The 104399-nt window shown below is 37.3% G+C and overlaps 3 protein-coding genes across 3 annotated transcripts in view; 2 read left to right on the plus strand and 1 right to left on the minus strand.

The window, feature by feature from the left end:
- Nucleotides 1-9701, plus strand: part of tom1l2a (target of myb1 like 2 membrane trafficking protein a) — a 20793-nt gene extending 11092 nt beyond the window's left edge. The window contains exons 10-14 of the mRNA XM_016238513.1: nt 122-317; nt 472-589; nt 670-745; nt 8069-8105; nt 8709-9701. Of these exons, the coding sequence (XP_016093999.1) occupies nt 122-317; nt 472-589; nt 670-745; nt 8069-8105; nt 8709-8857 (576 nt within the window). The 3' untranslated portion in view covers nt 8858-9701. The remainder of the gene's footprint in view (nt 1-121; nt 318-471; nt 590-669; nt 746-8068; nt 8106-8708) is intronic.
- A 5912-nt stretch (nt 9702-15613) lies between these two features.
- On the plus strand, nt 15614-39273 carry srebf1 (sterol regulatory element binding transcription factor 1). The gene is made up of 20 exons (XM_016238541.1): nt 15614-15807; nt 19560-20057; nt 22846-23018; nt 23117-23263; nt 23519-23737; nt 23924-24038; nt 25046-25200; nt 25382-25465; nt 26477-26570; nt 26655-26839; nt 26945-27206; nt 28408-28574; nt 31058-31226; nt 31354-31462; nt 31911-32020; nt 32287-32419; nt 33914-34079; nt 35599-35781; nt 36390-36501; nt 37875-39273. Exons 1-20 carry the CDS (start codon nt 15705-15707, stop codon nt 38093-38095), a joined length of 3405 nt encoding a protein of 1134 aa, XP_016094027.1. The 5' UTR covers nt 15614-15704; the 3' UTR covers nt 38096-39273.
- A 9047-nt stretch (nt 39274-48320) lies between these two features.
- On the minus strand, nt 48321-65817 carry LOC107555650 (retinoic acid-induced protein 1). The gene is made up of 2 exons (XM_016238514.1): nt 65780-65817; nt 48321-54050 (listed from the first exon to the last, which is right to left on the minus strand). The coding sequence occupies exons 1-2, from the start codon at nt 65807-65809 to the stop codon at nt 48321-48323; spliced, it is 5760 nt and encodes a 1919-aa protein (XP_016094000.1). The 5' UTR covers nt 65810-65817.
- Nucleotides 65818-104399: the final 38582 nt, after the last annotated feature.

Consider the following 104399-nt stretch of genomic DNA (forward strand, 5'->3'; position numbering starts at 1 on the left):
TTTAGAATCAAGCTGTATTACAATATTAGAATTCCTTTATTATGCCACTATATAGCTGGTGAAGAAATAGAGAGTTGTTTTAATTCTGATTGATAACTACGTGTGTGTTGTGAATGCACAGGTCCTGAATGAGGCTTCAGAGGAGGATAATCTAATAGATTTGGGCCCTGCTTCTCCAGCAGTGGTCACTCCTCGGGTCAGCACTGCTCCCACATCCACCCTGCAGCCTCCTCCTCCTGCTGCTGCTGCTGCTGCTGCTGCTCCTGCTGCTGCTCCTGCTGCTGCTGCATCTCTCTCCACACAGCTGGCAGGACTTGGTGAGGGTCTCACGAGCACATCTTAATTAGGATGACAATATAGACTCAGTACAGCCAATAAACCTTAAAATCAGTTAATTTAAAACCATATACATAAACAGAAGTATTTAACATGATTTTTTTTCATGACTTTGTCATGATTTACTCCCGGTAGAAGTGGGTGCAGACAGCGTCACCGGGACTCTCAGCTCTCTGACTGCTCACAACCCTCAGGACGACTTTGACATGTTCGCCCACACCAGGTCCAGCTCTCTGGCTGACCAGCGCAAAAAGTGAGTGCCATTTCCACACCACTATAGTTTAACCACATTAAAAAAAACAACTCTAAACTATTTTCTCTGCTTATTTCCAGCGTTAAATACGAGGAACCTCAGGCTCTGGTGGGCCTGGCGTCTGCTTTAGACATCAGACAGCAAAATGCCACTGGGGTGAGTTTCTTACTGCATGTATATTGATAGTGATGAAGGGTTTGGGTTTTGTGGGGTGCTAATGGCTGACAAGACTCTCTGATCACTGCATGTTATTACTTCACTTAGACCTCACTGTTTCTCGGAAGATGGGGACTCGCACTAGTTTTGAATGGCAAATTTAACACATTTCTAGTCCTCTGCCTTTGCATGTCATTCGTTGTCACTTTTTGGCATAAAAATGCTCCTGTTCTCATGTATTGGCACTATGAGGTCTTTATGGAAGAATATAAGTTGCTGCCTTCATAAGACCACAGTGCTATGTATATTCCTTACAAAATGCCACTACAATAATTGTTGCTGTAATTAAAATGTGATGATTGTTATTAGCCACCATTAAACGTAATGTCAAAAAAGTTGTTCTAAGTTTCTACACTCAGAAAAGTACAAAGCTGTCTCTGGGGTAATACCACAAGCTAAAATGTACAAATTTGTGCTGTATTTGGCCGAGATACAACTATTTGAAAACCTGGAATCTGAGGGTGCTAAAAAATCTAAATACTGAGAAAATCGCCTTTAAAGTTGTCCAAATGAAGTTCTTAGCAATGCATATTACTAATCAAAAATTACGTTTTGATATATTTACGGTAAGAAATTTACAAAATATCTTCATGGAACATGATCTTTACTTAATATCCTAATGATTTTTGGATAATTTTGACCCATACAATGTTTTTTTGGCTATTGCTAAAAATATACCCAAGCGACTTAAGACTAGTTTTGTGCTCCAGGGTCACGTATTAGTACTTTAAAGTACATATTAGTACCTTTTGAAAGGGCATTGCCCCAGTGACAGCTTTGTACCTTTTTTTCTGAGAGTGAAACACAGTTTCAGTGTCAGTGACAAATAAGGGTGTCCACAATAAAGAAAAGGAACATCTTTGTCATGGTCACACCACATCACTTTTTGAGAACGTTTTTCAAATATTTTGTTTTGTAATAAATAATATATAATATTTAAATAATTAAATAAATGTAAAATAATCACATGTACATAATTATTAAAGCATATGCCAAGTTATTTAATAAGGTTTTCATTCTTTTAAAGGGATGAAAATTCTGTCATTAATTACCCTCATGTCGTTCCAAACCCGTAAGACCTTCGTTCATCTTCAGAACACAAATTAAGGTATTTTTGATGAAATCCGAGAGCTTTCTGACCCTCCATAGACAGCAATGCAACTGACACGTTCAAGACCCAGAAAGGTAGTAAAGATATTTTTAAAATAGTCCATGTGACATCAGTGGTTCAAGAGAAGAAATTGTTGAATTAAGTTGTTATTTTTGTTTTCTTTGCGCACAAAAAGTATTGTCGTAGCTTCATAATATTACGGTTGAACCCCTGATGTCACATGGACTATTTTAATAATGTCCTTACTAGGGCTGTCAAAATGGCTGAAAAACTAAATTCAAATTTTTTTCTTAAATATTATCAATATTCGAATTCTATTCGAATTTAAAAGGCATAATTTCAGTTAGGGGGGAAAAAAGCTTTTGGCTTCTCTCCTGAGGCCACAAGAGGGCACATTGAGCAAAATATTATGCACGTTTCATAAGCATAATAAAATAACACGACTATCTTTGAAAAAAGTGCATAATGTTTAAAATAATGTTTATAAACCATATATAATTAAGTTGCTTAAACAATTAGAAACAAATCAGCATCATGCATGTATGTATAGTTTAATACAAAGGACCGAAAACCAGTCACAAAGAATACTTTCTTCATTTAAAAACTTGCATTCTTCATTAAAAAAGATGCAGTAGGATGGGGAAAACCGCCAAAAAGTCTTGAGACATGTTTTTTAAAAGTTGAACTTACATTAATTTGACATAGCTTTCTAAACATGCGGCTCTCTTGTGCGAGACGCGAGTGCAACGGTGATCGATGTCCCTCTAGAAAATGCGATAAATATGCGTTTTGTTTGAATGGCTTGGTTTCGGTTTTGACGTCAACAACATCTTCCCCGCATTGATTGTTCTCTTTTTCTGCAATATTTTGAATGAACATCGTAGCAGCACCGCATCTAGTGGGTTCAACTGGATTTGACAGCCCTTACTGACTTTCTGTGCATTGATCGTGTCAGTTGCATTGCTGTCTATGGAGGGTCAGAAAGCTCTCGGATTTCATCAAAAATATCGTAATTTGTGTTCTGAAGATGAACGGAGGTCTTATGGGTTTGGAACGACATGAGGGTGAGTAATTAATGGCAGAATTTTAATTTTTGTGTGAACTATCCCTTTAAGAATTTAATTCTTTTAACAAGGCTTTTGTATCACAGGACAGTTGTATCATCTTGCCAACAACAACAAAAAAACCTTTGCACTGAATTTACACACGATCATCCTCAGTCAAGTGGTGTGTTCAAGTTATTGTGTGTATCATTTTATATTTATTTATGAATAAATGAATAGATCTGGGCACAAAAGGAGCACCAACTCATTGACCCTTAAATAAGATCCCTTATTATTCTATTAGTGGCAGTTTAAGGCAGCCAACTCAGTTTTTAACTTGAACACAAAAACATGTTTTTGAATAAACTTAATATAAAAAATTATTAAATAAAATATAAATAATATGAAATACTCTCTTCAAGAGTGATATTAGGAAATTATTATAGACTGATTGTATCTCTGGTACCAGACATGCATGTGTTGAAATCAGCCAAGGTTACATAACGGACGTGGTTTAGAGGTGCAATTCATAGCGATCAGCCCATGGGTCAAAGTTTACACCTCTTTTTCCCCCTCTTTGTTTGTTTGTTTTTCCACTCCATCTACCTTAGTTCATTGACTCAAAGTTACTTTCTCTTGCCTTAAATGACACACTTCAGGTCTCCTGAAGACGGAGGTGTATTTGTTTGTGGTGGGTGCTTTGTTCTTCTTCACATCTGTAAGGTGTTTTCTGTTGTTGATTTAGCCGAATGTAATAGGTCCTAACGCTGAGTTGGAACCCATAGACAGCTGGCTCATTACCCAAGGAATGGTGAGGATTTCACCAGAACCACTGTCCCCTCCGTGTCCACCCACGTCCGTTCACTCAGCCCTGACCTCGATCTCCATCCCTTACCTCCCACCACCACTAAAACACACCCACAGTAAAAGGGAGAGGCGCTCTCTCACAGCCTGCTGCGGTGATCCTGATTTGATATGCGGAGGAGCCGCTCGCATGTGTTAAGAGATCAGCCAAACATGAAAAATTTGGCTTTATTTACTCGCCCTCATGTCGTTCCAAAGTTCTGTGCTGTTATTTTTCCAAGAAAACAGCTCTTACATGAGAGTTTATAATGACCACAGCTGTCAAACTCCTATAAAGGTATATAGTGCAACAGTCGGGTTAAATAAGTACAAACTACATTCATTTTCTCTATAGGAAAATTTACTTTTTTAACTGATAAACCTTTAAATGAAAACTTCACCCAAAAATCTAAATGCATTCACCCTCAGGCCATCCAAGATGTAGATGAGTTTTTCTTCATCAGAACAGATTTGGAGAAATTTAGCATTACATCATTTGCTCACCAATGGAGTGAATGGGTGCCGTCAGAATGAGAGTCCAAACAGCTGATAAAAACATCACAATAATCCACAAGTAATCCACATGACTCCAGTCCACAATTAACATCTTATGAATGGAAAAACTGTTTGTGTAAGAGACAAATCCATTATTAAGACAACTTCAAACTATTGTTTTTGGCTATTGATGAGTCGTCTGTCCATAATATTGCTTTCTCCAGTGAAAAAGTTGTCTTATCTGAATCAGGAGAGAAATATGCAAAGATGAGGCGCCATTTACAAGCAAAAACTGTTCTAAACAAATATGAATTTTGCTATGAGAGGACAACAGGGGAATTTTTCATTGGAGAAATTGTTTGGATTACGGACTTGGATTATGTATTTTGCTCAGAAGTGATGGTTTAAAGTTAAAATGCCTTAATGATGGATTTGTTTTTTTTTTCAAACATGCAGCTTTTCTGTTCACAAGACGTTAATTGTTGGACTGGAGTCATGTGGATTACTTGTGAATTACTGTGATGATTTTATCAGCTGTTTGGACTCTCATTCTGACGGCACCCATTCACTGCAGAGCATCCATTGACGAGCAAGTCATGTTTTTATTTTTCATTGTATGGAAAAAGCAGCTTCTTTTTTTTTTTTTTTCTCAACATCTCTGATCTAATAACTCCTGAGAGGCTCTAGGGCCATTTCTGGGCTCTTTTCTTTGCTCTGTCCCTTTTACTGTGAATTTCTTCATCACCTAATTTTCATTGATCATCACAGGTAGGAAACCCTTACTTTTTTCAGGGTAAAAGCAGTAGATTTCATCTTATCTATTTCATTTCATACACTAGCTAGACCCTGGACTTTAACATGAATTAACACAGTTATAACCGGCCCTTGGCTCGTGGAAGGTTCTGGATCCTGTGTTCTGTACAGCTCCAAACTCAGGGTTTCAAAAAAACGTTCACACTGATAGAGATGCGCAGTAAGAAAGTTCCCTGAAGTCATTCATTTTCATTGAGAGCTTCTGATTCCAGGTAACATGAGCAACAGTGACTGTTGACGATGCAGTGTGGATGTGTCTAGTGGTACAACAAAGTTTAACTTTATGCAAATGAGCTGCAACACCAATAAGAAATTAAGATCTTTCTCCCACAGGAGAATGCTAGTTTTAGTGTTCAGCTCATCAATAACATTACGGCACCCAACAGTATGATGAACACCAAAAATGCACTACCATTCAAAAGTTTAGGGTTTGTAGGAATTTTTAATGCTTTCTTTTGCTCACACAGGCTGCCTTTATTTGATCAAAAATATAGTAAAAATAGAAATATTTTTACCATTTAAAATAGCAGTTTTCTATTTGAATGTATATATTAAAATGTAATGTATTTCTGTGATCAAAGCTGAATTTTCAGCATCATTACTCCAGTCTTCAGCGTCACATGATCCTTCAGAAATCATTCTAATATACTGATTTGCTGCTCAAGAATCATTTATTAGTATTAGCAATGTTGAAAACAGTTGTATGGCTTAATATTTTTTATGGAAACAGATAAAAAAAAAAATTCAGGATTCTTTGATGAATAGAAAGTTTAAAAGAACAGCCTCTATTTGAAATATAAATGTTGTGTAACATTAGACATATCTTTACTGTCGCTCTAATCAATTCAATGCATCTTTGCTGAATAAATGTATATAATCAATCAATCAATCAGTCAATAAATCTTACTGACCCCAAACTTCTGAAGGGTAGTGTAAATAAAATCGCTGTCAGTGTGAATACACTTTATGCTGTCCAGTAGTTCTGGTTCTTCATATCTTAAACTGGACAGCTGAGTGGTCAGAGCCTTTCCATTTACATGATCTCCATCATCACTACTATTGACAATAACAGAGAAAACTCCCCTCCTCACCTCATTAATACACAACATTCTAATCTGAATGAAAGTCCTCTTCTTCTTGTAGTTTACCAGATTTAACTTAACCAAAATAACCAAAAATATAACCTGGGACGAAATAAATATGAATGAATGCATATTTTTTTAATTCACATATTATATTATAATATTATATATTATATTATTAGTGACCCTGGACCACAAAACTGTGTCTTAAGTCGCTGGGTTATATTTGTAGCAATTGCCAACAATACACTGTATGGACCAAAATTATAGATTTTTCTTTTATGCCAAAAATCATTAGAATATTAAGTAAAGATCATGTTCCATGAAGATATTTTGTACATTTCCTACCATAAATATATCAAAACTTCATTTTTGATTAGTAATATGCATTGCTAAGAACTTCATTTGGACAACTTTAAAGGTGATTTTCTCAGTATTTAGATTTTTTTGCACCCTCAGATTTTCAAATAGTCTCAGCCAAATATGGTCAGATCCTAATAAACCATACATCAATGGAAAGCTTATTTATTCAGCTTTTATACATGATGTATAAATCTCAATTTCAAAAAATTTACACTTAAGACTGGTTTTGTGGTCCAGGGTCATATTATATTATACTATACTATACTATACTATACTCCACGTTTGGCTGCTGTATTATTTCTCTCCTCATTCCAAACATTAAAATAAATAAATAAATACGTACTTGCATACTAAGACATTACATTAAGAAAATTACATTTTCTTTTTGTAAAGAAATGCATACATTGCCACAATTTAAATATGTCCACAAAACACATTTCATACAGCTGAATAAATAATAATTTTTGTCCAAACTATGGACTTGGTAGTGTTTCAGAACTTTTATTTTGAATCTTGATTTTAACAAATAGAAGAAATGTCACTGCAAACTTCTTGTGGCAGTTGTGTTTGATTAATAAAAAAAATAATAATTATAACACCGTAGTGTACAAAAAAAAGTACAAACATTTCTGTCCTGTCCTGTCCAGCAGAAATACATGGAGAAATGTTCACTGTAGGGGGAGCTCTTGTGCCGCTGTTCTCATGTTGCTGTCAAACTATGATTATCAAGCTCTTATTATGGAGCTTCTCTCACAGAATAACCGATATTCTCAATGATAAACCCTTCTCTATTCACTCAGAAGCTTCACACTGCATCTCTCCTTCAGTGTCTTTTCATTTTTCACTGTCACAGCATGTGAAACAGTGTTGCTCCAGCTCTATGTGCAAGCCGTGTGTGTGTGTGTGTGTGTGTGTGAATTGCAACAATATTTTGCAGTATTACTGCTTTTACTCTATTTTTTATCAAATAAATGCACCCTTGTTAAGCATAAGAGACTTTCCTAAACATTAAAAATCTTACCAAGCCCAAATTTTGAACAGTAGTGTAAATTTACATACAAATCTAAACAGTAGAGTTAAAAAAAACAAATACATTGAACTGATCCTCATTGAAGACAGAAGCGACCGATTTACTGAAATAAAACCATTTCTCAAAAGTACATATGACATAAGTGAATGCGTTTGGTCACGCTACACTTGTATTTGTTGGATGTTACCGGAAAAGCTAGACTATTTCAAAAACAACTTAACTATTGTCACACTTAGTTAAGTTAGTGTCATCACTTTCAGTCAGTTTCTCCCCAACACTGATCTATTGTCATAAATTATAAGGAAAATGCATACATACATATGTACCTTTGTTTATAAAAATGTCTTGCTGTAAAGTGGTTTTCCAGCTGAATGGTAGGTACTTGTTCGTTCTGTGTTTATATGGCACAATGTGGTGTATAAGTAAGAAAACGGACTGCTCTGATGTGTTAATCATTTTTATTCTCTTTACTTCCTTAAACAGAAGGGTGAAGAGGCCGAGGAAGGAGTCACGAGTGAAGGTACAGTGTGAGAGCTAAAAATTTGGATTTACCTGTATAAGGGTACATTACGGAAATATTAAAATTAGTGCTGTCATATGATTAATCGCGATTAATCGCATCCAAAATAAGTGTTTGTTTACATAATATATCTGTGTGTACTGTGTATATATTTATGTATATATAAATGCACACACACGCATGTATATATTTAAGAAAAATGTTACGTTTATATATTAAATATATTTATATATGATATAAATTATATTCATATAAATGTATACATGTAAATATTTTCAAAATATATGCTGTATGTGTGTCTTTATATATACATAGTAAATATACACAATACACACATATATTATGTAAACAAAAACATTTATTTTCGATGTGATTAATCGTTTGACAGCACTAATTAAAATACTATTTCAAATTTGCATTAACTATATTAAGCCTACTGTATCATATTTGATGCGCAAATTTCTAAGGACTCTAAGTTCACATTCATCTAAAGGTATAACAAACAGATCCACTTGGAACTAATAGATTTTTTGGACTATTATTTAATGGCAAGCTTTAAACTCATGAATGCAGTTGACAGTTGTTCTCCTGATGTCTCTTTAGAGTTTGACAAGTTCTTGGAGGAGCGGGCCAAATCCGCAGACCAGGCTTCACCGCTGGCCCCCGCCGGAGAGCCCAGACCTCCAGTGAGCTCGTCTAGCAGCAACCGCAGGAGGACACAGCAGACGGAGGACAATCTCTTTGCCTTGTAGAACAGTGACGGGACAGATGCTCTCGCTGGTGACCGCAACCACATTCCCTCCCTTTACAAACCTACTGATGTTATACGACAGCAAGACCCCTGTCTAATATCCCCCCCCCGCCTGATAGAGCACTGTGAGAATCCAGCTTCATAACCGCAGACTTTGAGCTGAACGGCGCAGTCAAGCGATGGCTTAAGCAAACATGTAGCCAAAATGATTCTCTTTAGAGAGCTCGCTGCTTTCTTTCCTGTCAAATAATAGTCGAATAGAGCTGATTGGTTTTGTATTTATCGTTCATTAATGAACTAACGCTCTTAAAGTTTGTCGTTCCATGAGGTGAGGTATTCATGTGGGTCAGTTCTTCTGAGTCAGCTATGGATTGTGATTCAATCTGTCTCTGTGGTAAATAGAGCAAGAAAATATTAGATCTTAATCGGGTGTAGGAGCGCAGAGACAGTGGGTCGTCGCTCGTGATTGGCCTGTCTTGTTTATGAGGCTCTGGTGAAGAAAAGTGGCTATATTCTTGTAATCATCATGTGCGGATTACCAAAGACTGAAGAATGAACGCGTTTTCCATCGATAAATGTTTTTGTAAAAATATCTTGACTTTTTCAAAAGAGTTGAGGTTTGCTGAGCCATTGCAGTTTTACGGTTTTAAAAGCACCGTTTGAGGGTATTTTAAAGCATAGATCAGATGTCTGCATATGCAATTTAGTGATCCAAAAATATGAAACATTTGCTTTGAAAAAATGCATCCTAATTTTGGTTATGATGTAGGATTTACTGGAACAGGCTCATTTAAAAACAAATGTCATATGTCATCCCAATATCAAAAGAAATATTTTGATTTCTACAAAACAGTTTTCAGCATTGATACCAATAATAATAATAATAATACAAAATATTTTCATCCGTTTTCAACATTGATAATAATAATAATAATAAATATTTTCAGCTGTTTTCAAAACTGTTTTCAACATTGATAATAATGATAATAATAATTATAAATATATTCAGCTGTTTTCAAAACTGTTTTCAACATTGATAATAATAAAAAATATGTTCAGCTGTTTTCAACATTGATAATAATAAAAAATATGTTCAGCTGTTTTCAAAACTGTTTTCAACATTGATAATAATAATAATAATAAATATTTTCAGCTGTTTTCAAAACTGCTTTCAACATTGATAATAATAATAATAATAATACATATTTTCAGCTGTTTTCAACATTGATAATAATAAAAATATTGTTCAGCTGTTTTCAAAACTGTTTTCAACATTGATAATAATAATCATAAAAAATATTTATTATTATCATCATCAATGTTGAAAACAGTTTTGTAGGAACTGTGGTTATTATTATAATTTTTTTTTCTTGAGCAGCAAATCAGCATGATTTCTGAAGAAATAAATTACATTTTGAAATATATTCAGATAGAAAGTTATTTTAAATTGTAATGATATTTCACAATATTACTGTTTTATTGAAGTTTTTTTATTTCACATCAAATAAATGTGGACTTTTGAGTGGAAGAGACTTCTTTCAAAAACATAAAAAATAATTTAAAAAAATGAATCAAACCCTAGTCATACTGTTAAAAATGTTTACACCACCAGTATTTACACTTTTCAGAGCAATTAACCTACAAAAAAATATTAATAATTTACTCATAATTAACTTCTACAGACTCTATATATTTAAACTGATAGAGGAAAAAAATTAGGCTTGATTTGCTTGATACAATATATCATTTCTGAAATTTCTTTTGTTTTTGGGGTATATGAAATATGACAGACATTTCTTCATTAAATTCGCCCCCTTACTGCATCTTTCTGTCAGATTCCTATTTAAGGATTGATTTCAGTCAGCAAAAATTGGCAGATTTGGCAGTGAAGTTAGGAATGAATGGATATTTTGCTTTGCCCTAACTCTTGCTAGACCTAACCAAGAATTATATTAGCCTAATGGCGTTTGTAAAATATGTATCCATACATATACAAAAATGTGTATATACAATAGAAAAGTGTGTATAGTACTTAAAGTGTGTATTAACTTAAAATACATGTTTAATTGCATCCCTCTTTTTTGTTTTGTCATGAAAGATTTTATGCCATGTGATTTCAGGGCTTTGCAGGATCGCCAGTGGTTTTCATTCCAGTCCGTTTACAGTCACTAACAGCTGTACAGTACAGCTTTTCATTTGAATCATGCTAAATGTTGCACTGCTATCTTCCCAACAACCTGAGGAAGATGTTCTCTTCAGTCTTATATATATATAAAGTAACTGCAGCTAGATCAAGCATGATGCATTTTAAACTCCAAAACCTCAATTGTTAAGCGTCTAATGATGGGAAGGGCTTACATTGTGTTGCCAGTTATACTAACAAACCTCCATCACTCCCCCTAAATCAGTAAATCAGCAGTTAAACATGTAAAACACTGGAGGGCCGTATGATTTACTTGAATATAAGGCACAAGTCACAAGTGGTTTTGATTGAAATGAAATTGCAGCATGTCCAGGAATCAATAATGGCCTGATTTCTTAGCCAAGGCCGTTTGAAAGATAGCTATTTGTTATGCACAAACAGATTACTGTTCATCTTAAAAAACTGCAATATCTATTTTTGTTTCCAGCCTTCTAATTACTTGTAAGAAGGAAAGTGTAATACCTGTAAGTAATATCTGGCTTGTTCTAAAGAGCTCTGCTTTCATCCGGTGGCAATCATTATTTGGATTAACTGCTTAAATGAATGTTGCCATGCGATATTAAAAGTCTTGACTATTTTGATTATTTATCTCATAATGTCTTAAATGTATTTTAGAATAATGAAATGTAATACATTTTCCTATTGTCAGATTTATTGTTTAATCCAAACTATTTTATTAAAGTGATTCATTCGCCTAACGCAAATTTTTTTTTCTGTGTGATTCATTTTAACAAGCTCATTGTTATATCTGTTATATCCAGTTTTTATAAGGTTAGCTTTTTTTAAAAAGCAAACAGACGTTTCTCAACTTATTGTGTGCAAACTTTTTGTCTTCGAGTTCAGTTAAAACTTCATTGGTTGCGTTTATGTGATCAAACTACATGTTTTAAGTACTGAATGGGGATGCAGTTGCCAGCTTAAGTTGTGAAAATTACATTTATGACTATTATTTTATTGTGACACACAACTACGTTTTAAAACATGAGTTAAAAAAATTTAAATCTCTATCCAGTTTTCTATTTTTATACTAGTGCTCTTTCCACGTTATTTTTCAAGCTATTTTCTGTGAAAGCATGAGACATCCGAATTATTCAACGGTAAAAGTATTTGCGCTACAAACTAGCGTGTATGATTACGATGGTAAATTAAAACAATATGATAAGAAATACCAGTTTGTAATGTCAGAATAACGGACTATTTTTGTACCGCTACCGGAAGTCTTACAAATGGCCGCGCCCGTTCTTATATTAAAAGTCCCATATTGTACACCTTTCTGGAGTTTTATTTTAGGTTTTGATGTCCTTAAGAATATATATTTGCGGTATAAGTACCAAAAACCATCTCAATATATTTTTACAGCTCCTCTCTCAGGACATAACAGGTAGATTTTATGTGATCAAACTACATGTTTTAAGTACTGAATGGGGATGCAGTTGCCAGCTTAAGTTGTGAAAATTACATTTATGACTATTATTTTATTGTGACACACAACTACGTTTTAAAACATGAGTTAAAAAAATTAAAATCTCTATCCAGTTTTCTATTTTTATACTAGTGCTCTTTCCACGTTATTTTTCAAGCTATTTTCTGTGAAAGCATGAGACATCCGAATTATTCAACGGTAAAAGTATTTGCGCTACAAACTAGCGTGTATGATTACGATGGTAAATTAAAACAATATGATAAGAAATACCAGTTTGTAATGTCAGAATAACGGACTATTTTTGTACCGCTACCGGAAGTCTTACAAATGGCCGCGCCCGTTCTTATATTAAAAGTCCCATATTGTACACCTTTCTGGAGTTTTATTTTAGGTTTTGATGTCCTTAAGAATATATATTTGCGGTATAAGTACCAAAAACCATCTCAATATATTTTTACAGCTCCTCTCTCAGGACATAACAGGTAGATTTTGGACTGTCTAATTAATATTCATGAGCCTCTCTTCTGATTGGCCTGTTGTTTTCTGAGTGACGCACGGCCAGGCCAACCACAGGTCAGCCGACGTCACAGCGCTAGCTGGAGGCAGCAGTGCAGATTCGGCTACATAAGGAGCTTAAAATATCATCTTGTTGTGATGTTGGGTGCCAGAATCGACGTAATACAGCCTCAAATTAGAAATTTGATCGCATATCTGCTGCCACTGCCAGACAAAAAACTGACGACAGCTGTGGTTAAACGCGATAAAACGAGCAGACTGGACAGAAACGATCGTCAAAAATGCTCGCGTTTGCAGCGCACACTTCTTATCAGAAAAGGTTAAATAAAGTAGTGTCTTTTGTTGTTATGGGTGCGTCTACAGATTTCTTACCATATGTCAATGTGTTTTGCATCTCACGATTATGTTGTGTATGAAATAATGTCTGTGTGCATGTGTGTAAAACAACAAACTGACGATTTATATATAATCATTTGTAATTGTATATACATTGTTGTGATTAATTGTGGCTGGAACAATAATGTAGCTGTAAAAATAGTTGCCTGCTGAAATTGAAATGTATATACATCTTCATCATGACTAGATAGACACGGTGAGTTTGTAACATAGTAACAATCCTATCAGATCGTCCATCCTTTGAGTGAGAGTGTAACGTTACAGGTCGGCCGATCTGGTTTCGTGGTTAAAGTTAACCTTTTCGACATGGTTCCGTGTTGTTGTCGTTGCTCAGCAATGGCATGGAGGCGATGTTGTCTGGGGGTGTGGCAAAAGGAGAGTGGGACTGTGGGCGGTGCTCGGGGGGGTGACTGAAGGCGGCGACTGTGTAGTTCTGGCGTCAACGTATTACGGAAGTCACAACGGTTCGTGAAAAATCACAGCTACTTTATGCAGGCTGTGTGCATTTTACTGTGGACTGACTGTTTTGAAACTTATATGGTAGTTAAATAGCCCCTAGACCTCAGTTATCGTGAAAAAAGCCAGGAAATTTCAGTTTTGACAATATGGGACCTTTAAAAATAAGTCGGATAAAACCAAAAGTCCCTTTATATAGTATTCTGAATCTATAGTCTTTGATAAAACAGAACATTACAGGTGTAGCTACTTATAGAGTATGCTTAAATAAGCTCAGATGAAAAGTACACGTTGCCTACAGCAGTTATATTTGGGTAAACCAAGACATTAAAAACGCAATGCAATAATCCAATAATGATATTGTATGGTTGATGCAATCCGGGTGTTTAAAACATATTAACATAATAATAGCAGCGTTACTTACGTTAACAACAAATAATAATAGTATGCTAGTTTGCATTTAAAAGATGCTCTTGTATTATGTTAGTTTAAACAGGAGTCTCTTTAACCACTGATTGGATTGCAGTAGAGCTGCTGAAGAGCTTCATGGAGAAAAGACTGCCTCCTTCAGCAAACACTTGTGTATTTCATGTGCTTCAGTCATTCGGCGGGTGTTACTCTCGGTCACTGACCCACTTCCCCTCAGTTTGTTGATACGAGTTCAGTGACATATAGAATTCTTTAACTTTGTAAACACAAAGTCAACTAATTATTTAGGGTCAGATCAATCCATCCTATTTATAATAATTTCTTGATCAATTTGTGTGCATATATTTTCATTTTTGAGTGTGTAATATAATGTGTGCATATATTGGATGCATTTAATTTATTTCTATATAAGAACGTGTTTTTATATATATATATGTATGTATCAAATTATTTCAGTATTATTTAACATAAATCCCCGTTTAGGTTTATTGTCCTTATTCTATGAGAAATACATGCTGTAACCACGGAGCCACGCGTGTGACGTCACATCGCCCCACTCGCTCTCTGGCTCCCTATTGGTCGTTTTCTCTGGTTCTACAGGCGGAGTCATCACTGCGGCTCAGACAAACCTGATCGCCCAGCGCCCTCCTCTGCGCAGCTCTGATTGGCTGAGGGAGACAAGCCCACTGAGGTCTCGACCATGCCGCTACCGATTTTGTAAATAAAAATGGGCTGTTTATTCGGCGCTTTACATTAAAACATATGTTGAATACTTATATTCTTTTAACTCTCAGCGTATTCATTAAACAGGTCAGTATAATCATTAACGTGTTTCGAAAACTGACAAATGCGTTTGAACATTTAGATACGATGATAAGATATGGAAAAAAAACTACGACTAAGATAATAATTACAATCCAAAACATACTCTATTTTCAGTCAAACAAACTACAGTAAAAAGTGACCTAAATTGCAGTTTCGCAGCTTTCCAACCTTACTTTACAAGACACTTGACTGGCAATCCCGAGAGCGCGCACCTCAAGTGAAAGAGCGTCTGCCGAGAGAGCGAGTTCTGATTGGTCGAGCGGCGTGTCAATCACTCGCAGCGCTCTCGCCTGTTAGCATGCTAATGTGCAAAGCAGCAAACTCTTAAGTCAACTTTGCCTTGTGCGGCAGAGTATGGAAGCGAACGCGAGCAGGTAGTTGACTAAATCAGCAGCAAAGTTGAAAACTCGAAAATTAAGCGGACGGTTCCTACGAAACGCAGCCAACAAATGTCCGGGCATATTTGCTCTCCCGACAAGTGCAAGAAGTTCCTAGTTTACATGGAATAACGCCTGTCGTGTATGTGTATGTGTATGTGTGTGTGTGTGTCGCTGGGACTTGAATACTTCTGAAGTCAGCTTGAAAGAGCATTTGAGGACAATGAATCTGTCTTTTGACGACCCGTCTCTGGAAACCTTGGACTCCAGTTTGTCTTTACACGACCCGAGTGAGATTGACACGGCTCTGCTCAATGACATCGATGGTAAGAGAGCATTTGTTTACACTCACAGTGCTGGTTGGCAGGCTGGACAAAGTGAACTGAGTGTTTGGATTTTAGGGACGGATACGTATTTACATATATAGATGGTGCTGTCAGACGTATACACGTGTTTATAATAACTAAGCTTATTATTATTATTATTATAAATCTGTAACGCACGAGTTGTCATATTCAACCACTGTGTCTTGATATAGGACGCTTGCTTTGCTCAGAATCAACGGTATCCCCTTTATACGCGCTGACACTAACCCTGGAAGGCAGTAACGTTAGGTGTGAGCAGGTCTGACCAGGTGGGCGTCATGTTAGATCTCATTAAAATGGAAATAAAGTGCATGCAAGGTGTCATTAGATCACGGACAGCGTTCATTGTCTGGCGGCAGGAGTTGCGTTGAGAGCGGCCCCGCCCCCCTCCATCTTGCATCTTGGCGAATGTGTCTTACTGTGCGTATTGGTTTACTTTTATATTCTTAGCGTTATTGTAGCTTTTTGTGTTGATGTTAGTAATGGTTCAGCCGTGAATGTACAGTGAACGTAAGCGAGGTGACCGAGAGTAACCCTGCGCTGAAGCGGATTGTGTCCGATAGTAACCTCACAGCGAGGCGCTTTCCAGGCCTCTGATTGGCTGAGCGCGATCACCTCATGCAAACACATGGCCGCCTCCATGCTTGTCCACACTGAAGAAGTCTCATGTGTTATTGGGTCACATCACATGTATGTATGCAACACACATTTTGAGCAGTTAAAATGTTTAAAAAATTTTTTTTTTTTTACCCTTTTGGGAATGAACTTTCCTTATTTGTATCTATAATAATAAAATAAATAAATAAAAATAGTAATGTTATAACTGTACATAAATATAATCAGTAAATAACAGCAATAATTAATAATGACGATAATAAGAATAATACGAATAATAATACATTTGCATATAATCTACTTAATAATAATAATAGTAATATGTTATAACTGTACATAAGTATAATCTGTAAATAACAGCAATAATTAATAATAATAATAATTATTATTATTCATATAACCTAGTAAACTGACTTAATAATAACAGTTATAATAATGTTATAACTGCACATAATCAGTAAATATACTGATTATACTGAAAAGTATCATCAGTAAATATCAGCAATAATTGTTAATAATAATAAAAATAATGTTATAACTGTACATAAATATAATCAGTAAATAACAGCAATAATTAATAATGACAATAATAAGAATAATACGAATAATAATACATTTGCATATAATCTACTTAATAATTAGGGATGCACGATATATCGGCCACCATATCGGTATCGGCCGATAAATGCTAATTTTTTCTGTTATCGGTATCGGCCTGATAAGAAAATTTGGCCGATATCTTAAAGCCGATAAATAATGCATTATTTCCTTCAGAGACACTTCAGATGCGCGCTGATCAGTAAATAACAGCAATAATTAATAATGACAATAATAAGAATAATAATACATTTGCATATAATCTACTTAATAATAATAATAATAATAGTAATATGTTATAACTGTACATAAGTATAATCTGTAAATAACAGCAATAATTAATAATTCTTCTTCTTATGCATATAACCTAGTAAACTGACTTAATAATAACAGTTATAATAATGTTATAACTGCACATAATCAGTAAATATACTGATTATACTGAAAAGTATAATCAGTAAATATCAGCAATAATTATTAATAATAATAATGATACCTAGTAGTAATAATAATAAATATGCATATAACCTAGTAACAGGACTTAATAATAATAATAATAAAAGTCAACCGGTTACTCTTCTGGAAAGTTTTTTTTTCTGATTTAAGCAATTAACGTTTATGTAATATAAGTAACATTTATTACATTATATATAATATGTGTGTGTTTTTTTTGTTATTCTTTATCTCCGATCCTAATAATATTATTGTATTATTTAATAAAAAAATAATGTGGTGATTATAATAATGCTTTGTTCCAGTAGTAGTAATAATAATAATAAAAACTATAATTAACTGTAACTGTAATGTTACTTTCAAATGGATGACTTGTGCCTTTAGGGTGTGTCTAGAGTAAATTGTCTATTCAAGTCAAGATAATTAAAACGTCATTATGCTGGCACAACCAGATGAATGTGATTATGTGATCTTGATAAATGGTCACCCAGTGTTAACATTAATTATCAAACTTTAATTTCGTCAGTGTTTTTGTAGCCTGCAGGTTTCTGAGTTTCATAATCAGTAGTTTAAACATTTGCGGTGTCATGATTTCCTCTAATGAATGTATTTTATTCATTGGGCTGAAGGTGGTTGTGAGGCGAATGATCTTGACCAGGCTGTGTCTCTGTCCTTGTGCGAGAGGATATGCAGTGAATGATGAAACTCTGCAGTCAGAGCAGCGTCTCCAGCTACAGCTGAATTAAAGCCGGGCAGCATGAGCTGAATTCGCCATGCTTTAGTGCAGATGTGGGATCAGACCCGATGTGTGTGAAAATGAACTTGTGCTCTGTGGATTTCACAGGTTTCGACACCTCAGTCCTGTTGAGATGAAAACTCAGAATAACCAGCAAACTATACAGATCCTACAAACACAAATAAAGTGGAAAATCTTTGTAGAAAATAAGATCAGCAAGATGTAGAAAGAATAGGGGAAAATATATGGATGTAAGTGCTATGTGTGTTATACTGATCATCAACTGTGTTCATATTAAATTTAAAGCATTTCTTGGATATTCAAGAAAGGATGATCATAGTTGTGGTCAAAGTATATTTCACATTAAAACGGGCTCATTTAAATAAATGTTGAAATATATGGCACCTTTATAGTATTGACAAAAGCAAAACCCCACAAAAAGATATTATGTCAAGTGCATTTTTTAAATTTATTTTTTTGCACATGTTTTTTATGACCGGAAGCTGGTGCAGGGCATATATAAGAGCCTTATTTTAATAACCACTAGCCAGTAAGCTGTAGTTTACCTCATAACCTGGCAAAACCACACTTAACAACTTGTACCATAAAAGAAAACAGTGAAGATGCTTTTAAAATGCTTGAATTCAAAATACTCCCTTTGCAAACAATTCACGGTTCGGAGAGAAAATAAAATGCATTATGTGCTTATTGTGTGCCAAGATGATCCGCTACATGCTATTGCTAGCCAGGCAGGGGATTTTAAGAACATTTTGTTGGACAAAAATGTGGGCAAGATGAGTCATCAGTATTTTTGGTCCGTTTTCCCAGAAGTGAGACTTTATTTTATTTGATACTTTTATTCAGAAAGGACTACTGATGTAAATTAATAGAAAAGGTGACTGTAAAGACATTTACACTATTTACAAAAGAATTCTATTTCAAATAAATGCTGATGTTTTGAACTTTCTATTTATCAACTAAATCTATTTTCATCAGGTGGCGTAACCCCATTTCTAAAGTACTATAAAATTCTGTTATTTTGTAGTTTTAGTCATTTAATAGGTGGCAGTTCATTGTTCGTATGTAATTGCATTGAAAGGATTGGATTCATCTGGGTGATAACGTTATCAAATTGTAATGCACCTCCCTTTTATTACAGAGCTGTCAAACACGCATCATATCCTTTTTGACAGTACATCTGATGAAGTTCATGCATTCCCTGGGAATCAAACCTATGATCGTGGTGTTGCTTTTGAACGCTTGGAGGAGCCCATTGCTCACTGTATCCATCTCTGTTTCCATGTTTTAACAGATATGCTCCAGTTTATCAACAACCAGGACATTGAGTTTGGAGGGCTGTTCGATCACGCTCCATTTCCTGCCCCCGCAGCCCCCACGCAGGACCTCTCAGTCCTGCCCCACTCCAGCCCTTCCTCTTCTACACCCACCAACACCATCTCCATCCTCAGCAGCAGCCCCCACCTGGACGCCCTGCTGGGCCCCCCCATCACCCGCAGCTCCTCCATCCCGGACAAGGTATTCCACCCTCCCACTTTCCAGCAGTCTCCTTTGGCACAGGTGACCTCCACCCTTGCAAACCCCACCACACTACAGACCACGCAGCCCAAAGCTCAGCCGGCTCCGTCTCCCAGCCTCCACCCTTCCACCCCGCTGGCCCCGAGCCAAGCTGCCCCAGCTGGGAAGAGCCCTGCCTTCGGTGCAACCCAGCAGGCCCTCTTCAGCTCACCGACACACCAACCACTGCAGCAGCAGCCCGTGGTCACTTACCCCAACCAGAACGGTTATACTGGTAAGTTTTATTATCTAAAAAATTATATTATCCATAAAGGGGCACTCACATGACCACTTTCAACTAAAGAAGGAAAACTTTTTATGCATTTTAACCATTCATTTACACTAGAGCTGTGCAATTATGTGCGCATCTCGTCAGTAAAGCTGGTTCCGTGATTGGTAGTAAATCGCCATCACCTGCTTTCAGATGGAGCGGCATTTACTACACAGAGCCGTAGTTCACTGACAATTAGGCAATATCGCGTTCATAATCGCAGATATATTGCCTAGCTTGTCAGTGGCAAGCTTATTGTTCACACTTTTTATTAGTTGTCTTTAACAACTATGTAGCAACTACTATATAACTGAAGCATTTGATACAGTGAGGGCGAAGTGACTTCAAGTAAAGTGGGTACTACATTGCCAACTACATTTAAAAAAAAATTCTAAATACTTCACATTTTATTAAATTATCACTTTAATAATAATTTATTGTCATCTTAAACAGTAAAGTGTTAATGTGACTTCCACGGTGACTGTCAGACACGTGCTTACAAATAACTAAGCATTCAATACTGAACATTGGCACCAAATAAAAAGTAAAAAAATAAAAAGTGCATTTGCCTTGAAGTATGAAAAAGCTCTTTCTCTCTGTAATTGATCATAATAATGTATTCTTGATAAACTATGTAAAATAACATTTGTTGGCCCAGCAACAGTTGTTAAATCAGCTGAGCTAAGCTTTTGTTTTAGTGTTATCATATTATCACAGTGATTTCAGTCATTTTAAATCAGTGCAGTGTTTACATATTTGATTGGAAGCATGTGTTTGACTTTATAGTAAAAAAATCAAATGTTGTCATCAATCTCACTCCTTCTGCAGACTCAACTTTTTTTAATGAAAGATTTATGTGTTCTTTTGTGTAATGATTATGCATGTTGTTCATGAGTAATGCACAGTATGAACATTGTTCATGATTACCACTATTACTAAGACTATAAAATGCATCACCTTTGATCAGTCATATGTCAGAAAAGGCCATTTGAGTTCAAGGTGCAGATGGTGAAGTCACTGTTGTCAGTCCTGGAAACCTAGTGAACTTTTACCATATATTATGTTCATGTGTAAAGCTGCCCAGCCCGCATTCTTTCTTTGTATATGCTTTTCTAATTTCCTTTCATTCTGCTTAACGTTTATGAGCCTTAGGTAATGTCACCACCAGGTCAAAGAGAGAATACAACATCACACTAGTGTAGATCAAAGTTCAGTCAGGCTGATTTGAGTTATGAATTTCTGTAGTTATAAATGACCCTTCACCACCTTACTGTTATAATTGCAGAGACAAGCTTTATCGAACATCCTGTCATAATGAACTGGAGATTTCTGTGTTAAGATAATAGTGTGATTTTAGTTTTGTGTGTGCTCAAGTTTAAAAAAAAAAAATCATACTTAACTAACTTAATCCTCTTCATCCCAAGTGAGACATAAGGCCGCTTAAAAAAAAAAAAAAAAAGAACAAAAAAAATTCATAGGATATTATTATTCTTATGTGGGCTAGAAATTGGTCTAACACTGCAAAGCATATTTATTGAAATATGAAAACTGTGGAGGCTGAGAATCAAAATTAAGGCAAACACTTAATCACATTTAAAAGTGGTTACAAGTGAACTGAAAACGTCAGAGAAAAACTGATTGCATGTGGTACTATTTCTAACATTCACTGATTAGAGCAAATGTATGGTGTTCTACTTGTTGATTTGGATATGATGTAGGGCTGCATGATTTATCACAATGATTGAAATTGCAAAATGGTTTGGTCCAGTGTAAATGTATTGTAAATTCCTGTGTTAGTAAAAATTCCTATAGGCCACTATATACAGTGGGGGAAAAAAGTATTTAGTCAACCACCAATTGTGCAAGTTCTCCCACTTAAAAAGATGAGAGAGGCCTGTAATTTTCATCATAGGTATACCTCAACTATGAGAGACAAAATGAGAAAAAAAAATCCAGAAAATCACATTGTAGGATTTTTAAAGAATTTATTTGCAAATTATGGTGGAAAATAAGTATTTGGTCAATAACAAAATTTAATCTCAATACTTTGTTATATACCCTTTGTTGGCAATGACAGAGGTCAAACGTTTTCTGTAAGTCTTCACAAGGTTTTCACACACTGTTGCTGGTATTTTGGCCCATTCCCCCCCATGCAGATCTCCTCTAGAGCAGTAATGTTTTGGGGCTGTCGCTGGGCAACACGGATTTTCAACTCCCTCCAAAGATTTTCTATGGGGTTGAGATCTGGAGACTGGCTAGGCCACTCCAGGACCTTGAAATGCTTCTTACGAAGCCACTCCTTCGTTGCCCGGGCAGTGTGTTGCCCCACTGTACCTGTTATTAATTCATAGTTCACCAAAAAAAAATCCTCAGGACATCCATGATGTAGATGAGTTTGTTTCTTTATGGGAACAGATTTGGCGAAATTTAGCTTTACTTAACCAATGGATCCTCTGCAGTGAATGGGTGCCGTCAGAATGAGAGTCCAAACAACTGATTAAAAATACCACAATATCTTCCTGATTGATAGTGTGTTCACATATCAATAGATTTCAAACAATAATAATATTTCCTCCAGGGTGGAACAAAGGGTGGTTAAGATTTCTGCCTGAATGCTATTTGTTGTTTAATTCCTTGCATCTATATAGCGCTTTTCTGGGCACTCAAAGCGCTTTACATAGAAAGGGAGAAATCATGCTTTAGTGCAACTTCTTGCCTTTCTTTCCTCTCATGATCTAATTGGTTCTTGCAGCTGTCACTCAGCAGAGCTCCCCTCAGCCAATCGCGAGTCTCTCCACCTCTCCACAGAATGTTCAGCCAATGGCCATCCAAGCCCAGGTGCAGAGCCTCTCGGCTTCGCCAATCCTGACCACCTCGTCCAGCCCTCCTACACAGACCATCTCCCCTAAGGTTCAGCAGGTTCCTGTAAGTGCTTTTATTGGCCTACTGATGCCCACATGCACAATAACTTACATTTTACAGTCTTAATTGTGTGCACTAAGCGTTCTTCATGTGTTGTGCAGGTTTTGTTGCAGCCGCAGTTCATTAAGGCAGACTCTCTCTTACTCACAACTCTGAAGCCTGATGCATGTATGGTAACAACAGTCGCGTCACCCTGCATCACAACGCTGGCTACATCCACAGCGCCAGTTCAGAATACCTCACTGCAGGTACACAAACACAGTCCCAAGACCAATAGTTAAAACTCACAGATTTGCTTCAGTTTGTTGGTTTGTTCTTGGTGTGAACTGGCCCTTCAGTCGTATTAGTAGTGCTATACATCCATGTGCAAGATATTTTATATTAAATGACAAATTGAAACCATTTTTTAAATTTATTTGAAATATTTCTCACTTTTTTTTTTCCTAATGCGTTTCTGAAGACCTCGGTTTTTATTTTGTGGATCTGTACATCTCTTGTCTCAGGCACTGATGAGTGGAGGCACCATCCTGACCACCGTTCCGCTGCTGGTGGACACAGAGAAACTGCCCATCAATCGCATCGCCATCAGCGGGAAACCAGGCGGCCAGCCGCACAAGGGCGAGAAACGCACAGCCCATAACGCCATTGAAAAACGCTACCGCTCTTCCATCAATGACAAAATCATTGAGCTCAAAGACCTGGTGGCTGGGACAGAAGCTAAGGTGAAGCCAAAACCCAATTACATAACTGGTTTCCTCGTCTTAGTGACCCTTGAAGTTCATTTGAAAACTTTAACCAAATGAGTTTCACTAGATGAGCTAACCTAGATTAGACGATTTTGTAGCTCTCATTTTTACCCGGAAGATGCCTTTAACATCATTATAAGATGAATTTTTTGTCTTCTACAGCTCAATAAGTCGGCCGTGTTGAGGAAAACCATTGACTACATTCGCTACCTTCAGCAGTCCAACCAAAAACTAAAGCAGGAGAACATGGCACTCAAAATGTCCATTCAGAAGAACAGTAAGTTCTGTTTAAATGTATATTAAATGTAATATGATTTAATATGTTGATCTATAGAGTGCTTTTTTTGATCCTCTTAAGTAGGACTTTTTATATGTAGCCTAATTCATAGTTACTTCTGTTGTCTTTGATTATATGGTTATAGTACTGAATGTACTGACAATCGTTGTCATTCTATAGAAACAGCATGCATATCATATATTTAAATTTGTAATTACACATTTGTAAAGATGAAATTGCAATTTAGTGCATTTAAAAAAATATTCATTTTAAATTAGTGCTGTCAAACAATTAATCGCGATTAATCGCATCCAAAATAAAACTTTTTGTTTACATAATATATGAGTGTGTACTCTGTATATTTATTATGCTTATATAAATACACACACATTCAAGTATATATTTAAGAAAAATATGTTAAGTTTATATATTAAATATATTTATATATGATTTAAATTATATTAATATAAATATATACATGTAAATATTTTCAAAATATATGCTGTTTGTGTGTGTATTTATATATACATAATAAATATACACAGTACACACATATTATGCAAACAAAAACTTTTATTTTGGATGCGATTAATCGTTTTGACCACTACTTTAAATGTATTATCAAATAACACATTACAATTAAATGATAATCAAGTAACTCACATGTGCTTTAGTATGCAAATCAACATTAAATGTGTACTTTAAAGCATGACAAAAGTTTATTAAAACATGATGTAAAATGTACTTTAAGTAAAACCTCTAATTTGACATTATTACAAAGCGCACTTTTAAGTGTTAAGAATTATAGTCATGAAAGTGTCTCTCTTTAAGTACACCTAAAAGACCTTTTATTCTAGTAATATATTATCTGCAAGTACATTTTTCTAAAAGTATACTTTTAAGATTTGAAAATATCAAAAGTGCATATTCAATACAATTAAGCATACTTATTTTTCACAATGGGAGCATGGTTGTCTTTGTATTGACTTGTTGCTTCTCCTCCTCAGAGTCTCTGAAGGACCTTGTGATCATGGAGGTGGATGTGAAACCAGAAATCCCCACCCCTCCAGCATCAGATGTAGGCTCGCCTCAATCCAGCGGCCCCTTCTCCCACCACGGCAGCGACTCGGAGTCGGACAGCCCGATGGAAGAAGACAACAAGGTAGCAGAAACTCCGATCTTCCAGAGCTCCTATCATGCCTTTAATGAATTGGCTTCGGTCATGAAGTAATTGGATGTGTTAGTGTGCGGTGGATAATTCGATTGCTTGAGGTCAAGAACTTGGAAGAATAACCATGTAAAATGATCTAACGCCAATTTCTGTTTTCTGTTCTCTCTATTAGCCTGTGGTTGAGAGGGCTGGAGGAATGCTGGACCGCTCTCGCATGGCTCTGTGCGCCTTCACCCTGCTCTTCCTATCCTTTAACCCGCTGGCGTCCCTGCTGTGTGGCGGCTGGAGCATTTAAATTATATTAATATAAATATATACATGTAAATATTTTCAAAATATATGCTGTTTGTGTGTGTATTTATATATACATAATAAATATACACAGTACACACATATTATGCAAACAAAAACTTTTATTTTGGATGCGATTAATCGTTTTGACCACTACTTTAAATGTATTATCAAATAACACATTACAATTAAATGATAATCAAGTAACTCACATGTGCTTTAGTATGCAAATCAACATTAAATGTGTACTTTAAAGCATGACAAAAGTTTATTAAAACATGATGTAAAATGTACTTTAAGTAAAACCTCTAATTTGACATTATTACAAAGCGCACTTTTAAGTGTTAAGAATTATAGTCATGAAAGTGTCTCTCTTTAAGTACACCTAAAAGACCTTTTATTCTAGTAATATATTATCTGCAAGTACATTTTTCTAAAAGTATACTTTTAAGATTTGAAAATATCAAAAGTGCATATTCAATACAATTAAGCATACTTATTTTTCACAATGGGAGCATGGTTGTCTTTGTATTGACTTGTTGCTTCTCCTCCTCAGAGTCTCTGAAGGACCTTGTGATCATGGAGGTGGATGTGAAACCAGAAATCCCCACCCCTCCAGCATCAGATGTAGGCTCGCCTCAATCCAGCGGCCCCTTCTCCCACCACGGCAGCGACTCGGAGTCGGACAGCCCGATGGAAGAAGACAACAAGGTAGCAGAAACTCCGATCTTCCAGAGCTCCTATCATGCCTTTAATGAATTGGCTTCGGTCATGAAGTAATTGGATGTGTTAGTGTGCGGTGGATAATTCGATTGCTTGAGGTCAAGAACTTGGAAGAATAACCATGTAAAATGATCTAACGCCAATTTCTGTTTTCTGTTCTCTCTATTAGCCTGTGGTTGAGAGGGCTGGAGGAATGCTGGACCGCTCTCGCATGGCTCTGTGCGCCTTCACCCTGCTCTTCCTATCCTTTAACCCGCTGGCGTCCCTGCTGTGTGGCGGCTGGAGCAGCTCTGGGACGACTGTCTCTGGACACACAGGAAGGAGTATGCTGGCAGTGCCGGATGCAGGTGCTAATACTCACGATATGTTCAGAGTAGCGTCCCATCCCTATCTAAATGCTAACAATGCGATCTTGTTTTGATACTCTGTAGCCGACTCTTGGGGTTGGATGGATTGGATGTTGCCCACTCTTCTGCTGTGGCTGCTGAACGGTGTTCTGGTCGCTGGAGTTTTGATCCGCCTGCTTGTGTATGGAGAACCTGTGACCAGACCTCACTCGGAATCATCTGTCCTCTTCTGGAGACACCGCAAACAGGCCGATCTGGATCTAGCCAGGGTATAAAATGCTTTCTTGCACTCATCTGTTATTGATATGGAGGTCAAAGTCCACCAGACCATCTTCTACACATCTGATATCTGTTTGTCTAATGGTTTTCTGCAGGGCGACTTTGCTCAGGCCTCTCAGAACCTCTGGACGTGCCTCAAAGCTCTTGGTCGTCCTCTGCCCACGTCTCAGCTGGACCTGACCTGTGCTGTGCTGTGGTCCGCCCTGCGTCTGTGTCTGCAGAGACTGTGGGTGGGCCGCTGGCTAGCCAGCCGTGCCGGAGCCCTCCGTTCCAACCGCCCCCTACAGGAAGATGCCCGTAAAAGCTGCCGTGATGCCGCCTTGGTCTACCACCGTCTACACCAACTCCACATGACCGGTAAGTCGCTGTAGCTTATAGAGGAATCAGGTAACCTTGTGAACTGGTAGGCCACCTTTTTCACCTTATCTCCGACATTTGCATACAAATATCACCCCCCTTTAGTTCACCATAGTAAAATGAATAATGAATATATGTATATATCCACACAAACGTATGACGGCCAACATGTTTGAAAGAAAAGTGTGTTTTTTTTAGAGCTAATCTTTGCAAATAATCATTTAACAATTATAAAACAATTATGTTGGACATAATGATTCTATATTTCCCTTTTTACAGAAGAATACGGAGACCCAGACATGATATATGGAGAGAGAAAATAAAAGATATTGTGGCTACGAATTAAGAAATTATTATCACTAGTTCTTAATTTGTTCCCTTCTTTTAGTTAAGTTATGGTCACATTGTACTACGTTGTTTCCTTGTTTTAATGTAGTTAAATTATGGCCATGATTGAACTAAAACAAGAACAAATTATTACATCTTCAGAATGAATTAGTACAACGAAGCCACTTAAAATGAGGAAACAAACTAATAAATTGTAATAAATTAGTTAATAAATCTTTTTTTTTTTTTCAGCATGTCATATGCGGAAATTTAGTTAAAAAATTGGTATTTCTCACTTTGCGCTAATAGTTTTGATTTGAATGCATCACATCCAGTCAGGTGGTTGTTTAGTTACAAATATAGTTCAAATATTTCAACGCAACCAAACAGTGTTATTTTAGTGTCATTGAGATGCTATTATCATTTTCATTTATTTAATATTTTGAAATGGTTTACATTTTTATATTTTAGTTTTAGTATTTTTAAAATATTTTTTTAGTACATCAAGTTAAACCTAATTGAAATGCGAAATGATTCCGTCAACTTGTTGACTTTTTAAAATTTTTTTATTTCTGATAACATTTATTTGAAGCGACAAAAAATTTAACATTTTAAATTTTCTTCTGGTTTTAGCTAACTATAATAACCCTGCAACTGAAGCTCAAATTGGACCCAAAAATTCTGCATATTCATATGATCGCAACTCTGTGCTGCTCCTGAATGTCTAATGGTCTGTCATTTGTTATTTGTCAGAGACCACTTTAGAACATCAAGTTCTTCTACAGGAAACCGTGACACACCTTAACCAGACATAACACATGATAGATCTTCTAGCCATTCATCGTATTTGCTCATGATGTTGATCTGTCTGCAGGCAAGCTCGGAGGAAGCCACCTCTCTGCAATCCACATGGCACTGAGTGCTCTCAACCTGGCCGAGTGTGCAGGCGACTGTCTCCCTGTTGCCACACTGGCAGAAATCTATGTGTCTGCAGCCCTACGGGTTAAAACCAGCCTTCCCCGCCTGCTTCACTTCACTACTGTTAGTACACACAAGTGCACACTCACAGCCCTGATCCAAAACCTAGCGAGCTGCTCTGCTGTCTACTGCACGCAAATATTGACTAAGATCGAACCACAAAAGCAAGTGTACATGGGCAGCAATTGACTCGGAGTTAAACCCAAAGTATATGACAATTTTTGCAAGTATGCTTTGGTATGTGCACGTGAAATAAATTTCCTAATCAGCATAGTGTGCGCTAGGGGTGGGTGATATACCGACATGATTAACCAGTAGAAATTTCTCAACTGGTAGAGACTTTGTACTAATGTCTCTATCGTGGTTACACACTCACTTGCCATTGCTGTGCTATGCGGTCACGAAAACATATCGTTTGCACGTGTTTTTTAACATTGCTGTTTAAAAACAAGGAATTTTAAGCCGAAGAATCTGCTGCAAAATCGAACTCATTTCGGCATGTACACGCACAGTCTGAGAGACTGTTTCTGAGCGCTGTCAGAGAGGTGTGCGCACATAAAGTTGGTGCTCATAGAGCGCGGGAGTATTGAACGTTATTTTTGCCGCTTTATAGGCTTAAACAGTTAAAGGGGTCATATGATGCTGCTAAAAAGAACATTATTTTTTGTATTTGGTGTAATGAAATGTGTTCATGCGGTTTAAGGTTAAAAAAAAACATTATTTTCCACATACTGTACATTATTGTTTCTCCTCTATGCCCTGCCTTTTTGAAACGCGTCGATTTTTACAAAGCTCATCGTTCTGAAAAGCGAGGTGTGCTCTGATTGGCCAGCTATCCAGTGCATTGTGATTGGCCGAATACCTCAAGCGTGTGATGGAAATGTTACGTCCCTTACCATATTGTGATACCTGCGGCAACCACATGTGACGACCCCGGGCTGGACTCCGCTTCGTCCACGGTGAAAACCGATCCGGCGATCCACAGCGCAAAGTTGAAGTATTTCCACAGCGACCAGCACGGATCAGCTCCAGGCATGACGAAGGGATCCTCTTTTGGAAGGCCAAACAAAGTAGTTTCGCTTTCACAATGAAGCACACAGCGCCTTCACGACATGGCGGCGGCGACAACAATACTACAGCGAGAATAAAAGTTACGCCTTCTTTCGTTGCGTGAACATTTGGGCGACATTATGCAAATCTTCCCACATAGTGACGTAGGTATGTGGGGGTGTGTTAGAACGAGCCGTTTTAGGTAGGTGTGGCTGACTCTTAACTTTTATAAAGAATGTCTTTGGATTTGAGACTTTAGTCTTTGCAACTTTACAGATTTTCTTTATGCACCAAGAGCTTGTAACACTCCAAAGAGAAAGGAAAAATTGAAATCACATCGTATGACCCCTTTAAATACACACACTTGTATGTCAAAATGCCCATCTTTGCAAGTGTCCTCGTCAACACAGTAATTTAGGTCTTAAGTGAAAGCAAACTGCTGAGAAAAAAAAAAAACACGTGTAAAGGTCTCTGCACACTGAGTCCGAAATTTTCGTTTTTTCGTATTCTAAATCCTAAAAATTCGTCACGCATAGAAGTCCAATGCGTATTAATTAATCTGTTGCAAAAAATTTCGCAAAACAGCACTAAATGGAGTATTCAAGCAGTGAGAATGATTTTGTTGTCTTCTCGCTTCTTAAAAAGAGAGGAAATATTGGGTCTATCCTATTCTGAGATATAGAGAGGACGGAGAGTTTATTAAAAATAATTTCTGTGAACTCCGCGTGCAAGGATCTTTACGGTGCTTTGTGCTGCGAGACGAAGTGGATGAAAAAAATCGAACCCGATCCGAAATTTTTTATGACGGACAAAAATGTCTAAGGCAGTGTGTAAACGTGATTGACATAACGTGAGGTCGTATTTATTTTTTAACGTGCAAAAATTTCAGATAAAATTTTCGGACTCCGTGTGCAATGACTTTAACAGTATATTGAATCTGGGTATCTCTTAAAGTGATAGCAGTCTAACATTCCCGCTGTCTGTCATTCATGTTAATCAAACAACAAAAGAGAGAAAATCTCTCACTGCTCTTGACTGAATCACTTTTGTAACTTTAATAAAAATAAATATATATTTAATTTACAAAGTGAAGAATATGCAGTGTTTTTTTTATTATTAAATGAATTTGACTTAAAATCAACATTTCTCTCACCTGGTCTTTATTTTTTTTACTGAGCTTGTCATAGTGCATTCTAGGATTAGATTTGGTGCCAAGGAAACATGCAGTGCTGCCTTAGACTTTGGCCAAAATGTGATATCTTAGAAGTGGACTTTTACATTTGTCAGTTTTGGCGACAATAGTGTGCTTGTGACACCTAAAATGCTGCCTTGGTAGGGAGCTCAGTAGGTTTTAGAACGGCATCAGACTCTCTCTTTTCATCCAGTACAGTTATTTGAATAGCACTTACTTTCATATTTGTTTGATAGTGTATCCATATTCCGATGTGGGCTGCATATGGTAAGTGGAGATATGACTTAATTTTTCTGTCCTGCAGCGAGTGTTCTTGAGCAGCGCTCGGCAGGCCTGTCTGTCGCCCAGTGGCAGCGTCCCTCCTGCCATGCAGTGGTTGTGTCACCCGCTGGGTCATCGTTTCTTTGTGGATGAGGACTGGTCCATTCGCAGCACCCCTAAAGAGAGCATCTACAGCCAGGCGGGAAACTCAGGTCAGCGCCATACAGACAAAATCAGGCTGAAGGGATCAGTTTTTGTGTTGTATCCTGTGTTTATTAATGTGCCCCTGATAACAGTTCCCCCGGGCTCACCCTTGTGTGTTTTTGCACTTGTCTGTAGTTGACCCGCTGGCTCAGGTGACCCAGGCGTTCCGTGAGCATCTGTTGGAAAAAGCCCTGTACTGCGTGGCACAGCCGCGAGGCGACAAGAACCTCACTGATGGAGATGGGTGGGTGATCATTCTCAATGCTAGTTTACACACAATCTCATCTAGGCTACTGTAGGGAATAGAGCTGCACTGGCTCCTACACCTGGTAGTAAAGAGTTATGCACCTTTTCTACAAGTTTTCTACACCTTTTATAATATTTTGATATCTGATTTCACTTGAAGGAATAAATTACATTTAGTAAACTAAAGTTTTAGTTTTATAAAACTAAAGAAAAAATATACATTTCAAATCAAATGTACACTTAATATGTAAATTCGTAGCTTTTCTAGTGGTGTTAGCTAGTATGCTTCCATCAGTGCTACAGATAGCGTTTAGGCAAATCTTGACCAGTTTTAACAAATTGTGACACTTTATTTAACATTCAGTGCCCCGTTTACTTTAGTTTTGAATCAGTCTTATAATTGTATAATTGGGGAGCTAATTTGTGCTGTGTGTGTTTTTTGACAGTGAATACTCGGACTCTCTGGAATACCTGCAGTTGCTCACCAGCGCCTCAGATGCAGCAGGAGCCACGACACAGTCCTTCGCCATCGGATCAAACATGGCCACAGTTACAGGTCAGCACTCAATTAACTTCTGCCCTGACCGCGAGTGTTGTTTTGAGGACTCCTGGATCATCTTAGTGATATCAGAGAATAACAAGATACTGCTGGGCTCTCTATGTACAGCTCAGATAAGTTTGTGTTGTTGCTTTCTGTTCAGCTCCGCACGTTTCACATCACACTGTGTTCATCTCGGCGTGTTTTCATTCAAGCAGCTGTTAGTCGGTGGAATGAAGGACAGTTTGTGAGTGTGTGATCACCATTGTGTCCTTGACCTCCAGGATGTGACCCTCACTCGAAATGGTGGTCGTCGGTTGTCGTGGTGATCATTAATTGGCTCCAGGGAGATGACGTGGCGGCAGAGAGATTGTACCCAGCGGTGGAGCACTTGCCACGCAGCCTTCAGACCGCTGAGTGAGTGACATGTGACAGTCAAAAATAGTTTTTTTTTATTTTTTTAAATTATTATTATTATTATTAAGCATCTAATTGGTTGAAAGGTTCGTCAAGCTCACACAGGTTTCCTGGTAGTAGTTCATCATGTTGTCTGGACACCTTTGACAACCACAAAGCAGTGCTATTTTAGTATTATACATTTATGGTTTAATATTTACGTTTACAAAGTTAAAAACAATTAGCTTTTTTTGTTTGTTTGTTTTTTGAAATTGCATGCATTCAATGCTTTAAATGACCAAAAATGTAGAGACATTTATAATGTTGCATAAGTTTCTAATTCAAATAAATGCTGTTCTTGTGAACTTTCTATTCATCAAAGAATCTTGGGGGAAAAAAAAGTATCCGTTTCTGGTTTACTGGTTTGAACATTGATTATAAGAAATATTATCCTAGTGTAATTTACATGTTATTCTTTTTTTTTTTTTTTTGTCTGGACACCTTTGACAACCACAAAGCAGTGCTATTTTAGTATTATACATTTATGGTTTAATATTTACGTTTACAAAGTTAAAAACAATTAGCTTTTTTTGTTTGTTTGTTTTTTGAAATTGCATGCATTCAATGCTTTAAATGACCAAAAATGTAGAGACATTTATAATGTTGCATAAGTTTCTAATTCAAATAAATGCTGTTCTTGTGAACTTTCTATTCATCAAAGAATCTTGGGGGAAAAAAAAGTATCCGTTTCTGGTTTACTGGTTTGAACATTGATTATAAGAAATATTATCCTAGTGTAATTTACATGTTATTCTTTTTTTTTTTTTTTTTTAAATGAGCTTTTATCTTTATATTTGTTTCATTTTTTTATTTTGTTTTTTTTATTTAGCTATGATTAATTCATTTTAATTTATAATTTTTTTTCTATTTATCTATAATTTATTTTTGATTTAGTTTTAACTAAGTAGTTTATGTTGAAGTACTAAAATTATTATTTTCTGTTAGTATGCCATTTTATCATTTGCATTAAATTTTTGTTTTTAGTTTATGTAATATTTGCATTTTATTGCTGCTTTATTTCAAATAACGAAAACAAATTTTAATAGTTATAATTTTTTAATTTTAGTTACCAATAACAACACAGATGTCACAAGGTGTGTGTGTGTGTGTGTGTGTGTGTGTGTGTGTGTGTGTGTGTGTGTGTGTGTGTATGTATGTATGTATATATATATATAATTATTATTATTATTATGGTGGTCTCTCCAGGAAAAGCTGTGTTGAATTCATCCCCTAATGCCACTCTCAGACTATATTTACTTTTAAAAATATTATTAGCACAAGTAAACAAAGATCAAATTGGTTGTGAAGAGACTGCAGAGTTATCAGTTGCTCTTATCAGAGTGGCTTCTCCTGGCGAATCACTCTTTGTTGATACAGCCGCATTGGGGTTTTTTTGTGTGTGGGCTTATTGCTTTTAGCTCTGTCTGTGCTAAGCGCATCCTGTTTGTGTTGCAGGAGTCCGCTGCCCAAAGCCTGTCTTAACACTTTCAAAGCGGTGCGCTCCCTGCTGGCCAAACCAGAGAACTTCCAGCTCAGCCTCAGCTACTGCGAGAAAGCCAGCGGCCTGTTCAGACACAGCCTCAACCTCGGCCCACACTGCAGCACCAATACGCTAGACAAGGTAGATGCGCACATGTAGAGTCACTGTGTCATGTGGAGCTGTTAGTTTACGCTGTGTGTCTTTTCTTGGACAGGGCTGTAGTGCATTGTAGTTGCATTGCATGTGTCTCAACTGTGCAATGTTCCTGCAGTGCAATACAGAGCTGGACCGCAGTGACTCCTGAACACACTGTTGCTGCTGTTGTTGTTTTTTAATTATTTTGAATTAACCGGTCCCAGGGTGATGCATGAAGTCAGTTCTCCTCAAGTTCACACAGATGTGATGGTAGTTGTTTGTGTCATTTTTGGACATGTACAACCATGTTTGACAACCACAAAACAGTGCTATCTTTATTATTGATATATTATTGTAGTATTTATTAATATTTTGAGTTAGCTTTCATTTTTATATGTAGATATTAATAAACATTTTAGTTGTAGAAATTTTATGTGCTTTTATTTTTTTTAAAATTTATATTAAACATTCATTTATTTCAGTTTTATTTTTATAATTAACCGGTCCCAGGGTGATGCATGAAGTCAGTTCTCCTCAAGTTCACACAGATGTGATGGTAGTTGTTCGTGTCATTTTTGGACATGTACAACCATGTTTGACAACCACAAAACAGTGCTATCTTTATTATTGATATATTATTGTAGTATTTATTAATATTTTGAGTTAGCTTTCATTTTTATATGTAGATATTAATAAACATTTTAGTTGTAGAAATTTTATGTGCTTTTATTTTTTTTAAAATTTATATTAAACATTCATTTATTTCAGTTTTATTTTTAATCATTTTAGTACTTAAACATATTTCAGTTGTTCTGCCATTTCTCGTTTTCATTTAAGTGTTTCATTTTACGTTATTCATTCTATTTTATGTTTGCTTTATTTCAGTTAACGAAATCGATTTTTCATAGTTTTAGTTAACAATAACAACACTGGCACAAAGTGTAAACAGTATCTTTTGTTTTCTCACAGTGTTTTGGTTGAAAAGTGTGCGCTGTCTTTCTTTAAAATAAACACAGTTTGTTTTTAATATTTTAATAATAATTAGATTATAAGGTAGTAAAACCATAATGTATAAAATATTTTTTTTATTTATACATTTGTTCTATTATTATTATCAAAATAGTTTATTATTATTATTAAATATATTTAAATGTAAGCTAATGTATATTGTTCCTTTTTTAGTAAAATTGTATTAATTAAACGTTGTTCAAAAGGCATTTAGTCCCATTTCAAGTAAAGAAAATTAAATTCGAATGAATTTATTTTATTTATTTTTTATTTTATATCAATTTATGTACAAATATGTGAAATGTGTATTAAACATTGGGGAGGGGGTGTTTGGCAGTGCCTAATTTTAATGATATTAAACCGATGTCAACACATCATTTGTATAACAACACATTAAACTGTTCCTTATTTAAGCATGTTGTTTTTTTGCTGTGTCACACACTCACACAGATGGTAAAACATCTCAAGGCTTGTGTTTTGAGATTGTCTGATTTGTTTGCGTCTGTCTGTGCTGTAGCTGGTGCAGTTGCTGCTGTGTGATCTGTTGTTGGTGACGCGCACTAATGTGTGGCGGGAGCAGCAGGTGGCGTCTCAGCAGAGCTCTCCGACGGCAGCCTCGCCTGCAGAGCTGCAGGGCTTCCAGCAGGACCTCAGCTCGCTCCGCAAACTCACCCAGAGCTTCAGACCGGCCATGCGCAGGGTGAGAGGCCAGAGTCCACACTAAAAGCACGACGTGCTCATATTTATGTCTCGGGTTCATTGACCTAAGAAATTATCTATTTGAGCAAACTGTTGCATACAGCTTGACCTGGGTCAGGCAGTGTGATCAAAATCTTATATAACCGTCAAACAGTGTATATACCCATAATGCCACCCACTCTCTGTCTCAGACTCACAGACATTTTTTAAAATTAATTAATATATATATATTTTTTAATTATTTCGTTATACATCAAAGAAAACCAATGTAAATGTATTTAATAAATATAAATACATTTATTTATTTATCAGCTTTTTATATTTCTATTTTACTTTTTATGTTTTTATTGTCCGTTGTTTGTGGTTTATTTTTTTGAGCTGCATTTGTGAGACAAAGTGTGTAAATAACACTACATTCAAATTTGACAGGTGTTCCTATTTAACGCGGATTACAAAAAAGGTTGCACGCTGATCTTGTTTTATAAGGAAGTTTGAATCTGTTTGACATCAAAAGCTTGGTTTAACAGACGTTCTGCAGGCAGGATTATTTGGTGTGGGTTCATGTGTTTGCCTGTATAACTCAATCGTTTTGTTTTTGTGTCTCTGCAGTTGTTTCTGCATGAAGCCACAGCCCGGCTGATGGCGGGAGCCAGTCCAACACGCGCACACCAGCTCTTGGACCGCAGTCTGCGCCGCCGCGCTACGCCTGGAGGCAGAACAGGTGAACATGCAGAGCATTTCCAAGCATTTTTGCTTTTTAAAATGTCTTTATTTGAATAGAATTGATTATTACACCTGAGAATTTTGAGCAACAGTGTTTAAATGTTGCATTCGGGTCCAATTTTTCAGTCATGAAATGTGTAATTTTTATTTATCATATCACTACAGTTGAAAAGTTTGGGGTCAGTAAGATTTAAAAAAAAAAATTTTTTTTGAAAGAAATTAATACTTTTCTTCAGAACGGATGCATAAATTTGATCAGAAGTGACGGGAAAGACATTAATATTGTTACAAATAGATTTCTATTTCAAATAAATGCTGCTCTTTTGAATTTTCTATTTATTAAAGAAACCTGGAAAAATTATATCACGTTTTCCACAAAAAATGTAAAGTTGCACAACTGTTTTCAACATTTGATGATTATTTTTCTTGAGCAGCAAATCAGCATATTAGAATGATTTCTGAAGGATTATGTGACACTGAAGACTGGAGTAATGATGCTGAAGCTTTGCTTCGCAGGAATAAAGTACATTTGAAAATATTTTCAAATAGAAATCAGTTATTTTCAATTGTAATATTTCATAATTATATTTTTACTGTATTTTGTTTTAAATAAATACAGCCTTGGTGAGACTTCTGTTAAAAACATAAAAATATTAGTGCTGTCAAACGATTAATCGTGATTAATCGCATCCAAAATAAAAGTTTTTGTTTGCATAATATATGTGCGTGTGTACTCTGTATATTTATTATGTACATCTAAATACACACACATGCATGTATATATTTAAGAAATATATGTTATATTTGTATATTAAATGTATTTATATATAATATAAATTATATACATGTAAATATTTTCAAAATATATATTGTATGAGTGTGTATCTATATATACATAATAAATATACGCAGCACACACACATATATTATGTAAACGAAAACTTTTATTTTGGATGCGATTAATCGTTTGACAGCACTAAAAAATACTGACCTTTAATTTTTATATTATATTAATAATACCAATCATGGGGTTATTTATTTATTTTGTTTATTGTTTAAGAAATATGTTTTACCATATTGCTGAATAAAAACATAATTATACATATATATATATATGGTATTTTCCAATGAGGAAAAAAATGGTGTTTAAAAAAAACAAAACAAAAAAGTGCAGGTCACAACATTACTAGTTGACAATTTGATTTGAGTTACATTATCATTCTGTCATTATTCCAAATGATTTTCATTCATGTAATTGTGTTGCAGTTCCTAATGAAGTTATCAGCCAATAGGCGAGTAGTTGTTGTTAGTTTGCACCCTACTTACATTTACTGTATATGTGTGTGTGTGTGTGTGTGTGTGATTGCACAGAGGAGTGTGAGATGCATCCAGGCCAGCGAGAGCAGGCAGAGGCTGTGATGCTGGCGTGCCGCTACCTGCCCCCTTCCTTCCTGTCAGCTCCGGGCCAGAGGGTGGGCATGCTGGTGGATGCCGCCCGGACGCTGGAGAAACTAGGCGACAAACGCACCCTCCACGACTGCCAACAGATGATCATCAAACTAGGCAGCGGAACGACCGTCACGTCCACCTAGCCGACCACACACCAACACACACACTTAAGAGCACTTTTACAAACACACCCCAAGATCTCTCAATCGAGAATCAACACGCTCTTTATTTCAGGCCTCAGACAATATCATCCAACAACGCCAAGACCGTTTCGACTCTCCCCAACAATTCATAACAGCGTATTCAAAACCAATGCCGAGATGCAGAGGCAATAACAGACACAAACACAGTGTTTTCTCAACCTTTTTGATATTTATCTGCCCTAAAAAAATAGTTTTTTACATTTTTTTTCTTCTGTGAAATGGCTTTGTGAAACGAAGATGGTGATTTGGTGAACTGGACGCTGGTCCGTGGTTGAGATGGACACGTATTGTAGAGCTTTGCTTTACTATTAGCACCTTTTGAGAGAAATGAACATTGCGATGCCAACCGTGAGTTGAATCAAGTAGTTCCTACTTACAGCATGTTATCGTCTGGGATGAATTCTACATATTGATTTAATTAAGGCTTTATAAAAGTTTTTTCTTTGTATATATATATATTTTTTAAATAAGTGTATTTATGATTTGTCTGACGCTGTAGGTGAGCAGTATTTAAAGAGGGGCTGGTGGTACATTTTGTCGTGCTGCTGCAGCAGTTGAACCATATGAAGAAGTCAGCAGAACAAAAAACGGTTTCTACCAACAGTCACAGTGTGATATTGTTCACTGGATTTGTGTCCATTTGCACTATTTAGTGAGTGGGCTGCTCGGTCACCTACAGACAAAAAGAAGCCCACTGAATTGAATCCACTGTTTAGTTTGTATTTTCAAACCAGTCTTCCATTGGAGTTAGTAAATCCAAATGATTTCATCTGCGTCGAATGTTATTAAAGTATTGACTCTAAAGCAAAGACATCAGCGTTAACATCTTTATCCAAAGATAAGATTTGATAGCGGTATGAGGATCTGCCTGCAGCTATTTATATTTCATCTCTAGTCACCGTTATGTACGGACTCTGATTACTAGACACGTTTTCTATTCGCAGTAACCGTGAGATTTGCCATTGACATTCATTACTTGTACGCTAACTTTTCTGTAGTGCTTGTGATCGAGTCTCAAAGACGAAATGTTTAAACTGGCAGGCGCGCACATAGCATATCCTGTTGTCTTCTGTTTGATTTATTCTTAAGAATGTAAATAAAATTCTTTTGTAATGAAATCTTTCGTTGTGTTGTCTGCGGTTTTATTCATCCTGATTTGTTTTTTTTTGCACAACTTGTGTGCTTTTCCTGGTCGAGTCGGAGTGAACTACTGCGCTAATAGAGTCTATTGAACACACAACGAGACCAACGGTTAAGTAAGGATATTCATTAGATAGTGTTAATTTGTTTCTTACCATACATTATCGTATACCCACAGAACACTTGGAATATATGACACTTGTCACATGTGTGATACTTTTGAGTCATTTTTAAAAGCTTGCTGTTGATCTCAATGCACTGCCATTATCTGGACAAGCATGCATGGGACATTTTAAAAATCTATTTTTTTTTCTTGGTCTGATAAAGAAAACAAGGCATATGGCAATAGAACAACACAAGGGTGAGTAAATGATCACATCATTTTCATTTTTGGCTGAACTAACCCTTTAAAATATATTCAAACAGAAAAGTTATTTGAATTGTTCTAAAATTTCACAACGTATGTTTTTGATCAAATAAATGAAGTTTTGATGAACATGACATGACACAACAAATGTTTGTTTTTGGTTCCCCGTTCGGTAAAATTTTTTTGTTTGTTTTTTTGGGAACCAAAATCTAACATTCTATTTCCGTTAAGAAAACTTTCCTGGAACGTTAGATTAATGTTAGAAATAACGTTCTACAAACCAAAAATGAACGCTCTATTTCCTTTAAGAAAACTTTCCTGGCTAACCCAAAACAAACCATAAAAAATATCGTTCTGGGAACCAAAAACTAAAGTTCTGGGAATGTTTTAGGAACCAGAAATTGTAAGCTAGGAGGCCCCAAACTTTTGAACGTTAATACAGTTAGATCTAAATTCAAACATCCCAACTAAAATTCCACTAATACCTAGGGCTGGGTAAAAAATATTGATATCTCGATATTAATCGATTCTCATTTTTATGGCACGATATCGATTCTTAAATCCCAAGAATCGATTAGTCTAGTCTGTTTTCAGTTAATGGATGGAAAATTTAAGGGCACTTCCCATCCAATAAGACGCAATAAGCGTTGTGCTTTGGTGCTTTTAAAATGAAACAAAGTTTCAAATTCTGTCCATTGTATTGCAGTATTTAAACAATAAATGTCATTTTGGCGCTGTTTAACCCTCATCCATCCCTCCCGAACCTATAACAAAAGTGTCCCTCGCCAGTCAAAATGACCCGAAGGCCAAAAATGACACTAATTTTATTTTTGGTCCAGAAAGCTTATATTGGAAAATTTTTCTACATTTTTATGTAGGTTTTTCTATTATTTTTTGGTGACTTTTATCATATTTACCTTTTATCCTGGATATTTTAAGAAAACATAAGCAAATAAAAGAATTTCAGTCCTGTTTCATCAAAACCCAACAGATGGCCTTGGAATTGAGTCACTGAGTGTCTCTGATGCCATCTGGTGGGGAAAAATTACATAAAATTGCATTTTATGGTTACAGCCACTAGAGGGGCCTATAGAACCCTATGGAGATTTTTAAATGAGCAAAACTAGTGAAACATGAGAAATGAGATAATCATAAGGCTTCAATTTGGTTGTTTATGGATTAAAATATATATTGAAACATTACAAAATCCATATATTGTAAAAAAAAAAAAAAAAAATCTACCTGATTTATAACCTAAACATATGTATATTCATACTATTTCATACATATGAAATAAATATATAATATATTTTTAAAAATATAAATATGATATAAACTCATTGGTCTCCACCACATCACTCATGGATTAAAATATATATTGAAACATTACAAAATCCATATATTGTAAAAAAAAAAAAAAAAATCTACCTGATTTATAACCTAAACATATGTATATTCATACTATTTCATACATATGAAATAAATATATAATATATTTTTAAAAATATAAATATGATATAAACTCATTGGTCTCCACCACATCACTCAAGTCTAACTGTGTTAAGTAAAAAAAATCGAAAAATATCAGTCATATCCCAGCAGAAACATGAAAAATATTACAATGTGTTCTATGAGCGTGTGTGTACCATGCGTGTGCTTGTGAGTTTTTTTTTCTGCATTGGGGATATTCTGTAGTCTGTAGGTATAAATATTTACTGGATTAGTAAAAAAAATCAAATGTAATGAAAAATGCAGTTTTCTCGTAAATTCCATTCATTCCTATGCGGGTAAAAATGACCCCGCGAGGGACACTTGTTACTTTTTATATTGCACCCCTTTAAACTCCTCGAATCCACTCAAATTTTTTTGTGTGTATTCCCGGTACAAGTGTGACAGAAGTAAAGAAATCTTGGACCGGTACGATCAACACACGATTTTTAGAATTTTTTTGAAAAAAACATTTTGGGTCAAAATGACCCGAGGGACGGATGAGGGTTTTAATGTGGAGCGCCTCAGATCAACAGACGCGGCAGCGCAAGGCGCACGTGAACTGATCATCTCCTCCACATTAATACCAGTTTCAGCACAAAATAAACATGACTAAACATCCGAAGTACAACTTTACAATCCGTGTCCTGTCTCAAGTAATCGCTCAATCAGTGTTTCAGCCGCGCAAAGACGTCAATATAACGGCTTGTAAACAATGTCACGTAACGTCACATTTACCTCAGAAACAAAAAAAACATATTCGGTGACCATAAACTCATTAGTCATATAGAAAAATAAACTGTAGAGAGGGGCGATTTGCTTAATGTATGCAACATATAACATATTCATTATATTTTTTTACTGTTCTTCAATGTTTAATTTATGTTTGAATAAATCCATCAAGTTTTTATGACAGCCACCATTTCAATGTTTATTTAATTTTAACCTTCAATACTATAGTAATGTAGTACCAACTGACTCGCATGTATATTTTACAGCATTAGTTAGAAAATTTGGCTTGTACTGTACCTGATATATATCCAAAATAATCGCTATTGAATCGAATCGAATCGAATCGCAAGCTTGTGAATGAGAATCGAATCGAATCGTGAAATCTGTGTCAAAACCCAGCCCTACTAATACCTTTTTTTGCTATAGCTGTCGTATAACCAAGTTAACACAATAAAAATACACTGATATTCATTCAGACAAGAGTCAGTTATATAATGAATGCAAATTTGAGCTAAAACCTTGAACTGTGTCCTCAGGACAAAGCGTTTTATATACGGAACAGTGGAAATATTTACAGTATCTGTGTATCTTGGTCTCCCTTATAATGTTTAGGTTTTGTTTCTACACTTGCAGAACTACTTTTACATTTATTCCAGGGCCATCCATGAACTGCCTTTATAAGTGCATTCGTGCAAATGCAATTTTTCACTAGTTTTATATGCTGTGAGACATGACAATGTATGAATATTATTTGATACAAGAAAAAGGTATAATTTCCAGAAATTAATATAGGAAGTCATGTGTGCCGGTGGTGAGATGTTCAGATGTGCTGAACGTTTGTGCAAAACGCTTTATCCTGAAACAGAATGGTTTTGTTTTCACCTTGCTAAACCAGCTGAAGCGCCCAGCAGAGTAAATAAAGGTGTTAAGAAAGCAAGCAGGCATAGATCTGTTTCCGTATGCCTCCAGATGTAATTTCGGACCACAGGCTGTGAGACAGAGACATCTTTAAGGATAATAGCACTGAATTACTTGTGTTGAGCGCCAACAAAGACGCCCAGAAAGAAAACAAAACGTGATTTTGATCTCAATTCCAAAGACAACTGTTCATGTTCAGACATCTATTATATTTCATGGCAGCGTTACATAGAAAACCATCTCAGAAACATCGCAGTATGAGCTGAGAACAAATACAATTCCAAAAAAGTCCTTTTGATTCAATGTTTTAATAACTTTTGTAAGCAATAACATATTTGTTTTATAGAAAATAAACATCTCTAAGAAATACTATACACAATTATAATAGTACATCACATCTTACATTTAAACAGCATCAAATACTTATATACACAATTACTTAGAATCAGGAATCAAATAATTACGTGATGGTTCTGTCGGCTCTATATGCGCGCTCTTACCTGTTATACTGCAGTGAAGTGAAGGCTATAATATGTTAGTCACATATACATCTGATTAAATGACTATGAATTCTCATTTTCAGTTTTCATGTTGTCATCTGCATCATTTCAGAAATGTAAAATCTGTTTGTGGTATGGATCGTTTCACATTGCTGAGGCTTTCGTGAGCTCATAGTTCAACCAGAAATTACAATTTTGACATGATTTACTTGTTCTGATGTCGTTTCAAACCCATATGACTGACTTTGTGCATTTGAGTTATTTAGAAGAATGTCCAAGCTGCCCTTTTCCAAAAAAATGAAAGTCAATGGGGACTGGAGGTGTCAAACTCCAAAATGACAAAAATGCGCCATAAATACTTTCAAATTGTGAGATATACAGACTGAAATGTAAATAACAGTCTGAAATTTCACTTTTGTGTTTGTTTCACGGAAGAAACGCAGGTTTGGAATGACATGAGGGCGAGTAAATGATGACAGAATTTTCATTTTTGGGAGAACTATTCCTTAATGCTGAGCAGCTGATACACATAACATGAACGCAGGATATTTTAGTCATCCGGATGCACAGTTGGACATCTCAGTGGTGCTGTTTTGTCTTCAAATGCACATGAAAATAAGCCTACATCTTGATGTAGCAATATATTAAAATAATGCATTTATATGTTCTTTTTTTTTTACGATATCAGACTATTTAGACCTGTAAAGCACACCATGTACAATTACATTTTTTTTCTTCTTCTTTGTAACATGTAAGTGTCCATTGAAATACATCCAGTGAGTGCATGTTGCATGACATCTTCAAATTTCAATTCCCCTTCCACAGCGGAAATGCGTCTGTGCCAGCCAGTGCTCGGGGCAGCAGGCCAAATCTGCCACCAGGTGTCCCCGACTGATAACATCCGCTCCAGAAAACGGAATAAAATGGAAGAATGGCACATTCGGATTCATAGCAAAAGCGTCTTTCCCTTTTTCAGCGTTTGGTCATGACGGTTGTTGTGTTTTTTGACCGGGTCGGATGGATGGATTCAGAGATGATCTGATCTTGGGTCGGTATTGCTACAGTATCTTTGTGCTTCGACTGAAGCCCCAGTTTTTCTCAGTGTTTTGGGTGTCCACAGTGCCTCACAGCACACAGGCAGACGCATGTCCTTGTTCTACTGCACAGGTGACATTCACCAGTCCTCATGCACCGGGATATTACATTGCCTGAAAAACAGAACCATTTGAAATGTCTAAGAGGAATGAGAAATGTCTATTGCTGGGTCATTATACATCTTCAAGCCAACCCATATCCCCTCCCCCCATATGTCTTAATATACAGAATTAACCGTTTTTAAAGAGGAAAGTCATTTTAGTAACATTTATCACAACTGAAGTGAATTTTAAATTATTTAGGTTACAATGTGTATTGTAATGTGTCCCTACTCAAATGGAAATGTTGCAAACAATACTTTTTTAGTTTACGGCACCTTTCCATGCTGTTAGTCTTTTGTAATATTTCTTTAACTAACAAAAGCCAGTTCCTATATGACATCATCCTCCAGAAAGTGACATCATTTAGGAGGGAAAACAACAACAACAACAAAAAATAACAGTATAAGCAATGGATTAATGAATTTGTGGCATTGGTTGATTTGTCTCACTTTAAAACATATAATAATACAATTATATTACACAATTTTAAATAACAATATTAAATAACATATGCAATACAATTACAGAAACATCACGGGATATTACATTGCCTGAAAAACAGAACCATTTGAAATGTCTAAGAGGAATGAGAAATGTCTATTGCTGGGGCATTATACATCTTCAAGCCAACCCATATCCCCTCCCCCCATATGTCTTAATATACAGAATTAACCGTTTTTAAAGAGGAAAGTCATTTTAGTAACATTTATCACAACTGAAGTGAATTTTAAATTATTTAGGTTACAATGTGTATTGTAATTTGTCCCTACTCAAATGGAAATGTTGCAAACAATACTTTTTTAGTTTATGGCACCGTCACCTTTCCATGCTGTTAGTCTTTTGTAATATTTCTTTAACTAACAAAAGCCAGTTCCTATATGACATCATCCTCCAGAAAGTGACATCATTTAGGAGGGAAAACAACAACAACAACAACAAAAAATAACAGTATAAGCAATGGATTAATGAATTTGTGGCATTGGTTGATTTGTCTCACTTTAAAACATATAATAATACAATTATATTACACAATTTTAAATAACAATATTAAATAACATATGCAATACAATTACAGAAACATCAACATTAGTTTTAAAATGTCAAAATTCTTCATGAGAATTTGTTACTCATGTAAGCTCCCATGCCTAATTTCTATCCTGTTCATTTTCTCGCCATAAAGTGCTGGGATTTGAATATTTGTATTTTTTATTTCTTGTTTGTTCATTTATTTAAATAAAATTTTTTAAAATAAAATTACATTTTAAACAAGATATTAACCAAAAATTAGCAGATAATCGGTAAAACAGACAAAGATGTGATGCACACAAATTTGCACAATATTTAATTTACACAATATTTAACTCATAGTAATAATTACAAAAATATTTTAATATAATAATAATAATAATGGCAACAATAACACAATTAATATAATAATAACAACAACAACAACAACAGCTATTATTATTATCATTTTAAAAACATCTTTGCAATTATTATTGAGTTAATATTAGGCTGTTTGTATTACTATTGACAGATATATTATACATACGATATTATTATTATTGTTGTTGTTATATATCTGTAATCTGTTTTTTTTTAAATAAAATTACATTTTAAACAAGATATTAACCAAAAATTAGCAGATAATCGGTAAAACAGACAAAGATGTGATGCACACAAATTTGCACAATATTTAACTCATAGTAATAATTACAAAAATATTTTAATATAATAATAATAATAATGGCAACAATAACACAATTAATATAATAATAACAACAACAACAACAACAGCTATTATTATTATCATTTTAAAAACATCTTTGCAATTATTATTGAGTTAATATTAGGCTGTTTGTATTACTATTGACAGATATATTATACATACGATATTATTATTATTGTTGTTGTTATATATCTGTAATCTGTGCATGACACGTGGCGTGTGTTATGTGCGGCAGCAGAGGCGCACTATGCGCATTATGTGCATCACACGCATTGCATGAGCTCTCTAATTGCCTGCGCCGGAGCAGAGGCCGCTGCGCCGATATGAAAGCACCGTCGAGCCGGTCTGAAACAGGCTGCAGGACCGTTTCCTAATTGCGCTGGCATGGATGCTATTTTTGTTTTATGTATCTCTCCTCCTCCGCAGCTTTTCTTGCTGTGCGCTCGTTCTCTTTCCCTCCTCTGCTCTGGGTCCGATCCCTCGCTTTCTCTCTGATCTCTGAACTAATCCTCTTGCTCTTCATCGCTGGTAATCAGCATCTCTCTCACACCGCGATGCAGCTGCAGCCCTTGTTACAGTGTTTACAAGGAAGCACTGCATTGATATTCATCAAACGTTCTGCTGTTCCAAACAAACATCGGCGGTTAGTTCAGCCCGAAATGCTTAACTTAGGAAGTTTAGCTACATCTGGTAATATCACCCATCTCGGGTGAGCCGATCACAGCTGTAATAACTTCGGATGTGCTTCAAATGACCTGCGTCACTGCATGCTTTGAAGTCCAGATTTAAAACGTTAACTTTTTTAAATTTAGGAGAATCTCTTTAGAACTTACATTGATAGAATGTTCCGCATTCAAAATCTGACTGCAATGGAACATTTGCATTAGTGTCCTTTTTCTTCAATATTTTGCATACTAAATTCCGTCACCTAGTCAGTGCAGTGACTAGAGATGATTCCTGTGATCATCGGAGATTGCAAAACGACATTTTATTGGAAGCAGCATTTGATTTACGCAGAACCGAAGTCTAAAAGCTAAATTGACCCAAAACTTTAACAATATCCTTTTGCTGCCTGGTCAGAACTGGCATTTCAGGAAATTCAAATGGGGCTTGAACGGCATCATTCTCTTGCCATTCTGCTGCGCTGCCCCCCTTCGGCCTGACCTAAAGCATCGCCTGTGCTGCATTGCTGCTGTCATGTTCTCAAGCCACGTGAACCTAAAACAGAGCTTGCCACTGAGTGCGTGTGAGCATAGAGGAGAAGAGGAAGATGAAGAGGAGGAGGATATTTCCTGGGAGACCTGGACGGGGGTGGTATCTCTACCGCTCGCTTTCATTAAAGCGGCAAATTGGCATCCCAGAGACCCAAAGCCCTTAGATCCCCCTGCCGATGTGTGCTCTGCTTGTTCTGAACTTTCTCCTTTGCTCTGTTTGTCTGTCTCTTTCTCTCTCGTTCCGTTCTCCTCTTCCTTTGTCGTGGGAGGGCGAAAGAGGAAGGGAGGGGGAGAGAGGAGGGCGGGGTGTTTTGATCTGCATCCAGGTTTTGTCTCGCTGTCTCCGAGAGGAAGCTGTACTACTGCTGAATATCATTTCTCTTTCTCTCTTTCTGCCATGCCCATTTTCTCGGTCTTTCTTGTTCAGTCTATCTCGTTTCCTTTCGCTCTCCCTGACCTACCTCTGTTGTAGTTCACAGATTACCTGTAGGTGGCGCATGGGCCAGCAAAATGGAACAGTATAAAAAGAACGAAGAGGCATGTGAATCTAAGCAAAGGTGAGCATTATGAACATTACTGCAGAAAGCTTAGGTTAGGGATTTGAACAAACCACTAACCCTAAGTATTAAACTTGGACTTGTAACTTGCTATCAGTGAAATAAATTCTAACACCATATCTAGAGTAGCCATCTCGTAACAGCCCACAACACCCGAGCAACTGCACAGAGTAATGCTAAAAAACAGTCAGAACACCTTTGCAACCACAACTGGCCCGGCACAACAACTAACAAGTCGGCTAACTGAAAATGTGTATATTGACCAACATTATGCCACAAGGGTTATCAAATGAGCTTAAATTGTGTTGAACATGGATTATTCCTTTAATTCTGGCACTGTTCCAAACCCATATGCTTTTTTTTCAGTAGAACACAGAAGGAAACATTCTGAAGAATCTTCATGGTCTGCAATCTCTGAAGAGCCGTTCCACTGCCCTCCTCACCAGCAGAGGAAGAAGTTCCACTAAGTTTTCTCTGCAACAGCAGCAGTCTTTTGAACCTCATCCGCAAAGAGGGGCGGGGGGTTCTTATCTGTTCCCTAATTGCCCTTTTCCCCCTCCTGGGATGCCCACTGTGTCCTTCACTTGCCCCTTCCTGATAGGCATCCTTCTCACATGCACCCTGTGAGTTAATTTGCTCTGTGATGCAGCTGACCTCTGTCTCATTTGCACAGTTGCTGTTTTGCCTTAAATCATTCCTGTGTGTTGATGACAGCATTTTTCGTGGTATGCAGTCCTCAGGATAATAGGGGCCGCACAAGTCCCCAAGCTCTCTGTAATTTGCTGGCTTTCCACATAGGCAGCAAGTTAGACACCTGTCAATTAGGCTTTTGTTAACTAATGGCCCCTGGAGCATTGCCGAGGAGTTTGATACTGCCTTGGTAACTGTGACTAGGTTTTTAATTTTAGCTGCACTCTTTTTTCTTACCTGGCTGAGCATCTGCTCTTCCTCAGGCCTGTTGACAATGGTACAAAGAGATGCTGGCTCCAAAGAGCTGTCAATGTGTACATATGGTCTAAAAGAACATTTGTCGTTACTCATTGCTGAATACAAGTCTGATAATGTTCCTTTCACTGTTGGGCAGAGATCATTGCTGCATTTTGTCTTTATGTTAGGCCTCCTCACTACAACTTTGAGGACATTCATAACCCTTTTTTTTGGCCCAGGCTTTTTTTTCTCCTTTACTCTGTCATCTGTTTGACTTGAGAGTTCCTCCTGTTTGAGTTTGAGTGATGGCCGCCTGCCTCGTTTGGGTTTTATTAGTGGTAAGCATAATTCTATTGGTGGCTCCTCATACTGTGTCTGTTCACCTGTTTCTGGTAAAGAGAAGGTGGGTGGAGGCGGGGGCAAAACATCAGTCTGTATAGGCTCCTGTTGCTCCACAATGGGGATGCTTTCTGGTGGTTCAATGCCTTTTCTTCTCCTCTTTCGTTGCTTCAGATGCATCTCATGGTTGTTTTTAATGGCTCTCTGTTTGGCTAGCCTTGGTGTGTTGATAACGAGGCTCCCGGCCTCCAGGGCTACATCTGGTGCATCACTGCTCTCTACAGTGGCCCACTTTCTCCTCTTTTTCCTTGGAGTTTGAATTCCTGTATTTTGGGTCTCTTGTGTACTTATTGTACTCTCGCCCACCTTGTGAGTCACCTCAGGGGCGTTCATTATGTCTTTATGCTCCGATACCTGTGGCACTGGCTTTAATGTTGATTCTTCTGGTATAGTATCTGGTTGGATATTTACAGGTTGCTTTTTGGACCCTGGGGATGTGATTTTCTGAACCATTGCCTCATATTTAAGTCCCCTGCCTTTCCGAGGAGGCAAATATTTGGTTTTAGTGGGACACTGAGGAGGTACAGAAGGCATGTCACTGACATCATCAGTGGGACGGTTATCTGTGGTCACAGTGGCACTTTCAGATTCTGCTTGCAAGTGTTGTCCTCTCTTTCGCTTTCTCTTTGCAATGCAGACTCCTGTGACTGTATCTGATGGAGGCTCCTGTGTCTTCACTTCACTTTCTTGCACACCTTTCTTTCTCTTTTTTGTTTCTGAGGACGGTAAACTGGATTTTCTTTTGAGGCAAACCACCTCTTCATATGGTTGTTGAAGTGAATCTATAGAAATATCCTTCTGCTTAGGTAATTCAAGATTTGAAGATTCAGTCTTACATGACTGATCCACAGTAGCATCCTGTATTTGTGAGTGTATGAACATTGCTGAAGGTGTCTCAGTTGATTTATCATTCTCTTGCTCTTTAACTTCAGTCAGCTTTTCTCTGGTTTGTTTCCGTGATCTCAGCACCATGGACTTTTGATCTCTTGCTAAGGACTTCACACAACTGCTGTCCAGAGTAGATTCCAAAGTGGAACCCACAGGTTCATCCTTAGTGGTGTCCACAACATCAACAAGTGTGTCCAAAGTTAATGCTGTGGTCACATCTTGCAAAATAATTTCATGTGTACAGTGTGTGTCCTTGGTATGGTCTTTTGTAATCTGAACATTTTCATCTCGCTTTATTGATTTGATCTTAGAGGTGATTCCTCTTGGTCGGCCTGGTCCTTTAGGTACTGAGCCCTCAATTGTCTTTGACTCTGCGGTGGTTTGACTTGGCTTTGGAACAAGTATTTCTCTTGCTAAAGCTGCAGGATTTGAGCCTAGTTTAGAAACTGATTTAGGACCAGGTTTAGTACCTGGCTTCAAAGCAGGTTTTGGACCAGGCTTTGCATTTTCTGTGGGTCCTGTGCATTTTAAACTTGGTTTGGGACCAGGTTTTACACTGGGCATAACGTCAGGTTTAAGTCCTGGTTTTGGACCAGGTTTTGAAATTGATTTTGGACTAGGCTTCGGTCCAGGTTTTAGATTTGATTTTGGACCAGGCTTTGGACCTGGTTTTGGACCTGGCTTTACACCTGGTTTTGGACCAGGCTTTGGACCTGGTTTCTTTCTCTCTTGAGGGCAGACTTTTGGGCTACTTTGTGAACCGTAGGAGCGAGTGCACATACGTGATGGTAAACTCTCTGTCACAAGTTTTGGTGTTTGACTGCTAATATCCTGGTGGGCAGTTTCCATTTGGTCAAGAATAAGGGTGCTTTTGCTGGAGGGCATACTGGGATTTTGGGCAGAAGGTGGAGCACTGTCTCCTTCTACACTTAGCTGCCTTCTGATTCCCACACTTGAATGCATTAGTCTTCTCCTGCCCCTTGCATGTTTCTTACCGAACATTCTTGTATGTGCAGATGGGGCCATAGGCTCTGGTTTGGCTGAGGGAGTCACTGCACTGGGACAGTTTATCCCCGGTTCCATATCCTCATCCCCTTTCTTGGGAGAGGGTGGGGTGTCAGCCCAAGATGGTGCAGAGTGCAGTATTGACTTGCCCGGCAACTGAGGAGAGTCAGGCTCCAGTACCTTTGCATCACTACGATCGATGTGATGATCCCTAGCCTGAGCCAAAGGTGTTGTTTTCTCATTGAGAGCTGAGAAGCCACTCTTGGCAGTGTGAGGCTGAGGTGCAATGTCACATGTGGCTGACCTCCTTTCGTTGCCTCTTTGTTGTGTGTCCTGGGCAAAGCATTCTGCAGTTTCTGTGTTGACTTGTGGCATGTTTCCCATTTCCTCAAATGTACTGCAGACTTCTGCAAAGGACTCTTGTGGTCTTGCTCTATTATTAACGACCTCCACTGAGGTTGTCAGACTCTCCTTTTCATCTCTCACCTCAGTGGAATTATGGGAGAGGACAGACGGCTGCTCCTCAAGGGTGTCCACTGGTCCATCAGTGCATGTGAGGTTCTCTATGGAATCCTCACTCTTTGAATTTTCTTCTTTCTCCGGCAAATACAGATCAGTGCCTGAATCGCTGGGTGATGTTTTCACAAGCATTTCAGCATTGGTCTGTGGTTCTGATTTGAAATTTTCTGATTTTATTTCTGTGCCTTCATTACATTTGTGGTTAAGTTCAGAAAAACAGTCCATCTCTGACGAGTTTTCTTTTTCTGAGTCAAATTTGTTTTGCAGGCCTTGGTAGATATTTTCTTCTGTTTCATAAGAGTAACCTTCCTCTAATACTGCTTTGTTTATTTTATGAAAAAGAGAAGGACTTTTCTCATCCTCCAGCCACTTCTCTTGCTTTTCCGCAACATCTCCTTTGCACTCATGCTCTGCAGACAGCTTTCTTTGTCCAATTTCCTCCTCATCAGCCATCCTCTCAGTCCATGCTGACTCCTCAAAGTTCTCCTTTAGAGTGCTCTCTGAACGCTTTATGTCTGGTGGTGAATTGCTCTCTTGTTTCATAGGACTTGGAGCTGTTACACTGATAGGAGACCTCTCATCTCTAATGCAACGGAGAGAGCTGTTGGGCTCCTCTCCAGTCAGTACTCTCTGTACTCTTGGGTCACAGTTGAGATTATCCTCAGACACTACACTCTGGAGACTTCGAGCTGAGTCACCTGACCTAACGGATATATCGTCAGCTGAGTTTAATGAGCAAGTAGACACTGTGTCAAGGCTGAGACGTGAGTGTGTCTGGGTTTGTGCTTGACCTTTTTCCTGACCAAAATAGTAGTAGCTCCTGTCCATCTGGTCCTCAGTGCTGCTAGAGTATCCTCCCTCCTGCAGTTCTGCTGTCATGGACCTTGAAATGGTGTAAGCATCGGATGGAGGAGGACCATGTTGGTTATCAGGACAAGATGACTCTTCCATACCCTTTAACTGACCTCTATAGTCTTCTCCCTTTTTTGGATGATTTCGCTTGATGGTCTTTTTGTTAGCCATAAGGGCCTCGGACACCAGCAGCTGCTGGACATTGTTGGAAATGTTTTCAACTTGAGACGTCAGGGCATTGAGGCTCCACAAACTGGGGTTGGACAAGAGCTTTTCCGAAAATCGTTCTTTCATGGAGCCAGAATAGCTCTGGGACTGGTGGTTCACACTGGGTGATGAATGAGTATGAGGAGGCATCAGCATATTTTGGTCTTGCAGACCTGCGGATGATGAAGCCCCGGGGTTGATGGGAGGTTGGCCATACTGGAATGAATCAGGGTTTGGCATTAAGGGGGAAGGTGTGGAATTGTATGAGGGAGACCTTCCCACAGACCTTGCAGGTGAATGACTAGAGCTTGGACTGCAGTTCTGATAGTATTGTTCTGGTGACCTTACAGAAATATCTGTTATGCAGTAGTTTTGCTGGGGCTGATTGTAGTGCTGGAATTTCTGAAGGTTCTCTTGTGTACCAGACATTCCTTGCAGGGAGCCCTGTTCAAATCCAGACCTTGATGGAGTTTGCTGATAACCGTAATTATTCTGAGGTCTGTATCCACTCTGCTTTAGACTGCTGTGATTGCCAAGTTGTCTTCCATACTGGGCATTAGGTGGTATACCATAGCCTTTGTAGCCATGTGGCATTGCATTACATTTCTCCATATAAGATGACGAAGATGAAGACGGGTGTTGCGAGTGCTGGGGGAAATTGAGGTGACCATGTGGATACATTAAAGGAGATGGTGCTGGATTGGGTGGGAGGCCCTGTTGATGAGGACTTGTATAGGTTGGGGCAGAGGACTGCGAAGGTAGATGGCACTGACTTTGAGAGATAGCTAGCATGTTCTGCTCTAGGTACTGGGATGACCCACTGACCCCAGACTCCAGCCGTCCCACCATGTCCTGCTCAAACTGGGTCATCTGAGGTGACTCATCCCATTTTTGCTGCAAGTGACCTTCACTCATGTACTGGGCTGTGTATCCAGTGCCCATGTGATTGCTGTAGCCAGCCTGCAGATGCTGGTTTGGAGTTTTGGCTCCTCTATAAGGTTTTTTAGTCTGATTACCACTGGTGCTGGTGTAGATGGGATAGGTCTGCTGTCCATAACAGTCTTTAGAACCAGCTCCCGCTGTTGACATCTCTGCAGCAGCTAGAGAGTGTGGCTCGTAGCCCTGTCTGGACTGGCTGTGATGATGTCTATAACTCTCAAGGCGTGATAATTCTTGAGGTTCCTGCTGGTAGCAGTGCTGGTTGCCATGGAAACCACTCCGCTCTCTGAAGGACTGCATGACTCCGGCTAGGGGGCTCTTTGGAAAGAGAGAGAAAAAATAGAAAGAGAGAGGCTGTGCTTAGTGGTTTCTTTTTCTTATCAGTGATCATTCTCTCATTCAATTAATTTGAATTCATTGCTGTGTTTGTCCTAAAACAAATCATATTAGAATATACACACACTCTGTCATTCATAAAATCAAATCATTTATCTCTCAGTGAGACTATAAAATTTTACTCTCCCTTACTGCAGCTGCAATCAATCATTGTTGTATTTTATTGAATCTAGGAATCTGAGCCTTTCTAGTCTACATTTTGGTGGTAGCATCCTCTGTGGTAAAAACCTATGATAGGTGCAGCTACAGTATTATTATTAACACTTTAGTATAGGGACCAATTCTCACTATTAACTAGTTGCTTATTAGCATGCCTATTATTAACATATTGGCTGTTTACATACTTATAAAGCACATATTCTGCATGACCATATTCTACATCCCTAATCCTACCCAACACCTAAACTTAACAACTACCTTACTAACTATTAATAAGCAGCAAATTAGGAGTTTATTGAGGCAAAATTCATAGTTATTGGTTTGTTAATAGCGAGAACTGGACCTTAAAATAAAGTACGACCGTATTATTATTATTATTAATTTTCTTAAAAAAAACAATGGTTTTAAAAGATGTGTTCATGAGGACCATGTATACAAACAAACAAAGCATTTTATTATTGGTTCATGAAGTGTTATATTAAAATAAACCAGCATTATATTCAATATTGTGCATATGCAATAAAAGGATTCTATTATTGGTGTTAATTTTTTTTTGGTCTGCGCTATTTGCATATCTTGCCCAGTAATTTGATACAGTTGGCAATGCGATTTTCTGGTAATATTCTTTTCTCTCAGCAGTGAGTTCAAAGTAGCAAGTGTGTGTTTTGTAGGCATAGATGGAGGCTGTTCTGTTTCTCCACTCCAGTGCTGTAGGCCTGTCGAGGGATGGCCGCCCAGTCCCATCAGACACACACATTATTCATCTCACTAGCGCACTGTCTGAAGCCATCACGCCCAAGAGCAACGTGCTCCCCTCTAAGCAGCCTCCCGAGAGGCCCCACTATCCACTACTGCTTCAGTTGTGCTTGTTTGCTGCTTTGCTTGTTTACACAGTGACCCAAATAGGACCACTCGGGATCTATGCTTTAAGCCTTGAAAAATGCATACAGTATGTGGTGGAATGTACAAGCTGGCCAGAGTGAGCAAGTGACATGACTGATCCTGCTTTCCCTTCCGCATATTATTGCAACTGCATTAATATGTTTAAGTTAAACATTAAATTTGTTCCCACACAAATACTTTTTTCCGGAATCATTGGCATTCAGATCATCTTGCTTGAACATACTGCATGACATCCACTGTGTGCAGCTGATTAAAGATGTGTGTGTGGCTGTGTTGCTGACACAGCCACAGATCTGTTGAGAGCATGGTCTAAAAGGTACAGTAAGTTTTCTAGGTCTGCTGAGAGGGCAGAATTTGTCTCCTGGGGTGTCCAATAATGACAAAGATACTCTTACTGTAGAACTAACCATGACTGTAGCAGCATGGACTGGCCCATATCCAAAATGAGTCCAAATCTATAGCTATATTTCTCAAACTTAGTTTCTGTAGTTCTAAGTAGGTGTGAATGGATGCCAACTTTAAAAAACAGTTTTGGTAAAATTCTATTCCTGTTTCCTTGATTCATAGGTGCTGTTTGCAGTTTCTTCTTCATGTTGTATTTCTGAGGCTTTTTGATGCAGAAACAGAGAACGTGGAGGAATATGTTTAAGCCAGCTGTGAGCTCAATGAGCTTCTACGTACTTTAAGGCAGAATTCCCCATGAGATTTTTTCACTACAAAATCATTAACAGTAGAGTGACTGCATGTATAAATAGAATATGCTCTGTTATGTCTACATGTGTGTTTATCTCAAATGCAGTCAATAACCTTTCCTTGATTACATCACCTCTGGAGGCAGGTTTCACTGTCGCTCTTAGATTGAGCGTTGGGCAATCATGTCTCAATTATGCATTTCCTATGGATTATGTAGGGAATGTTGAAAGGTCTCTTAAAAATATCTAAAATTTCTGAAACCTACGAAAGAAGTGAAAATATCTGAAAGAAATATCATTTGTAATTCTAATTTATTATTTAGTACTGAAAAGTACTTTAGTTCTATTCTTTTAGCATTTGTTTATGTCCACTACAGTCACTTATGATGTTCTAATTTGATTTGGAGGATTCCTATGAAGGCTTCATATTGTTTGGAGCACATGCAGTCAAGATCTGTATTAATGCAAATTCCCTGCTTTAGAAAAAAGGTGAAGGAATACTCTCACACTGATGGATTTGAGAAATAAATCAATAAACCAGCTCTCTGGCATTTTCCGAATCCTTCATAAAACAGCTTAGTTATGAGGTTGAGGAGCACAAGGCGCAAGAAAGACAATCTGCACATAAGGAGCTTTCAACCAAAGCAAACATTGAGTCAGGAAAGAAGATGCCAAGGAAGAAGGAAAAGAGGGTGGGAGTGAAGGTCAGGGTAGGGGGTCGATTCAATTTCTGCACAGTCCGTTAAGGACATGAACTGAATTTGAGGATCAAATTGTTTCCTGCAAGAACTGCTCACACATACAAGTTAGATGCATTCATTTAGTAAAAACATACTTTACAACCTGAATCCAAAGGCAAATAGCATGTTCTAGAGACAATTTGGGGTTAAAAAAATATTATTATATAAGGTTTTCCAGAGATGGCTCATATGGCTTTGTATGGTTCACAGTGGACTGAAAGATGCTAATCAGATCCAAAGCTTTCAACTGGACTTTCTGTATTGGCCAGGCGTGAGGCCTATCTCTCAGAGATGTCATTTTGATTGACATCACTGTGGCTTTTTACTGACCTTTGAAAGAACAGAACCATACAGAGAAACAGCAGTCTCCAGAAAATAAAGGGTGGAAGGCATTATCCGCAACAGACACCTGGAATGTCTAGAACATTCTGTTCTTCTTCACGATATTTCAAGTGTTGTTGTTTTGCTCACCGATTTACTTGAAAAAGTGGAGTAAATAAGCATATCTGGTCACACTTTATTTTAAGGTCCAATTCTCGCTATTAACAAACCGTTAACTACGACTTTTGCTTCAATAAACTCCTAATTTGCTGCTTATTAATAGTTAGTAAGGTAGTTGGATGTAGAATATGGTCATGCAGAATATGTGCTTTCTAAGAATCCTACTAATAAATAGCCAATATGTTAATAATAGGCATACTAATAAGCAACTTGTGAGAATTAGTCCCTATACTAAAGTGTTACCGCATATCTATTACAAGACTAAAGGAAAGGTCAATAAAGAGTACACTATAATAGCTTTTCTTAATTACAAATGAATCAATTTCATGTATTTTCCAATTTAGTTAAAATATCCCATGTACAATTTCAATAGTTTGCCGTAAGCATTTCCATCTACACCATATAGTTCTCATTTGCTGTTTCTATTTTGCAGGACAACACTTCACACAAATCAGTTTTAAATTGTACTTACACATTTTTTAAAGAGTTTACTGTATACACAATTTGTCAGTAGTCACTGAAAAAAAGATATGACTGCTTATAGATATTATGTGATAAAAGGATTACGTAAGACCTGTTCAAATGTGGCGATGTTCCACATAACTGTCTTTTTACTGACAACCTCATCATTCAAAAATTATGAGTCATAATATCAACAATGTGATAATGACTGCGGAAGCAGGCGATACTTTAGAATGACTTGCGTAGAAGACACAAATCCTCCAATTAGCTTAGTATTGTGCTCAACGCTTTCCCTCCCGAATACATTGAGTTATTTTGCTGCTTCCTCTATTAAGAGGCTGCAGAGAGTGCCCTTTAAATGCTGAAACCTGCCACCGTTGGCATGGTGACGCTAAGGGGAGCGAAAAAGCAAACCTGCTCTCCCTGCAGTGAAGTGCCTGGTGCCCATTTCATCTGTGCCAGCGGTGCCCAAGGCATCACACCTCAGGGGTCTGAAATAAGAGCTGTTCAGAGAGGGTGCTGGGAATGGCATGGTGAGAGCCCTCTCCCTGTGATCGATTTTTGTCTGTGCATTAGAGTATGTGATACTAGGCGAAAGACGTGAGGTGTGTGTGTTTGTGAGGACGCAGGTAAATCAGCTCTAACGCTCCTCTCCGAGAGCCCGAATAAGACCTAAATAAGATTAAAGTGCATGTTTGCACCAGCACGATAGGCTTTAAGCTGCTTTATGGCGGACTTAAACATAAACGCCGAATTCTGATGGCGCATAACATCTCTCAATTCTTAGATACAGCCTCCGTGGCAACAAGGAACAAGCCTGTACGTGCGCATATAACCAGGCACACAGTATCTGGGGAATTGCGAAGCTACATTTAAAAGAACGAGCTGCTTTAAATTGGGGCGCGAGGCTGATTGATATTCTTCAGCAGGTCTGCGTGTGCAGGAGAGGGCATTAGCCTAGCGAAGGGGTGAGGTGCAGCAGATGTAGAGAGAGGGAGGTTTTGCGGCAGGTGAGACCGCTGCGCTCTAGTCTCCCAGTGCTGCGCTCCAGTGAAGCAGCGCTCCGCTTTGATCTCACCCTCTCTCTGCTGCAGCGCTCCGCTGTGGCCACGCTCTCCACAGCCCAGCCCGCACTCACGCTTGATGCGTTTCGTTCTCCCAGCACATTTTCCGTCCTGAAGATCGCTTACATTGATCTTTCAGACGGAATGAGAAGTCTCAAATGGTGGCGTGCCGAGGGATTATTTTCTTTGAGACAGACTTCATCAATAACGCTGGTACAAAGGCACAATGACATTACTGGCCTGAAATGCTATATGCCTTGCTGCGCTCAATAAGGGCACAGTCATTTATTTCTCCCTGTGAGGCACGCCACTTCAGCTCGGCTAATTGATGATGCGAAGCGGTCGCAGTGTCACTCAAGCTACCGATATCTCTCTCTCTCTTTCACACATCTTTTCTTTCGGTCTCATATCTCTGCACCGCACCCCTGCTCTGTCCTATTTTGGCTCCACCTTAACTACAGATTAACCTTTCTACCCTGAAGCGGGGGACACGCTGGCAGTGACCTTGAGACGCCGCCGTGTGTTGTTGCATTCAGGAGCTGCAGAGCAGTGACAGACAAAGGCCTTGGCTCAAAACCAAATCAGCTGCCTATCTAGATGGTGTTTCTGGGCAACACACGCATTGGTTCTTAGGTGTTTTCTAGTGTTTCCTTAGTGGTTCTTAAAAATGCTGTCTAGTAGGCTTTGATGCCCAAACATTCTGCATGATATCCAAAACATGCTATCTGGGCAGACAAGTCACTACCTCAGCTGACTGCCCCAAAATGCTGCATTTACATATGGTCCCCAAACATGCTGTCTAGGTTAGCTCACTAGATTTTGAAACACAGCCCATGTTTATCCACACACCTCTACCCCTTTTGTGCTTTACTCCATCTCATTTCCCATGGGCAGCTTTCGATTCTTCCATTGCTATCAGTTCCTAGCGTCGCATAAGCTGCGTTTCCATGACCCTTCAAATTATGCAAATTGAAAATGCAAATTGAAGATACGCCTTAATGGAAACACGTCAATTGTGCAAAAAAAGTTCTTATGTTCACATGAGGTGGTTTTTCAGGCAATTCGAAAAAGGAATATTTCGCAAAACTGCAATGGAAACAGGTTTTTTTCCGCATTTACAAGTCACCTGACGTACGTAAAAGTCACATGATCATTCTTTAATGTACTATAACCTCCAAGAAACATAGTCACATAACATCGGTTAATGGAAACGCTGTCAATTCTCAAAAGTTTTTTTTTTCAATATTTATAAAATATTTCAAAAGTTTTGCGCAAATCTATAATGGAAACCCGGCTATAGATCTATCTATCTGTTTACCTCCCTGCCATAATTGTCAGACGGGCAGTTTAGTGGAAGGACATAATAGTCACTGTACTCTGTCTGAATGACAAATCTTTGAAGCTTGGCCACAGGATCGTGCCAATTTGATCTATTTTACATAGCAGATCATCATTTCATCTCACGCCCCTCGGAGAGAGAACCATCAACCACCGTCACTCTCTGCTCCAGCAATGACAGCTGACATGGACACTCATTTGTTTTGGGCTCTTAGGTTGGTCTAAATGCAGGATGAGTGAAAGAACTGGCCGGAATTCAAAGTTGCCAGGTAGAGGATGCACAATAAAGGACATTATAATACAATTAAAGGAGAAAAGAAGAAAGCGGTGTAAAACTAACTGGTGGCAAGGTTTGGAGGGTAGCAGAGGTGCACATGCTGGGGTCTTTTCTATTTTGTGGCAGAACCTCGGGCGATTCCCGGAAGGTGCCCTTGATGTTCCCGGTCTCTTCATCCTCCATGTATGTCATCCCAACTTTCTGCCTTATCAACCACCATCCTGTTACCTGAGGAATGAGCAGGGGAATTTTCTAGCGCTGAAAATCCAGATGGACTGACACTAAAAGCCTCTCTTTCAGCAATCCACTGACAGCATGGATGAAATCAGACCAGGGTGAAGGGGTAAACTGCAGGCAAAGCGGGAATGAGATAGTAGATGAGGAAGGGAGGGAGGGATAGATGGTTGAAGATGGAATGGAGATCGTTTATTGCCAGGCAGTTTTGTCATTGATTTCCCTCCCCCCCTCTTTTCTTCTTGGCATCCTCATCTAGTGGAATCAAATTGACTTTGGGATGAGGCTCCCAATGTCTTGTAAAATCCTGTTTGGGATCTATTGTTTGGCTTCTTTTAGACCCTAATGCTGACCGCCTCCACTCCGCCTCTGTACTCACTTCCTTCGGAACGCAAATGCACACATCCACGCAACAACATGCTCTTTGACAGCGCGTACGAGTCGTTCTATCTTGCCAAGGCTGGGGTGGGTGGTGGGGGAGAGGATTTACTCTTTGAAAAGTGCCCAACGATTCGATTGCTCTGTCAGAAATGCTTTCTCTGATGCTCAGAGAGTCCACGGCTTGCGAATGAGGTCCAAGACAAAGGGACGCACTGGCTTTGGCATATTTATTTCCCGCTCTCTTTCATTCTCGTTTTGCTTTTCTCTTGCTGTCTCTCTCTGTCCAAACCTTCTGTGCCGCTGCTTGCTAGGGGGCTGTGAGTGTGTATGTGTGGTGGGGGAGTGTGGACAGGGATGGGTGAGTGAAAATGTGCTGGTGGATCTCAGCCAAGCCAGTAGAGGGCTGGGGGAGTCGGGATTCTTTGTTCTTTGTTGATGAAAAGCGGCATTGGATCCCATCTACCTCAGCCTGACATCAGGGCACTTCACAAGCAGCCAGTTCAACGAGATTATATTAAACACAGGCACAAAGTACTACAGTCGCCCTAATTAAACTTTAATCTCCAATACCACACAAATTACCTGCAACGTAATTGAGCGAAGAGCCATAGTTTTAAGAGGGCTGTGTTTGCGGCTGCAAGCTAAAGGGGCTGGATGCAGGGATAGATTGAAGGTCATGTCCTCCTGCTGGGGAAACGTCTCTTTCTCTCTCTTCTTTTTTGAGCGGATAGAGGACAGTGGTGTCCGTGCTGCTTTGAAAATGGAGCATTCAGCTGAGGCTCCTGTCTGACTCAATGTGCCCTGCACCTGGGTGAAGTCTATATAATAGCACTCCAGTTCTCTGTCTCTCATCTGCCTGTGTCATACTGTCACCCTCTATCCCTTTCTAATGCAGTCCTTGAGCCAGTATTCTCTCTCTATCACCAACAGATCTCATTTGGTTATCTTCAAATTTCCTGTGCAGAAATGTGTGTGTGTGCATGCAGTGTTGTAATTAAGAAATACAATTGATTGTTGTTGATTTGACATTGGGACAGCAGGTGTGTGAAACACCACCCTCAAGCATTTCAAGACCCATTCAAAGAAAATATCTTTAATATGAGCCAGGCTAGTTTTTTCTCCCTTAGACACAATCCTTGAAGACTGCAAAGAGAGTTTCACAGAGATGAGCTTTGGAGGAAAGAGAGATAAATATGGCAAGAGCAGCACATAAACAAGACAATGAAAGACAACAACCCGTATGTGCATAACTTGCATAACAAATGCAAATGTTTGGCTAATATATTGCCATGGAGTAATAAGGCCTGTTTCATTATTTGGGTATCTAGCTAAAACTTTCTTTTATTCTATAAGATTCTCTTCAAATGTTGCTCTACCATGGTAGCAGCTGACCTGAAAGATATACTGACCATAAAATACTTTTACAAATACCTGCTGTAGTGCCCCTTGTGGCAATGCTGAGAAAGCACATTTTGGAACTCTACAAAGTGTGAAATCGAATTTGCATGTTTGCATGAAGTATGTTTCAGGTCTTAGCCTAGCTGCTTTGAAGATTCTGCAGTCATTTTTATAAACTGGACCAACTAAGAATAGCAGCTATGAGGGTTTGAGGCTGAGATGAAATGTGTTTGTGTTTTCAGGGGAGGGTTGTGTGTTTGTGCATAGTGGTTTGTGCTAGGGCTGTGTCTGCACATACATGAGCTCTGGGTGATAAATGTGTGTGTAGTGCATGACAGGTTGTTTTAGGATATTAACTCAGCGGCTCAGTGTACGCCTCACAGGCTCCTGACTCACTGCTGTTTGGGTGTTTTAACCAAGTATATCAGCACAGCTGAGCCTCCCTGGAGAGGTACCATCAATCTGAAAATATTTTTTACCCTAAGCAACATTCAGTACCTCTCTTCACAGTGCTATTTATGTGTGACTTTCATGATGCACGTCTTGGGGTCTTGAATGGTTGCAGGACTTTTACACCCCATATCTGATTCAAAACCAACACAGTCCGACATTTCAAAAAAAAAAAAATTCAAAGCCATTTGACAGCTTTATGTGTGGAAAAGAGCAAAAATTATGAATCATAAATGTTCCATTATTGTATGTTTTAGTTGGAAAAGAGCAGTGTGCACATTCTTCAAATGTTCTCCTTTTGTGTTCCATGGAAGAAAGTCAGAACGACATGAGGGTGAATATATGATCACAGAATTTCCTTTTTTTGGGGTGAACTAACTTTTCAATTCACAACTCAAATAAAACCCTGCATATTTAGATCAAGTAGTCCATGCAAATCCCGTCTTGCTCAGATGAAGGTCTCTTAAAGGCATTGGCATTCACCTCTGCTGGGTGCTTTGACACAGCGCCACGCAGGAGTCGTGTCTGCACATACATTCTCTGACAGCTTAGAGCTTTGAGGCTGGAGAACACTGTCTCTCCCTCACAAGATCCCCATCCTCACACATGCGAGAGAGAGAGACAGAGATGTAGCGGTGGGGGGAGTTGTGCGTGAAAAGTGTGAAAGCAAATGATGCCGTCGGCCTGCTAAGTCTCTCACCAGAAGGCGCAAACAGCCGTGCCTGAGAAAGCAGCTTAACATCACACATAGGAAATTCAGGGCCGCGGTGCGACAGTGGTGCCGCTGTAGGGCGTGGAGCAGATGCAGATGCCAGCAACTAATGCAAAGATTGGCAGCAGCTACGCCGATCATCGGCGGTGCGACGAGGTGAGCGGCGTGACGCCGACTGCGGAACTGCAGCAGGATTTCCATTCACCCGTGGATTCAGGTGCACGCCGCCATGTGCGTCATGAATAACTGATTGGAAGCTGGAGGCACAGCAGGTTTGAAAGCCCCCCTCCTCCCCAGCCTGGCCCATTTGCATAGGATGCTTGATTTGCATACATATGAGGTGAAAGAAAGGACTCGTGTGCAAGAGATATGCATTCCTCTATTGAGAACAGATCGGAAAAGAGAGAAGCCTTTTCATCAATTGTCATAGGAGCCTCCTCCCTTTGTCTATCTCCCTGAACATAGCTAACACCTCAGAGAGCTCAGACCTCCTCACCAGCCTGGCCCATTTGCATAGGATGCTCGATTTGCATACATATGAGGTGAAAGAAAGGACTCGTGTGCAAGAGATATGCATTCCTCTATTGAGAACAGATCGGAAAAGAGAGAAGCCTTTTCATCAATTGTCATAGGAGCCTCCTCCCTTTGTCTATCTCCCTGAACATAGCTAACACCTCAGAGAGCTCAGATGAGACCTCCATTAAAATTCACTCTTTCTCGGTCCTGTCTGCATGAAAGAAAGGTGGCGACAGTGAAGGGAGAGAGGGAGCGCCGGGCTGACAGCATGCATGTGTGCGTGGGTGTGCGTGCTCCAACTGGCTATGCGCTGCCGTGGCGGCTCTCCGCTGCAATCCCTCAGTTCAAACACATTGATTCGCTCTGAAGCCTCAATTCGCCCCTACAGACGAAGGGCCACAACACCTACAGCAAGCATGTATCCCCTCCCCCAGCTTAGACATACATGCTGGTTTGTAGGAAAAATCATGGATTTAAACACAGCACCCGTACGATCAAGGAGCTTTGATATAGTGTGTATAATTTCGATGTAATTCAGAAGAAATTTACACCTCAAGGCAAGAGATGCAGTGCAATATTGTGAATAGTCACAACTAAAAGGTGTTTTAAAGCACAACCTAGGAATTAATTTCTGCTGGAACAAGTCCGATACAGATCTGGCACCTCTGGAATTGGATCCGGCATGTGTTTTAGTGGATCCCCAACCTCGATTGCCCTCATACATTGACACATATAGATTTCATGAAAAATCAAGACTAACAATATATATCTCCTTAAGTTTTCATTAAATGGAAATTCACCATCTATTTTCTAAATGCATGCTATTGATCTTATTGTGAACGATTTATCCATGCATGTTTAAATTTTAAACCTTGTAATTTTTTATCAAAATGTGTTTTCTCCAATAAAATTACTGACTTCTCTCTGGTGACATATGAAGGACTTCAGTGGGTTGAACCAAGCCCTACATTTTTTTCTTCTGTTACATATCAGATGTATGTCAAATACGGAAGATGTATGTCTCATACGGAAGAAAAGTTCTGTAGCTACTTCCATTACATTGTGAGTTTAATCCTTTCTGTTGTCTGTCACATCTTGGCATATGTGCATACGAACGCTGTTTGTTGAGGTTGTCTTAGGAGTCTATTCCACTAGTGTAGTCAGGAGAAAATGATCCTTGCTTGCAGAATAATCTTATTTGCATATTCATTTACGCTAATGCAGGTCATTAGGAAACTCACCACGACTGTGCCAATGCTATCAATGCACCTGTTTCACCCAATCGACACAACAAGTGGGCGTTGCAGTGCTGGAAGACTTATTCCCCTCCACGGTAATGAACAAAGCTGTGTACACTGCAAGAGCCTGACGTCACATTGTTTACATTGTATCAGCTCCAGTTCTATCTGCTTTGACGATTATAGTGGGAGAGGTGGTTATATTGGGGTGCTTGATTAGGCGTTAAACACATTCTCACCTGCCAGATTCGTCACTCCTTCAAACCTGCTTGACCCTTCACCAGTTCTTGTTCTGGTTCCACTATTTACAAATTAAGCACTGGGCAGAATGCACAATACAGCACAGTCTCGAAACGGCAAAGTTCTAAAAACATACATCGTGCATATTTTGAATGAAATCTACAATAAATGCAAATACAGATCTGTGTGACAAACACACACATGCCTATGAGATCGGTAGCTCTGGGAGTTTCATATATGTGTTTACTCCATCAGGCATACAGGCTCTCACACTTTGTCGGTGGGTGGCTGTCTGTTTCTTGCTCTCTGTCTCTCAGCCCTAAAGCTCATTGATTTTCTTCCTTACCTCCAGCCTGCCTGTATTAGCCAATCCCATCAGTGCCAAATCACTTCTCATCTGCGCTGGCACAGTTTGTGCAATTAGTCGCCCGCGTCCATGGGGATGAACCAAGGAAGCGTGTAATACTGATGCCTCTCTGGCTCCACAACGACACCGCCTGGGCACAGAGGCTGGAGCTGGTGCCAACCTTGCCCACTTTAGCTTGGCTGCTACATCATGTGGCATCTGCAGTGAATCGCCCACCTGGCATGGAGACGGCACAATACCAGTTGACCAGTGTGCTGGAAGCTTTCAAACGGTCTGTTATCGGCATCATCTCTATTCTTTGAGGTGATAACTGGATTATTATACCGTAACACATCAGAGGGGCTGATGGACATTTGTTAGAAAGTTTTGGAGAGGTAGAGTGGTCATAAAACACAGTATTGTGATGCCAAGATCGAAGGGTTCGAGCATTCAAGATCGAGTATTCAAAATTGTACAATTGAAGTAGATTCCAAACCTGCATTTCTTAATACAGAAAAACCTAAAACCTGTTTTCCATATAATGAAATTAGATGAGACTGTGTCTGTCAAGCTCCCAAAAAGTATCATAAAAGTTGTTTATACGACATATGGACTGTGCTCAAAGTGTTCTGAGGAAAGTATTAAAGGTAAAGTTGTTCACTGATAATCTTGCCCTCTGTGGAGCTCTGAAACAGACACCAAACGTTGTATGTACTACAAAAATTCTGTGTTGCCAAATGCCACTTGTTCTAACCTGCATTGTAACCACACATTTGATTCACTCTCCAGTTATTTATTTATTTATTTGTTCCAAACAACTTATGTGTACTTAAGCCCTATTCACACAGGATAAGTATTATCTGGGGACCTCGTGTGATTTAGAAATTACCCCCCACATTTGAATGTCGTGTGGCGCATTCGCAGGGGATCAGCTAAGTTTGTGATTTTACTCGAATTTACTGACCTTCCTCCCTGATATGATGTCAAGACTTTGCGTAACATTACATATCAAATGTTCCTTACCGAATGCTGCTATACATGCAAATCCATCTCTATCTAATCATTCTTTTTGTTTTCGCTCTTCTGATGGTTTCCAGCTTTCTCTTTCTGCAAATTGTAGGCTATAGTTGTATGGTGTATAGCGATATGACCCAGCACCCAAAATACTATCAAAACACCCGAGCGCAGCCTCCATTCTTCACGAAAGATGGATAAAAAGACACACTGGAAACAAAAACCTTGAAAAAATTATAGCCTATACGACCCCGCCAAATCCTGGCCAAATCACAGTGATCCTAATTCACACGGGACTAATATTATCACAGGACCTCGGAGTTCGGCGAAATATGGTAGGTCATTTGCGGGGGAATTTTTACTTTACAAATGACAGACATGGCCGATTTGCATGGGATTAAGATCACAGACAACCTCCGCAATTGTTACAAAAAACTAGAGATCACCAGGTAATACTAATTCTATGCGAATAGGGCTTCAGGGTACAATTTCATATGAGTATTTGGAGCCCTACAGTTATGTGAGTGGAATTCACTGTTGTAAATACATCACTGCCATAATTACAGTGGATAGCTGTACATGTCCATTTGTTGCAGCCCTAAAGGAATCCACATAAATTTCACGTAAGTTTTGTACCCTCTCATCCAACTTACATAGCCTACTCCCGAAACAGACGTTTGGCAGATGCGAGGAAAATAAACTGAAGCCTTATTAGACGTCAGTATTTCATCATAATGATTTTTAAAAAACAAACAAACAAAAAAAACAGTCAAACAAAGTCACATGCACTTGCTTTAAGTTACACTTAAGTACATTTTCAAAAAGTACACATTGACGATGTCAAAATAAACGTTTTACTTTAAAGTAGCCTAATTGTTTTAATCATATGGGTATGAGTTTGGTAAGGTGAGTAAATGATGACAGAATTTTCTCTTATGTGAGAACATCCCTCCTGTGGAGAGAGAGTGTAATGAGGGGTACAGTACCGAATTACACGAGTGTGTGTGTGTGTGTGTGTGTGTGTATGTGTGTGTATGAATTAGGGCAGCGGTGAAGAGCTGGGCCACAGCAGGACAGCTCTGTTGTTCCTGAGGGAGGACCTGCCGTGCAGCAAGCCAGATATTTTTAGGAGGGTGACTCTGATGCTAACCTCAGGTACTTGTCTAAAAAAACTGGGGGGACAGAAGGAAATAGAAGGGCATTTCTTTACGCTGTTTTAGGCCTAAGCGAACCGACGCTTTCCAGCCATTACATAAAAATGCCTTCTTATTTTGCAGCACACTACTCGTTGAAATCCAGGCTAAACAGCGGCAGAGCTCATACATAAACCATTTAAATCAAAGGCATTCTCCTTCCCATCTGTGGCAAAATGAAATTCTTTCATCTCATCATGATTATCTCTCCGCGATGCAAAAAAAGTCGCTGCATCTTTGAAAGCACTAGAGGCTCCAGACGTGAAGACAGAAATTTCTGGGTTTGTGCTTGGTCAACCCCGTGACTTACACACTCTGACATCTGACATATATCGCCTCCAGACAGCGGCACAGCCCCGCGCTCAATGGCAGCAGGAGCTGACTGCGGTCATTTCATATCCTCCTTTTATACGCCGCTTATTTTTGGCTGCGTACGTCAGCGCTGGCGTGCGCGCTCGGCGACTGAATCACACGCGGCGTTGACAGAGTGCATCTAAAGTCCTCCTTATCTTTAATTCGAGCTGTTTTGATTTTCACATGCATGCAGGTGAAAGCGCCGCAGATTGATGTGTTTCGCAGCAACGAGACGTGTGTGCTTTAATCGTTCCCTCTAGCCGAGCACTCACATCTGCTCAGGATCGCCTGCCCCCGCGTCAAGCGGCTTGAGCGCGCACATTGGCCAGAGATAAACAAGCGCGCTCGCATCTCTGGGGAGGTAACCATGGCAACCGGCGAGCTCATTTTGAGCTGCCTGTCCTAGAGGCAAGACAATAACAGGCTTCAAGGCCAATGTCACTGATTTTTCAAAGGGAAGGCAATAGAGAAAAATGTCGCAAATTGATAAAACTGATGTCACGGTTAAAACTTAGGCTACTAAACAAAACAGACCCAAGGTGTGACGGTGAAGGTGGCTGCTAGCCAAGATCGCCTACTCATACACACCTACTGAGTGCTTTATGGCTTAATATGTCCAGGCCTGAACATCACCACCACATTCGAAACTACCTGTAATTCTCTCCTGCCACATTCTCGCATCGAAAATGGAGGCAGTTTTGATCCAGTGCACAAAAGCGAAAGAGCTGTCAGTATGATGCCTCGACCTACCTTCTAATGGACATGAAGATATTAGAGAGCACTCAGGCCTCAAGAAAACTGAAAGGGGAGAACAGAGAGGGGGAAAGAGGTATATACACTCCAAAAATCATTGTCTCAATCAGTGGTTCTGTCTCGTTTTCCAGTAACAATATCGAAACATCTTTCAAAACAATTTACGTGAGACCTTAACATGACTTGTCTTTTTGAGAATTGACTCTGTAAAACGTGCTAACCTGCAACTGTTAAATTGAAGAGCTATAATCTGATGTATCATATAATAAATAGCTTTGTTGGTATAAATAAATGTATGTAGGTTGAATAAAACCAGTTGTTAATACCTTTTTTAGGTTTAGATTTTTCTTACACATTTTTTTTTATTAACCTGACTAAATTCAACAGACAACCCTGCTGAATAAAACTAGCCTACGCAATGCCAAAGAAGAACCTTTTGGGTTCCTCAAAGAACTTTTGTGGAATGGAAAGATTCCATGGATGTTAAAGGTTCTTCATGGAACCATAGATGCCAATAAAGAAGCTATATTTTAAGAGTGTTTGGAGTATTGTCTGTCTTAGCTTGTTTAGTTCACTGACTCTCTCAGGAACGGGCTACTTAAAGATTTTGATTTTGCTTTGCCAAACCTATTCAACAGAAATATCAGACGTTAAAATTACTCATCACAATTAATCTCACTAAATTCAAAAATACAAATTAAGAAAATGATTTTTTTTTATGCCGCGTACAAGGACAAAGGAGGTGAGATGGGAAAGAGACCACTGAGATGAGAGGAAACTCGACAGAGGGAGGGAGAAGTGATTGGACATTCAGCGCTGGTGCTGTAGCGCTTGCAATCCTTATCAATGCATCTGTCCATCCATCCAAGCCGCGCAGCCTCATCTCCCCTGTGATCTCTCTCTCTCTCTCTCTCTCTCTCTGTGTAATATCTGAAAGAGGGGAAGGAGGAGGGAACAGCAATAAAGCAGACAGAAGCCGCAGCTCTGAGGCAGGCTGGATCAGGCATAAGTCAATAAGCTGGCACATTGCTCTTATGACTTAGGATATATTCTCAGCCTCCTCTGCAAGCCCTGTGGCAAGGCTAGCCTCATTAATACACTAAGCGCTAAGTTAGCATTATTAGCCAGCATTTCTGGGACCAAATTTCCACAGAAGAGTGTTGTGAGTCTCAAAAGGTTGATATGGGTCACAGAGCAGCTACAACTTTGGGATTTGTGCATTTGATGCAGCTTCAGCGCTGTGCATGATAATTTGCTTTCTGCACTAAATAACCCTGCCTCAAAATCAGGTTGAACCAAACCGGCTAGATGGTCTACTAACTAGAACACTTAGCATACTTTATTTATTTTTTTCAGCAGGACATTCTTCCATGTTTTTTTTTCCCGTTTTCAGATTTGACAATCGATCCAGAGAAGGGGGTGTTTATTGATGTTGGGTAAGCATGCTGGCTGGTGTCATGTTGACAGTGTCTAAAACAGAACCACACATATAGACATGCATTGGTAAGTGTGTGTGTGTGTGAGGTGTTTGAGAGTGCAGTGCAGTAGGGTTGCAGTAATTACCTTTTGCTCCAGCAGAGGAGGAGGAAGTTTAAACACAAACACTCCCACTAATAAGCCTCATATCAGCGCCATCACACTGTCGTCTCCCATTGACGCAATGGATCACCTCATGAATATTAAATCTAATGGGTGACCTGTCTCCAGAGAAAAAGGTCAAGTTAAATAAACATAAATACTATTAGAACCCGGATATAAATGTGGAAATAAGACAAAACTCAAAGGAGACGTTCATCAGCTTGTGAAAAAGAAGTACGCTTTAGTATACTTTTAAAAAGATTGCTTATTATGGAAATTATCTATTTTAAAGGAATATACGTAAATTTAGACTGAATGTAATGTTTTCAGATACTTAATTGCATGTTATTTACAATTTATTCACAAAGATTTATATTAAATGCAATTAGTTGAACTTAAGAATGATTCTTTGGCATGAGTAGGACTTTAGTTTATCTTTATGTAATTTAATAATTATATTGTCTTTGAAATATGGTTTAAATGTACTGCTGAAAGTACTGACAAGCATTTATGGTAAACTAAAATATACTGTCATAATGTCATTTATATAAAAAATGGTTAATCATGTATTTAAATGTATTTGTAATTACACATTTGTAATGAAGTTTCAATTTAGTTCAAATATATTTAGTTTAAATGTAATACAGAATAACACACTACAGTTAAATAATAATCAAGTACTTTACATATAATTGTGTTAGTCAACAGATCAAATAAGTGTATTGAAATGATTCAAAATGTACTTTAAAGTAAAACTGTGAGATTATTACAAAGTGCACTTCTTAAAAGTGTACTTAAGTGTGTTAAAAACATAGTCATAAAAGTGTACTCTTTTTAAGTACACTTAATTGACCCTTCGCAGGGACTGACAGGAGATCTGTCCAATCATAATGCAGAATCTGCCAGACAGTAGAGTATATTAACGTTGATGGACTTGAACTTGAAAAAATGGTGCGTATTGATGTCTTTCCGAGGTTAAAACAAGATAACTTCTGATGTTCATTCATGTTTATTTCATGAACACGAAGAGGTGATCGGTTCATGTGCCGACTAGGTGCTAGAGCGACAACAATAAACAACCACAAAATGCAATTTATTGTTTGAAATTTCTTTAAAAAGTAAAAAATTTGAAAGCTGAGACTTTGTTTCATATCTAAAGTAACCTGCTGTGTCTTGTCTTTTGGTACGTTGGAACAAATAGGAAACAGAGCGGATAAGACAGAGCAGGTTACTTCTGGTACAGAACAAAGTCTTAGCTTTCAAATTGTATAATTTTTTTAAGAAATTCAAACAAAAAATACAGTTTTGTGACACTTTAATGTGTTGTGACAGATTGCTGTAGTGCCTCAGTTCAAGCGTCACAGAATCTATCGTCTTTTCACATTCACTTAAAGCACAAAATAAACATGAATGTACATCAGAACGTATTTTATTTCAACCACGGAAAGACGTCAATACACACAATTCAAGTCAAGTCTACGAAGTTAATCTACTCTCCTGTTTGATTTGTTTGTCGGACATGTGATTGGTCAAATCGCCTGTCTGTCAAGCTCTTTGCGAAGGGTCAGTTGCAAGTACTGTTTCTTAAAAATATATTTTAAAGATTTTAAACTCTGCACATTTATTAAAATTAAGTGCACTTCTTTTTCACAAGGGTCTAAAGACCTTTTAAAAATGCGTAGCCAATCATTTGAATATGGGCACGGTCCTCTTTGCAACCACGGGCTGGACCACAGTTAGTTTGGTTTTTATGTGATAGGTAGGGATGAGTACATCTGTTGGACATAAGACAAAAGCTGTGAGCAACGATCTTTACTTTCAATTACAAACGTCTTTCGAAGATTTGACTTCAAGAACGTCACAAATTTTCGAAGATCCAGTGTTTAGTTCTTCCTCAGAAATGCATTTAGCAGATTGGTACCATGGAAACATGTCTTTGTATTCTGGCACACACATAAAATGTGCATTTAATTGCATTCTATGTGTAATATGCATCATATAGTCCAAAAGAGTCCTTGGGCGTGCCATATGAGGCTGAGGCTAGGATGGACTTGGCTCAGAAACTCTACAATGATAGTGTGAGAGAGAAGAGAGAGAGAGAGACACATTTCGACAGTGACCTTGGGTCTGTCAGCGATGGATATTGAGGAAGGACTGCGTAAAGATTCAGAGGCTGAACTGAGGGTCCGTAAGCCAGAATCCTGTCACGAATATCACCTCCATTACTGATGTGAGGAGCGGAGGGTGTGGAGAGAGGCGACGTACTTAAAGTGATTTTGTTCCCTCCCGTACCTCTCGCTATCTGTCTCACTCCACCTCTCGTCTGTGAGGAAAGTGATGTCATCCCGACTCTTGTTTCACAGAGGCAGGGAAGCGTATTTTCCAATGTTAGCATGAGGCACATGCCAGCGTCTGATGCATGCATGCACAACAATACCCCCCCCCCCACACACACCTTTTCCCGTCTCACTCATTCTCTCTCTTTCTCAGTCTTGGCTCATTCCACAGCGGTCCACCTCTTTACCTCATCTCCATATTTAAAAGTGCCAGTGTCATTGTGTAGTGCCAGGAAAATGGTGTGATTTAATCAATGGGATAGAGGAAAGAGAGGGAGAAACAGAGAGAGATTAGATCATTGTAAGTGATGTAATGCGCCTCGCGCACAATATCATTCGTATGCGCCGCCCATCCCTTTTCTCCACATCCCTTTATTCAAGGAAAGCAGGTGAATAGGTCAAGAGAAAAGTGAAGATGAGCATGAAGCCGCAAACCACATGTTTCACACTTGAAATGCAATCCGCCACTAGAAGTACAAGTGACAACACCTTTAGACTGTGACTGGAAGAGAAAGAGAGAGATGGGAGTTAACTAAAAAACAGGTCATCTTAAGCTGCACTCTTACACAAGGTGGTCTCGTTTTCACTCACAAGAACTCTTATCTTATTTAACAAAATGTACCATTTTGACCTTTTGAACAGTGTTTGTAGCCCATTTTAGATCTGAAATGTGAGTGAAAAGATGTGTAATGAGAAAAATAATGCAGTTCATTACTTGATTTTAGGATTTGACTGGGTCATGAAAGCAGTCTGTATGGGTGGAGACTGATACACTTGAAAACAATGAGTCTTCTGTTATGTCATGCGAAAGGAAAGTCATTTTAGGTGTTTATAGAGTCATTGTATTTTGATAAAATACAAAAAGAGCATTTTTCCCTATAGAATAACTTGCACAAATGAGATCAGGAATGCATTAAGAGAATTATAAACTCAGTTTTTATTTTACGCTGAATTTAAACTTGTTTTAGATGATTCCATATGATCTTATTTATGTATTTTTTGTAATTTGGCTGTATTTTTGATGATAAAGTATTACTTATTATTACTATATACTATTAGCTTGTTACCTTTTATGACTTTTGTATTTTTTTTTATTACTGTACATGCATCACCATTCAAAAGTTTGGAGTAAGTAAGTTTTTTTATTTATTTTTATTAACACTTTTATTCAGCTAGGACACATTAAATTGATTAAAGTGTCAGTACATACATTTATAATATTACAAAAGATTTCTGTTTCAAACATATGCTGTTCTTTTTAACTGAATCTATTCATTAAAGAATAAGAAATGTTTGTTGAGCATCAAATCACTATATTAGACCGATTTCTGAAGGATCATGTGACACTGAAGACTGGAGCAATGATGCTGAAAATTCAGCTTTGCATCACAGGAATAAATTACATTTTAAAACATATTCAAATAGAAAACAGTTATTTTAAATTGTAATAACATTTCACAATATTACAATTGTTACTGTATTTTTGATCAAATAAATTTAGGCCTTAATTGAGCATAAGAGACTTCTTGAAAAACATTAAAAAAATCGTACAAACCTCAAACTTTTGAACGGTATGGTAGATTAGCTTCTACTAAAGTGCATGCTATGTTAATGTTAAAATCAATAATGCAGAGTAATAAGAGACCAAACAAACTAATGTTATTCATACAGTAGTGGCATTAAAAATATGACCACCCATATCTTTTAAAAGATACCAAAATGTCTAAATCAACCAAAAACATTTCAAAATCATAAATCAGTGGTGCAAACATTCACTCTGGTGGTGCATAGTAAAGCTTTATGTGAAACTAGGCTACTCTATCACAGACACACACATACACACACTCAGGTTTGTTTTTGTGAAAAGTGGGGACATCCCATAGGCGTAATGGTTTTTATACTGTACAGACCGTATATTCTATTGCCCTACACCAACCCTACCCCTAAACCTACCCCTTACAGGAGACTTTGTGCTATTTCAGATTTTCAATACACTCCATTCTGTGTGATTTATAAGCGTTTTGAAAAGTGGGGACATGGGGTAATGTCCTGAAAAGTCACCTTCTCCTTGTAATACCTACAGTGGGTATGGAAAGTATTGTGACCATGTGATATTTCAGTTTTTCTTTTTTAATAAATCTGCAAAAATGTCAACAATTCTGTGTTTTTCTGTCAATATGGGGTGCTGGCAATTATACACTATAACTCTCACAGCCACCATGTGCAGCACTCATACCAACAAATACTGCCTCACAAATGTCATTAAGATACTTTATCTGAAGCCACTTACAGTATGCTAACCTCATGTACCCCAGATATTTCACATACATCACAGACTTAAAGTGTTTACACTCACTTACATGCAGTGTTGGGGAAAGTTACTTTTAAAAGTAATGCATTACAATACTGCGTTACTCCCTAAAAAAAGTAACTAATTATGTTACTTAGTTACTTTTTATGGAAAGTAATGCGCTACGTTACTTTTGAGTTACTTTTTAAATCTGGGCAAGGCTTGCTTGTTTGTTTTTAATATAAAAAAGTTCTTCTTTTACAAATGTAAAAGGCCTTTTCACAACAGAAGTGAAACGAATACGCCTCAGGCTGAAGGAAATGCAAATTCACGTCTGTACAGTAGAGGGCGCAGCTCAAACAAATGGCATGAAGAATATGACGCAGGAGAAGAAAGTTCAACACTATTCAGCAATAACAAAAATGAAACAAATGTGTAAATTTTGCTTATTAGTATGGTTGAATTAGATCCTCGAAGGTCAGAAGCAAAGACATTGGTTAATAAAATGGGATTAAATATTTTATGGAAAGTAATGCGTTACGTTACTTTTGAGTTACTTTTTAAATCTGGGCAAGGCTTACTTGTTTGTTTTTAATATAAAAAAGTTCTTCTTTTACAAATGTAAAAGGCCTTTTCACAACAGAAGTGAAACGAATACGCCTCAGGCTGAAGGAAATGCAAATTCACGTCTGTACAGTAGAGGGCGCAGCTCAAACAAATTGCATGAAGAATATAACGCAGGAGAAGAAAGTTCAACACTATTCAGCAATAACCAAAATGAAACAAATGTGTCAATTTTGCTTATTAGTATGGTTGAATTAGATCCTCGAAGGTCAGAAGCAAAGACATTGGTTAATAAAATGGGATTAAATACATAAATTATATTTGTCTTATTTAACATATTTAATTATTGCAGGTTTAAATAATATTCTGAGCTTGCATTTTACTGTTTTTATTCATTTTGAGGAATACTGAATCTGTTTTTGTGCAGTGAGATGAGTAAATAATATTCATATTTAGTCTAGAACTACAGTAACATCACAGTGCACATAACGCCTCTGCCCTTACTCCCCATTTTTCTCAACATGGCAACACGAGTGCTGTTAGTCAAGACATGGAAAACAAAGTAACTAGCATTACTTATTTAAAAAAGTAACTCAGATATTTCCTTCTAAATTAAAAAGTAATGCATTACTTTACAAGTTACTTGAAAAAAGTAATCTGATTACGTAACTTGCATTACTTGTAATGCGTTACCTCCAACACTGCTTACATGTACAACGACACATTTCTCACTTATAAAACATAAATGGAAGAGACAATGAATTCATCAATCATACCACAAAACACCCAACCATATAGATATTTTGCGCTTTCCGCAAACAACACAACACAAACTGTTCCTAATTTTGTGGCAAGCTAGATGAAATGCAGTGATGGATCTTGTGACATTGGGCTCTCAGTGGCACGGAGGCTGGATTGATCAAAGTGGGAGGATGGACGGATAAAAACATGGAGTGAATGAGTGAAGGAGGGGGTCAGTCTTGGCTCTGGGAATTAGTAGCACTGAAAATGGGGGGAGAGAAGAGCACTAATGACGGCGAGACGCAGCTGGCTACAGATGCTAAAGGACAGAGAGAGACCTAGAAAATGACATTATCCTTTTGTTTTGTGCTGCTTTTAGCTGCTGATTTGCTTGTGAGAGTGGAGCGTGTGGAGGAGCATGTTAATGTCAGATCGCAGTAAAAGAACGGTTTGAACGCTGCTGCTCTTAAGTGACATAATTAAAGACAAAGTCAGAGTATAACGAAGCGTGAAATCCTGAAATCCTAATGAGAGCAATTAGATTGAGCTGTCTGTCTCTCTGTCTCACAAGCACAGTATTGTGAAGGGTTTCTGTTAACAAAATGAAGCCAACTGATAACCCATCCTCTATTTTTTTTTATACTACACCTATGTGATACTGTATTATATATGCTATAATATGTTCTGCTATGCTATTAACTGATAACAATACTAGTTCTGGTTCAATGTTACAAATGTTAGCTAAAACTAAAACTATTCAAATTCATTTTGGTGGGCCTAATTGAAATACAGTTGAAATAAAATTAAATATAAATATTAGATGGAAAAATAAGCTTTAAATTAGAACTGTAATCTTGGCAGCTAACCGAAATAAGTTTAGGTTAAAGTATTAAAATGACTAAAACTACAATTAAAATAAAAATAAAGTTAAATGACAGAAGCACTTGACACAATTCCAAAAAAATGTCAAATGAAAATATAAAAATACATTTTATTCAAAATATTAATAAATACTATAATAGTATAGAAAATAACACTTTCTGGTCCCACTTTATTCAGAAACAAGGTTCTGCTTGTTATTGTTAAAGATATATTTCATCAGAAATTAAAATTCTGTCATAATTTACTCACCCAGTTGCTTTAACTGAAATAAGTTTTAAAATGACTTCAACTAAAACTAAAATAAATGAAAGTTAAATAAAATATTATCTAAAAAAATCAACAAAAATGACAAGAACATACATTTACAAAAACAAACAAATTCAAATAAAAAAAATAAAACTAATTCATAATATTAATAAATATTACAATAGTATTTAAATAATAATAAAACCAGCTTCACATTATTTATAAAGAAGGTTTCTGCTTTGGATTTGTTAAAGGTATATTTGATCTAAAAATGAACATTCTGTCATTATTTATCCACCCTCATGTCGTTCCAAACCTGTATATTTCCCAAAAGAATATATTTTTAATATATTAAAAAAATACCTTTTTTAATTATTTATGGTCTAATGTTGTTTGGACCCCAACAATCTTCATAATATCTTCTTTGGTTCAAAAGTGGAAATACAGGATTGGAAGAACTTGAGAGTGAGTAAATGATGACAGAATTTTCATTTTTGGGTGAACTATAATAAATGCACTGAGATCATATGTTTATACTATACTATACTATACTATACTAACTGTTCATGAAAAGGTACTGTTTGCATGTTATTTATCCAGAAAATGTCAGACTTTTGTTGTTTACTGCTGCCCTGAAATCAGCTGCTTTGTGTTAAAGCTGCGGCGAACCTCTATTCCCATCAGCCACCTCTGCTCTGAGACCAGCGTGCGCTTCTCAGCATAACACAGAATAAATTATCATGCCGTATTGGGGTGATAGGCTTTCAGAGCTACATTTAGAATGGGGAGATAGTGACAAGTGCGAGAGGAAGAGAGGAATGAATCAGAGAGAGGGATGGTGGGGCGCATGCACTTGAGAGATGCTTAGTGTTAAAATTGGCAGCTAGACGAGAGAACGAAAGCGGGAGAGAGTGAGACAGGGTCATAGAGAGAGCACCAGATAGAGAGAGAGAGAGAGAGATACGTGGAACGTGAGAGAAATCGTTATCGCCAAAATAGATCGAAATGGGGAAAATGAGATGAAGAAAGAGAAAGGGGGAGACGGAAACAAAAGGGTCAAATAGAAAGTGAGCGAGAGAGAAGCAGACGCAGAGGGTGAAAGGGAAGATGGGTGGTTTTAAAATAGACAGACGTGGAGGGAAGGCAGAGGTGCTGTTTTCTGCTGTATTACTGTGTGTGTTTGTGCGTGTGTGTGTCTCTCTCAGCATCTACTTCCTTTCCATTACACACACACACAATCACACTCTCACAGACAGATCCACTTTCTCAAAGATTCTCCTTCTTTCCCTTTAAATTGTTCGGAGGCTGCCGGGCTCACGTTGACCACGCTCCACAAGCATCAAGACTGTGCCTGTGTGCTAAAACACCTAATAAAATCAAGATACAACATACAACCCGTTCAATGCTTTTCGGAGTGCTTTCTATTCTTTCTAGATCTGCAAGATTTTTTCAAAATGTTTTTAAAATCTCTTATGCTCACCAAGGCTGCATTTTTGCAGCCTTGGTGATTAAAAATAACATAAAATTATTTGATTAAAAATACAGTAAAAACGGTAATATTGAGAAATGTTATTAGAATTTAAAACAACTGTTTTCTATTTGAATATGTTTTCAAATGTAATTTATTCCTGTGATGCAAAGCTGAATTTTCAGCATCATTATCTTCAGTGTCAGATGATCCTTCAGAAATCATTCTAATATGCTGATTTGCTGCTCAAGAAACATTTCTTATTATATCATCAATGTTGAAAAGAGTTGTGCTGCTTCATATTTTTGTGGAAACCTTGACACTTTTTTCAGGATTATTTGATGAATAGAAAGTTCAAAAGAACAGCATTTATTTGAAACAGAAATGTAACATTTTTGCAACATAAATGTCTTTACTGTCACCTTTAATCAAATGAATGCATTCTTTCTGTATAAAAATATAAACTTCTTTTCAAAAAATGCTTACTGACCCCGAACGTTTGAACTGTAGTGTTGAGAAATGCCACCAAAAATATTAATTTGTCTAATAATGATACCATTACTACTACTACTACTAATATCTGTTCTTTTCTAATTATAAATGTTTTATTTAAATGACTCAGCAACTATATTTTTATGCTATGAAGAATTATGCTTTTGCCTGTGAAAACATTTGATGCAATGTCATTGTTATATGGTTTCTAAGGTGTTCAAAGTGGTTGGTAGCATATTGCTATGTAGTTATGGTGGTTGCTAGAGCATTTCTTTGTAGTTTCTTCGGTATTTCGAGTGGTTGCTTGCATGTTTGCTATGCGGTTTGGTTTCTTATAGAACCAAAAATTATTTTACAAAGCATTTTTTTTTATTCTCAGGTGTTTAAAGAGCTCAGAAAGCAATAGACTGATCTGAAAAACATCTTAGGAACTTACATAGTTCTTAATAAAGAGCGGGTTTTTAGACTAATTAGAAGTTTTAGACTACTAGTTCAAGCACTAAAATGACAAAAAAAAAGCCAAATATGAATAAAAAAGCTCATGACCATATTATTAAAAATGAAACTAAAACTAACATAAATAAGTTGAACCTTTATTTTAACAGTGTGTGTTTATATGGCTGTGTATGTGTGTGTGAAGAACATGATGTTTATGTTGATTATTGTAGTATTGATCTGAGCGGCTTCAGTATGACTCACAACAGCCATGGTAATGCTGTCTGCCTCTACACACACACACACACACACACACACACACACACAAAAATCATTTAGACCCCCCATCTGTCTGCCTCCCTCTCCCATTAGAGATATACACACACACACACACACACACACACACAGACACAAACACACAGGGGATTTATCAACAGAGCACATCCTCTTCACATAATCACACACATCATGCACAAACGTACAGACACAAATGTATCCGTCCGTCCGCTTTCTCTGCTTCCCCCGCCCTTACATCTGTCTGTAGTGCTGCTGTGTGTGTGAATCTGAATGCGCGTCTCTTTAAATTGCCCTGTGTGTGAATACGTGCGCATGGATGGCAGCACTCTGAAGATGTATTTGTGTGTTCACACCAGAATTACCTTGCCATTTGTGTGTGTGTGTGCATGATATATAACGCCATTCTGAGTGTGTTTGTGTGTACCCTTAACACTCTGCATATGAAAACAGTGAGAGGATTAATATCTTCAGACACACGTCTCTCCTGCAGACACACATCTACACACTATGGCACACTCTCATCTGTCCTGTAAAAAGATGTGTGTGTGTGTGTGTGTGAGAGAGAGAGAGATGCTGTGATTAATCTTGCTTGTGTTCTAGTGTACTGCTGTTTTTTAAAATAGTATGCAGTATGCATTATGCAACACTAAACATTTCAAACAGCAAAATGTTATTATTGTCGCATGTTGCATGTTTATTTTAGTGATTACTAGTCTATGAAAATAGTAGGTTAAATAGCATGCAAAAAATAATATCATGACCTCATCACAGTGCCGTCACATTGTCTTTTATTGGAAATTAGGATTCTGTTGCATTTTTATTTAAATTTCATGTAATATTTAATGTAAGAAGCTACATTTTGCAATTTGACTATATACTAGGTTAAAAAAAATAGGTTAAAATTCTGTCTGCAATTATTTCTGGTTCATTCATCATACTGAAAATGGAAGGTGAACACATTGCATTATGGGATATATTATTTCACACAGGAATCTCTGTTGTATAGTGCACATTTAAGCAAATTTAGGAGGCCATTGGGGTATTCCTTGCATAAAGAAAATATGCTAAATAATTAATACTATTAGAAATAACAGTAGTATGTTAGTATGCAATTCCGAACATTGCCAAAATGAGCTCTGTTGTTTACTGCACAGTTTTGGCGAATATAATATTTTTGTATTCCATGCAATGCACCTTCATGCACAATATACTGTACATAGGCTACTGTGTACTGCAGAAGTAGTGTGATTAGTATGTCAGTATGGTATTCATAATATGTTAGTATGGTATTATAAACATGGCTGCAATGAATACTACACATTTTGACAACTGTAATAGGTTATTTTGGTATTCCATGCATACAAGCTCCCTTCATGCACATGTATACATACTACATACTGTAAAAATTGTATAGCCACAGCGTTCTCTATTGTATACTACACGAATACCTGGCAAATGTTGGAGGTTATTCTGGTTTTCCATGCATACAAACTCCCTTCATGCACAATATACAGTATATACTGCATATTATAGAAATAGTGTGAGTACTGTGTCAGTATACTATTCTAGATATAACAGCAGTGTGTTCTGTTGTATACTGCAGATTTTGGTAAATTAGTAGGTTATTTTGGTATTTCATGCATACAAATTTCCTTTATTGTGAAATATACACACAGCATACCGCATATATATTGTGAGTAGTTTGTTAGTATGCAATTCTAACCATATTTACATTGTGCTCTGTTGTATACTACACCAATACCTTGTAAAAGTAGCTTACTTTGGTATTCCATGTATATTGTACAAACTCCCTTCATGCAAAATATTACATACTGCAGAAATTCTATTAGTGCGTTAGTATGCTATTCTAAACAACAGTAGTGTGTTCTGCTGTATACTACACATTTTGGTAAATGTAGGTTATTTTGGTATTTCATGCATACAAGCCCCCTTCATGCACAATATTCATGCTGCATACTGCAGAAATAGTGTAAGTAGTATGTTAGTATGCTATTCTAAACATAACGGTAGTGTGTTCTGTTGTATACTACACATTTTGGTAAATGTAGTCAGTTATTTTGGTATTTCATGCATACAAAAACCCCTTCATGCACAATATACATACTGTATACTGCAGAAATTGTGTAAGTAGTATGTTAGTATGCCATTCTAAACATAACAGCCTTGTATTCTGTTGTATATTACACATTTTGCTAAATGTAGTAGGTTATTTTGGTATTTCATGCATACAAACCCCCTTCACGCACAACATACATACTACATACTGCAGAAATAGTGAGTAGTATGTTAGTATGCTATTCTAAACATAACAGCAGTGTGTTCTGTTGTATTCTACACATTCTGCTAAAATGTGGTAGGTTATTTTGGTATTTCATGCATACAAACCCCCTTCACGCACAACATACATACTACATACTGCAGAAATAGTGAGTAGTATGTTAGTATGCTATTCTAAACATAACAGCAGTGTGTTCTGTTGTATTCTACACATTCTGCTAAAATGTGGTAGGTTATTTTGGTAGTTCATGCATACAAACCCCCTTCATGCACAATATACTTACTGCATACTGCAGAAATAGTGTAAGTAGTATGTTAGTATGCTATTCTAAACATAACAGCAGTGTGTTCTGTTGTATACAACACATTTTGGTAGATGTAGTAGGTCATTTTGGTATTTCATGCATACTAACCCCCTTCATGCACAATATACTTACTGCATACTGCAGAAATAGTGAGTAGTGTGTTAGTATGCTATTCTAAATATAATGGCACTGTGTTCTGTTGTACACTACAGTTTTCGCTAAATATAGCAGGTAATTTTGGTATTTCATGCATACAAACTCCCTTCATGCTCAACATACATACTGCAGAAATAGTGAGTAGTGTGTTAATAATGGCATACAAACCCCCTTCATGCACAATATACATATTGCATACTGCAGTAACCGTGAGTAGTATGTTAGTATGCTATTCTAAACATAACGGCAGTGTGTTCTGTTGTATACTACACATTTGGCTAAATGTAGTAGGCTATTTTGGTATTTTATTTGAGTGGTATTTTGGTATTTCATTTTAGTGTTTTTTTTTGCATACTACACGTTTTGGCAAATTAAGTAGGTCATTTAAGTATTCCAAATTCCAAACTTTCTTCATGCATAATACATACTGCAGAAGTAGTATGAGTAGTATTGTAGTATGCTCTATTTTTCAAGCACAGCCTACTTCTCCAGAGGCACACAGACAGCGTTAGTGTGTCGGACTGTGCAGTGCCTCTACAGCCTGTAGCAGGACGCGGGTGTTAGCAGTCTAGGGACAAGCCGAGACGCAGAAGAGATGGCCGAGAGAAAATGAAAAGCTCTGTTTGCATGTCTTAGTGTGTGCACGGATGAGTCCAGACAGACTAACTGCACCGTGAGTGTGTCCGGAGTATGACTGACATTAATAATGGAAGTGCGGCTAGTTAGCGTCAGACGGCCGAGAGCAGTGACAGTGGGCTCTCTGCTCTCTGAGAGGCTAGTGTGCCTGTGTATGCGTGTGTTTTGTGGAGGAGGGGCGCGTTTCTGTCACTCCAGCTTTTGTGGTGTCCGCTTTGACGGGCCCTCCCAAGCGATAGAAGCACTACAGCCTACATGCACTCATAATTACACACACATCTGCAGACGCACACATCTGACAGACAAACAGACAGACAGGCAGTGGGTTGGGCATCTCTGCGTCCCTTCATCTGCAGTGTGCTCTCGTACTTTCTCTCTTTCACTGTGTTTTGATGTAGCGTGCGTGTGCCGGCAGCATGCCTGCACCATTATCAGCACTGCCGGCGCAGCGTGCTCATTGTCTTTGCCGATGGTGAAGTGCCGAGGGCAATGTTTTCTGCTGGCGGTGGGCCTGTATTCATACACACAGCAAAGTTCAGAAGCCTCGTGCCCCCTCTGATTTTTTAGCTAAGTGGATTTTGAATGCAAATTAAAAGGCAAAAACGCTCTTTAATAATTAAAGTGATAGTTCACCCCAAAATTTTGTCATCATTTATCCTGTTCCAAACCTGTACAACTTTCTTTTTTCTTCCTTTCTTCAAAAGATATTTTGAAGAATGCTGGTAACAAACCAGCTGCTGGTAGCCATTGACTTCCATAGTATGGGGGGATGGGGATACTATGGAAGTCAATGGCTACTGGTAACTCTTTGGTTACCAACATTCTTTAAAATATATTCTTTTGTGTCCAGCAGAAGAAACTCATACAGGTTTGGAACAACCTGAAGGTGAGAAAATGGAGACAGAATTTTCATTTTTGGGTGAACGAAATGTTGCACCTATTTAAGGTAAAAAAAAAGAAAGAAAACTTGTCCAAAAATCGCTGCAGGAGAAATCACTCATTTGCATGTCTAAATTGAATCTGTCCAGTCAAACACCTTCGACAGATCATTTGCTAAGTCAACGTGAAACTAAAAAATTTACGGCAATGATTCCGTGGTGCACATTTTCCCTAAGGAAAAAAAAAAAGTCTTCTTTCAAATTACTATCCTTGTGAAGAAGTACATTTTATAGTATTTACACTGTTGACCCATCCCTTACACCTTAACCCACCCTTAAACCTACCCATACCAGCAAACCTGTCCCTAACCGTACCCATATCCCACCTCAATAGCAGCAAAAGTATTTTGCAATACAATATGAACACAATAAGTACATTGTACTTATTTTTTGATGTAAGTACATAGTAGTTAAGGCCATTTAATATAAAGGGGGACCATATATCTAAAATACATATTGAAATATATTAAAAAAATTAAAGAATACACATTAAATGTGCTTTAGCATGTAGTCAACATCAAAAATAAGTACTTTTTAAAAGCATGACAAACAATTATTAAAACACATTAAGTAACACTCTTAATTTGATATGATTGAAGTAGACTTTTAAAGTGCACTTAAGTGTGCTAGATTTAAATTGCAGTTTTACTTAATGTGAAGATAAAATGTAAGACAGGATTTTATATATCACCAGAAGAAGCCACATTTTTGCAAATAAAATAATACTAATGAAATAATAAGCCACTTAAGTGTACTTCAAGATAATACAATTAAATGACTATGTTTCTTAAACGGACATCTGATATCATTTACTCACCCTCATATTGCTCGAAACTTTTTTGGTAAAAGTGGAAAAAGTGTCTTATAGGGCAGCAAGTAAGGCACAACCGCCACTGGGGCCTAAAATATGTGCATGAGTCCCAGTGTTGGGGAAAGTTACTTTTAAAAGTAATGCATTACAATATTGCATTACTCCGTAAAAAAGTAACTAATTACGGTACTTAGTTACTTTTAATGGAAAGTAATGCGTTACATTACTTTTGCGTTACTTTTTAAATCTGGACAGGGCTTGCTTGTTTGTTTTTAAAATAAAAAAGTTATATTTTTGGCAAATGTAAAAGCCTTTTCACACCAAAAGTGAAATGAATAAACCTCAGGCTGAAAGGAAAGCAAATTTACGTCCGTACAGTAGAATGCAGAAGACATTTCAACACACTTCAGCAATAAAAAAAGACACACAAATGTTCGTCTAGAGTAATTTTTGCTTATTAGTACGGTTGAACTGGATCATCGAAGACATTGTTAATAGAATGGGATTAAATACATAAAGGATATTTGTGTTGTTTAACATTTAATTATTGCAGGTTTTTGCGTCATATTCTGAGTTGCATTATTTTTATTCATTTTGAGGAATACTGAATCTGTTTTTTTTTGTGTGTGTGAGTGAGATGAATTCATATTTATTTTAGAACTACAGTAACATCTTCTGATTTCTCTCAACATGGGGACAGGAGAGCTGTCAGTCAATAAATTGGAAAAAAAGTAACTTGCGTTACTTATTTGTAAAAGTAACGTCGATATTTTCTTGTAAATTAAAAAGTAATGCGTTACTTTTCTAGTTACTTGAAAAAAGTAATCTGATTACGTAACTCGCGTTACTTGTAATGCGTTACCCCCAACACTGTGCATGACACCCCTGCCAAAGCTATAGAGTTTCCATGGAGGGTTGTGCATTAGGTGGATGTTTTTTTTTCTCTCCCTTATTCTCAATTTCTGCTTTTTGCTGACTGCAGTAAACCATTTTATAAGGCTTTAATTGTATTTTTCTTATAATGGTAGATGGATACAGTGTGGTTGCCATGTGGACAACACATCAAAATAGAGATTAGACTGAAAAATAGCACTATGATTCATTTTGGCATTGATGTATCCATTGACATAAACAGCTCAAATAAATGTAGATTTTCAGTGTAAATATCCTTCCATTGCAGGGTCCACGCAGTCTGATTCATCAGTAGGCAAATACCAGAATCTTGTGTTTTTGAGTAAAAATATATAAACATTCTGAAAATAAGATACCTTTATAAGAAGCAAAAGTGGGTTATAAATGTTGTATCACTCAAATAAATAAATACATAAATAAACAAATCAGTGGCTTTTTCAATATCACAATAATAAAAAGCCATACTACCTTAATAAAGTCTTTACATAACAAAAATGCTTGAAATTATCCTAATTATCCCTATAGCTGATTGTATATAAAATATTCAAGTTTTTGTTTTCACAAAAAGAAATTAACATTTGACTAACAAATTATATTTTTAAGATATGCTTAATAATCTTTTTCTTAAATTTCAGTCAAAACATTTCAGAATAAATAATGATCAGTTTCAAGAACTACCATTATATCCGTTTTCTTCATATTCTTCATAAAAACTAATTTTAGAAACTGAGTATGTTGGGCACATTTAACAATTGCACACAAAGAGAAATATTTTGAAGTTTATTATAATTGTGTGTGTTTTACATTGGGTTTTGCAGTGTATTGGTCATAGTACTAAATGTAGTTACTTCATATATAAAATTTTTTTGTATTTACATTTACCCAATTCATAAGGAAGATTTAAATGATTACACAGCTTTAGAATGTACTCAATATTTTCAGTGTAAAAAAAAATTGAAAAAGTGAATTATAATTTTAGAGTGAAGTATATTTTGAATATATCAAACTATACATCTAATAAATTAAGCTTTTCGGAGGTTTTAAGCATAAAGATTACTAAATTGTATTCAAGATGTATTTTCTGAAAACAAATCCTAATATCATGCAATTTTGCTTCTCAAGTAAATTTATTGCGTTTAAATGATGCAATTTTTATTGCAATTAAGGAAAAGAAGGTTGAAGTTCAACAAAAAGAGCACAGAGAAATTATATATTCTGCACTATTCAAGAGATTTAGCAGCATTTTCCAAATCTAAGACGGAGGTGTGTTTTCATGCCCCACTTTACTGCACTGTCGCTCCTCAAGGGTCTCACGAAACACGCCGTCCCCCAAGAGATCGTCTCTGTCCTCCCCCAACCCCGACACCCACCCACCCACACAAACACACACACACACACACACACCCACCAGCCAATCGCAAACACACAACAAAGATGCATGTACCTCAACACACATGAATGCTGCCCCCAATAAGTGAAGGCCGTTTGATGCAGCAGCTAGTAAGAGCTACGAGATCTTCTCAAATCAAACCGACGCAGTTGTCAGCTTTTGTAGTGCTACGAAAGAACTAGTTTTTGGTTCATTTTCAAAAGCAGAGACCGTTTTGACAACAGCACCTTGTTGTGTGTTCTTCACTACAGCGAGGGGCTTGATGCTAACGTTAGGCTAAGCGCCATCTCTCCCTCTCGCCCTCTTTCTAACGGTTATATAATTCAAACGGCTGTTTGAAGCTGCAGAACTTTTCAAATGCTTTTTGTGCTGCTGTGATCACGGCGAGAAAAAAAATCATCTGCAGCAGCATGGCTTAAAATCACACCCCCCTCTCCTCTGTTGCCGGCCCTTGAGAGTCGTTAAAAATCCCACGCAATCCGCTCTGCGGCGTCCGAAAGCAGCCTCGGAGATCAACCGACGCCACCCAAAATCTCACACCAGCGTCTACCTGTAGGTGCCCTTGATAGTGTCGCACTCTGGTAGGCCAGGATGTGCTGATGCTAGGTGGTAAATCGGTCTGTGCAGCTGGTCTCTCCTGAGGGGATGTGGTATGGATCACATACAGTCAGAATTGGGACGCAAATAAATCACATGCAAATGCTTTCGCTCTGTCTCTGTGGGGGCTTGAACCTGCAGCTCCGCGTCAACCATTAGCTTTCAGCTTTACCAAGTGTTTTTTGCCCTTTTTCTACTTATTAGTGTCCTTGGTAAAGCACGAGTATTATTATTGCTCATACTTAGGGTTAGGGGTTTGTTTTAAACCATTAACCCTTATTATTAAACCTCTGCCCATAACGCTTTATTGTTTGAGCCTCGGACATGAACCTCTAATCACACGGCTTATTGAGGAAGATGTGGTATTATTATAACTCCCTTAGACTTACACAAAAGCAGTCATATCTAGATACCAGCGTATATCATAAAGGCTTGGTAGTGGTCTGTTTTGAATAAACATCTTAGTAACCACCAAGAACCAGGGTTATTATTTTTTATTTGATTTTTGTTTCTACTTTTTAGTTATTATTATTAGTTTTGCTAATAAAATATATAATTTTTTATTTTATTTTTGTTTAATTTTCAGTTTATTTATTATTTTAGGTAAATTATTTTAGGGCTTTATTATTTTCAAGTTAACTGTATCATTTTAAATGTTTAACAGCTTTAACATTTCTCATCAGAGTCTAGCAGTTTTGCTATTTAGTGGCATTTTCACGTTTAATGTTCATGTTAGGCAAGTTGCAAAGAATGCAAGTTTTAAAATATACCAAGTATCCACTTTTTCATTTTACAATCTTGTTTCACTTCGTTCTAAAGTCACAGCAATTCATTGTATTTTTGTTTCATTTTTGTGCTTTTTAAAAATTCAATAACATGTTTTTAGCAATAAATTCACTATAGTTTTTTTAGGTTGAGTTTTTATTTTAAGTTTAACTTTTCGTTTTCACTGCAATAATATTTAGTTAGATTTTTTTTTTTGCTGAGTTTTTCTAGTTTTATTATTTTTATGACCTTTTTTTAGTTCAGGGCTTGTAAAGCTCACTGGTATCATTCAGTGTTTAATAGTAATACATTTCTCATCACAGTTAGGTTTAATGTCGGAAAGTTGTACAATAACATTAACAACATAACAACAACTGAAACTGATTTTAATAAATCATTTTATTTTAAATTCATGAACACGTATTTTGTTTTTGCTTCAGTTTTCCCTGTTAAATAAGTTTACATTTTTATAAAAAAAATTATAAAACTTAAAAAAAAAAAAAAAATTATTAATAATAATAACAGTCCCTAGATTACCGGAGGCAGGCACCACCCACAATATCAGAAGAAAGGGAAACGAGAACATTCACTGCAATCAAACACGCATTGCCCATATGAGTGCTGCAAGTCATGGTAAACACTGGAAACATAAGAAACTGCAAGAACATAAAAGCCTTTTTTTATTAAGGAACCGTTTCTCAGCCGTGAGGTGTGGCAGGAAGCAGGAGTGTTTGTGTGCGCATGCGTGTGTGCACTAGCGTTCTGGGCCAGTGGACTGGTAAATACAGCGGCAGTGGAGTGGAAAGGCTGGATCTATTTGGAGAAACGCTAGATGACCTTCCTCTGAGCTAGATGACATCCAAGTGATTTCACTGTGCTACCACCAACGCCATACGTCACGCTCCCAATCACACACAGATGTGTATATTCAGACACACGTGGATGTGAGGGGCGTAAACACGCACACAAACATAAACAACAGGCCATGAGTTCATTAAGCACAACCACACACAAACACAAACACGCACATACACACTTAACAGCCAAGAAACGGAGAGCTAAAGACTAAATTGAAAACCCTTTTTGTATTTAATTTAATTGATATTCTATTAACTTTTACACCATTAGCCACCAATATGTGTTGAGAAAGAACCATTTTTGCTTTGATTACCCTGACAAATCATATCATATGTCACATAAAATCATGGAAGTGGTGCACAGCAGTTTAAAAATAACACATTTTTAGGTGGATAATGGTTTGGTGCGTCGCAATGTCTTGCTTGCTTGTGAAAAAGTGTCCCAGAACAGTTTCTCTATTGCTTTATTATTTTTATTTAATCAGTTTCACAAATATGCATACATTAGCTTTTGAAATAATTATGATTTTTAAAAATGTTTTTGAAAGAAATCTCTCACCAAGGTTGCATTTATTTGATCAAAAATACAGTACAAATTTTAATATTGTGAAATAATATTACAATTTCAAATGACTGTTTTCTATTTGAATATGTCTTCAAATGTAATTTATTCCTGTGATGCAAAGCTGAATTTTCAGCATCATTACTTCAGTGTCACATGATCCTTCAGAAATCATTCTAATATGCTGATTTGCTGCTCAAGAAACATTTCTTATCATTATCAAAGTTAAAAACAGTAATGCCGCTTAATATATGTTTGTGGAAACATATTTCAGGATTTTTTTGACAAATAATAAGTTCAAAAGAACAGCATTGATTTGAAATAGAAATCTATACATTAGTTAATATATTTACTAATGCATCTTTGCACTTATTTCTACTACATACATATATATATATATATATATATATATATATATATATATATATATATATATGTGTGTGTGTGTGTGTGTGTGTGTTTACGTTAGTACATTTTTTTTTAAAGTTGAGTATTCATTATTATATTTACAAATAAATAGTAATTAAATTTAAGTTTGGGTTCTGTTGTTAATTTTAAACCTATAGTTTAGAGCATAAGCTGAGGTAGATTTTTATCCCTAAGAAATTTTTAATTATAATTGAATTTATTTAAAGAAAGAGCCATTTGTTTAGTAAACCACTGTTTAACAAAAAAAGCAAATTTATGTTTAGTTTTTTCCCCCTGCTGTCCCGAAACCATACCGAACATGACGTCAAAACTGAGGTACGTACGAAACCGTCATGTTTGTGTACCGTTACACCCCTAATATACTGTATATATAGATAGATATAAGTAGATATTTTTCTATGGCCATTGGCAAGTGGTTTACACTGCGACACTATCAAAATATTGCTGTTTAAGCGTCCTGACACAGCTACTGTATATTGACCAATGCTGTGAGTTTAGGATGGGACTGTCTGTTTGATTCGGCCAACGGCAGACGGAGAGAGTGTTCTGGAAACCTGTTTGGAAACAATAAGTATTATTGGTCTCCATTTGATGCTACAACTGCGGGATGAAATCATACACGTCAGCATCAACCAAATCAGTATTTTTGCCTGTAAATATGACATTTGTTGAACACGGGTTGTTTTGCGACCCTCGGCTGCGCATTAATGCGTCTGAGCCCGGTGCATTTGCGAAACGTTTCTGTGGTGTCGATTCATTGCGGTGTCACATATCTGACCCCCTGACGGTCGAGTTTGTTGTTCATTTTTTCTCTCCATCCTTTCATTTCCTGTTCTCCGCTCGTTCGGAGCAAGACTGCTGAGCCTAGTGCTGCAGAGACAGCAGCATCTGGAGATAAATAATTCCTCCATCGCTCCTCTCCTCCTCCCTTGCGCGCTCTGCCCCGTCCTGACCTTATGGATCTGTTTTGAGCCATGCCAGATTGTTGCTCAGGACTCTCGCACCTAGAAAACAGCGGAAGGGGGAGGGGTGCTGTCTTTCCCTCTCTTCACCTCATATCCGTCTGTCTCTCTCTCTAGGTCTACTCTTTCCCCCTGCCTCTATCTAATTTCATTCCTATCACCTTCTATTCTTGAAAGAGCCGATGGTTTCTGATCTGTCTCTCTCTCTCGTTCTGTTTTTCATGGTTGTTCTCTGACTGACCCTCAGGTGTGTGACAGTTTCAGGGGATTGCATCAGCCTCCACGCTACATTGGGTATAGTCCTGACAAAAAATATAGGGCCATGGAGAGCTGGGTGGCGTGATGGTATACCGTGAGATGGTAGAAACTTGTCCACCGCTACGGATTTGGCTAGAACGCTGTATTTGGGTGGGCAGGACTGCATTAGGTTATTTTCTGCACACATGAGAACATGTGGAATAATGCAGATATACAGAGTGACGTGTCCCAAACAAGTAAAGATGACAAAGAACTTGTTATTAAGGGCATTACCGTGAAGCAGAGTTTAGCTGTTTATGGTTGCCGAGCAACGTCAAAAATAGCCGCATTAATATAGAATTGACCTGATGTGTTTGCATCAGCTATTTTACAGCAGCTTCGACGTGGTTCATCGAATCAGAATTCAGAGTTGCTATAATGCTAGTTTTAGTATTGTGTTTATTTTGTGAAGCTGTTTGTTCTCTTATGCCAGATGTGTTTTTCATTTCATAATCTGATCTTTTGATTTCCATCTTCAAATTCTAAATAAAAAGATAAAATAATAAAGTGAGATGGAAAAAGATGAATAACATTTACTGGATTAGCTAAAAATAGGCATTATACTGCAAAATCAGTCTTTTTCATAATTTTTGCATTGTTTTTAGAAAAAACAAAACAAACAACCCCCCCCCCCAAAAAAAACCCAACAACAACAACAACTAAACATCCTAAAAAAGGTACATACATTTTTTGACTATATTTATCTATTTATTAATACAAATACTTTACTAATACTAATATTAATATTCTATATAGATTAAGATCTAACAAAACAGTAAGGTTTATGTTTAAAACAAGAACATACACATCACTACAGTAAGAAACAATTCGTAAAAGGATATTCTCTAAAGTGTCTGAATATTTTGAATTCTGAATAATTCTCGTTTAAGTAATTGTTTAGATATGAAATATCTAGGGAATATTTGATTGAAAAATAAGATTACTGTTGTATTTTGGTATGTATCCATCAAGTTCCAAATACATAATAATAATAATAATCAAATTTGAAATAAATAAAATAATTAATAATAAATAAGTACATTTCACTTGTGAAATATTATTTAATTTACTGGATTATCAAAAAGCAGTCATCATGAATTATGACAAATACTAATTCTATAATATAAAAATGTATCTATTTCATCATTAAATTTATATAATTAAAAATGTCAAGTTATATTACCATGATATAAAATGACTCATAGCGTGATATAAGATTGTGGTCATACCGCCCGCCCCCTGCAAGCGCGCGCGCGTGTGTGTTTGGCACATGATCTCGTCTGCTGATGTCTTGGGTTGTTTTACATGTAGACTGACACTCTTAACCTTGGGAAAACAGTTGCAATGTTTTTTGTGGATTTATCTAGTATGTTATTGCAGATGTTGGTATCAATTTTTCCTCCTCCTCTCTAATTCACTCACATATTCATGTCATCCCTCCATTTTTCTCCCCTGCCTTCATATTCCTCTCACCTCTCTCTCCGCTCCGTATCTGTCCGTCTCACACATACCAACACACACACACACACACACACACACACACACAGCGCTCTCCGCCTGTCAATCACACTCCCTCTGCACACACACACTCCCTTCGCACACACACACACACACACTCACACGTCTCTAAATGGACTCTTGTGAGAGGGGCTGTCCGGAGCATCAATATCAGTCAGCTGTGACACTGCAGTCTCAGTGCAGCGTTTAATAGGTTAGAGCTGTCTTACCCCCAAGTTTCCTTGATCAAGGGCATGGTGCATACAAAATAACACACACACCAACAGAACGAATTCCCTTGAAATGCATGTAAACAGACCTATATGCTTTCCAGAACGTCTCAATCACAAAATCACCCTCATAGTATCGCATAACCACAGGTTACCATATAAAACGCAACACACACTGCATATGCATAATGTGTCGTCAACATAAACACAAGAGCATGTTGAGTACGACATAAACGCACAAGTTTTGCGTTGTTTTTGATTTCGGCTCAACACGCAGCCCTTGTTTAGCACATTCTAGAATGTCTCAAGCTCAAAATCTTCCTTGTATTATCACATACGCACAGGTTTTCATATAAAACACACACACTGCATATGCATAATGCATCTTTAACATAAACACAAGCGCATGCTGAGTCTGGATTTGTGTTTTACGCTCCAAATATGACTGTGGTTTAGCACATTTCACAAACACAGTGTGTGAATCACCTCTAGACTGAAGCTTAAAAATGCCTTTCTTATTGTTAAAATACTCAAAACACTCTTGAAAATAAAGGTTCTTTTTTTGGCATGTATGGTTCCATATAGAACCTTTAACATCAATGGAACCTTTCCATTGCAAAAAGTGGAAAAAGATTCTTTAGATTATTAAAATGTTCTTCACATTAAGAAAAAAAAGGTTCTCAAAATGATGGCACTGCTGTAGAGCCCCCCCCCCCACGGAACCTGAACTTGTACAACATAATAAAAACAGTTTGGACTCAAACAAAATAGCCCTCTCAGAGAGTATCTGTTGCTACTAAAAGTTGCCAGATTTGAGATCAGCTCTGTAGCTTTTGAAACGGGATTCGCACAGAAGCAAACTGAACTCAGATCAGGCTCGGAGCGCAACGGCAAACACATGGGCATCCTGTTATCCAACACGCCCCCCTGTCCCCATGCATGTGGCTCTGGAGAGGCACAGCAGCGCTCCGTCCCGCATTCCCCATCCATCCATTCATCCATCCACTCACACTGACATTAAGCCCCTTAAATGCGGAGAAACATGCGTCTCTACCTGCGGCGGTGCCTGTGCCTGGATCCCGGTCCTCTAGATCAGGGCTGCAGCCTCCTGCAACGCGGAAAATGGCAGATATTCCCTGTCAGTGGCAGACTTGTCTCTCTCTCTCTCTCTTTCTCTCTCTCTGGCGTGTGTAGTCGCTCTATTTCACTTTCCTCCTTCCCTTTGCTGCCATGTTCGGAGCAGGGCGGGGGCTGGGGCTGGGGGTGCAGTTTGGAGGAGAGGAGCGTAAAGGAGAGAAAGGGGGCTCAGGGGGATAAGAAAGCAATTAGAGGGCAGTCCTCTCTTACTTCCAGACGGAATGTATAATGGAATTAGCTCAGGGGGGATCGCAGCCCGTCCGCAAGCCAGTGAGAGATGGACGGAGCGAATGTATGTCTGAATGCTGATTTGTGAAGGGGGAGTCGATTGGAGACCACCTGCTCTAGCTAGGAGAGAGAGAGAGAGAGAGAGAGAGAGAGAGAGAGAGAGAGAGAGAGGGAGGGGAAAGATATCAGCTTCAAAGGCTGCCTCACAGGTTAGCGATCTCTCATCAGAGCCGCTGTGTGTGTGTGTGTGAGTCAAGAGAAAGAGTGCGGTGTAGATGAGGCAGGAGTTGAAAGAGTTCACTTAGATGAGGAGAGACCCACGGGAAAGAAAAATCACAAATTAGATTTCTTGAATATTTCAATGATTTTTTCCTAGACAGCCCTGAGATTGGATAGAGGACAAATGGAGAACCCGTGAAATGAAATGGGTCGTTTATATGATATAGTGTAGGCCTACTCTTAAACGTGGACGCAATTAGGCCTAACATTTAGCATTTTAAATCTACCGAGTCAATGACTCATCCTGCACTCACAGGATTATGCAAATGTTCGCCCAATCAAATGGTCTCTCTAATGAGAATGTCCCACCCCCTAAGTCACCTGCAACCAATTAACAACAGCAAAACATGGATTAAGGCTGTAATGTAAACAAAAAGACTGTTGGCTGTTTAAAAATAGGGATGATCGGTTTATGACCCTGCACCAACTTCCTGTTTCAAAAGGAAGTACATCAACACAAGAAAAACTGCCTTTTTCAAAATATTTCTTGATGTCTTCATGTCAACTGACCTATCTGTAATGTAGCCTAATGTCATCTTGTAGTGTACTTCAAATCTTAAAAGTATACTTAGCGATAAACCAGATACTATAATATTTTTGAAATAAAAGGCCTCTTAAGTCTGTCAAAAGCACTCTTAGTTTCAACTAATTGTATTCAAATAATGTAAATATTTTACTTGCAACTTACTGTCACAGTCTTCAGCCGGTGTGCCCAGGAGGGCCACCAGATGACTGTGTTCTGGGAGCACATGGCTTGTGTTGTGTTTGTCTGTTGCCATGTGCTCTCTCCTGTCTATTGTCTGGCCCCTCCCATCTTGTTACCTCGTTATTGTTTTAGTTGCTCCAGACACGAAACACACACAATGAGAAATGACGGATCAGCACAGGACGGCAGACACAAGGAGAATAAATAGGAACCAAACGAGGAGGCTAACGAGGGAGACACAGGTGGAGCAACTAAAACAATAACGAGGTAACAAGATGGGAGGGGCCAGACAATAGACAGGAGAGAGCACATGGCAACAGACAAACACAACACAAGCCATGTGCTCCCAGAACACAGTCATCTGGTGGCCCTCCTGGGCACACCGGCTGAAGACTGTGACACTTACATTTAAGTATATGTTTTTAAGTGCATTTTTTTTCTCAAATAAATACTTAGTGGACTTTTAAAAGTATTTATTTGTTTATTTTTAACAAGGGAAGATACCAAAATTAGAGATTTTAATATGAGGTCTTCATAATTTGCCACAAAAGCCACATGAAAGACCAAATTATCTGAGCTGTTATCCACATAATATAGTAATAATAATAGTAATATTTATGAAATAAAAGGCCTCTTAAGTGTGTCAAAAGCACTCTTCATTTCAACTAATTGCATTTAAATAATGTAAACTATATTTTATTTTAATTGTAACTTACATTTAAGTATATTCCTTTAAAGTACGCATTTTCTGTAATAAATACTCTTTTTAAAAGTATTTATTTATTTATTTTTAACAAGGGAAGATACCAAAATGAGAGATTTTAATATGAAATCTTCATAATTTCCCACAAAATCTACGCGAAAGACCAAATTATCTGAACTATGTTATCCACATAATATTATAATTAGTATATATTATTATTATTATTACTACATTTAATAAAGAATACATTTAATAATAAAAAAATACCTCTAAATACTCACTGTATGTCAACAAATGTCATTTGGGTCTATTCTTACTAATAAAGTATTTTAGGAGAAACATCTGAGACGTAAAAGATACATAAGTGAGATCTGCTGAGCTATTTTCCTCCGGGGAGAAACAGAGGCTGTAGGGGGAGGCTGGAGAGATTTTTATGATGCAGATGCTCGTGCCACTGACTATGACTATGAAAGTGTGTGTGTGTGTGTGTGTCCTCACTGACAAGATAAGAAGTGTGTGCGCGTGTGTGGGTCACAGATTGTGCCATGAATAAGAATAAGCCGAGCATACTAAAACCTTTCTGCCTGTAATTGCAAGTCCACCTCTTTATACTCTCTTTAGCGGCATCAAATCAGAATCCAGAATGCAGTCATCAGTATTGCTGCACAACAACCTTCATTTCTTATTCATCTCTGTCGGAAGTGCAACATTCACATTAAACAACCGGTCTATATTAAACGACTAGATTGCTGTGTTTCTGATCGTGCTCTGACAGTGCCTGACAGTGTTTCTCTCTTGAAGTTTACCGTCAGAGCCCAGCAGAGTAACCGATTGATTTGGGATTTCATTTCTCTCCAGACATGCGCCACTGTGCGACCTTGACGACGCAAGACCAGACTGATATTTTACATGCGGATTTTTAACTAGAATAACAAGTCATAAAATACTTTGAATGAATCTGCTACTTCGACTTTAAATTTTTTGATAGTATCACGTTTTAAAAAATAAAATAATGCAACCATTTAATTAAAAAATAAATATATATCGCAAACATTCACAGTAAATATGGACAAATTGAATCCATCAGATATACAGCTTTAAATATTCTCTAGTGAAGTAAACAATTGATTTTTTTTATTTCATTTTGAATTTATTTTTATTATTATTATTATAATTTTTATTTTATTTTTTTTTTACAGAGGATAATCATTCCTGGTTTCAGAATAAAACCCCCAAATAAAAATGTAGTCATTATTAACTCATCTGAATGTTTTTCAAATCTTTTATGAATTAATTTTCTTTAATATTACGGAACTATATATATATATATATATATATATATACTGTATATATATATATGTGTGTATATAAAACTTCCCTGGCTGCTCTTTTCCATATAGTAAATAAAATGCAAGACCAGACTGATATATAGTACAATATATATATAACAAACTTTCCTGGCTGCTATTTTCCATATAGTAAATAAAATAAAATAAAATAATAAAATGTACAATGTAAAAAAAATTCTGCAAAATTTGTGAAAAAGATTTGTTTGTAAAAGCTGTGGTTGCCGGAATTTTACTGTAAAAAAATACGGTAGCAACATTTTAGGTTTTAGGGTTTTAACTTAAATTTACAGTTAAATACCGTAATTTCATTAACTGATATAATGTTAATATACCAACCTATTGAAGCACTGAAATCTGTTTTGCACCTTTGTAATACACCGATAACCACCAAAAGCAGGTGGTGATGAGAAAGTCACATGATGAACCAAAGCCTATCACAAGCTGCTTTTAAATAATAACACATATAGAAGGTGCACAGTGTCATTCACACAAACACCAAACACCATCACGGTAACACACATGAAACTGAAATAATGCAATAAACATTCATTTAACTGATAAGAAAAAAACTAAGAAGAAATATAGTTATTTTAACAAAAAAACATCAAATTTGAAATGTAACGCAGGGAATTCTGGGAATGTCAATTTACGGTTATTCACTGTAAATAATATAGTCTTTTTCACTTACAAAAACGGTATACTATCGTGAAATTACATGTAATGTCCAATACAGTTTTTCACCGTATATAGTAGGGGAATTTACCGTTAACCATTTAACAGGTTTTTACTGTAGCATTTTTACAGTTTTTTACTGTTAAATTCACGGTCATTTTTTTTACAGTGTATGTCAAATAAGATCCTAAAATAAAATATAATAAATGAATTAATGAATAAGTAAATCATCATACAGGTATAATAAATGTAATCCATTAAGACTCTATATTACTTATATGCATACTAAGCCGCCTTAATCTTTTTTGTTGTGTTTTTTTCTGAAATCTTGCATACATTCCTATATGATTTGTAAAGGTGCATCACATTATAGATAGATAGAGAGACACAGATTCATTAATGGCTCATTGAGGGGGAGATTTTGTCACATGCTCGTCTCTGTTTGGGACATACTAATGAGGCCACCGCGCAGCAATTAATGAATGTCTGTTTCTTTCTTCTTCTCCATTTACTTGCTCTTTTTAACGGTGAATGGATGCCTGACACAGACGAATCATGTTAATGAGCGCTGGGTACGGAGAGAGAAGGGATCTTTGGGTCAGACGCTCTCATGAGCACATGAGCCTCGTGATCAATGGAGAGGAAAGGTGTGTGTGTGTGTGTGTGTGTTGGGGGAGAGGGTGTCTCACTGTTACCATAGAGACAAGAGGACAGTGGTCTTGAACATCACTACTGAGCAGGAGGGATGCTCATACAAGCTGTGGGAAAGGTTATAAACGCTGGTGTGCATGAAAATAAAGGTTCGGATAAGACGGAGGACATGGTTGTATTGAGGTAGAGTTAAAGCTAGTCAATTACTAGTGCAATAATAAACATTTCAAACACTTGATATAGAAGGTCCAAATACATTTGTGTTGGCTTTGTAGCTACTGCATTAACGTGAAAAGGCTCAGTGTCGTGTTCATCAAGGCATATTTATGTAACGTTCTTTTCTGAGACGTTTATTGGAATCGTTCATGATGTTGTCGTACATTTGGCAGATGTGGGAGAATATGTGTTTACTACACAGTCTATGACTAACTAAGTAAACACTGCTCGAATGATACAACAAGAACACACACGCTGCCATCTAGCGGTGACACAGTGATACAACGCTTCTGTGGAAAATGTTTTGATGAAGATGGTGTTGATGATCCAACCAGAACTGTAGACAAAACTCTGGATCCGTCCATTCAGTGGCTGACATGTAGAGCAAAAAGACTGACTTGCATTTGAGTTATTTACAAAAATTAAGAAATAAATAATCATGTGGGCGTTATTAACGAGTCTGTTGACTTCAGTTGCCATTTATTGATTTCTGTCGCCATCTAGTGGACATACATGGAAAGTGCTACAGCTCACAAGACTTAAACGACAAGACTGTCTTTTCTTTTCTTTTTTCTTTTTTAATTCTAAGCAAATTAGCAAATTAAACTGTAGTAAAAGTAATACGTTTGCACCTGCTGTATATTTAATTTCATATGGGTCCTACACATCTTTGTAGGCAGTATTATATTAGTATTATTTAAGTACTTGTAGTATTTATTAATGTTTTGAATTAGCTTTAATTTTTATATTTTTAGTTTTCATTTTAAGTTTAGATTAAGTTTGAGTAATTTTAGTGCTTCAATTTTTTCAGTTAGTTGCAAAGGCAACAGTTTTTCTAGTTTTAAAAAAGTTTTTTTGTCATCTAATATGTGTGTTTTATTTTGTCAACCTTATTTAAATAAAGAAAAGCTTTTATTTTTATATTTTTAGGTTTCATTTTAGTTTAAGTTTTAGTAATTTTGTTATGTGCTTTTGTCAGTTTTATAAACATTTGCTCTTTAATGAATATTATCATTTTGCTTATTTATTTTAGTTTTAGTCATTTTAGTACTTTTTCAGTTAGTTGCAAAGACAACATTTCTCATTTTCATTTTCAAGTTTTTTAAGTTTACGCTTCTCATCTAATATATGTTTTATTTAATAGCTTTATTTAAATAAAGAAAAGCTTTTAGTTTTCATTTTAATTTTAGTTACAGTTTTAATAATTCTGTTATGTGCTTTTGTCAATTTGATAAGCTTTTGTTTTTTATAAATATTATTTTGCTTACATTTATTTTAGTTTTAGTAGTTGTAGTACTTATTTCAGGTAGATGCAAAGACAACATTTCATATTTATATTCTATTTATGTCAGCTTTATTTAAATAAAGAAAACAGTTTAATAGTTTCTTTTTAGCTCTCTGAAGATTCTAAGTATGCAAAATGCAAAACTAAAATTTTTAAGCAAAGAAAATAAATAAAAATACAAATGCATTGGTTCATATTCATTACCATACTGTATGTTTACATTTCCCTTAATATACAACACATTTTTTAGTCATTAAAGGTTTATACGTATAGAGTCTATCACTCAAAATGCTGCTGTGTGTGTGTCTGAAGAACTAATCTCAAAATACAAGCTAACACTCATTAGCAGTGGTGTAGCCTTATATTTAAAGATCTGAGCTGCAATTTAAAATCCAAAAGGGGCTTTATTGTGTGTTCTTGATCAAGACAACTTCAGGCTACTCTAGGGGGACTTAACTTGTAATTAGCATACTGTAAATTGCATTTAAGCATGAACTAAATGACTTATTAGTCATAATTAGAGGTCAAGTATGCAGTTTCTGTGCTACTACTGCCACCTAGTGGAAGAACAAAAGTAAAGCATATTTTTAAACAACCTTTGCAAACGCCTTTCATCAAACCCGTTATTTTTATCCTTACAGTATCTTTCTATGTTATCTGGGGCGCGACAGTAAAGAGTAAAACTTGAAATTTAGCTTACCTGTGGAGAAGAAATTCTGCAAGTGAGACCTAAGCATTCCATCAAATTCCTCCATCTTGTAAAATCGCCGCCACATTGTTTTACAACGTTGTCTTTCTCTGTGTATTTTAGCAAGTTTTCGACGTTTTGCTTCCACTTCTCAAACGAAATCTGAATTTGTTTTGCTACTCCAGCTAAACACCCCTTGGCTCAGCTTGCTACAGTAGCCACGCCCCCAGACTCTCGCTATTGGTTGATCTGGAAAGAGATTGACAGATCTGGGCGGACACTCTAAATGTTTCTAAAAGGTGCTTGGGAGGCTCTATGAAAACTCTTTTTTTGGGGGGGGATATAAACTCTTGAATGATTTATAAAAGTCAGTGAACAATAAACTGGTTTTAAGAGAATGTTTTTTGACATTAAAGGGGTCATATGATGCGATTTCAATTTTTCCTTTCTCTTTGGAGTGTTACAAGCTCTTGGTGCATAAAGAAGATCTGTAAAGTTGCAAAGACTAAACACCTGCTGTATATTTAATTTCATATGGGTCCTACACATCTTTGTAGGCAGTATTATATTAGTATTATTTAAGTACTTGTAGTATTTATTAATGTTTTGAATTAGCTTTAATTTTTATATTTTTAGTTTTCATTTTAAGTTTAGATTAAGTTTGAGTAATTTTAGTGCTTCAATTTTTTCAGTTAGTTGCAAAGGCAACAGTTTTTCTAGTTTTAAAAAAGTTTTTTTGTCATCTAATATGTGTGTTTTATTTTGTCAACCTTATTTAAATAAAGAAAAGCTTTTATTTTTATATTTTTAGGTTTCATTTTAGTTTAAGTTTTAGTAATTTTGTTATGTGCTTTTGTCAGTTTTATAAACATTTGCTCTTTAATGAATATTATCATTTTGCTTATTTATTTTAGTTTTAGTCATTTTAGTACTTTTTCAGTTAGTTGCAAAGACAACATTTCTCATTTTCATTTTCAAGTTTTTTAAGTTTACGCTTCTCATCTAATATATGTTTTATTTAATAGCTTTATTTAAATAAAGAAAAGCTTTTAGTTTTAGATTTTTAGTTTTCATTTTAATTTTAGTTACAGTTTTAATAATTCTGTTATGTGCTTTTGTCAATTTGATAAGCTTTTGTTTTTTATAAATATTATTTTGCTTACATTTATTTTAGTTTTAGTAGTTGTAGTACTTATTTCAGGTAGATGCAAAGACAACATTTCATATTTATATTCTATTTATGTCAGCTTTATTTAAATAAAGAAAACAGTTTAATAGTTTCTTTTTAGCTCTCTGAAGATTCTAAGTATGCAAAATGCAAAACTAAAATTTTTAAGCAAAGAAAATAAATAAAAATACAAATGCATTGGTTCATATTCATTACCATACTGTATGTTTACATTTCCCTTAATATACAACACATTTTTTAGTCATTAAAGGTTTATACGTATAGAGTCTATCACTCAAAATGCTGCTGTGTGTGTGTCTGAAGAACTAATCTCAAAATACAAGCTAACACTCATTAGCAGTGGTGTAGCCTTATATTTAAAGATCTGAGCTGCAATTTAAAATCCAAAAGGGGCTTTATTGTGTGTTCTTGATCAAGACAACTTCAGGCTACTCTAGGGGGACTTAACTTGTAATTAGCATACTGTAAATTGCATTTAAGCATGAACTAAATGACTTATTAGTCATAATTAGAGGTCAAGTATGCAGTTTCTGTGCTACTACTGCCACCTAGTGGAAGAACAAAAGTAAAGCATATTTTTAAACAACCTTTGCAAACGCCTTTCATCAAACCCGTTATTTTTATCCTTACAGTATCTTTCTATGTTATCTGGGGCGCGACAGTAAAGAGTAAAACTTGAAATTTAGCTTACCTGTGGAGAAGAAATTCTGCAAGTGAGACCTAAGCATTCCATCAAATTCCTCCATCTTGTAAAATCGCCGCCACATTGTTTTACAACGTTGTCTTTCTCTGTGTATTTTAGCAAGTTTTCGACGTTTTGCTTCCACTTCTCAAACGAAATCTGAATTTGTTTTGCTACTCCAGCTAAACACCCCTTGGCTCAGCTTGCTACAGTAGCCACGCCCCCAGACTCTCGCTATTGGTTGATCTGGAAAGAGATTGACAGATCTGGGCGGACACTCTAAATGTTTCTAAAAGGTGCTTGGGAGGCTCTATGAAAACTCTTTTTTTGGGGGGGGATATAAACTCTTGAATGATTTATAAAAGTCAGTGAACAATAAACTGGTTTTAAGAGAATGTTTTTTGACATTAAAGGGGTCATATGATGCGATTTCAATTTTTCCTTTCTCTTTGGAGTGTTACAAGCTCTTGGTGCATAAAGAAGATCTGTAAAGTTGCAAAGACTAAAGTCTCAAATCCAAAGAGATATTCTTTATAAAAGTTAAGAGTCA

The sequence above is a fragment of the Sinocyclocheilus grahami genome, unplaced genomic scaffold (assembly GCF_001515645.1).
Source record: "Sinocyclocheilus grahami isolate Dianchi unplaced genomic scaffold, SAMN03320097.WGS_v1.1 scaffold542.1, whole genome shotgun sequence".
In the NCBI taxonomy this organism is placed as follows: domain Eukaryota; kingdom Metazoa; phylum Chordata; class Actinopteri; order Cypriniformes; family Cyprinidae; genus Sinocyclocheilus; species Sinocyclocheilus grahami.

What these genes read in the sequence shown, in the direction of transcription:
- srebf1 (XM_016238541.1), top strand. Translation starts at nt 15,705, where the DNA reads ATGAATCTGTCTTTTGACGACCCGTCTCTGGAAACCTTGGACTCCAGT. An exon ending in TTCAGAATACCTCACTGCAG is followed by an intron (nt 23,264 to 23,518) that starts GTACACAAACAC and finishes CTCTTGTCTCAG; the next exon opens with GCACTGATGAGTGGAGGCAC. An exon ending in AATGTCCATTCAGAAGAACA is followed by an intron (nt 24,039 to 25,045) that starts GTAAGTTCTGTT and finishes TCTCCTCCTCAG; the next exon opens with AGTCTCTGAAGGACCTTGTG.
- LOC107555650 (XM_016238514.1), bottom strand. Translation starts at nt 65,809, where the DNA reads ATGGGATTGGCTAATACAGGCAGGCTGGAG. An exon ending in CTAATACAGGCAGGCTGGAG is followed by an intron (nt 54,051 to 65,779) that starts GTAAGGAAGAAA and finishes CTCTTTCCAAAG; the next exon opens with AGCCCCCTAGCCGGAGTCAT.